The following is a 121896-nucleotide window of genomic DNA, read 5'->3' as shown; positions in this document are numbered from 1 at the left end:
ATTTCTTTCTTAAGATTCCTTCTACACTCCTTGTAGTCCTCCTTTAACTTCTCAGCTCTCTGCTCATTATACCTCTTGTACACCTCCCTTTTTCTCCTAACCAAATTTCAAATATTCCTCGAAAACCAAGCCTCCCTATGACTTCCAGCCTTTCCTTTGATCCAGACTGGGACATAACTACTCTGTACCCTCTAATTTTCTTTTTTGAATATCCTCCATTTTTCATTAACATCCTTACCTGAAAATATCCTGTCCCACTCAATCCTCCCCAAATCCCTTCTTATTCCTTCAAAATTTGCTCTTTTCCAATCCAGAACCTCAACTTTAGGCCCCTCCTTGCTCTTCCTTAAAACTACCCTAAAACTAACAGAATTATGATCACTAGACCCAATTGGTTCTCCAACATTAATGTCCGCTACCTGACCTAGCTCGTTCCCTAACAGGAGATCCAGTATTACACCATCCCGAGTCGGTTCTTCTACTAACTGATTTAGAAAACAATCCTGAACACATTTAACGAACTCCAGCCCATCCAGCCCTCTAACCGTATGGGTATCCCAATCAATGTGTGGGAAGTTAAAATCTCCCATGATCACTACCCTATGATTTTCACACATATACGTTATCTCCCTACAAATTTGTTCCTCTAATTCCCTTGGCCCATGTGGTGGTCTGTAATACACCCCTATTAGCACCCTCTTGCCTCCTCCACCCCTCAATTCCACCCAAACAGCCTCACTGGTCGATCCCTCCATACCATCCTGCCACCTCCCGGTAGTAATGTCCTCCCTAACAAGAAGTGCACCTCCTCCTCCTTTTTTACCCCCTGATCTATCACATCTAAAACAAATGTATCCTGGAATATTAAGTTGCCAGTCCTGCCCCTCCTGTAGCCAGGTCTCACTAATTGCCACAATATCGTGACCCCAAGTATCTGTCCATGCTCTCAGCTCATCTACCTTGTTCACTATGCTTCTTGCATTAAAATATATGCATCTCAGAGAATGACCCTCACATATATTCTCTTTTTTACCTTCTACCCTAATCTCCATCCTACCTTTCTTATCTTTTTTATTCCTAGCTAGGTGGCCATACTCCCTGGACACTGCTCTCACCCTCTGTTCCCCACCCCCCTGCCAAACTAGTTTAAACCTTCCCCCACAGCTCTAGCAAATCTGCTTGCCAGCACATTGGTCCCCCTCCAGTTCAAGTGGTGTCCGTCCCTCTTGTACAGATCCGACCTTCCCCAGAAGAGATCCCAATGATCCAGAAATCTTATCCCTTACCCCCTGCACCATCTCTTTTGCCATGCATTCATCCTCCACATCCTCCTATTTCTACCCTCACTAGCTCGTGGCACGGGCAGCAATCCAGAGATTACTACCTTGGAGGTCCTGTTTTTTAACTTCCTACCTAATTCTACATAATCCTGTTTCAGGACCTCATCCCCATTTCTAACTAAGTCATTGGTCCCCACATGGACCACGACTTCTGGCTGTTCTCCTTCCCCTTGCAGAATGCTATGTACTCGATCAGAGATATCCCTGACCCTGGCACCAGGGAGGCAACAGACCAAACTGGATCCCCGATCTCGTCCCACAAACCTTCTATCTGTCCCTCTGACTAATGAATCCCCAACTACAAGAATCCTATCCTTATCCTTCTTTCCCTTCTGAACCTCAGGGGCAGCCCCTGTGCCAGATACCTGACCCCCACGACTCATCCCTGATAGGCTGTTCCCCCCAGCAGTATCCAAAGCCAAAAACGTGTTGCTGAGGGGCACTTCCACAGGGGTACTCTGCACTGGCGCTCTCCCTCCTTTCCTCACAGTCACCCAATTCCCTGACTCCTGCCTTCTAGGGGTGACTGTCTCCCTGTAACTCCTCTCTATCACTGCCTCTGCTTCCCTTATGATCCTCAATTCATCCATTTGCAGCTAAAGCTCCCCAACACTCATTATATACAATTGGATGCACCTTTTGCAGATGTAGTCATCAGGAACAGCTGTGCAGTCTCTGATTTCCCACATCCCACAATTGGAGCACTTAACTACCCCAACTGACTCCATTTCCTCCTTTCTTACTATAATACCCTTTACTAATAAGCTCCTTCTTAGCCCCTGCTCACCGAAGTCTCTCGAACCAAAGTCCCCACTCCTTCAATGGGCCACTCACTCACTGAGTACCACATCTAAAACAGGAATCTGAATTACTAAAGCCATATTTTTTCAATTTCTCAGGAGTTAAATATAACTGATGCAAAAAATTATAATTAACCATTCCATATCGTGCATTTGTCAATCTAGTAACTCTATCATGACACGTATCCATCCAATACTCTTCAAGAAAAACAAAATTTAAATAGTTTTCCCATTTAAACTTAGATTTTTTCCATTCTGACTTATCCATATTATCTTGTAATACTTGATACATAACTGAAATATAACCCCTTTTTGGTATAGAAGAAATCAAAGACTCAAACTCCGACAATACAGGTAAAATCATCTCTCTACCATACATTTTTTTTTATCCAATGATCGACGTTAATAATAAACAAATAAAGAATTTTAAGAAATATCAAAACGTTCTTTCAATTAAGTAAAATAAAAAAATTGACCTTCTACAAAACAATCCTGCAATATTTTTATACCCTCAAAATCCCAATTCTTTAAATGACTGTTAAACAATGAAAAAGGAATAGGCTGATTATTATATAATGGCATTAAAATAGATAATTTACCTTTTGATCCTATAATCTTATTCTTTTTTGTCCATAACATCAACAGATGTTTTAATAATGGCACATTATACTCCCATAATAGATCTATATTCCGCCAAAATATAAATTGATGTACTGCAGTTTCAGAAATACATGCCATCTCAACTTTAGCCCAACTTGGAGATTGATCCAAATCCATCAAACCACTAATAAATTTAAGTTGGGCTGCCTCATAATAATTCTGAAAATGAGGTCATTGTAATCACCTAATGCATACTTTCAAGTAAGGTTATTTAATGCTACCCTTGGTAATTTACCTTTCCATAAAAATTCCCTGGTAGCTTTATTTAAATCCTGAAAAAAGTTCCTTGTAGGAAAACATGGTATTGATTGAAACAAATATTGAATATGTGGAAAAATATTCATTTTAATACAATTAACCCAGCCAATTAAAGTTAATGGAAGGACTTTCCACTTAATTAAGTCTGCTTTTATCTTTTTCAACAATGGAACATAATTCAATTTATATAAAGATTCACAATTATTCCTAAATATTTAATTTTATCTGTCCATTTCAAATTAATAACATTTTTATAAACTGAATAATGTCCTTCACCTTTTTAGGGATATAAGAAATCAAAGACTCAACTCTGACAATACGGGTAAAACCATCTCTCTACCATACATTTTTTTTATCAACAATCAGTTGATAATAAACAAATAAAGAATAAGGAATTTAACTTTTATCCCAATTAACTTTATACCCAGATAGTGAGTCATACTGTAATAAACATTCCCATAAACATCATCTTCAAATAAATTAATCTTGAACTCCTCATCCAAAACTCTCATCTCTTGTATCTGATCATTTTGCCATACTAACTGAGCTAACGGTTCAATAACCAACGCAAATAGGGCTGGTGACAATGTACAACCTTGTCAAGTAGAACGTGTTAATTTAAATAATGATGAAATTTGTCCATTAGTTATCAACCTAGCAGTCAGATTTGTATATAAAGCTTTAACCCAGCCAATAAAAAAAGGGCCAAATTTAAATTTTTCCAAGACCTTAAATAAAAAATTCCATTCGACCCTATCAAAAGCTTTTTCTGCATCAAGTGCAACCACCATTGGATGGTTGGGCTGCCGTTGTTATGCATTGGTCCATCTAATTAGTTGAAGAATATTATCCAAAGCATATCTATTTTTAATAAAACCTGTTTGATCTACATGTATCAGTTTAGGTAAATATTTAGCAAGCCGATCTGCTAACAATGTAGCTATTATTTTATAATCCACATTCAATAAAGAGATAGGTCTATACGAAGACACTTTTAATGGATCTCTATCTTTCTTTGGAATTACTGTAATTAAAGCACTAGAACAAGATTCTAGTAACTCATACTGTTCAGTCAGTTGTCATAATACCTCCTCAAACACCGAAGATAAATGTTCATAAAAAACTTTATAAAATTCAACCGAAAACCCGTCATCTCCTGGTGACTTACCATTAGGCATTTCCATCATCTTAATTTCTAAATCTGTGAATGGAGCTTCCAAATCTATAATATCCTCTTCATCTAATGCTAGTAATTTTAATGTAGATAAAAAAAGAATCAATAGATCCATTATCCTGTTTCCCCTCAGAAGTATCTAATTTTTAATAAAATGAATAAAACTGTTCATTGATTTCCTGAGATTTATAAGTAACTATTGAATCCTTTTTAATAGCATTAATAACCCTTGCGTTTGCTCTTCTTTAACTGCCACGCAAGTACTTTATGCACTTCTCACCCCACTCATAATATCATTGTTTGGTTCGATTAAGTAAACATTCAAATTGATAAGTCTATAATGTATTATATTGCAATTTCAATCCAGTCAAAGTTATCTTCTGATCTTCTGTTACTCCCTTTTGAAATTCCTTCTCCGATTCATCAATCTGCTTTTCTAATTTAATACTTTCAGCCATATTCCCTTTCTTAACTTTAGTAGCATAACTAATTATTTGTCCTTTTAAATAAGCCTTCAACGCATCCCATACTACAAATCTACTTTGAACAGAATTAACATTTACGTTAAGAAAAAAATAATTTGTTTCTTAACAAAAGTAACAAACTCAGGTTTTTTTCATCAACATTGTATTAAACCTCCATCTATAGGATTGACGTTACAACTCTGAACGTTCATGAGAAAAAAATAATAAAGAAAATCAGATATTACTCTACTTTTATAATCTACCTGCAATATCTTTCCCTGTAAATGTGCCGATACTAAAAAAAATATCTATTCGAGAAAAGGAATCATACCTAAAAGAATAAAAAGAAAAATCTTTCTCTATAGGATTAATCCTTCTCCAAATATCTACCAAATTTAAGTCTTTCATTAAAGCCCCTATTTGTATTGCCATCTTTGATTTTCTAATACATTTGGGGGATTTATCCATTAATGGATCCAAAACGCAATTAAAATCTCCCCCAACTAGGATATTTTCATTAGCTTGCCTTAATAACAAAAAAGCATCTGAAATAAAACATTCATCATCCACATTAGGTGTATAGATATCAAGTGAAGCCCAAAGTTCATTAAAAATGTTACAATCCACTTTTAAAACCCTCCCAGCATTTCCCTCTACAGTCTGTAACTCAAAAGATAAATACTTATGAACTAAAATCACTATATCTTTTGCGTTAGAGTTAAATGAAGAAAAAGAAAAACATGAGCAACCCAATCTCTTTTCAATTTCAAATGTTCTTTTTCAGTCAAATGTGTTTCTTGTAAAAAAGCAATATCAATTTTTATTTTATTAATATAAGCTAAAATTCATTTTCGCTTAATTGGATTATTTATTCCTTGAACATTAAAAGTTGCAAATTTCAAACTAGACATTTTGATGAACTATCAATATGAACATGTAGTATTAAAAAAATGCTCTCCTGTTAATAAACAAAATCTACTCTCCCTCCTCTAATGTTATAAATGTTAATATGAAAAGGAATACAATTAATTCTGCCCCCCCAAAAAAAGAAGAAAAAAATACCCAAAGGTAGTAATTCCCTAAAAAACTAGGTGTGGAACACCCAACCAGTGGCAGACGACTATCAAAGATATCAGTACCATCCACCTCCCCTCAGCCAGAGATACAATATATATAATAATGAAATTCAACATCATTAATATATTCAGCCCTGGGACTCCAGTCCCAGAGATTGATTTGAATCCTCAACATCATTAGGACTGTGTGTCAAAGCCTCCTTCTTCCCATCTTTGCCATTCTGTCCATTTTCATGTCCATTGGCCCTTCTTTTAGGTGATGACGGTGAAATTCTTCCCTGACCATGTAAATCCAGTAACGAATTAGCAAAAACCAATGCATCATATCATTCTCAAAAAATTGAGACTGATAATTGCCATAAAAGACCTTCAACACAGCAGGGTATCAAAAAGCAAATTTATATCCTTTCCACCGCAGCACATCCTTGGTCGAATTAAACTCGCATCGATGTCTAACCATTTCTTGACTCAAATCAGCATTTTAAAAAAACTCCATTATTCTGACTCATCATTGCAGCTCGACTTTGTCTTCCCTTCTGTACCGCAACCGTAAAATCATTTCTCTATCCTGATAATTCAGGCACCGAATTAACACTGCTCGTGATGGTTGACCCGGAAACGTTTTCCTCCTCAATGCCCTATGTGCCCTTTCCAGTACCAAACCACCCGGAAAGAACTCTTTACCTAACATCTCAGGAATCCAGTTCTTAAAATTTTTTATTGGATCTGTACCTTCAATATCTTCTGGAAGACCCACATTTTTACATTATTTCTCCGGCTTTGATTTTCCAATGAATCAATTTTTTTTCAATAACTCCCTCTTCTGAATTCCCCAATCCACAAACGAATCTTCCACTTTCTCTTATTTTATCTTTATTACATACAACCTGCTCTTTACATTCAGAGAAAGTTGTCTGAAGCTTTTTAAAATGTTCTTGTACTACATTACTGAAGTAAGGCATTTATTAACATCTCTCTTAAGTGTAGATATATCTTCAGAGACATTAAACATTGTCGATTGCACTTGAGTCATTTGATGAGACATTGTATCCATATGGTAAGCAATCCCTTCCAGCACAGTAAAAATAGAGTTCAATCCATATTCCAGTGCCACATCTTGAGACCCACCTCCTACAAGCTCCTCCTCCAATTGTTCCTGTGAACTGGCCATGAAAGGTAAGTCTTCTTGTTCCAGCGTTGTTGAGGCTTTTCCCGTGCGGCAGCGGGTCTGGGGACCCGACAACAGCACCCCAACCACATTGGAGCACTGGTGCTCGGGCCCCCCCAGAGACCACACACGCTCCAGTAAATCGCGGACCCTCGAAGCATCGCACGTGCCCGGCAGGGCCAGGGGCTGCACAGGGGCAGTCTCCAACACCTTCCTGCGTGTCCCGACTCCCCCGACGGCAGCGCTGGCCCAAGGTCTCTTTGTTCAATCGGGTCACCCGCGAATGTGCGGGTCGACATTGGTCGATTTCATCAAGAAGCCAGCGCCATCTTGCGGAGACAAGACCGGCGCCAGCATAATACTTAGCCTAGCTGGAGTTCTCTGTGGCTTGGAATTTCCCAATGAAAACTCCGTGGTTCCAACTGGACAGGTAGGCCTCAGTTCTTCAGCACTTTTAAAAAGTAGTTTTTTCTGTCGTTGAGTCTTAGGTTTTTTTATATTAGCTGCCATTATAGACAACTAATGTACTTAGAAGTAAAAATAAAACATTTATATACTTAGATTAAAGTTTAAAAATGGATATTTAAAAAAAAAACTGGCTGGGGAGAATTAGGACTGCCACGCCTCCCCCCACACCCCTGTTTCTGCAATAGTCTCTACCTCATCTAGCCCCACCATTCCTTTCTCCAGCAATCGATGTCTCGTCTCAGTGGATCGTATGCCCGTAACAATTCTGTCTCTAATAAAGTCCTCTGCATACTCCTGGACTGATACTGCTTTAAAGTTGCAGCCTCTCGCTAGGTCTTTCAGTATAAAGTCTCTGGCAGATTCCTCTACTTGTTGAGACCTGGTCATGAATCTGTACCGGGAGTGGAGTTCGCTATGCCCCTTACTGTAATGCCTATGTAAAGTGCTCATTGCCTCTTGGTAGGACCTGGCATCCTGTATAAGGGTGGTCTCCCAGCTGCGCTAACAGCAGCATTAATAGCTCTTTATATGATGCCTCAGCACCCTCCACGTAATTCAGAAAGCATCTCAGCCAGCGGTCGAAGTGCGTGCCGGCTCCAGGATTTCTGGGGTCGAGTTCCAGCCTGTCTTCTCACAGCACATGGCTAAGCCGCAGTCTCTGATCCCTTAGGTAATGTGGGGAAACCATGGGGGTCTTTCCCGGACTCCTCGTGGTCTCTGGGTCTAGATGTAGCAAGGGTGGACCCTGGGGTACTGGGAGCTGCTGGTAGAGCCTCTGTGGGGCTTGTGTCTGCTGGAGGAGTAACCTGGGTGCTTGGGGCTGTTGACTGAGTCTCTGGCTTGGGACATTTTCAGCGGGCTTAGGGGGGATCCCAGTGGTAGCGTCAGGTCTCCGTGGTACTGGGGAAACTGCTGCTGGGGGAGTGATGGTAGCGGTGTCTGCATTCCCTGGCTCTGGAGTGGTCAGGAATTCTACACATACGTGGCGATCGGGAGCATGATTTACGGAGATCCTTCCACTCACGCTTGTAGTGGCCCCTTTCTGATCGGACCAGGGTTTAGGGTCGGCGGCACCTGTACCAGCAAACCAACAGGCAGCTGGGCTCTTGGCCATTTCTTACCTGCCCTATCATACTTCTGTGGTCTTCCCCGCATTCCACCGCGATTCCAGTACAGCGGTCCCTCGCTGTCTCTGTCCTCAGATGCACATGCGTGCTGGTCATCCCCTGATTCCATTCCTCAGGAAGAGTCTCCCGGTGGTCAGAAATGCGCGTTGGAGCAGAAGCAGCTTCCATCCTAATAGCTATGATATTAGTTTATTAAATTATACTGACAATAACCACACCAGCAGTGCGAGTATAAGACAGCTTTAATAAACTAATATGTACACTAAGAGGGTCTTGTCTCTCTGCAAGATGAACCTGGAATGCTAGAGTGTAGCTCTGGACTGCTTTATAGACAAGGTCACTGGGATGACCCCTGGTGACCTAGTGGTGTAATTACATATCACCACACTACTGTCAGGACAACAGTGCTGACATCCGTGGGCAAAGGAGCTCAGTCTTCCTGTTCCCACTGAAACTACTGGGTGACCACACTGACATACAGCTCCAGACGGCAGTGCTGGCACCCGTTAGCAAAGCAACTCAGCAAATGGCTGGCTGAAGTTGCAGGTGAGCACGCGCAGTCCGACTGGCTGTTTGACTGCCTGCTGTCCAATCCCCTGACTAACCTCTTCAAAACCAACAAGTGCCTCCATCTCTCCCCACTGGTGGAGAGAGGTTAACAGTGGCAGGCTCATTCTCCTGTGAGCCCATGGACTTCCAGCACGTGATTCCTGTGCTTTGACAGCTGTCAATGTCCCCTAGTGGAAGCCTAGCGCTATTACAGTTCCGAGCAGCTGTCAAATCCCCCGAAGTAGGTTCAGTCCTGTCCTCAGCCAAAAATAAAATTGACCAAGGTCTATAACACTGAGCTAAGGAAGTCCTGGTGAACACATTGAGCCGGCAGGTTACATTGGTGGTAATCTTGTTGCGGACACATTGCTCACTGAGTGACCTTGATCAGAATTAAACTGGAACTCACTGTACCAGCTGCAAACCCATTTTCCACATTTGATCTTCAATGTTTCTTTAAGATTTGATGTTTATTTCACTCCATTCAGGATTACAGTCCCGCCGTTCCAGCAAACGTCCTGTCCTTTACAGCTTGGAGATCCAAGCACACCACCAAGCACACACTCTGTTCTTCGTTTTTACCTTTTGTGAAAATTGGACTGTATTAATTTGTTAGACTGTGTTGAACAATTTCTAAAACCCTGCACTGTGAAGAAGAATTTCAAATCGAGCTGAATGCTTTTGTTCATGTGCAATGCCACTAAATAGAAGCCCAGCCTCAGGAAAGACTGAATGAACTCATCCCACGAGTGATTGCAATAACCTGTACCACCCACCTGGGCTGGGACCAGACATCTGGCCCCAGGGGTTGACACAGAGCCAGATTATCAAACCGACACCCATCAGGATTTTCCCCAGAGTAACTGCCCATCCACAGCAGGTTGAGGACTAGGACCAGTGTCAGAGCCGAAGTCCAGCACATCCTCCCGGCCTGAGCCCTGCCAGAGATGGAAATCCAGCAATACCAGGTACTTTCTTTGACAGCAATCCTCATGTCGCTGATAACTCCTCCTCCTGCCTCTCCGTCTCTGTGTGTGTGTGTGGTAATGACGAAGGTTTGATGCAAACTTTGTTCTTCAATCGTAACTTTGATGGAAAAGTTATCTCCTCTCTCACTGTCTTGAGCAGTGTTTAACTCATGGCCCACTTGGTTTGCTTGAGCAGTCCTGGTTAATAGTTTGAAATGTCTCCAAGAAATGTGAGGTGTTGCATTTTGGGATGTCCTCTGATCTAAGGTGGGCAGGATTGACCCAGTGAACGATAGTGATCTCGGGAGTGTTGTGGAACAGAGGATCCAAGAAAACAGGGAGGTGATATCTGTAAAATTGCATCACAGGTAGATAAAGATGGTCAAAAAGGCCTTTGGCAAGTTGGCCTTCATCAGTCAGAGGATTGAGTGGAGAAGATCGGGGCAGTTTTATTAGATGTTGATCAGGCCCCATTTTTGTCTTCAGTTCTGGTTCGTGCAAAAGAAAGACATTGTCAGGTTGGGAAAGAGGGTAGGGATGATTCACGAGGATGTGGCCAGACCCTGGGGGCCTGAGGTTTAGGGAACGGTTGATGAGGTTAGGACTTTGTTCCTTGCAGTGAGGCACAGAATTCTGCAGATGCTGTGACTGTGGTGAAAACACACCGAACTGCTGGAGGAACCTCAGCCGGTCTTTCAGCATCCATAGGAGACAAAGAGATATCGCTGACGTTTCGGGCCTGAGCCCTTCTTCATAATGAGTGAAAACACAGGAAATCTCAGTGAACAGACAGACCTGGCTTGTGGGGTGGGGGTGGGGGGTGGGGGGGGTGAAGGAGCCCCGACCAACAAAAGGCATTAATTTTCATCCCACTGGCTCCACATAAAGCCATGGAACACTTGGACAGTGAAGATGCATTCATTAACATGCTCTTCATCGATACAGTTTGGTACTTAACACCATCATCCCCTCAAATCTAAACTGGGACTCAACACCCCACTGTGTAATTGGATCCTGGATTTCCTCACCTCCAGATCACAATCAGTGAAGGTTGGTACGAACTTTTCCTCCACAATTTCCATCAGTACCGGAGCACCACAGGGCTGTGTTCTCAGCCCCCTGCTCTACTCACTTTACACCTACAACTGTGTGGCTCGATACAACAAATTTGCTGACGATACCACAGTAGTGGGTTCTATAGAGGATGGGGATTGAAAACTTGGCTGAATGGTGCCCCAACAACAACCTCACACTCAATGTCACCAAAACTAAGGAGCTGATTGTTGACTTCAGGAAAGGAAAGCCAGAGATTTACAATCCAGTGATCATTGGGGATCAGAGGTGGAAAGGGTGAGCAAATTTAAGTTCTTGGAAATCACTATCTCGTAGGATCTTTCCTGGACCCAATCCTCCAATGGCATTATGAAGAAAGCATGTAGCGCCTCTACTTCCTCAGGAGTTTGCGGAGTTATGGAGTGACACCAGAAACCCTGACAAATTTCTATAGAGTTATGGTGGAAAGTGTGCTGACCGGCTGGATCATGGTCTGGTATGAAGACACCAATGCCCCTGAATATTAAGCCCTGCAGAAGGTAATGGACATAGCCTAGGACTTCACAGGTAAAACCCTCCCCACCATCGAGAATATCTGTAGGGAACGCTGCCATCAGAGAGCAGTAGTGATCATCAAAGACCCACACCACCAAGCACACACTCTGTTCTCGCTGCTGCCATCAGGGAAGAGGTATCAGTGCCTCAGGGCTCACCCCACCATGGTCAAGAACAGCTACTGCCCGTCCACCATCAGACTCCTCAATGACAAACTCAATCAGGGACTCATTTAAGGACCCTTACTTGTGCACTTTATTGATTTTCATTTTGTTCTCTCTGTATTGCACAGTCAGTTTATTTACATTTGTTTTCTGTTTATAGTTCTTTGTTTACATGTGTACACTGTGCTTAGTATTTTTTGCACTTCCAGTAAGTGGTAATTCTGCCTGGCCCACAGATAAACAATCTCAGGGTTGTATGTGATGTTATCTACGTACTCTGACAATAAATCTGAAATCTAATTGGATTCGATAAGTGAGAGGTGAGAATTGATTATATCTGTGGAAAAGAAGATGGGAAAAGGGAGAGCTGGGGAAGAAGTTGGGGATGTGTATGAGTTTAATGCCATCTGGTGAGAGGTGGCCCAGTCTGAATATGAGGTGTCGTTCCTCCAATTTGCTGGTGGTCGCAGTCCGGCATGACATAAGACCATGCACGGACATGTCAGCAAAGGAATGGGATGGAGAATTGAAATGGGCGGCCACTGGGAGATCCACGCTATTGCGGCGGTCAGAGCCAAGGTGCTCAGTCTATGTCCAGTGTCTCCGATGAAAAGGAGACCACAGCGGGAGCACCACATGCAATGGATGATCCCAGCAGACTCACAAGTAAAATATTGCTTCACTTGGAAGGATTGTTTGAGGCCCCAAATGGTGGTGAGGGAGGAGGTGTGGGCGCAAGTGGAGCATCTCCTGTGGTCACAGGGGTAGTGAGGAGGGAGGAGTGGACATGGGAGTCACGGAGGGAGCAGATCCTCAGGAAGGAGGAGAGGGGATTATGTTGACTAAATTAAGGAAGGACAGATTCAGTGAATCATGTTTTAAACGTTGCTCAAGGCAGAGAGGAGAGAAGAGCGAGAAGTTTTCCAACAAAGTTACAATTGAAGAACAAAGTTTGCATCAAACCTTCATCGTTACCACACACACACAGAGACGGAGAGGCAGGAGGAGGAGTTTCAGAGACGTGAGGATTGCTGTCATTGTAAGTACCTGGTGTTGCTGGATTTCCATCTCTGGCAGGGCTCAGGCCGGGAGGATGTGCTGCAGATCGGCTCTGACACTGGTCCTGGTCCTGTTCCTCCTTGACCCACTGAGCATGGGCAGGAGCTCTAGGCAAACTCCTTATGGGTGTCGGTGTGTTAATCCAGCTCTGTGTCAACCCCTGGGCCCAGATGTTCGGGCCCCAGTCCAGGTGGGTGCTACCAGTTATTGTGATCACTCATGGGAAGAGTTAGTTGACTAAAGGATCTTCCTTGACGTGATCTGTTGGAAACAGATCATCGGGTGTGAGCTCCTCTGTTCCTCACATGGTTCGCTGACTTTTCACTTGTTCGGGGTGGCAGTTCCTGAGAGTGTTGGTAGGAGACTGTGCTTTATCCCCTGGAGCTTCCGGACTTGAAGGTCCTCCGCGTGGGTCCGAGATCTGAGACTGGGCTACAATAAAGTTTGGAGGTGTTGTGGATAGTGTCAAAGTTTGTGGCAAGATTAAACCAACTATAGACAGGTTTGGGCAGTGAAATAGCAGGTGAGTGTGAAGTTCTGCAGTTTGGAAGATCGAACATGATTTTGGGGCATGTGGTTAATGCAAGCATTCTGAACTGAGGAACAAAGGACTTGGTGTCCAGGCCCATGGATCTCTCAAGGTTGCCACGCAAGCCGATGGGGTATATAGGAAAGGTATGGTGTGATAGCCTTCATGAGTCAGGGGATTGAGGTCAAGAGCTGTGAGGTAATGTGGCAGCTCCATCAAACTTGGTTAGACACCACTCGGAGTGTTATATTCAGTTCTGGTCACCTCATTACAGGAAGGATGCAAATGTTTTGGAGAGATTTACCAGGATGGTCTTTGGATTAGAGTGAGCAAAGCTGATGGAGCGAGAGCTTTTGTCTTTGGAGCGAAGAAGAATGAGAGGTGACTATTCTGGAGAATGAGAGGTACCTCATAACAGGAAAGATGTAGGAGGTTTGGTGACACTGCACAGGAGATTTAACAGGACATTTTCTGGTTGGGAGAACTGATCTTATGGTTGGCAGAGCTAGGGATTTTCTCTTGGCAGCAAAGAAGGATAAGAGGTGACTTAATCGAGTTCTACAGGATTAAGAGGGGCTCAGGTAGGGCGGACAGTCAGCATCTTGCCCCTGTGGGAAATTACAGCTAATACCGTGGGGCAACAGTTTAAGGCGCGTGGAAGAAAGTTCAGGGGAAACGTCAGAGTGAAGTGTTGTTACTCAGAGTGGTGGCACCTGGAATGTATTGTCAGGGTTGTAGCTGGATGTTGGTACAATTGGGACATTCACAAGACTCTTCGACAGACACGTGGCTGGAGCAGAAGTAGGGAAGGGGGTGATGTAGGGAAGGGTTAGGTTGTTGTCAAGTAAGTTTCCAAAGGTCAGCACAACAATGTGGGCTGAAGGGCCTGTACTGTGCTGGCCTGTTCTATGTGTAAGCAACATAAATATCTGGAGGTCGTGGCGATTGAAAACAGGATGTTTTCATGGAATGGTGGGACTCTAGTCCTGACAGCAGTAAATTAAACTTTTTTTAAAAAGTGAATTAAGTATCGAGTTTTTACTTCAATCACAGTGTCTCAGGGCTTTCCTGATTTACTAAAACTAAATGTCAAATCTTTAAAGAAACATTGAAGGTCAAATGTGAAAAATGGGTTCCCATCTGGTACAGTGAGTTCCACTTTAATTCCGAACAAGGTCACCCAGTGAGCTCTGTGACAGCAGTCAGATCACCCCCAATGTAACCTGCCAGCTCAATGTATTCGCCAGGACCTCCTTATCCCAGAGGCTGGGGGGTGGGATTCACTGGGAAAATGGATGTTTTCCAATGACAGATTTCCCTTTGTTCCAGGTCGTTGCCATTGATTTTGGGGGAAAGGATTGGAAACATTACGACTGGGCGAAGGTCACAACCATTGTTCTGACTCGCGATGTTGACCCTGAACTTGTGTGTTACGCTCACTCCAAAAATATTCGCGTTGTCAAAAGAGGTATTGTAGTAGCTCACCGGAGGCTTAATCGAACTGGCTCGGGAGGTTCCGAGCGATGCAATGACGTCATTTGGGATGTGCAGGGTTTTAAAAGCTGCGTGTGATTGTTTGAGTAAACTACTTTTAAAACGACTTTTAGTCGACTTTTAAATGTCTTAAAGCTGCGTGAGTCAACGGCGTTTACTGAACTTCGACTCAACTATGCTGATCATTTTCTTGTTCTTTGTTACGCCCTCCAACACAGTTGCTACAGTAACTAATTTTACTACAGAGCACAGAGCACATATCATTTGTTCTCCATGAACCATTCTGATAAGACTAAGTTTGTGGCAGCAGGACAGCTCCCCCTCCAGTGTTCGTTATTCTCATGCCTCTAGACCCTTAGTTTCATTGATCCAGCCTCCCCTGATAACTCACACCCTCCCGTCCCCGTGACATCCTCGTGAACCTGACTCACTCCCTTTCTCGCTGTGGCTTCCTCTTCATTGGCCAAGTCCAACTCCACTTGCCTTCATCCACCCAATGAGAAGTGTGGGAACTGAGGGAACGTGGCAGCGCCCTTGATGTATTTCAAGTTCAAGTTCGCTATCATTCAGTTGCACAAGTACATCCCGAGGAAACCACATTCTCCGGTCCTCGGTGCAAAACATGGAGACACACAACCAGACATAATGCACATAAGGACAAAGAATACATTTGCAGAACAAACGGACCTCTTTCAGAATGAATAAAATAAATAAACTCTGATTGATAATATTTAATTTTAGTTCTGGTCTTACAGCCTTAATATTACTCAATAAAATAACATCGGGCCCTGTGGGAATTTGACCCTTGTAAATCATTCCATAAAATGACCTACCCCGAACCAAAATTGTCTTACATTCGGGCATTTCCAAATTGAATGAAAAAATGTTCCAACCTCCGATCTACACCTAAAACAAAAATCTGATACAGCAGGATTTAGCCTATTGAGTTTTTGTGGAGTCACAAATAATTGATGTGAAAGGTTATATTGAACTAACCTCATCCTCTTGAGGAAGTGTAGATGTGGCTGCACCTTCCTGCCTGATGAGGAGATGTGGGCCCCGGAAAGGGCATTCTTTAAATTAATTTAAGGAACTTTCTGTTCCCCACTCTCTCTACAACAGAGCTATTGATGTGTTCCTTTGTCATCCTGAAGTCCACAATCATCTTCTTTACCTTCTCCACGTTGCTTGTGCAGGACTGTACAAACCTTCCATCCCCCTCCCTGCCAGCCGACTCGTCATTGTTGCTGATGAGGCCAACTCCCGTTGTGTCATCCACAAACCTGCCGTTTCTGTTGGAGAAGAACCTGGAAGTACAGTCGTGAGTCTGAAGTGTGAGCAGTCATGGGCTGAGCATGCAGCCCTGAGGTGCACCTCTTCTCAGTGTGATGGGGCCTGAGGCTCTTGGCTGCCATCTTGGACATACTGTGGTCATTCAGCCAGAAAGTTCAGAGATAGAGGCCCCAAGCACAAACAACAGTCAACTAATATTGATCCAATTGGGGAAGGTGGTGGCTATATAAATTCCTCCTCAAAGCCTCACTCTGAGGGTGTAACTGACATTGTGCTGTAAAGTTTCTCAGAACACAGATGATCTGTGAATAACACTGGTCAAATCATTTTCTTTCTTGCATTAGCTGACGTATCTCTGGACGAAATCAACAGGACAAGAGCTCAAAGAAAGTGGATGAGGATTAACAAGTATCTGATAACCAGGGACTATCTGGATGGAATCAATGTGAATATATTACCCCAAATTGCAACAAATTCCAAAGAATATTATGCATTAAATGTACTGATGGAAGATCTCGTACAAACTTACCACCGAGACAGACCTGGATCTCAAGTAAAGAATATTTCTTTAATGGATTTAAGAATTTTATTTCACATCAGTTGTTTACATGGAAATTAAAACATTAACCTGCTCACTGCATGCACTGGGTTTGAGGTGGAAAGAAACTTCTTACTGTGAGAAACAGAAGTACCTTCACAGATTTCGCTCGAGACAAAAATTGAGAACAAAGAACATTTATTGTACAACAGTGCAAAGTTGGGTGCTTCCCCTTACCATGGGAATACACACATATACTGGGGCTCACCCAACTTTTATACAGTTCATTTCAGTGTAGAGGTACCCTCCCCCCATTTAACATTCTTCTGCCTCCTGGATTGGTTTGGCATTTGGTAATTCTGTCTGTCTATGTGCAATTTCTGTAAACTTGAAAGACCATGGGGTGGGGGGGGGGGGGGTATCCTGTCTGGGTCCCATCATTTCATTGTCCTTATTCATGAATCTGCCTTTGTTCTTATTCAAACATCTCAACCTCCAGGACACTAATTCTATATGCAGAACTTACTAATTCTTTCTATCACTATATATTATTCTATTATACTTGCGTAACCCTTCCTCACACTCTTATCGGAATTCATCCCTACTCAGCACTTACTTAACTTCCTCTAGTCTAGTCTAGTATTCCTTATTTCATTCATACAACTTTACTTCCTATATTCTATTATCTCTCACAATCCACACTTTTTCTTTAGCTACGCTTAGTAAATTCTCAACTGGAAGCTTGGTCTTCTTCCCAGCGAGTCACCAAACGAACTGTAATCTCAGCATCACCAGACGGAGTTTGGGAAACATACATCCTTTGGGTTGTAGGGATCTGACGAAGGGCCCGTTGAATTAAACACTGCACACAAGTCATTAGGCAGGGAAGTATCATGATGGCTAAAATAATGAGTCCAACATTCAGATGGTTTACACCTGAATGCAATGGGGGCCAATATACTGGCAGTTAGGTTTAAAAATGCTGTCAGATTTGATTTAAACTAATTTGGCAGGGGGAAGGGAACAGGACTGGTAGGGAAGCAGATAGGAGAGTGAATATAGGGGTGTTTCTGTTAGACGGTGAAACAATAAGGAAAAAGGGAACTAAAAAGAATAGGAGAGTAGGGGCAAGGGCATCGAGAACAAAGGTGGAGGGAGAAAGGAGATATGGTATCAAGGTATTGTGTATGAATGCACGGAGTGTAAGGAATAAAATGGATGAGCTTGAGGCACAAATGGCAATGGGAGGTTATGATATTGTCGGAGTAACGGAGACATGGTGTCGGACTCTGGCTTTACCTTACTCTTAATTTAGTCTATGTGTGGTCTGAGTCCAGCGTGTTCTTTGAATGAAGTGATAGGAGAAGGTATTCGGTTCAACAGTCAGTTTATTACACAGCACAAGAATAAAACTTAACAGAGCTCTGGGTCAGTCGTTAGTTCATAGGTCACCTGCACAGTGAGCTATTCCCCAAGACTGACCCCTATTGTCCAGTTGGCTCAGTTTATATAGGTCAACCTTATCATACAGAAGAAAAGTTGTCTTCCTTTGCTAGATCTTTTTGCATAAGGGTTATCACAAGTCATCTCCTGTTTTGCAGATATCTGGGGTGTAGCACTCCCATCTTAATCCTCCAGGCCAGACTATCCTGTTGTGTTGATCAGAAATTAATTCATCCCCAGATATTTCTAATCACCATTCTGTTCTTGTCTGGCCAATTTCTGCTGTTCTCTTTAACACCTCCTCCTGCCTTAATCTTCCTCCTAGACTTGTTTTCCATTCCCTTTGTTTCTTACAGGCCATTCTTTGTTCTGATCTGGCCTGTGTCTCCTGTGCTACTCACCACCTCATTTAGTTTGAGCATTCCTCCTAAATTGTTTTATGCATTTCCTCTCCCTGTATTTTGGAGAGACAATTTTGCTCAGCCAACTTTGCTCCATGCTGTGATTGCCACTTAATCACATTCCTTTTTCCCTGAACCATGCAGTAAATATACACTTATTAATTAATCATTTATTTCATACTGTTTTAACCCCTAGATTCCAACAGTCCCCCTTTTGGTCTCATGAAAATGAGACCAACCACCAGTTAACTTATGGGACCAAGACCTCAGGAGTTTTTGCAAGGACCGGCATCTCCGACCCCTTGTTAAACTTAACCTCACAAACTTGGCCATTATGAACACACTTCAGTTCAGTGGGGGCCCCCAACACAGAGTTCAGAAACGTCAGTCCAATCCGCAAAGTACTGTTTCAGTTCGTTATGGGCCTCCCAGGCTGACCACAAACCCTTTGTACAGTTGTTTCCTTCTCCAGATGCTTCAAGGGCTAGGAACAACATCACCCATAGTCCCCACATAGTATTCATCTCAGCTCCCTTCATTGTTTTGATGCCAATAAATTAATTATGCCGTCAACCACTGATACACAGTCACCGTAGTCCAATAGTCTCTTTAAAAAGGGACGTTAAGTGTTCTTAGTCCGTGGTTGCTTCACAGAGTCCCAGTCATCTCCGTTCGAATCTGTTCCAGTGTCCGTGTCGGTGGGTCCGTTGCTGTTCAGACTCCAATGATACCACGTCTCGCTTTTTCCCTGTAGTCAATCCGCGTGGGACGTTCTCTCCACCGCTCTGTAGGGTCCTGTCCACCTGGGCTCCGACCACTTTCTTTTGATGACCTTTAGCAGAACCCACTCCGCGACTGAAGGTATCGGAGTTTCCTCTTTTCTGTTGGGACTTGTGACCTGTTGTGAAAAATCTGACACCAGAGCCGTTAGTTTATCATAATAAAGTTTGCATCCCATTGAACTTACCTCATTCTTCGTAGTCTGAATTCCGGCTCCCGGTCCTGGAAACTGGTGCCCTGTTTGTAGTTCATATGGAGTAAATCCTGTCACAGAACTTACCGAACTCCTTATTGACATTAATGCCAGGGGCAACGCATCCGTGCCTGTACTTTCCCGATCTTACCTTTTATTGTTTGGTTCATCCTCTCCACTTTCCCTTGGGATTGCGGATGGTACACCGTTCCAAAGGCATGTTTCAATCCCAACATTGCTTCTACCTCCTGTAGATTATTATTCTTAAAATGACTTCCATTATCAGACCTGATTTTTCTAGGGAATCCGTGTCTCGGAATATACTGGTTGATCAGGAATTTACATACCGTCCTTGCATCTTCTCTTTTGGCAGGGATTGCCTCCGGCCACCCTGTGAACACATCTACTGCTACTAAGAGGTATCGATAGCCACTTACCCTCTCAATCATGTCCGTATAATCCAGTACGATTTCCTGCCCTGGTAACTTAGGTAGAGGGAACTGACCTTCATGTGGCTTTACAGTCGCCTTTACATTGAAAGCTATACATACATCACACTCTCTAATATGGTTCTCCACCATCGCCGGCAGGAAGGGGTGCCACCAATGTATCAAGTACCTTATCATCTGCTTCTTTCCACAGTGTGTTAGCCCATGCGCCTCCTCGAGGAGGGGTTTCATGAGTCCAGATGGTAAAACTGGCCTCCCGTCTATCGATCTCCATAGTCCTTGATCCTTGGTTGCCCCCCTTTCCTCCCATACCATCCTTTCCTGAGGTGATGCCTTTGCTTGTTCCTGTATTATTACTTCTACCCTACACGGTGGTAATAAGTCATGTGCTGTTCTGTCTGCCTGTATCATAATAAACTGAGGGCCGTATCCTGCTGCCCTTTTAGCGGCCATGTCCGCTTCCTGATTTCCCCGAGCCACCATCGTATCTGTTCTATCATGTCCTTTACATTTAAGAACTGCTAATGCCCTTGGTTTCAGGAGGGCCTCAGCCAGTTTCCTAACATCCTTCTCGTGTTTAATTGGGGTCATTGCTGCTGTTAAAAACCCACTTCTAATCCATTGACTAAGTTCGACCTGAATTGTCCCTACCACATATGCCGAGTCTGTATATATATTGACCTCCTTCCCTTCTGCCCATTCTAATGCTGCTATCATTCCCTGCGAGTTGTGCTGACTCCTTTCCTCTCACTGTCCCTGTAATGATTTCTTCAAATCCTCCTGTAGTTTTTCGTACCACCGCATAGGCAGCTTTCAATCCATCTGTGGGGTGTCTGTAACAACACCCATCTGTAAACAAGGTTTCATCTGGTTCTCTTAAGGGTGTAGCCTGTAGGTCAGGTCTTATTTTAATATCCTTCACTACCCTCTTCACACAACAGTGTGGTTCTCCCTCTCCCATATTGTCTGCCATGTTAATGCCTTCATGGGTAAATGTAACATTTGGAGCATTCAGGATCTTTTCTAGTCTCGTCTGCCTTAGTGAAGTCATTGTAAATGCTGTCGAGCTCACAAATGCTACAATGCTATGTGTTGTTAATACCGTCAGGCCATGTCCCATTACTATGTGTGCCACCTTTTGTAAAATCTTTGCTACTCCCGCTGCATGTCTCGTACATGGTGGGTGTCTGTCTTCCGTTGGGTCTAGTGTGATACTCACATACATGAGCACACATCTTCCACCCCCTTCTTTCTGAAAAAGAACACCATCAATTGTGTGTGCTTTTTCAGAAACATCCAAAAAGAAAGGTAGTTTATAATTTGGAATCGCCAAATCTATAGCTGTTGTAAGAGCTTGCTTCAATAGAATAAAACTCATCTCAGCCTGTGCAGTCCAATCAAGTGTAGCTTCCAGATTCCTCATCCCCTGCTCATTCACCAAAGTTTGCAGTGGATGTGTCAACTCACCATACGATGGGATAAACTGCCTACTATACCCTGACAAACCCAAAAACGAAAGCATCTCCTTTTCTGTCTTTGGTTTTGGATGATGTAGTATCGCTGTTCGATGTGCAGGGGAAATCCCTGTGCCTTTCGCTGAGACCATTCTCCCTAAAAAGGTGACCACCTGCCTGCAGCATTGCAGCTTTGAGCGAGAGACTTTAAAGCCTGCCTTGAACAGCTGCACTAGCAGGAGACAGGTGGCCTCCAAACAGGAAGTATGATCAGGTGCTGCTAATAGGATGTCATCTACATACTGGATCAGAACTACCCCACCTGGCAGTGCTAGCCCCCCCAGCTGTTCTTTCAACACCTGATTGAAAATCCCTGGAGATAAAATAAAGCCCTGCAGAAGCCTAGTATACCGCAACTTTCTACCTCTATACGTGAATGAAAACACATCTCTTAATGGTTCTGCCAGCGGCAAGCAAAAGAAAGCATTCGCTAAATCTATGCAAGAGAACCACTTGTGGTTGGGGGTTAAAGCAGTCATGGCAGTATATGGGTTTGGTACTGGAACTGTGGGTGTTCTCACAATACCATTGATGCGCCTTAAGTCATGGGCCATCCGATATTTGCCCGTGTCTTGTTTAGGAACAGGTAAGATGGGTGTATTCCAACTAGAACACGAATGTTCCAACACCCCTGAATACATAAGGCCATCAATGGTATCTGCCAAACCTTCCTCAGCTTCAGGTTTGTGGGGATACTGCATCTGCCAAATAGGGGTGAAATCTGACAGTTCGAAGGTTATGGGATCAACCTGCTGACAAAAACCCACATCTGCTGGTCCCACTGACCACAGGTTCTCAGGGAGAGAATCTAGCATAGGGGCCGAGTCGGGGTTATCCATCTTCTCTCTACCATGAAAGCGTTCAATCTGTCTATGCTCAAGGAGGACTTGATCATATGTCGGAGACAAAATTCTGTATGCCTGACCAGATGAGGAGAACTGCACTGTTGGTATTTGGGTGTCAGACCAGTCCCTTAGGGACTTCAAGTTCCGACACATCGGTCCCAAATCTTTTGCCTGATGAGTAGTGCCAATTGCAAGGGTGACATGAGGAATGGCCTCACCTGCCATCTCATACCATTCCAGCTGTTCAGATGTCAGTGCCAGCGCAGCGGCCACTCCCTCCTTTCCTACCACTATGTAGTCCGAATTAATTTCCCATAGCATGCCCTCTACCTCTTCATAAAAGGCATGCTGATACATTTCATCCCCATCCCTATCGTAAAAGAGGGTCATATGGGGAGGGTCCGAGGGAGGGGTATACGGGTGTAACGTCTGGATCCACGGCTTCCATTGATTATAAAGCTTTAGCAGCCCTCCCTTCTGTGGGTCCTCTGGTTCCAACAGCACCCAGTAAATGTCAGCCCATTGTCCCTCAGACGCGGATCCTCCAGCTGCCGCCAACAACATCTGAGAACCGGAATGAAGTGTAGTTAATGAACAGTTCATAGAATATCCATTTGGAAAGGTGACTTCTATTCCGCTGGGTCCATTGTGATGGTCCGCACCTGACCAACAGGTCTCTGCCCAAAAGATTGGTAGGGCACCTGGCTGACAAAATGTATTGATGTGTAAAAGTCTGTCCCGCCACAGAAGTGACTCGTGGTGTAGAAAACGGCAGATTTTCTGGTGTACCCGAGAACCCTATCAGCTGGACGCTAGAGTATGATGTTTTATCTTGAAATTCAGTGCCAGTGAGTGTTGAAAATCTGGCTCCCGTATCCACTAAAAAGGATACTTCCATGTCCATTACTTTAATCTGCAGGAAAGGGTCTGCCAACCTAGCCTGCTCATGGGTGCTCGGGCTCCATCACTGTGGGCAATATTGCTCCTCCTCTGTCAGCCAAGGGAATTGTCTCTTCGGAGCTAGAGCCGCATAGGGTGCCTGATGTACTGGGGGTGGCACTGACGATCTCTGGGGCTGGACCCAATGCTCATTTTGTGGTGGTCCATATCCCCTTCCCCCAGTGTCCCGAGGATCCCAAGCTAGGGGGCAGTCTCTCTTCCAGTGTCCTGGCTGACCACATACAAAACATACAGCTGGTTGCATTCGTGGAGCACCCCGACCTCTCCCTCTTACTCGGAATCCCCCCATTGGACCTCCCATTCTGGCCACAAAGGTGGGACCCGGTGCCCAATATGGGGCCGGGTGCCAACTCATATTATTCCCTTGTGGTGGCTGCGTTGGCTGCTGAATCATCTGGTTCGCACCCTTTGAGGAAATCTTTTTTGCCTCGTTTGCCTTTTTTCTAGCCTCTTCCAATTGAAGCGTAAGGAGTTGCACTTGTGCCGACTCCATAGTATGTTTGTCCTCCTTTTGCTTAGCCCTGTAACGTTTCATGTGATGGGTCAAATGTTTTTCCCATTGCTCACTCGAGCAGCCAGGAATATCAGGGTTATTATCTAATGCCTCCCTAACTACAGCTGGCAGTCCACTCGTTACTGCAGCCCTAAAGAGTGTAGTCTGCAAGGGATCTGTGGCTGGGTGTACTCCTGCTTTATCCATCCAACTCTCCTTACACTGACTCAAAAAGGTCAAGATCTCCTCATCCTCTGACTCCTTTTGTCTATTGTGAGGAGTGGGGGTGGTGTGATCCTCTGACATTCCTACCGACAAGGCATTCTCAAGTGTCTTTTCTTACTCTCTCTCATTTGTTTTTTCCAGTGGCATACTAGTTTCCCTTACTTTACATACATTCTGTATTTCCTTTGTTAACTCCTTCATTTCCTCCACCCTTTCCTGCATAACTCTCTTAAGTCTCTCCTTCGCCTCCTGGAGTTCGTGACCTGCTAATTCAGTGACATTCACTATTCCCTCATTTATCTGCATCACTGGCATCTGGGGAATAGGATAAGGTGGTGGCAATGTCTCTGGTAACTTTGGATATAGCAGGGCTGACGGCTTAACCTCCCCTGTATTCTCCTTAGTGATATGGGATCCCTTTTTAATATCATGTTGAAGGTTCGCTTCCACAGCCATGCAAGCCAATGTCATAATGTGTAAATCTGCCCTTCTCTGTTCCTTCACTTCTCTCTGTTGTTTAAACCTTCTTCTATTCCATATAGATCCTTGTCCTTTTGCCTCATGTTCCTGTACCTCCTTGGCTGCTTCCCTCTCTGCTTCTCCTAAGTACAGTACCAGCCGGATTTTTTCAAACCCTCGTGGAACCTTCCCCTGATTCTGCAGCTCTCTCCATATCTGTTCGTACCGTGCCATAGCCTGTACCTCCTCTCCCTTCGGTAATCCTCCCAGTAATTGATTCCTTGTTTTCTCCCACTGTCGGTTTACAGATGGGGGAACCCCTCTGTCTCCCCCGAGCTCTTGCCCTACATCCCTATTTACTCCTTCCATCTCCGTTCTGATCTTTAACCCTTTAGACTTCGTGATTTTGACACCCTGCAATCTACTTCGTCCCTTCCCACGTTATTATAAACACCAGCAGCATACTACACACGATCCTTAAACAAATCCTTATTATAAAATATTATGATACACTAGACGATTCCTAAACAGATACTTAACCACTATAGAAGCAAATAACTATAAAACAATACACCTTATACAGATACTGATTATACACTACTATGGTATACGATCCTTAATCAAATACTTATTACACACTATAAAAACAAATAACCATCACAATGCACCTTATACAGATACTTATACACTACTATGGCACACGATCCTTAATCAAATACTTATTACACACTATAGAAGCAAATAACCATCACCATACACCTTATTCTAATTGGCCAAGTGTCTAAAGCTATCTCTCGAGATCGCTACGAGGGGACTCCAACCCCGTTCTACTAGGAGGACTCCAACCCCCTTTCTACTAGGAGGACTCCAACCCCCTTTTTACTACAGGGGACTCCAACCCCGTTCTACTAGGAGGACTCCAACCCCCTTCTACTACAGGGGACTCCAACCCCGTTCTACTAGGAGGACTCCAACCCCCTTCTACTACAGGGGACTCCAACCCCGTTCTACTAGGGGGACTCTAACCCCCTTTTGTTTTATTCTTTGGCTTTAACGAGGGCTTTTGCAGAGTAGTGACAACACACAATTTATCTTTGCCAATAGCAGAACTTCGTTAAAACAGGCGTCTGCTTACCTCCCTTTGTAGGATGGTCACTTGTTGTTATCACCACACCACAATCGACCGGTGTTTCGTATCTTTTTCTTCCGTCACTTCTCCATCTTCATCACGTCGGGGTCACCAAATTGTCGGACTCTGGCTTTACCTTACTCTTAATTTAGTCTATGTGTGGTCTGAGTCCAGCGTGTTCTTTGAATGAAGTGATAGGAGAAGGTATTCGGTTCAACAGTCAGTTTATTACACAGCACAAGAATAAAACTTAACAGAGCTCTGGGTCAGTCGTTAGTTCATAGGTCACCTGCACAGTGAGCTATTCCCCAAGACTGACCCCTATTGTCCAGTTGGCTCAGTTTATATAGGTCAACCTTATCATACAGAAGAAAAGTTGTCTTCCTTTGCTAGATCTTTTTGCATAAGGGTTATCACAAGTCATCTCCTGTTTTGCAGATATCTGGGGTGTAGCACTCCCATCTTAATCCTCCAGGCCAGACTATCCTGTTGTGTTGATCAGAAATTAATTCATCCCCAGATATTTCTAATCACCATTCTGTTCTTGTCTGGCCAATTTCTGCTGTTCTCTTTAACACCTCCTCCTGCCTTAATCTTCCTCCTAGACTTGTTTTCCATTCCCTTTGTTTCTTACAGGCCATTCTTTGTTCTGATCTGGCCTGTGTCTCCTGTGCTACTCACCACCTCATTTAGTTTGAGCCCTAAATTGTTTTATGCATTTCCTCTCCCTGTATTTTGGAGAGACAATTTTGCTCAGCCAACTTTGCTCCATGCTGTGATTGCCACTTAATCACATTCCTTTTTCCCTGAACCATGCAGTAAATATACACTTATTAATTAATCATTTATTTCATACTGTTTTAACCCCTAGATTCCAACAATGGCTGCGAGAAGGGCAGGATTGGGAAATAAATGTTCCAGGGTACACGTCCTATAGAAAAGACAGAAAGTTAGGAAGAGGAGGTGGGGTAGCTCTGTTGGTAAGAAATGAAATTCAGGTGTTTGAAAGGAAAGACATTGAAACAGGTGGGGTAGAGTCTGTTTGGATAGAATTAAGAAATTGTAAAGGCATGAGGACCATAATGGGGGTAATTTACAGGCCTCCGAAAAGTAGCTTAGATATCAGTAGAAGTATAAATCAGGAATTAAGAGTGGCATGTCAAAGTGGTAGCAATACAGTAGTTATGGGGGACTTTAACATGAAGGTGGACTGGGATAATCAGACGGGGGCAGGAACACAAGAGAGTGAGTTTATTGAATGTCTACGAGATACTTTCTTGGAGCAGCTAGTGGAGGAACCTACCAGGGGGAAGTCGATTCTGGACTTGGTGCTGTGCAGTGACACAGAGTTAATAAGTGACCTCGACGTAGGGGAGCCATTAGGGAATAGTGACCATGGTATGGTTGCTTTTGATCTGCAATTAGAAAGGGAAAAAGAAAGGCAGTCGGAAGCATCTGTACTGCAGTTAAATAAAGGGGATTATGCAGCTATGAGGGAGGAGCTAGTCAAAATAAAATGGAAAGATACACTAGCTGGGAGGACAACTGGGGAAAAATGGCAGGTATTTTTGGACATTTTTCACAGGATTCAGGACAAATTTATTCCAAAGTGGAGGAAAGGCTCTAGGAGATGCAAGTGGCAGCCGTGGCTAACTAATAAAATCAAGTGCAATATCAAATCCAAAGGGAGTAAGTATAGGATAGCGAAGCGGAGTGGGAAGTTAGAGGATTGGGAAACCTTCAAAGAGCATCAGAGCGTAACTAAGAAAGTCATGAGAGGGGAAAATGAAGTACGAGAGGAAATTAGCAAATAATATAATGGAGGATAGCAAAAGCTTTTTTAAATATGTGAAGAGGAAGAAATTGGTTCGGTCCAAAATTGGTCCATTAAGAATGGAAAAAGGTGAAATTATTACCGGAAACAAGGAGATGGCTGAGGAATTTAACAAATACTTTGCAACTGTCTTCACCAAGGAGGATATAGGTTATGGTCAGTTAGGGGGTAACGGTCATGCGGTGTCAAGAGACTTGGGGAACTTTCCTGGGGAAGTAGGGGATCTAATGGATATCCGGATCCAGAAACAGGAGGTTGTGAGTAAATTGTTGGGACTGAGGGCTGATAAATCCCCAGGGCCTGATGGGCTGCATCCCAGGGTGCTTAAAGAAGTTGCTATGGAAATTGTGGAAGCACTGGTCGACTTTTTCCAAAGTTCCATAGATTCGGGGGAGGTCCCTGAGGATTGGAGAGTGGCTGATGTGGTGCCGATTTTTAAGAAGGGAGGGAGGGAGAAAACGGGAAATTATAGACCGGTCAGCCTGACGTCAGTGGTGGGGAAGATATTGGAATCTATCATAAAAGGAGTAATAGCAGAACACTTAGGCAGAAATAATAGTATAAGGGCAAGTCAACATGGATTCCTTAAGGGTAAGTCATGCTTGGCTAACCTTCTGGAATTTTTCAAGGATGTGACAAAGAGGGTGGACTTGTGAGAGCCTGTGGATGTGGTGTATTTGGACTTCCAGAAGGCCTTTGATAAGGTACCACACGGGAGACTAGTGGGCAAGATCAGGGAGCATGGTATTGGAGGTAAGGTGCTGACATGGATTGGAAATTGGTTAAGAAATAGGAAACAAAGGGTTGGGGTAAGCGGGTCTTTTTCATGATGGCAGGATGTGACGAGTGGAGTGCCGCAGGGATCGGTATTGGGTCCTCAGTTGTTTGTAATTTATGTAAATTATTTGGATGAGGGGATTATTAATAATTTGAGCAAATTTGCAGATGACACGAAACTGGGTGGCGGTGTGGGGTGTGAGGAGGATGTCAGGAAAATGCAGAGGGACTTGGACAGGTTGGGGAAGTGGGCTGTTGAATGGAAGATGACGTTCAATGTGAGCAAATGTGTGGTTATCCATTTTGGGGGCAATAATAGGAAAGCTGAGTATTATTTAAATGGAGACAAGCTAGGGAGTGGGGAGGAGCAAATGGATCTGGGAGTACTTGTTCACCGGTCATTGAAGACTAGCATGCAGGTTCAGAAAGCTGTGAAGAAGGCTAATAGCATGTTGGCTTTCATAAAGAGGGGATTGGAGTATAGGAACAGAGACGTCCTTCTGCAGTTGTACAGGGCCCTGGTGAGACCCCACCTGGAGTATTGCGTCCAGTTCTGGTCTCCAATTTTGAAGAAGGACATACTAGCTATAGAGGGTGTGCAGCACAGATTTACAAGGTTAGTTCCAGGGATGGCGGGGTTGACATATGTTGAAAGGCTAGAAAAACTGGACTTGTATCCGATGGAGTTTAGAAGGATGAGGGGGGACATGATTGAGGTATACAAAATTATCAAGGTGATAGACAGGGTGAAGTCGGATTACTTGTTCCCAATGATGGGGGATACGAGGGCTAGAGGGCATGGTTTAAGAATACAGGGTAGGCCCTTTAGAACGGAGATGAGAAAACATTTTTTTTACCCAGAGAAGTGTGAATCTGTGGAATGCTCTGCCACAGAGGGTGGTAGAGGCAGATTCGCTGATTATGTTCAAAAGAGAGTTAGATAAGACTCTAGTGGGCAAAGGAGTTAAGGGTTATCGGGATAAGACTGGAAAGGGGTACTGATGGTAGTGATCAGCCATGATCTGTAAAATGGCAGTGCTGGCTCGACGGGCTGAAGGGCCTACTCCAGCTCCTATTGTCTATTGTCTATTGTCTAACTGCTATAAGGGCTGTGTGTATCCAGTAAAAAGTTCAACCACCTGACCATTGTGACTGTTGTCATCAATCGATCTTCCACAAACGCCGCTCTCAGCAGCCAACAAGTAATCGAGAGCCAGGCGGTTTTGTTAAGCTGTAGCTCATATCTGTCATTGTTCTTCAGCCAATAAATCCAAGGCCGTCGCCGTCTGTTTGGTGATAACCTCCAAAACTGCCTGGAGTCTGATTAAACGGTTTAAATGCCAAACAGCTGTGGTACTCTGGAGCAGCTTGTCGTACTCTGGCTTTACCTTACCCTCAATTTAGTTTATGTGTCGTCTGAGTCCAGCGTGCTCGTTGAATGAAGTGATAGGAGAAGGTATTCGGTTCAACAATCAGTTTATTACACAGCACAAGAATAAAGCTTAACAGAGCTCAGGTTCAGTTCATAGGTCACCTGCTCAGTGAGCTATTCCCCAAGACTGACCTCTACTGTCCAGTTTCTACAGTTTATATAGCTCAACCTTATCATACAGAACAAAAGCTGGCTTTCTTTGCTAGATTTCTTGCATAAGATTTATCACAAGTAATTTCCTGCTCTGCAGATATATTGGGTGCAGAGCTCCCATCTTAATCCTCAAGGCCAGAATATCCTGTTGTTTTGATCAGAAATCAATTCATACCCCAGATATTTCTAATTATTTCTTTGTTCTCATCTGGCCTTATTCTTCTGTTCTACTCAACACCTCCTTCTGTCTTAGCCTTCTTACTTGAGTTAGTTTCCATTCTCTTTGTTTCTGACAGTCTCTGTCAGGATTCTCTTGTCTGGCCATCGTCTCCTGTGCTCATCAACACCTCCTTTTGCTTTAACATTCCTACTAAAATTCTTTCATACATATCCTCTCTTTTGTAATTTGGGAGCAGGCAATTCTAAACCTACTGTAATCAGCCAACTTTGCTACATACTGTGGCTGCCCCTTACTTACATTACTCTTTCCCTTCACCATGAGGTAAATATTAAATTGTTATATAGTACTGGATTCATGTATACAAACTGAATAGTACATAAGCATATATTCTACATATTTTCTATGATTAATTAACCCCTATATTCCAACAGTCCCCCTTTTGGTCTCAGTGTCAAATCATCCAGATTCCTCATCCCCTGCTCATTCACCAAAGTTCGCAGTGGATGTGTCAACTCACCATACGAAGGGATAAACTGCCTACTATAACCTGTCAAACCCAAAAACGAAAGCATTTCCTTAACTATCTTAGGTTTTGGATGATGTAGTATCGCTGTACGATGCACAGGGGATATCCCTGTACCTCCTTTGTCACCTCCCTTTCGGCTTCTCCTAGATACCATACAAGCCTGATTTTTTCCAATCCTAGCGGCACCTTCCCTTGACTTTGCAACTCTTTCCATATCTGATCGTACCATTTCATAGCCTTTACTTCCTCACCCTTCGGTAGTCCTCCCATTAATTGACTCCTTGTTTTTTCCCACTGCTGGTTCACAGATGGAGGAATCCATACACATCCCCCATACTCCTGACATTCCTCTCCTTCTATCTTACATTCCTATCTTTTTCCCTTCAGACCTCATAATTCAATCAGTCTCTCACCTGATAGAATTTCGCCCCCCGTCAATTTACCTTGAACCTTCACACTTTCCTACAAACACAAAAGGAAAACATCACAATACTAAAACAAGTAACTATTATACAATATTGAACAAGGAAAAGTTAGCACACTACTAAAAAACGTAAATCTAAATCTATTTGGCCAAGAACTCTAACTTTTATATCTATGTCTCTACTATGGGACTCTAACCCCTATTTCTCTAGAGGGACTCTAACCCCTGTTTTTCCAGGGGACTCTAACCCCCGGATTTCCAGGGGACTCTAACCCCCGTTTTCCCCAGGGGACTCTACCCCCCGGTATCTCCAGGGGACTCTAACCACCGGATTCTTCTCCAGGGGACTCTACCCCCCGATATCTCCAGGGGACTCTAACCCCCGGATTTTTAAGCTTTATTCCTTGGCTTCTACTAGGACTTTTGCAGAGTGGTGACAACACTCAATTTTATCGTTGCCAATAGCAGAACTTCGTTTAAACAGGCGTCTGCTTACCTCCTTTTGTTTAGTGGCCACTTGTTGTTATCACCACACCACAATCGACCATTGTTTCGTCTCTTTCTCTTCCGTCACTTCTCCATCTTCATCACGTCGGGGTCACCAAATTGTCGGACTCTGGCTTTACCCTACCCTCAATTTAGTCTATGTGTCGTCTGAGTCCAGCGTGCTTGTTGAATGAAGTGATAGGAGAAGGTATTCGGTTCAACAATCAGTTTATTACACAGCACAAGAATAAAGCTTAACAGAGCTCAGGTTCAGTTGTTAGTTCATAGGTCACTGCTCAGTGAGCTATTCCCCAAGACTGACCTCTACTGTCCAGTCTCTACAGTTTATATAGCTCAACCTTATCATACAGAACAAAAGTTGGCTTTCTTTGCTAGATTTCATTATCATACAGAACAAAAGTTGGCTTTCTTTGCTAGATTTCTTGCATAAGATTTATCACAAGTAACTTCCTGCTCTGCAGTTATCTGGGGTGTAGAGCTCCCATCTTAATCCTCAAGGCCAGAATATCCTGTTGTTTTAATCAGAAATCAATTCATACCCCAGATATTTCTAATTATTTCTTTGTTCTCATCTGGCCATCTGTTCTACTCAACACCTCCTTCTGTCTTAGCCTTCTTACTGAGTTAGTTTCCATTCTCTTTGTTTCTGACAGTCTCTGTCAGGATTCTCTTTGTTCTTGTCTGGCCATCGTCTCCTGTGCTCATCAACTCCTCCTTTTGCCTTAACTTCCTACTAAATTGTTTAATACATATCCTCTCTTTTGTAATTTGGGAGCAGGCAATTCTAAACCTACTGTAATCAGCCAACTTTGCACATACTGTGGCTGCCCCTTACTTACATTACTCTTTCCCTTCACCATGAGGTAAATATTAAATTGTTACATAGTACTGGATTCATGTATACAAACTGAATAGTACATAAGCATATATTCTACATATTTTCTATGATTAATTAACCCCTATATTCCAATAAACCTCATGTGGGGTGGGGAGTAACAGCTGCATGTCTATTTTTTCTGTGAGTACAGGCTGTTTGGCAGCTTCATCTGCCTGTGTGTTCCCCTGTGCTTCAGGACTGTCAATAATTTGATGGCCCCGTACATGAACTACAACTATCTCCTCTGGTAACATAGGAGCATCTAAGGATTGAACAATTAAGTTTTCATGGATCAACTTTTGTCCTTTCCCAGTTATCATTCCCCGCTCTTTCCAAATCTTTCCAAAGGTGTGCACTACACCAAAAGCATACTTTGAGTCGGTATAGATTGTGCCCACCTTTCCCTCTAAACCCTGGAGAGCTCTGCAGAGGGCATATAATTCACAGGATTGTGCCGACCAATGACCGGGAAGATGACCGGCTTCAATCACAACTCCTTCATTTCCATCCACTACACTATACCCGCTATAACGAATGCCGTCAATGCAGCGGGAAGATCCATCAATTTTTCACCCTCCCGTAAAGGTTCATCACTTAAATCATCTCTAATTTTTGTCTGTAAATCTATCACTTCTAAACATACATGCTCTAAATCAGTGGGGACAGTATCAGAATCTGGAAAAACCAAGAAGGGGGCTGGATTCTGTTCTTTGTTTATAATCAGTGTCAAATCATCCCTATCCATTAGGATCGCTTCATACTTTAAAATTCTAGAATCAGTAAGCCACTTTCCGGCACGTTGTAAGAGAATGGGGCAGACTGTGAGGGGTATGAACTAACATCGGGGCACCAAACGTAATCTTTCATCCTTCTTCAACTAAAATAGCAGTGGCTGCAATTTCTTGCACACATTCTGGCCAACCACGACAAACAGGATCTAAAATTTTTGACAGAAAGTCAACTGGTTGTCTAAAGCCTGCCCTTTCTTGCGTTAATACTCCCATGGCCACACCATCTTTTGCATTGGTATATAGGTCAAATGGCTTATTTAGGTTGGGTAAAGCCAAAACTTGGGCACTAATAAGACGCTGTTTCACCAAGGTAAAATCTTTAATCTCCTCCTCCGTCCAGACAACAGTTTCACCCCGCTAGAGTCGCAAGTTTATCATAAAGAAATTTGACCAGGCTAGAATAATTCTCAATCCAAATTTAACAGTATCCCACTAAACCAAGGAATTTTCTAAGTTCTCGAGCACTCTTTGGAGGTGGGATCTGCAGAATACCGTGTGTTCTCTCTGGACTTATCTTCCTAATTCCTTGACTAACCAGATGACCTAAGTATTTAACTTCAGATTGAACAAATTGTAGCTTTGATTCGCTCACTCTAAGACCCTTATTCCCTAGAAAATTCAGAAATTCAACAGTGTATTGTTTAATCACATCATATGTTTTTCCCGTGATTAATAAATCATCAACATATTGTATTAATTGACAATTCTCTCTCCGAGGGGCTTCATCTAGTACCTGTTCTAAAACTTGGCCAAACAAATTTGGGGATTCTGTAAAACCCTGGGGAAGGACTGTCCACCAGTATTGATTTTTCCGTCCTGTAAAAGGATTCTCCCACTCAAATGCAAACATGTCCCTACTGTCTATTGCCAACGGACAGGTCCAGAAGGCATCTTTGAGGTCAATTACACTAAACCACTTACTATGCGGATCATTTTTACCCATTAACGTATAGGGGTTAGGTACAACCGGATAACGGGTGAGAATGATTTTGTTTAACTCCCTCAAATCCTGCACTAATCGATAGGTACCGTCTGGTTTTTGGACAGGTAAAATTGGGGTATTAAAACGTGACATACAAGGTTCGAGTATACCATCTTTCACCAATTGGTCAATTACTGGCTGCAGCCCCTTTCGGCCAGCCATAGGAATTGGATACTGTTTTCGTCTAATTACTTGGTCCAGGTCTTTTAAAGTAACTTGCAGGGGAGGAACATCTAACCCTCCTCTATTGCCTCTTTTTGCCCATACTCTAGGATTTATTAGTTCCTGATCCTCCTCTGTTAGGACATAAAATTGAACCCTGATACCTGATCCCTGTGGTCTGGTACCGATAGCCAATTGGTCTTGTAAATCTCGTCCCAACAGGCAAACTCCAGCTTGGGGAACTAGTAAAATATCCTCTGTTATTATCTTTTCTCCCAAATGTATCCTTACATTCTTTAGTATAGGGACCGTAAAATCTCTTCCTCCCACTCCCGAAATCATCACTGTCCCTTCTGTTTTAACACCCTCGGGCCGTTGTAAAATACTAGACCGGGCTGCCCCAGAATCTACTAGAAAAGTCATCTCGTCACCGTGGGGTCCTACGCTTAAATTTACCAATGGTTCTCCGTGCAGCCCCACGGTGTGTATTGACTGAGAACTGTGACCCCCCCTATTCATAATCTGCCTCCATCAATGCATAAGATCGCGTCTCCCTGGCTCGCATTGGGCATTCCCTCTTAAAGTGTCCCTCCTTTTTACAATAATAGCAAACTAATGCTCCTGTTTCCCAATTTCTACCAGGTCTCCACGGGGTCCCGGGGATGGTCGTCGTCCCCAGAATTCTCCTCTACCCCTACCTCTGCTCTGGTCTCTACTTCCCCCCCCGGCACTCCTCCCAACATCCAAGAGCTGGCACACAGCTCCTAACATTTCCCTGCTGTCCCTCCACAACTTCCTTGACTGCCTGCATCCAAATCTTAGCCTTTCCTTTCTGTGGATCTTCAGACCTCTGGACGTATGCCCTTAGTGTGATCTGTAAAAGCTGTGTTATTCCCTGTTCAAGCCAATTCTCTGTCTTTTGTAATTTCTTCCTGATATCCGGGGCTGAATTAGTAACAAAGCCCGTCAATACCAACTGTTCACCTGCTGGGGATCCTATATCCAACCCCCCATATTGCTGTATGGCCGCACGCAATCTATTCAGAAATGCAGAGGGGGTCTCCTCGGGACCTTGGGGAACCTCAAATGCCTTCTTAAAGTTCTGTCCTTTTGGAACAGACTCCTTCATTCCTTTTATTATATTAACCCTGTACTCATCCATTAGTAGTCTTATCCCAATTTGGGTTTACCAGGGGAAATTTAGCTTCTCCAGGTATTGCCTCTGGTCCCCCTTGGTGTTCCCTATCCCAGACTCTAATCCCTGCCTGGCGAATCATTCCATGCTCATCCAAAGTAAACAGAGTCTTAAAGATAGACATTAATTCATCCCAGGTATATATATTAGGTCCCAAAAATTGATGTAATTGTTCTGCGCATCCCTGAGGGTCTTCTATCAGAGAGGTAATTTCCTTCTTAAAATTGCGCACCTCTGTACTGGTCAGAGGCACGTTTACGAACCCGAGACCCCCCACATCCCCTCCCAAGGGAACCTCTCGTAAAGGTCTCATCCAGTTAATTTCTGGCTTATCCCCTCCTCTATGATGTTTAGCTTCCTGCCCTCCGGGAGACAAATCGAAGGGTCTCACACTGTTCTGAATAATCAAAGTCTCCTCCCTCTCATGTCAATTGAGGCGGTAATCTTGTACTCTGTGAATGGGTCATCATACCACCCCTACTTTCTTCTTCTTTCTCTAACTGTGGAGGAGGAGGGGAAGGTAAAGAAGGGTAAAGCGTAGGTGAGAGGGGGGAGATAGGAGCCGGCACAGAGGGAACATAAGGTGGAGAAAGGGAATGTAACACATCCCATCCTTGTATTTCAGGAACAAAAGGTTCCTCGTCCTTCTTGTTCTTACATTCCTTTTCGCTCAAAATCATTTGATCAAACGATCCACTGAGCCAACAGGCTGCATATTCTCTGCTCTCGGTATTACCTCCTTGATTTTGGTAGAGCCAGATGTTCAATGCCTGACACAGACCACCAAATGGGCCAAGAAAATTAGAGGAACAAATTTGTAGAGAGCTAACGTATATGTGTGAAAAACATAAGGTAGTGATCATGGGAGATTTTAACTTCCCACACATTGATTGGGATACCCATACGGTTAGGGGGCTGGATGGGCTGGAGTTCGTTAAATGTGTTCAGGATTGTTTTCTAAATCAGTTAGTAGAAGAACCGACTCGGGATGGTGTAATACTGGATCTCCTGTTAGGGAACGAGCTAGGTCAGGTAGCGGACATTAATGTTGGAGAACCGATTGGGTCTAGTGATCATAACTCTGTTAGTTTTAGGGTAGTTTTAGGGAAGAGCAAGGAGGGGCCTAAAGTTGAGGTTCTGGATTGGAAAAGAGCAAATTTCGAAGGAATAAGAAGGGATTTGGGGAGTATTGAGTGGGACAGGATATTTTCAGGTAAGGATGTTAATGAAAAATAGAGGATATTCAAAAAAGAAATTTAGAGGGTACAGAGTAGTTATGTCCCAGTCTGGATCAAAGGAAAGGCTGGAAGTCATAGGGAGGCTTGGTTTTCGAGGAATATTGGAAATTTGGTTAGGAGAAAAAGGGAGGTGTACAAAAGGTATAAAGAGCAGGGAGCTGAGAAGTTGAAGGAGGACTACAAGGAGTGTAGAAGGAATCTTAAGAAAGAAATTAGAAAGGCCAAAAAAAGGCATGAAGAGGCTTTGGCTGACAGAGTAAAAATAAATTCAAAAGGTTTCTATAAGTACATTAAAAGTAAAAGATTAGTGAGAGATAAAATTGGACCCCTTGTAGATAGCGAGGGTAGGCTGAGTGAGAAGTCTGAGGAAATGGGGGAAATTTTGAATGATTTCTTTGCCTCGGTATTCACTAGGGAAGAAAATGTTGAACCAGTTGAAGTAAAGAAAAATAGTGGGGAGGTCATGAAGCATATAAGGATAACCGAGGAGGTAGTGATGGCTGTGTTAAAAAAGATAAAGGTGGATAAATCTCCCGGACCGGACAAAATATTCCCTAGGACACTCAGGGAGGCTAGTGGACAGTTAGTGGGGCCAATAAAAGAGATATTTTGGATGTCACTGGCCATGGGGGTAGTGCCAAAGGAATGGAGGGTGGCGCATGTGGTTCCTCTGTTTAAGAAAGGGTCCAAATGTGAACCTGGGAATTATAGGCCTGTAAGTCTGACATCTGTGGTGGGCAAGTTGATGGAAAGTGTTCTGAGGGATGCTATTTACAAATTTTTGGAGGTACAGGGATTGATAGGGAGTAATCAGCATGGTTTTGTCAGGGGTAGATCATGCTTGACAAACCTGATTGAGTTCTTCGAGGTGGTTACAAAAAAGGTTGATGAAGGGAAAGCTGTGGATGTTGTCTATTTGGACTTTAGTAAAGCTTTTGACAAAGTTCCCCACAGGAGGTTAGGAAAAAAGGTGGAGGCATTAGGTATAAATAAAGAGGTAGTGAAATGGATTCAGCAGTGGTTGTATGGGAGGTGTCAGAGAGTAGTGGTAGAAAATTGTTTGTCCATTTGGAGGCTGGTGACTAGTGGAGTTCCTCAGGGTTCAGTCCTGGGTCCACTATTATTTGTTATATATATTAACGATCTGGATGTAGGGGTAGAGAATTGGATAAGCAAGTTTGCGGATGACACAAAGATTGGTGGTGTTGTGGACAGTGAGGTAGATTACCGTAGATTAAAAGGTGATTTAGGAAGGCTGGAGGTGTGGGCTGAGAAATGACTGATGGAATTTAATAGATAAATGTGAGGTGCTACATTTTGGAAAGGCAAATTTAAATAGGTAATATACATTGAATGGTAGACAATTGAGGAGTGCAGAGCAACAAAGGGATTTAGGAGTTATGGTAAATAGTACCCTCAAGGCTGATACTCAGGTAGATGGTGTGGTGAAGAAGGCATTTGGAATGTTGGCCTTCATAAATCGGAGTATTGAATTCAAGAGTAGGGAGGTTATGATGAAATTGTACAAGGCATTGGTGAGGCCAAATTTGGAGTACTGTGTACAGTTTTGGTCACCAAATTATAGGAAAGATATAAACAAAATAGAGAGAGTGCAGAGAAGGTTCACGAGAATGTTGACAGGATTTCAGGGTCTGAGTTACAGGGAAAGGTTGTGCAGACTGGGGCTTTTTTCTCTGGAGCGTAGAAGATTGAGAGGGGACTTGATAGAGGTGTTTAAGATTTTAAAAGGGACAAACAGAGTAAAGGTGGATAGACTTTTTCAATTAAGAGTGGGGGAGATTCAAACAAGAGGGCATGGTTTAAGATTGAAGGAAAATTATAAGGTGAACATGAGGGGAAATTTCTTTACGCAGAGGGTGGTGGGGATGTGGAATGAGCTTCCGGCAGACGTGGTCGAGGCGGGATCATTGGTTACATTTAAGGAAAGACTGGATCGTTACATGGATAGGAGAGGACTGGAGGGGTATGGACCGGGTGCTGGTCAGTGAGACTAGGAGGGTGGGGATTTGCTACGGCATGGACTAGTAGGGCCGAACTGGCCTGTTCTGTGCTGTAAGTGGTTATATGGTTATACATCCAGTCCTCGTCAGATCTGAACTTTGGCCAATATACCGAACTCCCTTTTATCGGATTCTTAACCCATTCCTGATAGCAATACCTGACCATGGTCTGTTTATCTTTTCCACGGGTTTTCCCCGCACCCCAATCAGATAACATTAATCCTAATGGACTATGTTTAGGTATCTGATCTTCCCGTCCTTCTCCAGGACTGTTTCCCTTGCTACTTACTCCTCCCATACTAGCAGGTACATAAAATTCCTCTTACCGGGATCCAGAGCAATTCCTAGCGCGCTTCCTTAACATTCTCCTGTCGTTTGTTCTCAAGGTCTCTTCTCGGATATCACTCGCTTCGTCCACTGACCAGTCACCCGTAGTCTGGGAGTCCAGCTGAATCAGCCGGGGTGCACCTACCCTCGTCGTCGGGCACTCTGTCAGTGGAGTGAGTGGGATCCCGGACGAGCCCCCATTTGTGAGAAACAAGTACCTTCACAGATTTCACTCGAGACAAAAATTGAGAACAAAGAACATTTATTGTACAACAGTGCAAAGTTGGGTGCTTCCCCTTACCATGGGAATACACACACATACTGGGGCTCACCCAACTTTTATACAGTTCATTTCAGTGTAGAGGTACCCTTCCCTCCTTAACATTCTTCTGCCTCCTGGATTGGTTTGGCATTTGTTTGCCTACGTCCAAGTTTCTGTAAACTTGAAAGACTATGGGGTATCCTGTCTGGGTCCCATCATGTCATTGTCCTCATTCATGAACTGCCTTTGTCCTTATTCACACATCTCAACCCCCAGGACTTACTAAATATGCAGAACTTGCTAATTCTTTCTATCACTATAAGACCCTTATTCTATTATACTTGCGTAACCCTTCCTCACACTCTTATCGGAATTCATCCCTACTCAGCACTTACTTAACTTCCTCTAGTCCAGTCCAGTATTCCTTATTTCATTCATACAACTTTACTTCCTATATTCTATTATCTCTCACAATACTGTTGTCACTAACTACCAACCCCCTCAATTTTGTCAGGGACTAAAAAGACTTTGTTAACACTAACAAAGGAACAGGAATGGCAGAAATTCACCAGACAGTGGTAAATTCAAAATAATAATTTTTATTAAACTAATAAGAACATTTCTTACTTTTGTCTAACTTAACTCTATCTTAAATCCCACTATGTGCAAATATATGTGTGTCTTTGTGTGTATGTACATGTGTACACGTGTGTGTGTGTGCACGTGCGTGTGTGTGTGTGTGTGTGTGTGTGTGTGTGTGCGCGTGTGTGTGTGTATGTGTGTGTGTGTAGGTGTGTGTGTGTGCACGTATGCGTGTGTGTGTGTGTATGTGTGCATGTGTGCATGTGTGTATGTATGTGTGTGTGTGTATGTGTGTGTGTGTGTGTGTGTGTGGGGGTGTGTGTGTGTGTGTGTGTGTGTGGGGGGGTGTGTGTGTGTGTGTGTGTGTGTGTGTGTGTGCGCGCGTGTGTGTGTGTGTGTGTGGGTGTGTGTGTGTGTACATGTGCATGTGTTAAAGTCCAAAACTCTGAAAAACCAATTTTAAACCTTCAGCGTCATTTTACTCTTGCTTGAAGGTCTTAAACTTTCAGTTTGGAAATAATTATAAAATGCTTTTAAACATCATATCTTCAGGCCTCTTTCAACCCTTGATGAACTGTCTTTCATTGAGATTTTCCTTTATACGGAAGTGACCATTTTCTGGGAACAAATGAGAAGTGGTTTTAATTATTTAAAAGCCACTTATGTTGTATCTCCTGTGAACAGGAAAGTACAAGCCCTGTTTTTCCAGGAGGTCAAGTTTTATTCTTCTTCAATTTTCTTCTTAAGATTCACAAAATTTCCTTCCACTACGAGGCTCCACTTTTATTTTCAAAAGAGCAGCTGTAAAGTGGCTTGCCTTTAGAAATCCATTTATTTTCTGATTAGGAGGAAAAACCCAACACCCAACCCCAACCAACCAATTTTCCCCTGCAACCGCTGCAACCGTGTCTGCCTGTCCCGCATCGGACTTGTCAGTCACCAACGAGCCTGCAGCTGACGTGGACATTTTACCCCCTCCATAAATCTTCGTCCGCGAAGCCAAGCCAAAGAAAAGGAGTAACACATAACAGCTCCTATTCTGGTTACTGTAATTTAACTCTGCCTTTTGCAAGGTTCCACCTCCTGCATGTGTCACAGGGTCTTCTGAACTGATCCAAAAATGTCTGAAATTTATGATATATTTCTTGCAAATCTGTCATGTCACATGGTAGGTGATGTCATTTCTGTCTTTGAAGTTCTTAAGGTCATTACACACGGATGTGCTAAACCACCTCTCTGTCCACTTACTTACTGAATCAAAGTAATTAACTTTGTTTGATGGTTCTCTCCTGGTTCCAAGCTGTCTGGAATCTACTAACAAAATGGCTTCTTGTGCACATAAGCAAACAATCCATTGCCCCATTTACCTCAAGAACCATCATAAAAATATTTATCTCTCCTCTTCAACTTCAATCAGCATCATTTTGTATTTCAATCTGGCTTCTGTGGTCAACAGGGTTGAAAATCCAAATGCATTTGTTGATGCTGAAGCCATCTACCAGCTGCAAAGAACCATGTGTGTTTAAAATGCAAATGTGTTGTCTTTGTCTCCCTGGCCACCCATAAGTAACTTACTAAACCATATCTAAATAAAATATAGTTTTAATATTAAGGATTAACATTAACATAGATTGGTTACACTGTTAAAAATTCTGCACACCTGTGTGTTTCCATGTGGAATGGAGGCATCTCGCTCCTGAGCTCTCACTCTCCAGCACCCTGTGGTGAAGCCAGTGGTTATGAGAGCTGTGCAAACCCTGGTCCATGCTGGGTTATCAGATCCCATCTGGGATGGTGAAGGTGCAATTTAACCCCAGTGTCACTGGGTCAGAGAATTGGAAGCTTCGTGGCAACTGCGGGACCTGGAGGCTGTGAATGAAGAGAAGGGATGGGAACTGGGTTCACAGAGAGTAAAGCTTTTGGGAGTGAAGGCTGGAAACCGTGACCTCAGGAGGTGGATGAGTGGGGTAAATCAAACTGGATTCATCGTGTAATCATCTGGAACAGGGGTCCCCAGACCTTTTAGACCATTGACCTCTTCATGGAGTCATTGATCCCTCATAGACCCCCAGTCATGTACAATAAATAAATATTATTAAGTTGATTTTCATTGCATCCTTGAAAATAAAGTTAAGGCTTTGCAACCAGCAAGTGATTACAATAACATTTAAAACAAAACCTTTGCTTCTGTCTGGGAAGATGCCAGCTGGGACCAAGTCTTCGGCATCGGCTGCAGCCGGAGTCGGCAACTTCATTCTTAACATCGGGTATGATGTCATCTGCATCAAGGAAGTCGGCTCCAGCTCCCAGGCAGGAGTGGGGACCTTGGGCTCCTGGGCAGGAGTGGGGACCTTGGGCTTCCACACAGGAGCGGGGACATGGGGCTCTAAATTTTTTTTGACCCCAAAAATTCAATTGATCCCTGGTATTTATCGACCCCCTCTCGACCCCAGCATTCTTCAACCCGTTAGATAGTCCCATCAACCCCCATGGGTCGATATTGTCCACTTTGGAGACCCTTAATCTGGAATCAATCAAATCAGAGCTACAGGTAACTTCAATTCATGTCTTTCTTTCTACATTAGATACTCAATAAAACTGAAGCCCGACATCTATCCTGTTCCTGTGAACCCTGCACTTGTTGGGAGAGTAATATAAAACTTCCAATGTGGTCGGAGCTAACATTAACTTCTTGTAACTCATTGGTTTCAGGTCTCAGTTACCCTGCCCTGGTCTCCGGACTGCACCGATGGACAATGCTGTGACTATTTAAACATTTCACGAACCTGTGATTTTGTATTTGTGCGTTCATATAACATTCCACAAGACATGCGGTATGGCTGTATCGCACACCCACCTGCTCCCTATCACCAGGTTTTGTCTGGTAGGTACAACGAAATCTTCAGTCTCAGGGTGGGTTGATGTTCCACTTGTGGGTTGATGTTCCATTTGTCTTTTCCAGGTCTCTCTGCCTTCATCAGACTGGGCATCGACTCCAGGAAGCTGGTGATGGGAGTTCCATGGTACGGCTATGACTATACTTGCCAACCCTTTGTTGAGGTAAGGTGTGGTCATTATATCTCCTAATTATTTAGGTTTGACCTCTAGCTGTGTTATTCTGGCCATGCACACTGTCCCTTTGGTCCTTTGAGGAGACTGGTTAGATTGTGTTACCCAGTAACCAGAGGTGAGATCATTCGCTTGTAGCTGGTTCCTTTGCCACATCACCGCCCCACTGACCATTGGAACAGACCCATCTTTTTCTGCTCAGGGAACCACTTCACACACTGTTCCACCCTCAACATATCTGCTGGCCCAGATTTTCCCATCGAGTTGAATCCCTTGAGAACCTGCTGAACGGTACAGATTACTCCCTTACCCTCTTAGAAGGACATCTTTTCTACCTCTGGCACATGGGCAGGGGATGGACCTCTCCACCAACACAACTCCTTTCATTCTGGGTGTTGTAGCCCTAGATTCTGCTGCTGTAAGAAATAAATTCTGGCCTCTATAACCACCTCATAATTTTATAAACAGCCAGAAAGCCAGCCCTCAGCATCTTACATTCCAGTGTGAATCGATCACCCCTCTATTCACATAATGGCCAGAAGATTGATCTTTTTTCTTTCTTTTCAACTCCCTTCATTTTTCTGCTTCTTCAGCTCGACATTTTTGAACTCGAGCTCAACCTGCTTTTGTTCACTCTTCAACTGCCTCTCCCTTCCCTCTTCCTCTCTCTTTTCTCCTCTTATTTCACTTCAAATACACTTTTATTGAACCCTAACTCCAGTGCGTGTAGCTCAAGTTTCTTATGTTCTCTCTCAAGCTCAAATATACACTTTTCTAGCTCAAGCTGTTCTAACTGCTGCTCGTGGGATTTACTCCTGAAAAATTTTTTTAATTACTCCTCACCAAACTTCCCCGCTTTTACAGAGGGTTCAGCTATAATTCTCTGGGTCTCTGTCTTTTTCATCGACCCCTCTACCCCCACAAGTTCAAATCTGCAGGTGTCGGTGATGCCAAAAACTTCTCAATATCCATTGCTGCTGTTTTTTCACCACACAAGCCTTCTAATTGCCTTTCAAAAATCAATTTAACTAAACAAATTGAAAATTCATCAATAAACTCCAATATTGGTTCAATCCCGGATGAATCCCAATTTGTTACATCGTAGAACGGCAGCAATAGACATTCACCAAGACAATTGTATCTTGAAAACATTATTTGTTATTAACAATTATTAATAATATAATATCTTACTTAACCCCAACTATGCACAAATGTATATAGGTGTGTATGGATTACCCAAACCATTACAGCTTAGGCACAATTTTGAAAAGTCAAATTCAAAGTTCATTCTTAGAAATCTTGTGATGAAACTCAAAACTTTTAAAACTATTTTTTTGAATATTTTATTTACGATCAACACGTATTACAAATAAAAAATATCACATTGTTACAGTTACTGATTAAATACATTAAATATATTAAAAAAGAATGAGGAAAAAAAAGAATAACTCTACAAAGGAAACCCATCTAAACCCTAACTAAACCCTCTCTCCAAATCCCCAACCCTTTCTACACCCCACTAAAAACTATCATGAACTACAAAATAAAAACTAACTTAAGAAAAAACATAATGAATATGAATATATATTGAGTTGGATTTCTTTAGGAAATGCTGGAAGATCCCAACAACATTTCACAAGAAAACATTATTTATTTTTAAGGGAAGACTTCTCTGGTCCGGAGGATTCAAAGGAATTATTTATAAGTTCAAACCTAATGTTCAACCATACGTGCTCCAAATCTGTAAAAATGTAGAATATTTACTTCTCAAATTACACGTAATTTTTTCTAAAGGAAAACAACTTTGAATCTCTGTTTGCCATCTTCCCAATATTAAAGAAACATCTGATTTCCAAGTAACAGCAATACATTTCCTTGCTATCACCAGAGCTAATTTAACAAATTTCAAATGAAAATCTGATAAGCGTAATTTAGGAGTTATATTTTCAAAATTCACCATCAACAATAACTTGGGATTCAACCGAAAAACAATGAGTCAACAACAGATGGTCCCCTCTGTTTAAACAGGTCCCTCTGAGTAAACATTCATTGTTTCAGTTGAACAATAATAAGGCTTTTATGGCTCTGAACGTAGGTGCCTTGGCGTCTGCTTCAAAATGGTGTTCTGTGTGTGTTTCCCGTTTCCAAATCCCACAATTAACTCTCTAAAACATCATAGACTATAAAAATGCAGATAAAAAATAACATCAGCCTGCAACAGCGGTTTGACATCAATCCTTTCCAAAGCTTTTGTTCTATTGAAACAGTCCCAGCACTCCAGCCTTCTTGGTTGTAGACCGAGTCTTCTCCAAAAACCCAGCTCATAGATGAGCAGCCACAGGAACAAGTATGGATCGTTCAAGTCACTGAGCGTGGTCTACAGGTTGATACTGGAACTGCTTTCTGCAATTTTGTTGGGATCAGAATAACTTTATTGACAGTTTATTCATACTTTTTCTCAGGCTGGCTTTTGTGCGTTGGGAAACGTCTCTTATAGAGGAACGCCATGCAGTGCTCGTAACGCACATAGACTCTATTATAAAGATATCATGAACCTCCTGCCGAGATCAATCACTGGCAGAATCTGGGATGACGTTCATAAAGCCCCTTTCTTTGTGTACATGGTAAGCGAGCACAGGGAAGGTCGATGCATTACAGGGTTCTGTTGGATGTGGACATTCCCTTAACATGACATGTACCTGAAATCTAGAGTGCACGTTACAAATTGGATGCAGGGAGTTGAACGATGAGAGGATTTATTTGTGTTTCCTCCCGTGAGTTTCGACACTGGCTCTTCACTGTCACCTGAAATTTCTTCCTCTTCTCTACTTGTTGAAGTCCTGATATTTCTGACATGGTTATTGGGTTTTGTCCCATGACGACAGAAACAAATGGGGTGATTCACCAAGTAGTGAGCTTAACGTGTGTTTGGGTGGATCATTCCATCGTTCTCAGAGCCCTGTGAGTGTAGGTTGTCTCCCACAACATTCATCCGAACAGCAATTTCAACTCACCGTTGATTTAGATAAACACAGCTTTCATGGAATCAGGATAATCATCTTAATGGAGCCAAAAACAAACTGCGGGAAGAATCAGCAGGGGTCGAGCAGTGACAGAGGGGGACAGGACTTGACCAAACAATTGTCAAAGACGTTGTCTTTTCCACACTGATGGGGCTCGACCCCCTGAGAACGTCAGATGCTCCAGATCCCAGCATCTGCAGGTCTCTTGTGTCCACAAAATTTTGATGCAATTCCCACCACCTTCTATCTGATCGGCTGAATTCCTTCAAAAAGCCTTTGCCCATTGAGACCTCTTCATGACAACATTCCCTTCTCACCATTCCTCTACTGATTCTGTTCTCAGGATGAAAACTTCTATTCCAGAACATCTAGAATATCCTTTCATCAGTGTGGAGCCACCCACCTCTGTATGATTACAGGACCCACAGATAGCAGTGAGTGGAGACACGGTGCTCCCATGGGGTCCAACAGCTCAGTCCGACTGGCAGCAGCTTTATGCAGGCTTTAAACAGCCTGTTAATGGAGCCCACAGTGGTTTTATATGAAATTTCTGCGACCGTGGGGTCTGGTCCAAGATGGCGGTCCCATGAGGGGTTTCAGACTTCAGAGGAGTGGAATGCCACCAGGAACGGGGAGACCACCCCTACCACTTGAGGAGGAGACGACGCATGGGACAGTGACCACGGCAGTGGACAAGTGAGAGGTTCTGTGGCTGAAGAATACACAGGTGGTGGGTGTTGGCAACTTGAGGCAATGAAACCATGCAGGCTGTGGGCAGGATGGTGGTGATTGGGATTCACTCCAGGCTGTGAACGACTGGAGACCAGATCAAGACTGGCTGAAGGGGAAGCAGATAACGGAACCAGGACACGAGAGGGTACTGAAGGGTTCCTGACTGTGTCGGAGGTTCGGATCTGGAGCTCAGGGGAGCTGCTGGTTTGGACTGGACTCTGTACGGCTGTGGGGAGCCGCAGGAGCGCTGGAGATGAATTCACGGACACTCAATGACCCTGACCAGGCTCTCTTTTGCTTCTCTTTCTTTGATACTTCAGGCAATTGCTACCAATGGATAAATCTGTCTGCGTTAGGACAGAGGAAAACAAATTCAATGTAATATTGAACTATTTGTTACAGGACAACAAAGGAACCTCACATTGATTTCTCTTCCTTGTCATCGGATTCCAGCATTTCTCATCTTCTTCACCTACTGCTGTACACATCTCTCTCTCTCTCTCTCTTTCTCTCTCTCTCTCTCTCTCTTTCTCTCTCTCTCTCTCTTTAAGCTTCCCTCCCACCCCCCTCCTCCCACTACCTCACATTTTCTCCCACCAACCTGTCTCTTCACCTCGACCCTTCAATCCAGTCACGGTCTGGGCGTCTTCCCCCAGATTCTTCTTCCCTCCCCCTCTTTGTAGATGTCATTTTCCCTTTTTATCTTCATCTTGACAGAGCGTTCAGAGCGGAGAAATTTATGGTTTTTAGACTGCAGGAAGGAAACAGGCCAATCAAGGAATTTGGCTGCTACACAGATAGTCTGGAAAGGGAGGTGCAAGAATTTGGAGTCGATTCCTGCACCGCAATTTATCCTGCAGGATTCCGACTACTTTTCAGGGGAAGCCTGCAGTATAAATCGCACCAGGAAACTCTCCCCATGAATTCGACGTCCAGCTGGGGACAACCAGTGCGGTTGTTTGAAATGCCCTGAATATCGGGACCAGCAGGCAATCAGCCACAATGTCTGGAACAAAGCACTGGACTGCTGCAGAGATCAACGTCCTCCTCGGCATCCGTGCTGAGGATGGAATTCATTGTTAGCTGCGCAGCACATCTAAGGATGTGCCCACATTGGATGTTGTGCGTCAGACGTTGATTTCAGACGTAGGCCACGTTGCTCCACATACAACACCGGGACTAATGTGCGCAGGAACTTGCAGTCTCAAAAGGTGAGTAATTATGTTAATTTTTTTCTGTGATTTCTGTCTACAAACTGTAGGTGACTGACCATTTCCCCCCACAGAGGCTCCTGACCTGCTGGGTTCCTCCAGCAAGACATTGCTCAAGAGTCTAGCCACTGCATCTTTGGAGTCTCTCTGTTGTTTCCATCCCAGTTAACACCACAGTCAGCGTTTTATTGATAGCTAATATTTATTTCCATTGGAAGTTTGTGGCCAGTGGCATACCAGGAATTATTTCTAGTTTAATGATAATTTAGTTTGTAATGTAAATGAACTGAGACATTTTGTGGATGAGTATTTATAACCATATATAACAGGGTTATATGGTTATTAATAATTACAGTACGGAAATAGGCCATCTCAGCCTCTCTAATCTGTACCGATTTAAGTGATCTCCTCTTATCCTACCTACCTGCTCCCTGTCCATAACTCTCACATCCCCTCACATCCATGTACTCATCCAACCTGCTCAAATGACAAGATTGACCCTGCTTCCACCACCTCTTCTGGAAGGTCATTCCACTCAGCCACCACTCTCTGAGTGAAGAAGTTCCCTCTCATGTTACTTCTAAACGTTTCCACCCTAACCCTTAACTCATGACCCCTCGTTCCAATCTCCCCTACCCTCAAGGGGAAGAGCCTATTCACATCTACTCTATCTATCCCCCTCATAATTTTAAATCCATCAAATCCCCCCTCAACCTTCTACGCTCCAATGAATAAAGACCCAGTCTACTCAATCTTTCTCCGTCTTACTGCAACCAGGCAGCATCTTGGTAAATCTTCTCTGCACTGTCTCTACCTTATTGATATTCTTCCTATAGGTACGGTTTCAGAATTCATTTCAACTTTATTGTGCATTAAAATGTTCTGCTGAACATTGTCAGTATTGTGCCAGAACGGTGCATCATCCCAACCTAGACTTCTAACGCTGTAACTATCTCTGGGTCTGACAGAATGGTACACAGTACCACGAGGTGTGGTACGATGATCCAGAGAGCATCTCAATGCGGGCGACGTTCTTGAAGAAACTGAAACTCGGTGGCATTGGCATGTGGGCTGCGAATAGCCTCAACTACAGCGGCGATGCAAGAACATGGATTCAGACAGAAGAAATGTGGAACGCTCTGTGCCCGCCCTGAGGAAAATCCTTCAGCCCCTTAATCTTCCCACCATCTGATCAGTCAGTGTTGGAAGTGAGCTGGCTTCTGACAATATACATCCAATCAAGAGAACGTGTTTGGGTCTGCTAACAGGTTACATTTCAATGAAAAGCATATGTATTAATCAATCTGCATTAGAGATTGACAACATGAAGTGTCCGAAGGGATTTATCATTGAAATGAACTGTCAAATTGTGTAAACGTTGCTGTTATTATTTCCTGAATTATATAAGCACACGTCAATCCATCAGGATGCAAACCCAATTCTGACCTGTAGACACCTATTTTAGGCACAGTTTAGTTTTTAATTTTATTTCTGCCGTGCAGTTTGAATCTAGACAATGTTTCATGTCTAATCATCAGGTTCATGGCTGTCCACCAATCCGTGCAACTCCAGTATCCTGTCGAGATACATCACTGCTTGGTACGGGACCTGCCCTGCCCAACTCCATGAGACCCTGCAGAGAGTTGTGAACACATTCCGGGCCATCAGGCAAACCAACCTCCCCTCCATTGAGTCTGCCTGCCCCTCCCGCCACCCCCGGATGCCACCAACGCATTAAAGGGCCCACCCACCCAGGTCTCTTTTCTCCCCATTCCAGTTGGGCAGTGGATCCGCGTGGTTGAAAACCCAAACCTCGATATTCCTGCTGTTATCAGATTTTTACGCACACCTTTCACTGGTTAAAGACATTGTCCCTCCACTGCTCCTCTCTCGATTCCCTGCACTTGTCTCTAACGCTGTACCCTGCATCCTTCCACCTACTGTAACAGCTGCACCTGCTCTTGATGTCATTACTTAAGTATGAGCTGACTTGTCTGGGTCTTGTCTGTATCACTTTTTACTGTTCTTTAGCACAGATAACAATAAACAATTCATTCAATGCAACTCAATTCTTAGACCCTGTAACCATGAATATAAATTATTCAAAATAACTGCTGCTTTCCAATCGTATTTTCATTCTGCCACTCAGTAAAAGTGAACTCTTCTCATTCAGACAGTGAAACGCAAGTGGATTGAAGCCACGTAGCTCCTTCACATGGCCCTGGGGTTGCACGATCGTGGCTGCGGTGAGAAGCTTGTTGTCCATGAAGGGCTGTAAAAGTGAAGAGGGCGCATTAAAAAGGAGATCATTCACTGAACCCCTGACTCCTGGACGGCAACAAGCAAACTTCAAAGTTGGGAGGAGCTGAGGATGTGGATCGATGTCAGGTTTTTGACACCCAGCCATGTCATTCTTCTTCCCAGCATAGCTTGGTTCAGCATGCACAAAACGTAGAGCAGCACAGGGACAGGCCCTTCGGCCCGCATGTCTGCACCAATCCCAATGCCCACGTTAAATTAAAACACTGCTGCTTGTGCCATATAGTCATGTGATCATGTTTATTGTCATACACATTGTACAGGATACATCTACATGGAAATTCTTACTTGCTGCGGTCAAATAGGTACTTAATTTACAAAACTACAACAATTTACATTAAATTTAAAAAGGAATAAATAATTGCAGAAGGATACCAAGCAAGATGTTGTTTTTATTTTCACATAATATAGAGAAAAATGTAACATACATGATATAATTACACTTTTGTTTGCCATAAAGTGCGGCACAGTTTATGGAGCGGTTATCGCAATGCCTTTACAGCGCCAACGATCATTACCAGACCTGGGCTCGAACCCCACGCTTCTGAAAGGAGTTTGAACATTCTCCCCTTGACCACATGGGATTTCCCCGGGGCCTCTGGTTTCCTCCCACTGTTAAAACATACCGGGAGTGTAGGTTAATGAGGTGTAGATTGGGCGGCATGGGCTTGTGGGCCAAATTAGCCTGTTTCATTTAAAACAATAAAATAAGGCAAACAAAGTGTCGCCCTAAGCATTGCCCAGTACCCCTAACATTAACACAGAAAGAGACAATCCCTTCAGAGTCACTGCGTGTCCGTAGATTCACGGCCAGTGCTTTCACAGCCGCACAGACTCCAGTTCGATCCATCGGCCACCCGAGCTCCAGATCCATAACTGCTCCAGATCCATCAAGAAGCCTTCAGCGCCCGAGGCCCATTGGGAGCCTGTCTTGCCCTCAGCTCCCACTCGAGTCCCATCTCCGATACCTGGTCCCCATGGGCCAGTCTCCAGAAGCCCGCAGCCTGTGTGGGCCCTTCTATCACGTGGCCAGCAGCCTGCAGTGTTCATGGGCCATTCCATCACATGGTCAGCAGCCCGTACCTGTATGAACCCTTCTATCATGTGGCCAGCAGCCCGCAGCCCATGTGGTCCCTTCTAACGTGGTCAGCAGCATGCATGGGCCTTTCTAACACGTGGCCCGCAGCCCACGTGTGCCCTTCTAACACGTGGCCCACTGCCAGTGTGGGCCCTTCTAACATGTGGCCCGCAGCACGCATGGGTCCTTCTATCATGTGGCCCACAGCCCACATGGGCCCTTCTAACACGTGGCCCGCAGCCCGCGTGGGCCCTTCAGCAGGTTGGTGATTTATTTGCTTCATGTTCATTTTGCTTTCGTCTTCCTCCCCAGCATGTAATCAATTTTCTCAATGATCAATTGTACAGGAAAGCACCAACACCTCTGCTCTCTAGAAGACTCCAGAAGTTTGGCATGTTCCTCCCCGTCCCTCAGCATCTTTCAAAGGGGCATCATCAAGATCAGATGTGCCGCATACATCTCAGTGCGGGACAGGAGCTGATCTGCTCAAGATGGGAGGAAGATGGAGAAGGTGGTGACTGCAGCTCAGAACATCACATAAACCTCCCTCCCCTCCACAAACTCCATCTACAACCCCTGCTTCCCGGGAAAGGCAGCCGACCCACTGAAGGACCCGTCACAGCCCAGACAGTCTCCAAGAAATTTCCATTCTCGTGCTCCCATGGTTTGCAAGAAAGGTTTAATAACCTAAGATATCTTGTCTCATTTCCAGATGAATGTGGCAGATCTACCTATAGAATCAATATCAGTGTCAGGATATATTGTCGTGAACATGTCACAGAATTTGTTGTTTTGTGGCAGCAATCACAGGTACAAATATTGCTCTAAATATCAAATAAATAAATGAATGCAAAGGAAGAGAAAGTGAGGTTGTGTTTGGGGTTTGTTGTCCGTTCAGAAATCAGTCAGCAGTGGGGAAGAAGCCGTCCTTGTGTAAGACAACCTTCTACATCATCTACCATTCTACCAATGGTGGTAAGAATTCTGAGGGTGGATTGAAATATAGGATGTGATCATTAGGTAGCACGAGCAGTGAAACCTTCAGTGTTTCCAATTTGCCCTAATGAGTTGGAAAGTTTTTAAAAAATTCAACAGTTGTTTTACCAAATTATGACGGGTGCAGATAGAATAAATGAAAACAGGACTTTTCTACTGAGGTTCGGTGAGGTAAAAACTAGAGGACCTGGGTTAAGGGTGAAAGGGGAAAAGTTAAAGGGAGTATTCCAGTGCAGAAATTGGTGGGAGAGTGGAAGGATTTGTCAGCTGAATTGGTAGATGGAGGATCAATTTAGATATTAAAGAAAAATGTGGTCAGGGACAGGTGGGGTTGGAGGGCCCTGATCATTGGGACTAGGCTGAAAAATGGTTTGGCAAAGACTAGAAGGGCCGGTTTTTGTGCTGTAGTGTTTTACTGTCCTATGTTCAGAATTATGGAAGATCGGGAGATAAAGACGAATCTTGACAGAACCATTGTTCATGAGATTTTACAAATGAATGAAAACCTGGTGCAGCAAAACTGGGCTGTGTAGAGACAGATATGGGAACAATTGTCACAGAGTGAAAGGAAATGGCAGTGATGATCAATCTATATTATATTCTTGGATTCGCTGAGAGGAACACACGGTGCATTTCACAACACTGATTTAAATTATTCTCTTTGTTTCATTATAGTATTTGTGTTGGCCAACTTTTGTCCTTGTCCGGCTCGGCTCAGTCTGTTGACATTATCAATCTTCCGATAGAGAACTTCCTTCAGATTGCTTCTTGCTCCATTTCCAATGTAAACTTTCTCGTACAATGATCACTGTTCTCCAAATGTTCTGCCACAGATACTTTGTCCCCTCACCAGACCACAGTTCCTCGAAACATATAACAACACCCCCCACACCCCTCCCCCTTGCCCATTTGTTCTAGGAAAGTTTCCTGAACACAGTTGAGAAATGCTTCCTCCCACTTTTGTCAATTACTGAGATGATGTCCCAGACTCCTTCGGAAATTGCTTTCCCCACCGCCCCCTCCCCCAGAGATCTCTCCACCTTTCCCTCATTCTCTCCAATACCTTGCCAGCTCTCCCCCCCTTCCACATTCTTCTCCTCTCCCCCCCACCCCACTCCCACACTTTTCTTCTCCATAATACACTGATGGAGTTTCATCTGGAAAAGTGTGAGGAGTTGCACTTTTGGTGGAGAAATGTAAGGGGAATGTAGACAGTTGATGGCAGGGCTTTTAAAAGCATTGATGTGCAGAGAGATCTGGGGGTCCAGGTCCACAGCTCATTGTAAGTGGGCACACAAGTAGGTGGGATGGTAAAGAAGGTGCTCAATATGCATAAACAATAATTTGTAGATGTTGGGGTCAAGTACAATATACAAACATGCTGGAGAAACTCAGGAGGTCAGGCAGCATCCATAAAAAGTAAAGAGACCCGTGCTTTACTTCCTGTACTATGTCTGGGATGTCCAACTGGACTGCTCGCATAATGAGTTTTATCACTGTTCCTCAGTACATGTGGCGGTGAACTGGAACTTGAACCCAGAGGTGGGAATAATTATAACGGAGTCGAGTGAGTAATAAATTCTCACAGGATTAATCAAGAACCTTTACTTTGTCGTGAACAATCTCAGGGCCGAGAGGAGATGCTCTGTGGCCAAAGCGTGTTAATGTTATCAGGCCAAATCCGCCTGGGAAGTGCAGCACAATTACAACATTCCTTTGGAAAGTGCCAGTTATATTTCATAAACTTGTGCTTAAATCAGGGTTGAGGATTGTTGGAACCCGAAGATTAAAAAGCTGTCTAGGTTCAAACTAGGGGTGCAAGAGAGAAATAAAATGGAACATTAAACCACACTTCAGACCGATTTCTACATGCCAGAGTTGGATGAAAATCTGTTGGAAAAGATGTGTGCTAACAACTCAGACACATGCATTCTCACAATTCTCAAAATCTACTGAAACCTTTCTTATATATTCTCAACGACACAATAAAATGGCAACGTTTACACAATTTGACAGTTCATTTCAATGATAAATCCCTTCGGACACTTCATGTTGTCAATCTCTAATGCAGATTGATTAATACATATGCTTTTCATTGAAATGTAACCTGTTAGCAGACCCAAACACGTTCTCTTGATTGGATGTATATTGTCAGAAGCCAGTTCACTTCCAACACTGACTGATCAGATGGTGGGAAGATTAAGGGGCTGAAGGAGTTTCCTCAGGGAGGGCACAGAGCGTTCCACATTTCTTCCGTCTGAATCCATGTTCTTGCATCGCCGCTGTAGTTGAGGCTATTCACAGTCCACACGCCAATGCCTCCGAGTTTCAGTTTTTTCAAGAACGTCGCCCGCATTGAGATGCTCTCTGGATCATCGTACCACACCTCGTGGTACTGTGAACCATTCTGTCATAGACCAGAAATAGTTACTCCACAATACTGACAATGTTCAGCAGGGTGACATTTTAATACACAATAAATTTGCAATGAAAGCTGAGGATGGAGAGACTGAGTGAAGGAACAATGAAAATTGGGATACTCTTTAAGTTTCTGGTAATGGCTCAGTACGTCAAAAACTGAGATGAGATGTGAGTTTGTGGTCATGTGTACAAGTACGCTGCAGATGCACTGAAATGCTGCTAAACAGGTGCAGAAATTCCCCCTCTAGAATGGTAATCGTTCCGATATCACAAATGCACAACAGAGAAAGAGCAAAGAACCATCAAAGGTCGGAGAAATAAATCTTTACTTGCAGTTAGTGCAAGTGGAAGTAAGTGATATTTCAGACAGATCATTCTGTGGTCCAGGAACAGTTCATGGTTGGGGTTCGGGTGGTGTGGGGAGGTTCAAGAGCTGTGTTGGACTTTGGACTTTGCTCCCTCCTGCCTGAAGGAGTGAGAAGAGGTTGTGACCAGGGTGATGTTGTTGGCTGCCTGCTTCAGGTAGAGCCTCACATTGGCGTTTGTGATGGACAGGAGATCGGTGCCCAGAATGGGTCTCGCTATGTCTGCAGCCTTCTGCAATCGTAGGCATTCATGTCGCCAAAGCAGGCTGCAATGGAACCAGTGTTCCTTCTGCACTGCACCTGTAGAAGTTTCTTTTTTTAATACTTTATTTAATTTTTCTCTGTACATGTAATTGTCTAGATTTGATATAATAATATAAATTGCAAAAAACTTCATACATTCATACCCTACCCTGAAAAACTCCCTCACACACCCCCTCTTCAAAACAGTTAATATAGAAATAGAAAATAGTTGTATAAAAGAAAGAAAAATAAATGTTCAGGATTGCATAAAGGGATGTAATCTAACACACATTCTTAAATAGTTCTTTAATACAATTCGGGGGAAATTCTCACAGGTCCAGAGGGGCAGAAAGCTCAGTGTTACAAATTTAAACCTAATATTTGAGTATATGGGTTCCAAATTTGTAAAAACGTAGCATATTTATTTCACAAGTTATATGTAATTTTTTTTTCCAAAGGAATACTACTTTGAATTTCTGCATTCCATCGTGCCATGCCCAAATGTGTATCTGATTTCCAAGTCGCTGCAATACATTTCCTCACCACCATTAATGCAACTTTAACAAATTCCAATTGATGTATTGAGAGTTTTAAATTTGGTCTTGTTCCTTCACTATTTCCTAATAAAAATAAATCTGGATTTTGCAGAAATACGACACCAGTAACTTGTTCCCAAAAAACATTCCCTAAATCCACCCACCCACAACTACGGAGAGATGGCATCAGAGAAGAACCTGGAACTGAACTGAGCATCCGCGAGAAGTCACATACGCATGGTACAGCAAAGCACAAGGCACTACTGAGAGTTGGGCCACAAAGCACAGAGAAGTCAGGGGCCTCTACTTCAGCACCAGATGATGAAGAGTCGGGGTCCAGAGGATGATCTGCGAGTGAAGATGAAGAAGAAGAACAACAGGAAGAGGAGGTAATTAAAGAAGTTAAGACCATTTCACAGACTTAACCACAACTATAATGCATCAATTTAAAGTAATGAAAGGGGAAATGAATGAAGGGGTTGAGGTGGAAATCAAAGGGGAAACTAATAGAGTGTTAAAGGTTGTGAATGAAATGAAGAAGAAATTTGATAAAATGGATGAGAAAATACTGAGGATTCATGAGCAAATGCAGTATGTTGAAGACAGAGTATTGATTGTGGAAATTACAATGGCATATCAAAACCTTTTAGAGAAAGTAGACATTTTGGAAAACTTTGGCATGAGGAATAATGTTAAAAATAGTTGGCCTTCTGGGAGGGAAAGAAGGTCCAGATGCAGTCTACTTTTTTAAAAAGTGGATCCCTGAAGTTTTGGGAGAGCAAAATTTTGAAAATGCAATTGAGGGGGGCGTGGCAAGATGGCGTAAGGATCAGACGTGCCTTCCAGTTCTCTCCTGACTCTATCTTATTGTTTTGTCTTGAAATGCCCATTAAAATTCTTTAAAAGTTTAGATAACTTCAGTGCTGTTAATTTAACTTCTGACGGTACAATTGGTGGAAAAGAGCAAAAAAAACGACAACAGATCATCAAAAAACAACATTTTCTAAAAGTTCAAGTTTTGGAAACTACCTACAGGAAAGACGCCGGGACTCAGCGTGAAATGGAATCCAGGAGAGAGGTACAGTGTTCGGATGTAGAGCTCTATGTTACATCGATAGAGCCCCCTAAAGAGGGGGCCAAACAGCCTTTAGAACAAAGAGTTACTCAGGTTCGCACATGTGCAGTAGCATCTGACGGCAATGTTATGAATGAACGACTTGTGAATCTTGAATCTAAATTATCTTATACAATGCAGGGATTATCCAAGATTATGACTGAACTTGGTACTAGGTTTAATACTCTGGTGAAAATACATTCTCAACAGATGGCTGAGTTTGGAGCTTTTAAGCTTGAAGTGAGAGATAAATTTAATTCGTGTGAAGAAGATATAGACGAAATACGGGATCAAGTTTTTGATGTGACCAAAAGGGTCAAAGACTTAAAAACTCAAAATAAAAATTTGGTGAAAAAGATTGATTATTTGGAAAACCAATCCAGACGGAACAATATAAAGATTATTGGTTGGCAGGAAGGTATGGAGGGACCAGACCCAAGAAAATTTTTTACTGAATGAATTCCACAGGTGCTGGGTCAAAAACATTCCTGGAAGGTATAATACTGGAACGTGCTCACAGAGCCTTGCGTAGAAGACCTATTTCAGGTCAAAGTCCAAGACCTGTTTTGGTTCGTTGCTTGAATTATTACGACAGAGAAATAATTTTACGAGTGGCTATTAGAAACGCACAACAGAGAAAATCACCCTTGATGATTCAAAATAATCGAGTTTTCTTCTATGCGGATTTGAGTTATGTTCCAACGACGGGAATTCAATCCTGCTAGAGTTGTGGAAGAAAGGTTACAAGGCAACCTTTAGATATCCAGCTGTTTTGAAGGTTTTCCAAGATGGTTACCAACCAAAGTTCTTTGATTCTCCAAAGGAAGCTATAGCATTTGCGCAAGAGCTGCCAATTACTCAGTTTCAACAGAGACATAGTCCGCCGCGATCTCTAAGGAGACAAGAGATGGAAGAAAAGAGCCGTGCTCCAAGAAGGAATGGTTGTAATGGTGACTCGGCAGTTGGAGCTGATTAAAAGAAGAGTTGTCCTTTTTTTTTCTAATGTTTTTTTTTAAAAAAAAGGAATATTAAATAATGATGATGTTAGTTTAAGATGAAGTGAGAGTTGGGGGAGAGAAGTGGATAGGCACTATTTCCTGAAAGTCATCTGCTACGTGTGAGTTATCTCACACCCATTTTTTTTGGGAGTTACCGCATTGCGCGGTTTAGACGGGAGGGGGTATTTTTAACCTCCTACCCGTTTTTTTTTCCTTTTTTTTGTATTATTAGATTAAAGAGTGTAGGGGTTTTTTTTTTTGTTTAAATATAAGAAAAAAAGCATAAGAAAGTATTTGATTGTTTAAAAAACTAAAAATTGACGTGGTTTTTTTTGTAAAGTTTATTCAGTAGATAAGGAATATTTGAAATTTAAATGTGAATGGGATGGATAAGTTTTTTTTATATTTTTTCTTTAACTTTAAGGTGAAGGAGTGGTAATTCTGGTGTATATTATTTTGCTATTTTAGTTATAGAACGAAGGGAATAATGGTGAAAGTTATAAATTGAATTGTACAATTCTTAATGAGGCTTGAATTTTGTTTGTGGTTTATGCTCCATTTGTTGAAGATATAGATTTCATTGTAGATGTGTTTTTATTATTTGGATATCTGAATTTTAACGTAATGATTGGGGATATTTAAATGTGGTATTGGAGCTTTTATTGGATAACTATTTAAGAGTAAAAGGGAAAAATGGTGGAAGAGTACTAAAATTGAATTGTACAATGCTTAATGAGGTTTGAATTTTGTTTTAAGATGGTGGTTTATGTGACTAATATGATGATAGATGTGAAGTTAGTTGATATTTGGTGAATGTTTATCTCTATAGAGAAAGTTTTTTTTCATTTTTTTTTTCATGCTACAATTTTTTTTAAGAATTGAATATTGTTTAAGAATTTTTGATAGATAATGTTACTAACTTTACTAATTTTTTATATTAAGTTTGAGTTAAATATATGTTTCATCTTAACCCCGTTTGTTAAATATATGCATTTAAGTTTGATTTAAATATGTTTTTTAAGTCTGATATTTTAGTATTAATTACGTTTCTTTTTGTTAGTATTTTAATCGGTTATGTTTTTGTTTTTTTTTGTAAGTGGGTTTTTTTTCTCACATATATTATTAAGTTTATTAATTCTTTACTCTTTATTTGGGGGGGAAGGGGGGTTGGACTAATTTGAGTTGGGTTATTAATGTGCAATAATTATTGGGGAGGGTATAGTTTATTTAGATTACTGATACTGTATTGTAATTTTATTATTTTATTCTTAATTTTTTTTTAATGTAATCCTATATGTTATTCATGTTATAAAATCTTAAATAAAGTTTAAAAAAAAGAAAATGCAATTGAAATTAAAAGAGCTACGAGCTTTGAGAGCAAAGCCTCTTCCAATTCAGAGACCGTGTTTGATATTAATTAATTACATTTTTTAATTATCAAGAGAGAGAGAGGGAGAGAGAGAGAGAGAGAGAGAGAGAGAAGGTTTTAAGTCTCGCTGTTAGAAGGGCAAGGGAGTAGCAAGGCCCATTTCAATGGGATGGAAATGGAATTTTATTCTATCCCGATCTGAGTGAAGATTTACCGAAGAGAAAGGAAGAATTCAACCCAGCTAAGAAAGCTCTCTTTGATAAAGTTTATAAATTTGTCTTACATCACGCTGCAACTTTGAAGATTTTTGTACCTGGAGACCAAAATAAATTCTTTTCTAATTTTACTCAAGCAGAAGAATTTGGCGGGAGTCTCCCTACATTGCAGCCCCAAGAAGATACTGGGTCTCTGATGGGATGAACATTCCCCCCCCCCCCCCTGTTTCATTATTATTAGAAAAGGGAAAGTTTGAAAGATGAAAGAAATTAAAATAAGAATTATTCTTCTTTCTCTTCTTTCTTCCTTTTTGATTTTCAGGAGGTTATTTAAGTTGTGGACAACTAATTAATTAAAGATTATATATTAAATGCATCTGTAGAAATTTGATGGATTATTTAATGACAGGACAAATCTCCTCAGATATCTTGGAATGTAAAGGCATTGGTGTACCTTCTTCACAGTCCCCTCAGCATGCTGTCTCCAGGGGAGATCCTCCAAGATGAAATCTTTCAGGGACGTGAAGGTTCCTCCACCTCCATCCTTACAATGAAGATTAAAGTGTGGTCCCTCACCCTCCCATTCCTCAAGTCCTCAATCTGCTTCTTGGTCTTGATGAAGTTGAGAGCGATATTGATGTTCTGGCACCACCCAACCATGTTCTCAACCCCCTCTCAGATGTATCTGACTAATCTTTTCCAGTTATTTTTATAACATAGTCGTATTTGAAATATTTTGTATTAAATCACATTCACTTAGATCAAAAATTCCAATGTAAAGGGGTGTGGTCATGTGAAGGACCTAGATAGACATGTTTTGATTGAGTTCTCCATGAAGAGAATCAAAAATTATTTTTTTAACTAAAAATTGGACAAAAATATCATTCAGAAAGAAAAGATGACCTATGAAAGGAGATTAGCTAACAATATTAAAAATGACACTAAGCCTTTTCAAATATACAAGAAATAAAAGAGAGACACGTGTTGACATAGGACCGATAGAAAATTATGCTGGGGAAATTGTAATGGGTTATAAAGAGATAGAAGAGGAACTTAATCAATATTTTACATCTGTCTTCACCGTGGAAGACATTAGTAATATCCTGGACAGTTAGAGGCTTCAAGGAGTAGAGTTAGATTCAGTTAGGGTTACTAGAGAAATTGTGCCAGACAAACTAAATGGATTAAAGATTGATAAATCTCCCGCGCCAGATGAGGTGCATCTGCAGGTTTTGAAAGAGGTGGCTTTGGAGATTGTCGATCCATTGGCAATGAACTTTGAGAAATCGACAGACTGGAGAAATTCCAGAGGATTGGAAGGTCACAAATGTGGATCCACTGTTTAAGAAAGGTGGGAGACAGAAAAAAAGGAAACTATAGGCCGATTAGTCTGACGTCAGTGGTTGGGAAGATATTAGAGTTGATCCTCAAGGATGAGGTGATGAAATATCTAGAGATGCATGACAGGATAGGTCCAAGTAGCATGGTTTTTTAAAGGGTAGATCCTGCCTGACCAACCTATTAGAGTTTTTTGAAGGAATCTCAAGTAAGATAAACCAAGGAGAGGCTGTGGATGTTATCTATTTAGATTTTCAAAAGGCTTTCGATAAGGTGCCATATAAGATGAGGGCTGCTAAATAAGATGAGGGCCCATGGAATTACAAGGAAGTTATTAAACTGGATAGAGATGTGGCTGAAAGGCAGGAAGCAAAGGTTTGAAATTAAGGGTTCTCCTCCTGGATGGCTGCCTGTAAATAGTGGTGTTCCGCAGGGGTCGGTATTGGGGCCACTGCTGTTTACAATTTATATTAATGATTGTGGTATGAATAGTTTTGTGGCCAAATTTGTGAATGACACCAAAATAGGTGGCGGAGCGGGAAGTGTAGTAGAAACCGTAAAGTTGCAGAAGGATATAGACAGATTAGGAGTCTGGGAAAAACTATGGCAGATGAGATTTAACATAGAGAAATGTCTTCTTTGGCTTGGCTTCGCGGACGAAGATTTATGGAGGGGTAATGTCCACGTCAGCTGCAGGCTCGTTTGTGGCTGACAAGTCCAATGCGGGACAGGCAGATACGGTTGCAGCGGTTGCAAGGGAAAATTGGTGGGTTGGGGTTGGGTGTTAGGTTTTTCCTCCTTTGTCTTTTGTCAGTGAAGTGGGATCTGTGGTCTTCTTCAAAGGAGGTTGCTGCCCGCCGAACTGTGAGGTGCCAAGATGCACGGTTTGAGGCGATATCAGCCCACTGGTGGTGGTCAATGTGGCAGGCACCAAGAGATTTCTTTAGGCAGTCCTTGTACCTCTTCTTTGGTGCACATCTGTCATGGTGGCCAGTGGAGAGCTCGCCATAAAACACGATCTTGGGAAGGCGATGGTCCTCAATTCTGGAGACGTGACCTACCCAGCGCAGTTGGATCTTCAGCAGCGTGGATTCGATGCTGTCGGCCTCTGCCATCTCGAGAACTTCGATGTTAGGGATGAAGTCGCTTGAATGAATGTTGAGGATGGAGCGGAGACAACGCTGGTGGAAGTGTTCTAGGAGCCGTAGGTGATGGTGGTAGAGGACCCATGATTCGGAGCCGAACAGGAGTGTGGGTATGACAACGGCTCTGTATACGCTAATCTTTGTGAGGTTTTTCAGTTGGTTGCTTTTCCAGACTCTTTTGTGTAGTCTTCCAAAGGTGCTATTTGCCTTGCGAGTCTGTTGTTTATCTTGTTGTCGATCCTTGCATCCGATGAAATGGTGCAGCCGAGATAGGTAAACTGGTTGACCGTTTTGAGTTTTGTGTGCCCGATGGAGATGTGGGGGGGCTGGTAGTCATGGTGGGGAGCTGGCTGATGGAGGACCTCAGTTTTCTTCAGGCTGACTTCCAGGCCAAACATTTTGGCAGTTTCCGCAAAACAGGACGTCAAGCGCTGGAGAGCTGGCTCTGAATGGGCAACTAAAGCGGCATCATTTGCAAAGAGTAGTTTACGGACAAGTTGCTCTTGTGTCTTGGTGTGAGCTTGCAGGCGCCTCAGATTGAAGAGACTGCCATCCGTGCAGTTCCGGATGTAAACAGCGTCTTCATTGTTGAGGTCTTGGCATTGGTTCAGCATCATGCTGAAGAAGATTGAAAAGAGGGTTGGTGCGAGAACGCAGCCTTGCTTCACGCCATTGTTAATGGAGAAGGGTTCAGAATACTATTTGGATGGGGTGAAAATTCAGTCCTTGGATGTGCAAAGGGACCTGGGTATCCTCATGCAGCAAAAGCTAAAAGTTAATGACCAGGTGAAATTAGTAATGAAGAAAGCAAATGCTATATTGGCATTCATTTCAAGAGGAATAATGTACAAGAGTAAAGAGGTGTTGAAGAGGCTCCATGGGGCACTGGTGAGACCCCATTTGGAGAACTATGTGCAGTTTTGAGCCCCCTATCTTAGAAAGGATGTGATGTTGTTGGAGAGGGTGCAGAAGAGATTTATTAGGATAAGTCATGGAATGCAAAGGCTAATGTACGAAGAGCATTTGGCATCTCTTGGGTTGTATTCATTGGAGTATTGGAGAATGAGAGATCTCATAGAGGTATTTCGTATTTTGAAAGGTTTAGATAAGGTGGATGTGGGTACGATGTTGCCCTTGGCGGGTGAATCGAGGACAAAGGGTCATAGTCTGAAAACGAGAGGTTATCCATATAAAACCGAGATTAGGAAGAACTTCTTTAGCCAGAGGGTCATGGACCTGTGGAACTCATTGCCGCATACAGCAGTGGAGGCCAGATCACTGGGTGTATTTAAACAAGAAATAGACAAGTATCTCATTAGTGAGGGCATCGAGGGATACGGGGAAAAGGCCAGAAATTGGAACGAGTGTAGAGTAGCTTAGTGTAGATTTATGGAACAGTCGCCTGATTCTGCTCCTTTATCTTGTGAAAAAAAGTGCAAAGAAACCAAGGCAGTTGAGAACAAAAAAAAATGAAGTTTCTATCAGCCAGGAACGTTGAGCAAAAGCCCAAAAGGGAGTGGTGCAGGAGTGGCCTTGGGACTGGCGGAGCTGGGGAGTTGGGACAAGAACTAAATTTAATCCTGGAGAAAATGGAAAACTTGAGCAATCGATTTGTGGGCGTTGAAACTGTGATGAGAGACATGACTGAAAAGGTGACTGAATTCAAAGAAATCGTTGAACTGAAACAATGACTCATGCAGAAGTTGACTTGGTAAAAACATCAGATAAGCTAAAAAGGTTTGGAGAAAGATAGGAAGGAGTGGGAGTCAGAGAGACGAAGTCTGCTGGAGAAGATCTACCACCTAGAGAATTTTAGCAGACAAAACAATATTCAAATTATCAGACTGAAAGAAGGAATTGAGCGAAGAGATCCAGTGAACCTCTTGGAAACATGGATCGTGCGAGTGCTGGGAGAAGATAATTTCAGAGAAAAATTGCATATTGAGAGGGCTCACTGGACCATCAGACCCAAGGGAACTGTCAGTCAGCGACCACGACCTGTCCTGATAAGACTTTTGAGTTACCAGGAAGAGGAGACAATTCCGGGAGCAGCATATGGACACACTAAGCAAAATAATGGCTGCCCGAGATTTAAAATGAAAAAGTACTGCTTTTACCAAGATTTTAGTACTGTGTTCCAAAAACTTGAAATGCTCAATGATATATTCATGATTCTGAGAGTAGCAGTAACACAAGGTTATCGACAATTTTTTCAAGACTAATAATGAACGGAAGACTTCCTGCGAGGTTTATAAAAAGATTAAGGTTACCAAAGAGAAAAATGTTCACAATGAGATCAAGTAAAAGTTGTATTTTTTTTAAAAAAAGGAAAGTCCTGTGTTTATTGTTTAAAAGTCAATTTTATTGAAATGCTCACAGAGAGCTCAGTAAAGAGAGAAAACTTGGGAAAAATAATAGCAAGGTGGAGACCCTGTTCTAAGGGGAAGAATGGCACCCAGAGAGGAGTATTTATAAAAGATGGCGCTAGCGGCAGGGGTTCTTCTTCCTCGAGAGATTCCATGGGCTATTCTCGTGGGCTTTCGGGGTTTCCTGTTTGCGCCACCCTCAGGGCAGGGACATTGTATGTATTTTTTTTAAAGGGGAAAGATCATTATTTAAACAATCAGAGGATTTTTTGTAAACAATATTTTTTGGAAAATTAATATGGATAGAACATTAAAATTTAATAGTCTTAATGTAAGTGGGATAAATGGGTCAGTGAAAGGAGGGGGTCTTAGAACACCTAAAAATAATTAAAGGCAGATATAGTCTATCTACAAAAAATACATCTTACCAAATCGGAACAAGGATATCATCTTCATTTGGCTCAAAATCATGAGGAGTGGTGATTCTACTGAACAAAAATATACCAATAACAATAGAAGAGACACTGACTGACCAAGACGAAAGATTTGTAATTGCACATTGTACAATTTATGTAGAATCATGAACATTTATGAACATCTATGCACTAAATTAAGATGATGAAGCCTTTATGAAAGATATCTTTTCAAAAATAGCAGAGGGATTACAAAATATAAATAATATTTTAGGCAATATTATACCAAACTATATAAATCATATTTATTAGGAGACGAAAATGAAATGGTTGAATTTATAACAAATGTTGAACTTCCAAATTAGAAGATAGAGAACAAATTGATCTAGATGCCTCTTTCACAAGAGAAGAAATAGAGAAAGCTTTGGATTCTTTACATGCTAGCAAATCTCTGGGAGAGGATGGGTTTCCTCCTGAGTTCTGTAGATTTACTGATACCTCTTATGATGGATGTATTGGACTGGGTGGTGGAGGCCCAGACCCACCCAGAATCATTTTCAACAGCTATAATTATAGTGCTTCAAAGAAAGGGAAAGACCCATTAAAAACTTCATCATAAGGACCTATATCACTCCTCATTGCTGATTATAAAATGTTGGTAAAGGTATTAGCTGATAGACTTGGACAACATTTACCAAAATTAATAAATACAGACCAGGTGGGATTTGTCATGTTACACACTAACAACCTTTTAAATTATTTTTGGGACTAAAGGGTTTTTGTTAGTACTAATACAGGAGAATTCACCAGACAATGGAAAATTCAAAATAATTGTTTCTATTAATAACATGACATTTCTTAATTATCTCTAAACTTAACTCTATCTTAAACCTAACTACACGCAAATGTAAGTGTGTATGTGTGTGTGCGTGTATGTGTGTACTTGTGTGTGCGTGTGTGTATAATTCAAAGTCCCATTCTGAAAAGTCAATCGCAGGTTCAGAATCATTTTAGTCTTGCTTGAAGGCCTTAAATTGTCAGTTCAGAAATCATTATAACTTGCTTTTAAATAGTATATCTTCAGGCCTCACAATTATGTTTTCCATATGTAGAATCTGCCCTCTTCTCAAAGGCAGCGAATCTGGCTATTTTCTTCCACAATGAATTCACAAACCCAGACAAGGGTCAAACAAATGTGATTACTTTCTTCTAGGATAAGGCCACAAACCCAGACAAGGGTGAAATGAAGTGACCAAACACAAAAATAGTCCAAGTCGAATACTATCCTTTTTTCCAAAGAGACAGCAAAGTGGTCTTCATTAATTCAAAAGCCACAGATTCTGTGTTCCCCTTCTTCTGCAACTCAACCGTGTCTTTCACAAGATTTCAACCCCTGCATGTCATAGGGTTTTGACTTCTTTGAACTCAAACTATCTGAATTCGGTAATATATTTCTCCAAGTCATGTGACTATTACATGTGAGTCCCAATTCTTTGAAACCACATTATCAATTTCTACCAAAATTCTATTCCTTTTTCATAACAATTCCATATCCATAACAAACATTGACTTTGAGAATAAACTCTTCTCTTTTTTATAAATGTGCTGTCAACTGTGTGTGACCCTGTACCAACCCACAACAAACTTACTACAAATACAGATACAATCTTTTAACTATAATTTACTAAGACATTTTTATAAAAGAAATATAGTTTAAAATTAAATTAAAGGTTAAAGGAAGTCATTCTTCAAATAGTCTAAATAGACCATTTAATATAATTCACATGGCAAAATCAAAGTTGAATCCAAGTATAACTATCTCCCAGATGCAGAAAAAGCATTTGATCAATTAGAATGGTCTTTCTTATTTATCACATTGGAAGATTTGGTTTTGGCATAAAATTTATAAATTGGATAAGAACTCTTATCATAAACCACAAGCCAAAATTATACAAACAATCAGATGTTTACAGGTTTTCTCTTGAGTAGAGCACCTAGACAGGGGTGTCCTCTGAATCTGGCACTTTTTATCCTAGCTGTTGAACCACTGGCGGAGATTATAAGGAGAGATCTGGACATTAAGGGCTTAAAGTTGGGCAGGAAGAACATAACATTAGTTTATTTGCTCATGATGAGCTATGTTTAACCCAGCTGAATCCTTGATAAAATTACTAACAACATTAGAAAAATATGGAAGAGTATCAGGTTATAAAACAAAAATGGACAAGAATGAGACAATGCCTTTGAAGAGTTTTGAGGATGAAAAGTATCAGAACGGTAGTAGATTTAAATGGAAGACAGATGGAATCAAATATTTAGGAATGATGATAGATAATAATTTACGGAACGTATATAAATTTAATTATACTCCTCTCAGAAAAAAGGAGAAAGATTTGCAGAAATGCAAAGACTTGCTGATGACTGAAATGGAGCGGTTCTCCATCTTTTTTCTTTCCACTCACATCCCACTTTAAGTAATCCTATGCCATCAGTGCTCTGTGATTAGTAAGGGATTAGTTACGGTGGGATGTGGGTGGAAATAAAACAATTGAAAAGCACTGTTTTAATGATACCTCATTGACTCGTTATGTGCAGGGTTTCAGAACTCCAAAGGAAATGGGCCAATGACCATTTTTCTCAAGCAAAACATTTCAGTAACAATTGGGTCTAGGGCAGTGGTTTTCAACTTTCCCTTCCCACTCACATCCCACCTTGAGCAATCCCTTACTAATTACGGAGCACCGATGGCATAGGGAATACTTAAAGTGGGATGTGAGTGGAAAGAAAAAGGTTTATAACCACTGCTCTATTGGGAAGAGTAAATTGTATTAAAATGAAGGTGATGCCAAAATTACAGTATCTTTTTCAATTGTTGCCTATTGCACTACTTTAAAAAATTGTTTAAATTATTGAATAATTACACAAGACAATTTTGAATTTTTTGTCTTGAAAAATTAAGAAATAAATACGAGGTAGCTAATGGGATTTTCTTTTGTTTTCTCCAGCTAAGATCATTCCTAAAAGAAAGATTGGGGGCCAAGTTTGCCCCCCCCCCCACCAGCAAAATTAGTGAAATGGAACAAACAATTGGGCTGGGGAATACACCTAAATTTATAACTGAGATGTGCTATGCTCTCTGGAACAAAAGTGCAACGCCAGCTTTAAAGTGATCGAGAGAGAGATGGGAGTCGAATCTAGGTGTTGCAATAAAGGAAAGATGCTGGTCTGATTGGTGTTTGGACAGCATGACGTCAATTATAAATGTAAGATACGGATGAGTGCAATATAATTTCCTACACCAATTATATCTCACACCACTGAAGATGCATAAATCAAAATCTGAAATATCCAAAATGTGTTTTAGTTGTGGGATAGAAACAGGAACGTTCTTACATGCTACATGGTCGTGTGTGAAGGTGAGACCTTTCTGGCAATATATTACTGAAATATTAACAAGGATAACAGGAGTGGCCTTCACAGGTGACCCAGAGCTTTACCTTTTGGGCAACTTCATTGAAATAGGTAATAAACTAACAAGTTTCATTTGTTAAACTAGACTTAGCAGTGGCTAAGAAATATATTGCAATTACTTGGAAATCCGACTCGCCTCTATAAACAGGATGATGGAAGACAGACATGAATAGTTGAATACCTATGGAAAAATTACATAAAACTTAAAGAACAAATATGACATATTTATTAAGATATGGCAGCCATATTGGATCATATAGAGGCCCAATTGTAATTATGAATACAATAATAAAAAGAATACTAATAAATGCTGCTAAACTGTAAATATAAGTGACTTCCCCATATAGAAATCTTGATGATCAACATAAATGTGACCCTTGATGGGGTGAGGATTGATACCATGAAAGGCGGGGGAGGAGTTGTTTGGTTTGGTTTTTTGTCAGAAAAAGTTTTTAATATAGGTATATTTAATATTGGAGAGTTTTTCAATGTATATTTATGGAAAAAAAATACTTAAAAAAGGAGTTCCAATATAAATAAATGTTAACTGTTCATTACCATATGACTGGAGCATAAACTGGGATAGAACAAATTGTTCAGAAAGATTCCATTGAAATACTGTAGACACAAGAGACTGCAGATGGTGGAAACTGGACCAAGGAACAAACTGCTGACGTACTCAATGAGTAGCATCTGTGGGGGATAAGGTACTGCCTTTGACGAGTATTTGTATGGGAGGATGGAAAACTCTGAGCAGCAAGCCCTAAAAATCCAGTAAATATGGCTCAGGTCATCACAGGCAAAGCTCTGCCTATCATCGAGAAAATCAAATGGTGCGGGAGACAACCTTCCCCCACAGGGCACCGAGAATGATGGAATGATTACAAGATCACAAGAAAAAGGAACAGAGGCAGGCCATTTGGCCCATCGAGTCTGCTCCGTGAAACCTCCCTGAGCTAAACTGTTCTCGCATCTACTTTTTAGTTCCAGCCTTGTCCCCATATCCCTTGATCCCCTGACTAATTATATACCTACCAATTTCCTCTTTAAATTGAGCTCATTGCTTGGTGAATCACCTAATTTGTTTCTGTCGTCATTAGACAAGACCCAATAAACAATTCAGAAATTTTGGGATATAAAGAGCTGCGAAGAGGCAGAAATTTCAGAAAGCAGTGAAGGGAACCAGTTATACCGTCCACATGAGAATTTAGTTGCATCCAAGGTCACAGGGTAGATAGATTGGAATGTTCGCAGATGCACTGACCTTCATTGTGCTTGCTTACCATGTACATAAAGTAAGGGGTTTTATGAATGTCATCCCAGATCCTGCCAGTGATTGATCTCGGCAGAAGGTTCATGATATCTTTATAATGGAGACGAGTCGCAGGTAGATAACTGCAAGCGATTTCATCAACGGAGACATTTACCAATTCACAATTTCCAGCCTGAAAATTGAAAAAATAAATATAAAAGGTGAATAAATTGTACTTGTCAATGAATTTAATCTGGAAACAAAATTCTGCTACTTGTGTCAGTTTATCTGATGCAATAAGAGTGATTAAACAGGTCTGAGTAGATTTTTGTTGGAAACAAAGGCAAGTTCAATCATCATCCAGTTATAAAGTGGTTGAGAAGGTGCAGAGGGGGCAGGATCTGTTAAGTGTGTCCAAGGATTCCTGACAGAGTAGGAGGACAGGCTGTTGAGAGGAGAGGACTTTCTGGATCTTGCACTGGACAATTAAGCTGGTCAGGTGACAGACCTCTGGGTGGGGGAGCATTTTAGAGACAGTGGCAACAGTTCCTTGACATTCAGCAACACCAGGGATGAGGAGACCAGCCAACACTATGGGAAAGGTATTTAATTGGGGGAGGAATAATTATGATGTATTAAGTTGGAATTTGGAGTGTTAGTTGGGAACACAGGTTCCCAGAGAATCCACTTCAAGAAATATGGAAAAACACACAAATGCTGGAGAAACTCAGCAGGTCAAACAGTGCCTCTATGTAGCAAAGGTAAAGATACATCACTAACGTTTCAGGCTTGAGCCCTTCATCAAGGTGTGGGGGAACATGAGAGATGTCCAAACAAAAAGGGGAGGGGGGTGGTGAGGGTGGGAGATGATAGGGGGAGGGGGAATGAGTCTAGGCTAGGTGGAGAGAGAAGGGGAAGTAGGAACTGGAAAGATTAAAGCCTTCATTCCCAAAGGCTTCACTCTCTGTGAACCCAGTTCCCGTCCCTTCTCCTCATTCACAGACTCCAGGTCCCGCAGTTGCCCCAAAACTTCCAATTCTCCATCCTAGTGACACTGGGGTTAAATTGCACCTTCACCATCCCAGCTGGGATCTGATAACCCAGCGTGGTCCAGGGTTTGCACAGCTCTCGTAACCACTGGATACACCACTCAGGAGCAAGATGTCTTCATTCCACATGGAAACACACGGGTGCGCAGACGTTTTACCATTACACCCGATGATTGCAGTGGAAGGTTTCTTTTCCTTCTTGTTTTCTGTCCCATGAAATTGTGGTAACTGTTCCCAAAATGTTTGAGCTGCACACGTAGCCGAGGAATTCAACTCCCACTTTGAGTTTACTCAGAGAATTAACCACAGGCACAGTTTCACAAATCCACACCCAAACTCTCTTTACTTCTTTTTCAAAAAATGGAGTGAACTATTTATAGAAATTTACACAAGCTTAACTTCAAGACACAAGAAAGTCTCGTGAGCCATTCAGTTGATTGATGGCTCCAGTGGTCACCCCACTCCTGGCTTCTGTGGGCCCCTCTGATTGGGGTGTCCTAGGAGAAATGTGGTTACAATTATAGCTGTCAACTTGGAAGAGAACATGCAGGTAGCCCCTGCCCCACCAAACTGCTATAACTTTTGCTCGACTCCATCTTCTCACCCCAGCCGCTTCCTACCTACATCCACAATTACTTCACATGCCCCCCATCTATTTTACAACCTCCAGTTCCCTGGACATGACTGCCTCATTTTCTCCGCAAACATCCTTATCTCCATACACCTCATCCCTCATAATGAGGTGGCAAAGCTCTCCTTTCTTCCTCAGCCACAGACCCAATCAGTGCCCTCCGCCACTCACCTCCTCCACCTGGTAGAACATGTCCTCACCCTCAATAATACCTCCTTTGCCTCATCCCACATTCTAGAATCCAAAGAGTCACCACGTGTCCCCTATGTTTGTGCTTTTGTGGTCTATGTGCAGAAATCTATACTCCAAACCTGCGAAGACAAGTTCCTCAACTCTATCCCTGCTATATTGACGATTACATCAGTGCTGCCTCCTGCGCCCAAGATGAGCTCGCCAACTGAAACCATTTTGCTGATGAATTTCACCCTGACCTCAAATTCACTTGTAAATTACAAAGAACTGCACACAACAAGGTTGAAGGTAATGCACAATAATGGAGAAACTCCAATTTCCACAGGTCCCACTAATCACTCCCTTGCAAATCTACCCTTGTGATGGAGGGAGGTGCTCCACTTTCACCCACACCTCCTCCCTCACCATCTTTTGGGGCCCCAAACAGTCCTTCCAAACGAAGCAATCCTTGTGAATCTGCTGGGCTCATCTACCGCATCCAATGGTCTTGTTGTGTGCGACCTCCCGTACATCAGAGTGATCGGGAGATCATTTTGCAGAGCACCTTTCCTCTGTCCACTGCAATAACAGGGACATTCCAGTGGCCAACCAATTTAATTCCAAACAACATTCCCACACTGAGATGTCTATCCATGCCCTGATGTCCTGCCAATCCCAGGCTATAGCAAATTGGAGGAACACCACCTAATCTTGCTTCTGGGTGCTCTCCAACCAGACAGCATTAACATTGACCTCCAGTTTCAGTTAAACCCCTCCCTCGAGTCTCCCTCTTTCCCTATTTGTCTACCACCTTTCCTCCAGCTCCTCACCCCATTCCCTTCCCCCTTCTTTCAGAGAGCTAACCCCCGCCCCCTCCCCACCACCAAACACCTCAGCTTTGTTCTCTTGCACCCTTCCACCCATGCTCACCTAGGACTTCTTACCTGTTGGTTTCTGCTCTTCCACTCTTCCCCACTCTTTATTGTAGCTCCTGCCTGCTTTTCACTCGTACCTTGATGAAGGGCTCAGGGCCAAAACATTGGTCACCCTTCACCTCCTGTGGATACTGCCTGACCTGCTGAGTCTCACCAGCACTTTTGTGCATTGCCCTGCAACCTCTGCGAGGGAAGACTTTCCCGCTTAACGCCCTGCCTTGATGAAGAGATTTCATTGAGTCAATTAAAACAGCCTGTTCCCAGCAGAAGGAATATTCGTTACCAGAACTGTTGGCTCTAAACTCAACCATAGTTCAAGCAGCTTTGCAGAAAGGTGCACAAATTCAAGATTAAAGATTTCTTAATTGTCAGAAAATGTAAAATTACACAAAATATCATTTTGCCTGCCGCCGTAAGGCAGACAATGTGTCTCCATTAGTAGCTGTTTCATCAGCTAAAAGGAATTGATGTTCACAGTTCTATACATACTCCTATAAAATAATGTGGATGTAAATTCGGTTCTTTACCTGAGATCCAGGTACTTTTCCATGCAAAGTTTCCACCAGATCTTCTATCAGTTGGTTTAATTCATAATAACTTTCAGATTCTTTTGCAAATTGTGTGAAGAGGTTCACATTGATTCGATCAAGAAAGTTGGTGATTGTCAAATATATTTTATTCCTGTTCATGTACCTGGATTATATCCTCATCGCCAGCAGAATTCACCAGGAACATGCCTCCTACCTGCACCAGCTGTACTCCCGCCTCAGGATTTTGGCTTCACTTCTGCCTAATGGACAGAGTTGGGCCGCATACTCGGCACTAAGCTGCACCGCACGACAGCCTACCACCCCCAATCCAACAGCCTAGTCAAACGTTTTCACAGGTATCTCGAATCGGCCCTTGTGGCCCAGTTGACCGGCCCCAAATGGGTGGATGAGCTATCCTGGGTTCTCCTCGGGATCCATACGGCCCTGAAAAAGGACCATCAGGCATCATAAGCCGAGATAGTTTATGACTCCCCCCATCCACCCCCTTAAACTTCCAGGTGAATTCCTGTCGGCAACAAGGACCAGGAACCCGAAGGTGCTCTAGTGCTCCAATGCCTCTGCAACAAGTTAGGTACCTCACACCATGAAGGTAGGGAGGAACTTTTCACCATTGACCGTATGTAACTGGCCCACCTGGACTTAACCCAGCTAGTTTCAACCCTGCCGGCCAAGCACAGGGGTAGACCGCGCCCCCCAGATTAATCGAACCCCTCCCAGTAAACACGGTCACCAGCCAATAAATTGTAAAGAATTGAATATTTGAATGGGAATTCTTCCAGGAGACAGGGAGGGAAGAGTTGTCATTGAGGCAGCTGTGGGAGCTGGTGGGTTTCTCGAAGATGTCTGTTGGGAGTTTGTCTCCCAAGATGGAGATGGAGAGATGGAGGAAAGGGAGAGTGTTGCTGGAGATGGACCAAGAGAATTTGAGGTCAGGGTGCCAAGTGGATGAAGTCAACGAGCTGATTATGGGCAAATGAGGCAGCAACAAAGTGGTGATTGATGTGGCGGTGGAAGAGTTGAGGGGCTTTGCCTATGTAGGCTCATAGCATGGATTGCTCCATGGAGCCAACAAAAAGGCAAGCATAGCATGCAGGTACCCATGGCTATCTTTTTAACCTGATATGTCTGCTTTAATAGCGTGGATCTCCCAGTGTCCACCCATTTCAATTCCCCATCACATTCCCTTGCTGATATTTCTGTCCATCATCTCATGCACTGTCAGACCAAGACCACCCGCAAATTGGAGGAACAACACCTTATCTTCCGACTGGGCCCCCTCCAACCGGATGGCAGTAACGTCATCTTCTCTGGCTTTCGTTAAACCTTCCCCCCACCTTGTCCCCCAATGCCTTTCCTTATCTCAGTCTCTTTCTTCCATCTCCTTTCGCATGGACATGATAAATTCTTACCTCGTCCCTTGTCCTATCCAATTAACCCTTTTTGTGGGTCTGGATTCCTCCCCCAGCCGGCACTGTCTGAATTCTGAGATTTCCTGTTTCTTGGTATTTTACTTATTCCTTGAAGAAGGGCTCAGGCCCAAAATGCCGGCAATGTTTGCTTTTTATGGACGCTGAAAAGACTGGCTGAGCTCCTCTGGTGTGTGCAGACACTTCCTCAAGTCAGCAGATTGGACGCTGATCAAGAACTTTGCTGAGAATCTGAACGAGAATATAGAGGCTATGCGTGAATGTGTTCCAACCAAATCATTCAGGGCTTTCCCCAACCAGAAGCCCTGGATGAACAATGAAATCCAGAACCTGCTGAGATCCAGATTGTAGGCATTGAAGTCTGGAGATCCAGATCATTACAGCAGGAGCATGTATGACCTGTGGAAACCCATCTCCTGCGTGAAGTGAAGATTCTGGATGAAAATGGAAACAACACGGGACACCCGACAGGTGTGGCAGGGCCTGAACACCATAACCTGTTACAAACCAAGTCCTGTAAAGTAGCTGACGGCAAAGTTTCTTTCCCAAAGGAACTCAACACCTTCTACCCCTCATTTGATGACATTAACAGTGAAACCCTACCCCTCCACACCCCCACATCCCCCAACAAACCCATCCTGTCCATATCTGAGGATGATATGCAGGCTGTCTTCAGGAGAGCGAATCCCAGGAAAGCATCCAGCCCAGATGGAGTACCTGGCCCAGTAGTTGATCTGTACTGATCAACTTACAGAGGTATTCATGGATATCTTCACTCCAGCAGGGTGTGGTACCCATCTTTTACAAACAGGTATCAATCATTAGGAAAGTGCAGTTACCTGCCTTAACGACGATCGACCAGCAGCACTTACATCACCAGTGATGAAGTGTTTAGAAAGGCTGGTAATGAAGTAGATCAGCTCCTGTCTGAACGGTTCACCCATTGCAGCAACAGGTCTACAGTGGATGCCATCTCACCGGCTCCACACAAAGCCCTGAAACACTTGGACAGCAAAGATGCATTCATCAGGATGTTCATTATCGACTACAGTTCAGCATTTATCAGTTCCTCAAAATTGATCAGCAAACTCCAGGACCAGGGAGTTAACACACCACTGTGTAATTGGATCATGGATTTCCTCACCTCCAGACTACAATCAGTGAAGATTGGTAAGACTGATGTGAGTTCTCACAGCAGGGAGTCGGGGTGGCCCCTCACCTTGAGGTATTCCAGGTCTGGACCACAGGAGCTGACAGGTCCCAACACTCCCCTGATCTCACAAACCCTTCCTCCCCATCGCCTGTGCACTGCCTTACCTGAACCTTCAGAACAATCCTCTGCATTGTAGTGTTACATTTGCCCTGGCTCTGGACTCAAGAATGGGTTGACATGCCTGGATAGCACAAAAGCAAATCCTTTCTCTGCTCCTGAGTGACAAGGTATTTGTCCAGACCCCCAGTTCCAATGCGCTGGTATCCAACAATACCCATTGCTGTGGCCATTCAGAGATGGTCTAGATCAGGAAGGAGACGAGTTATTCTCTGCAGTGGAGTTTAAGAGCTTGCAATTCTGACAGAGGGAGATACAATACCTTCGAACATAAAGCCCTGCAAAAGGTAGTGGTCAGCACTCAGGAAATCACAGCCAAAACCCAGCCCACCATCAAAAAAATATACAGGGAAAGCTGCTGTCAAAGAGCAGCAGCAATTATCGAAGTCCCACATCACCCATTACATGCTCTGTTCTCGCTGCTGCCATCAGGAAAGAGATATAGGTGTCACAAGACCTGCACCACCAGGTTCAGGAACAGCTGCTCCCCCTCCACCGTCAGACTCCTCAACGACAAATTCAATCAGGGACTCACTGGAGGACTCGTTCTTGTGGACTTTATTGATTTTCTTTGCTCTCTCTGTGTTGCACAGTAAGTTTGTTTACATTCATTATATGTTTTCAGTTCTTTATTAGTTTACATGTTTACACTGTGTGCAGTTAATTTTGGCACTACCAATTAGTGGTAATTCTACCATGCGCACAGGAAAAAGGAATCTCAGGGATGTATGTGATGTCATGTATGTACTCTGACAAATAAATCTGAAATCTGACAATCTAATTTATCTCCTTAAAGGACCAAAGGGACAGTGTGCATGGCCAGAATAACACAGCTAGAGATCAAACCTAAATAATTAGATAATATAATGACCACACCTTACCTCAACAAAGTGTTGGCAAGTATAGTCATAGCCGTACCATGGAACTCCCATCACTAGCTTCCTGGAGTCGATGCCCAGTCTGATGAAGGCAGAGAGACCTGGAAAGGACAAATGGAATCATTTGGATGGTAATAAACATCAAGCCGCCCTGAGACTGAAGGTCTCGTTGTACTTACCAGACAAAACCTGGTGATAGGGAGCAGGTGGGTGTGCGATACAGCCATACCGCATGTCTTGTGGAATGTTATATGAACGCACAAATACAAAATCACAGGTTCGTGAAATGTTTAAATAGTCACAGCATTGTCCATCAGTGCAGTCCGGAGACCAGGGCAGGGTAACTGAGACCTGAAACCAATGAGTTACAAGAGTTAATGTTAGCTCCGACCACATGGGAAGTTTTATATTACTCTCCCAACAAGTGCAGGGTTCACAGGAACTGGGTAGATGCCGGGCTTCAGAGTTTTAGAGAGTGTCTAACATTGAAAGAGAGACATGAAATGGGCCCAACAGTGGATCAGAATTGACTGATTCCAGACAATCACAGGATGAATCCAGTTCGATTCACCCCACTCAGCCACCTCCTGAGGTAACGGTTTCCAGCCTTCACTTCCAAAGGCTTCATTCTCTGTGAACCCAGTTCCCATCCCTTCTCCTCATTCACAGCCTCCAGGTCCTGCAATTGCCCCAAAGCTTCCAATTCTCCGACCCAGTGACACTGGGGTTAAATTGCACCTTCATCATCCCAGCTGGGATCTGATAATCCAGCATGGACCAGGGTTTGCACAGCTCTCGTAACCACTAGATACACCACAGGGAGCTGGAGAGCCAGAGCTCAGGAACAAGATGTCTCCATTCCACATGGGAACACACGGGTGTGCAGACATTTTACCATCACACCCGATGATTGCAGTGGAAGGTTTCTTTTCCTTCTTGTTTTCTGTCCCATGAAATTGTGGTAACTGTGCCCAAAATGTTTGAGCTGCACACGTAGCCGAGGAGTTTACTCAGAGAATTAACCACAGACACAGTTTCACAAATCCACACCTGAACTCTCTTTGCTTCTTTTTTCAAAAAATGGAGTGAACTATTTATAGAAATTTACACAAGCTTGACTTCAAGACACAAGAGAGTCTCGTGAGTCATTCAGTTGATTGATGGCTCCAGTGGTCACTCCACTCCTGGCGTCTGTGGGCCACTCTGATTGGGGTGTCCTAGCAGAAATGTGGTTAAAATTACAGCTGTCAACTTGGAGGAGAACATGCAGGTAGCCCCTGCCCCATCAAACTGCTATAATTTTACCTTGACTCCATCTTCCTACCTACATCCACGATTACCTCACATGCCCCCCATCTATTCTACAACCTCCAGTTCTCTGGATTCGACTGCCTCATTTTCTCCGCAGACATCCTTATCTCCATACACCTCATCCCCCATAATGAAGTGAAAAAGCTCTCCTTTCTTCCTCAATCACAGACCCAACCAGTGCCTTCTGCCACTCACCTCCTCCACCTCGTAGAACATGTCCTCATCCTCAATAACACCTCCTTTGCCTCATCCCACATTCTAAAATCTAAGGAGTCCCCACGTGTCCCCGATGTTTGGGCTTTTGTGGTCTATGTGCAGAAATCTATACTCCAAACCTGTGAAGTCAAGGTTTCCAGAGGTCCCACCAATTACCCCCTTGAAACCTACTCTTGTGATGGAGGGAGGTGCTCCACTTTCCCCCACACCTCCTCCCTCACTATCTTTTGGAGCCTCAAACAGTCCTTCCAAACAAAGCGATCCTTGTGAATCTGCTGGGCTCATCTACCGCATCCAATGGTCTTGTTGTGTGCGGCCTCCCGTACATCAGAGTGATCGGGAGATCATTTTGCAGAGCACCTTTCCTCTGTCCACTGCAATGACAGGGACATCCCAGTGGCCAACCAATTTAATTCCAAACAACATTCCCACACCGACATGTCTATCCTTGCCCTGATGCCCTGCCAATCCCAGGCTACAGCAAATTGCAGGAACACCACCTAATCTTGCATCTGGGCACTCTCCAACCAGACAGCATTAACATTGTCTTCTCCAGTTTTGGTTAAACCCTTCCCTCGAGTCTCCCTCTTTCCCTATTCGTCTACCTCCTTTCCTCCAGCTCCCCACCCCATTCCCTTCCCCCTTCTTTCAGAGAGCTAACCCCCCCCCCCTGCTACCAATCACCTCAGCTTTGTTCTCTTGCACCCTTCCACCCATCCCCACCTTGGACTTCTTACCTGTTGGCTTCTGCTCTTCCTCTCTTCCCCACTTTTTATTGTAGGACCTGCCTGCTCTTCACTTGTACCTTGATGAAGGGCTCAGGGCCAAAACATTGGTCACCCTTCACCTCCTGTGGATACTGCCTGACCTGTTGAGTCTCACCAGCACTTTTGTGCATTGCCCTGCAACCTCTGCGAGGGAAGACTTTCCCACTTAACGCCCTGCCTTGATGAAGAGATTTCGTTGAGTCAATTAAGACAGCCTGTTCCCAGCAGAAGGAATATTTGTTACCAGAACAGTTGGCTCTAAATTCAACCATAGTTCAAGCAGCTATGCAAAAAGGTGCACAAATTCAAGGTTAAAGTTTTCTTAATTGTCAGAAAATGTAAAATCACACAAAATATTCTTTTGCCTGCCGCCGTAAGGCAGACAAAGTGTCTCCAATAGTAGCTGTAACATCAGCTAAGAGCAATTGACGTTCACAGTTCTATACATATCCCTATAAAATAATGTGGATGTAAATTCGGTTCTTTACCTGAGATCCAGGTACTTTTCCATGCAAAGTTTCCACCAGATCTTCTATCAGTTGATTTAATTCATAATAACTTTCAGATTCTTTTGCAAATTGTGTGAAGAGATTCACATTGATTCCATCAAGAAAGTTGGTGGTTGTCAAATATATTTTATTCCTGATCCAGTTTTTCCGAGCTGTGTGGTCCCTGAGATCATGCATAGAGAGTTGAACTGATTGTAGAAGAAAGAAAATGATTAAAGCCGCCTAACTCACAGGTCAGAATCCACATGGTGGACTGCAGATGCTGAAATCTGGTGTAAAAAACAACCTGCTGGAGGAATTTGGCGAACGTGGGAGAAAGATATTTCCTAGAACATAGAACCATGGAACACTACAGCACAGATAAAAGGCCATTCAGTCCTTTAGTCTGTGCTGAAACATAATTCTGCTAGTCCCACTGACCTGCACCTATTCTATAACCCTCTGGTCCTCTCCCATTCATGTGAGCCTTCATTTACCCCATCAGATGGCAGCTCATTTCGCACTTCCACCACTCTTTGAGTGAATAAGATCCCCCTAATGTTCCCCCTACATCTTTCTTTCACCCTAAAGCCATGACATTTCATATTTATCTCTCCAAATCTATGTGGTAAGGGCCTCTTTATTTATTCTGTCTTTACCCCTCATAATTTTGTAAACCTCTATCAAATCTCCCCTCATTCTTCTATGCTCGAAGGATGTCCAATTTCCCACATTATCATCCAGATCATTGATATAGACAACTAGTCACAGGCCTCCAGTCTGAGAAGCACCACCCACCACTAATTTCTGGCTTCTCCCGTCCAGCCATGGTTGAATCCGGTTCACAATGTCTCCATGGATACCTAGTGTCTGAACTAACCTCCCATGTGGGACCTTGACAAAGGCCTTACTAAAGTCCATGTAGAAAATATCCACAGTTTTCCCTTCATCTACTTTCTTGGTAACCTCCTCAAAAATTCTCTATAATATTCAATAAGCATGACCTACTACACACAAACCTATCCTTAATCAGCCCTTGGCAGTCCAAATACTTGTATATCCAATCTTTCAGAACACCTTCCAATAATACTGACTCACCGGCCTGTCATTACTTGGTTTATTTTTGGAGCCTTACTTAAACGACGGAGAAATGTGATCTACCCTCCAATACTCGGGCACCTATCCTGTGACAAAGGACATTTTAAATATTCCTGCCAGGGCCCCTGCAATTTCTACACTAGTGTCCCTCAAAGTCCAAGAGGATATCATGTTGGGCCCAGGGGATTTATCTACCTTTATTCACTGTAAGGCAGCAAGCACCTCCTCCTCTTTAATCTCGATAGGCTGCCTGCCACAACTCCTTGTTTCCCTTCCCTCCTTATACCCTATGCCAGTTTCATGAGTAAATACTGATGCAAAAAAAAACTGTTTAAGATCTCCCCATCTCATGAGGCTTCACAGATAGATGACCACACTGATCTTCTAGGGGACCAATTTTGTCCCTTACTATCCGTAGAACCCCTTTGGATTTTCCTTCATGTTATCTGCCAGAGCCCCCTCCTTTGGCCTTCCTGATTTCCTTCTTGAGTATTCTCTTACATTTTTCTTTACTCTTCTAGCACCTCATTTGCTCCTTGTTATCTGCACCTACTATGCACCTCTCTCTTCCCCTTTACCAGATTGCTAATATCCCTTGAGAACCAAGGTTCCCTATGCCCGTTAACATTGTTCTTAATCCTGACAGGAACATGCAAACTCTGCACTCTCAATATTTCGCCTTTGAAGGCCTTCCACTTACTGAACACATCCTAGACAGAAAACATAGACCATTGAACACCATAGCACAGTACAGGCCCTCTGGCCCTCGATGTTGTGCCAAACCATAAAAAAATACAGTATTAAACCATTATACCCCATAACCCTCCATTTTTCTTCCATCCATGTGCCTGTTTAAGAGTCTCCTAAATGCCCCGAAAGTTCCAGCTGCCACCACCATCCCTGGCAAGGCGTTCTGGTTCAGCTCCCTTCATTGATACGGGTGAAAGGTTCATCAGCTCCTCCTGCACATTTCCACCAGAACATTGTGTTTTATTCACACGACATCTGTGTCCAAAGAAACTTTAAAGAATTGAATTGTCAGTGTAAGTTGGAGAGTCAGAGGGTAAGATTGTGATGGTATTTACTTGGCCACGACCTCTGTGGAGTTGAGTTGAGTGTGAAGTGATGCTCTTTGGAAGGTCAAACTTGAAGGCAGAGTTTGTGGTTAACAGCGGGATTCTTAACAGTGTGGAGGAACAGGCAGGAGTCACATGATGGAGTAGTGGCCGATAGGAGAATACCAGCCTTCTCAGAAAAGAAGGAAAAAAGTGAGGAAAAAACAAAGCCCCAGACACACAAATAAAAAATAAAGGTGTGGAGAAAATGGCACCAAAGAAAGAAAAGACAAAAATAACGGGAAGAAAAGAAGAAAGAAAGACACCGGAAGAGAAAGGTGAAGGCCTTACCTGTACGAAGAAGCAGGGACCCGCCATGGAAAGAGGAGCCCACTCCCTGAGGTCAGTGGAGACCCTGCAGGGTCACAACCCATCGAACGCAGGACTGAAAACATGGCTCACAGATCCAAACAGAGGTGCGGAACCACGCATGCACAAGGAATCGCACATGCACGATGCGCACGACAAAGCCAACACTGACAGGAGGGGGGACCAGCTGTGGAGAGGAACTCTACAGCACGAACAGCTGAGAGAGACCTGACAGCTGGGCTCCCAGCTGGAAGATAAAGAAAATAATGGGAATGGGAGGGGTGTGGATGAAAAAAGGAAACCAGAGATACAACAGATAACCAGCCCAGAAGAAGAGGACCAACATCAAGACGCCATAAAAAAATACCCAACAAACTGAGACAAGCAGCTCAACGAGAAAGTCAGAAGAAACACAGATACAAGGAAGAGAAGTAGAAGACACAAACCCTAGAACAGACACAGAAGAAGAAGGAGAGCATCAAGCTCTGCACAGAGAAATAGAAGGTAAAGTGAATGGACAGTACATAAATAATTTTTTTTTTCAAGAATATGTGGAAGTATTAAAAGAATGGCTGACACAAGAATTTAGTGAAATAAAAAGAAAAATGAAAAGTACAGAAGAAAAAGTGAGTAGAATAGAGCTGGTCATAACAGAAATAGGGAAAAGAGTAGACAAGGTGGAAGAACGAGAAACAGCCATAGAAATGGAAGTGGACGACTTAAAAAGAAAATTGGAAGAAAGTGACAAAAAAGTTAAAGAAACACAGGAGTTGTTAGCTCAGAAGATGGATATAATGAAAAACTATAGTAGGTGAAACAATATAAAGATAGTGGGCCTTAAGGAAGATGAAGAAGGCAAATATATGAAAGAATTTAGAAAAGAATGGATCTCCAGGGTCCTGGGAATGCCAGAAATACAGGAAGAAATGAAAATAGAAAGGGCACACAGAACATTAGCCCTGAAACCACAGTCACAGCAAAAACCAAGATCCGTTTTAGTAAAATCATTGAGATACACGACAAGAGAAAATATATTGGAGAAGGCAATGAATAAAATGAGAGAAGACAAAAAGCCACTAGAATACAAAGGTCAAAAAATTTTTTCTATCCAGACACAAGTTTTGAGCTCCTGAAGAAGTAAAAGGAGTTTAACACAACAAAATTGATCCTATGGAAGAAAGGCTATAAATTTATGTTAAGATATCCAGCAGTGCTTAAAATCGTTATCCCGGGGCAGCAAAACAGACTGTTCTCAGAACCGGAGAAAGCACGAGAATTTGCAGAAGGCCTGCAAGATAGAAAGAGAGATGAAGAGATGTAACAAGAACAAAGAATGACGACAAACTTCATATAAAGAAGAAAAATAATGTATAACTAAGAACTAAGGAGGGGAAGAAAAGAAGTAAGGGGGGGATAAAGAGGGTGAGCTTTGTTATATGTGAAGATAAAAGTCTTTTCTGGAGGGGGTTGGGTGGGAGAGAATAACAGTCACTGCGAATTCAGTTGACGCTTGTGAGCAGGTTCACAATCCAAATGGAGAGGGGAATTGTGGTTGCCCGGCAAGGGACAAGGGGCAACTCAGAGAAGGGAGGGACATTTGGGATTAAGGGAATTTTAGATGTGGGAACAGTGGAAATATTTTATGTTTTAGAAGTGTTGTCTTACAGTGTGTTCAAAAAAAGGAAACAGAAATGGATAAGGAGGAAAGGTGGTGGTGAGGAAACGGAAATGAGAGGGAAACAAAGTATGAAATGGCCATGTTGAACTATATGACTATAAATATTAATGGAATACATAAGAAAATCAAAAGGAAGAGGCTGTTAAATTTACTGCACATTCGTGCAGGAAACACATCTAACTGAAGTGGAACACAAGAAATTATGGAGAGACTGGGTAGGGCACATAATGCCAGCATCATATAACTCAAAAGCCAGAGGAGTAGCTATATTAATCAATAAAAATGAACCATTCAAAATAGAGGAGGAAATAATAGATCCAGCAGGGAGGTATGTAATGATAAAGTGTCAGATATATTCAGAATTTTGGAATTTACTCAATGTATATGCACCTAATGAAGAGGATCAAAAATTTATGCAAGATATCTTTTTGAAGATTGTAGATACGCAGGAGAATATATTGATAAGAGGGGACTTTAAACTTAATTTGGACTCAAAGATGGATAAAACTGGAAAAAAGACTAGCAAAAAGAATAAAGTAGCCAAATTTATGGTTAAATCGATGGAGGAAATTCAACTTTTGGATATATGGAGGAGACAACACCCAAAGGAGAAGGAATAGTCATATTATTCAAGTAGTCATAAAACTTACTCAAGGATTGACCTGTTCCTGTTGTCAGCCCACATCCAAGGGAGAGTTAGAAAAACTGAATATAAAGCTAGATTGTTATCGGATCACTCACCTCTGTTATTAGCAATAGAGCTGGAGGACATCCCACCGAGAACGTACAGATGGAGATTAAACTCCATGCTACTTAAAAGACAGGATTTTAGAGAATTAATTGAGCAACAAATTAAAATGTACTTTGAAATAAATACGGAATCAGTGAAAGATAAATTTATACTATGGGATGCAATGAAAGCCTTCATCAGAGAGCAGATAATAAGTTATGTAATTAAGATGAAGAAGGACTACAATCAGGAAATAGAACAGTTGGTAAGGGAAATAGCAAGTGCAGAAAAAGAATTAGCAACAAGGGAAGATACAACGAAAAGAAGAGAATTGGTGGACAAAAAAAATAAAATACGAAACACTACAAACGTACAAGGTGGAGAGGAACGTAATGAAGACAAAGCAGAAGTATTATGAGCTAGGAGAAAAAACATACAAAATATTAACTTGGCAGCTTAAAACAGAACAAACTAAAAGAACGGTACTGGCATCAAGGAAAAAGGACAAGCAAATTACATATATCCCAATGGAGATCAATGAAAACTTCAAGGAATTCTACGAGCAATTATATCGAACTGAGAATGAAGGGAAAGAAGATAAAATAAATGTGTATCTAGCTAAAACTGAACTATCGAAATTGCAAGAAGAGGAGCAAAACAAATTAATAAAATAATTTGAAATAGAGGAAATACATTATATATTAAAAAAACTACCAGACTCCCAATAGAATTCTATAAAACATTTAAAGACTTCCTCCTCTCCTGAAAGTAATGAACCAGATTGAAGAAACACAAAACGTGCCAGATTCATGCAAAACAGCAATAATTACAGTAATACCAAAGTCGGGGAAAGATCCACTAACACCAGCATCGAATAAACCAATATCTCTACTTAACACAGATTATAAGATAATAATTAAACTATTAGTAAACAGATTGGCCGACTGTGTACCAAAAATAGTAAAACTAGATCAAACTGGATTTATTAAGAAAAGACAAACAACAGACAATATTTCTAAGTTCATTAACTTAATCCATGCAGTACAAGGAAACAAGACGCCAACAGTGGCAGTTGCCTTAGACACAGAGAAAGCCTTTCACAGAGTAGAATGGAATTATTTATTTAAATTACTACAGAAGTTCAACCTACCCGAGAAATATATTAATTGGATTAAAGCATTATATACAGAACCATTGGTGAAGGTGACAGTAAATGGATATATATCAAACCAATTTAAATTAAGCAGGTCAACTAGGATGTCCACTATCTCCCTCACTTATCAGTTCTGCTAGTTGAACCACTAGCAGAACTGATAAGAACAGAAAATAAAATAAGAGGGATAAAAATAAAAGAGAAGGAATATAAAATCAGTCTATTTGCAGATGACGTTATAATATACTTAACAGAACCAGAGATATCAATAAAAGAATTACATAGGAAATTGAAGGAATATGGAGAAGTATCAGGGTACAAGATTAACGCAAATAAAAGTGAAGCAATGCCAATGAATAATGGGGATTTCACAAAGTTTAAGAAAAAAATCACCATTCAAATGGCAAACACAAGCAATCCGATAACTAGGTATTCAACTAGATAATAATCTAGGCCATCTATACAAATTAAATTATCAGTCATTAGTGAAGAAATTACAAGATGACTTAGAACATTGGAAAGATTTACCACTAAGAGGAAGGGTAAATTGCATTAAAATGAACATCATCCCAAGGATACAATACCTATTTCAATCATTACCAATTCACCTAACAGAAAAATTCTTCAATGAGCTAAAGAAAATAATCAGGAAATTCTTATGGAAAGGGGGGAAACTGAGGATAGCACTAGATAAATTAACAGAATGGTACAAACAAGGACGCTTACAACTACCAAACTTTAAGAATTATTATAGAGCAGCACAATTAAGATACCTATCAGATTTTTATTAAAGAAGGGAAAAACCAGATTGGACCAGATTAGAGCTAGATAAAATAGGGGAGAAGGTACCAGAACATATTCTTTATAAGTGGGATGAAAAACTGGTGCAACATAGGAATTCACCAGTACTGCATCATCTGCTCAACATTTGGAAGAAGATTCATGTAGAAAGGAATAAAACAAATTATCAACTACCAAAATTAATATTGACGCAAAATCAACTAATCCCTTTCACAATAGATAACCTTTCCTTTAGAGAATGGGAGAGAAAAGGGATCAAAAGAATAGAAAATTGTTTTTTTGGAAATAAATTATTATCTTTTGAACAAATGAAGTACAAATATGGTATAACTCATGGTACAATGTTTGCATACCACCAACTGAAAACCTACTTGAAGGACAAATTGGGAAGCAGGCTGAGGTTAGCAGAAGGAAGCAATTTTGAATAAATGATTACAGACACAATGATTATTAAAAGATTTATAACAAACATGTACATCAAACTGCAAAAAAAGGAGAACGAAGAAACAAACTGTAAACCCAAACAAAAATGTTGACAAGATCTAAACATAAAGATAAAGAATGAAACATGGGAGAAGCTATGCTCCGGAACTATGAGAAATACAATAAACACAAGGTTACGCATGATACAATATAATTGGTTACACAGGCTATATATCACGCCCCAAAAGTTAAATAAATGGGACCCAACGGTATCAGACAGATGTTTTCGCTGTAAAAGGAAATGGGAACAACAATACATGCCATTTGGGCATGTGAGAAAGTGAAAAAGTTTTGGGAAGATCTAAATCAGGTATTAAATAAAATCACAAAAAGCAACATACCAAAAAATCCCGAGATCTTCCTTCTAAGTAATATAAGAAGTAAAGAATTTGGCCTCGATTTGGATGGAGCACAGAAAAAGATTTATTATGATAGCCTTAGCTATAGCCAAAAAATGTATTATGCCAACATGGAAATCAGAAGAGAGTCTGAGAATACAGCAATGGTACATAGAAATGAATAAATGTATTCCATTGGAAAAAAATAACATCTTTCTTTCTTTGGCTTGGCTTCGCGGATGAAGATTTATGGAGGTGTAAAAGTCCATGTCAGCTGCAGGCTCATTTGTGGCTGACAAGTCCGATGCGGGACAGGCAGATACGGTTGCAGCGGTTGCAGGGGAAAATTGGATGGTTGGGGTTGGGTGTTGGGTTTTTCCTCCTTTGTCTTTTGTCAGTGAGGTGGGCTCTGCGGTCTTCTTCAAAGGAGGCTGCTGCCCGCCGAACTGTGAGGCGCCAAGATGCACGGTTTGAGGCGATATCAGCCCACTGGCGGTGGTCAATGTGGCAGGCACCAAGAGATTTCTTTAGGCAGTCCTTGTACCTCTTCTTTGGTGCACCTCTGTCACGGTGGCCAGTGGAGAGCTCGCCATATAACACGATCTTGGGAAGGTGATGGTCCTCCATTCTGGAGACATGACCTACCCAGCGCAGATGGATCTTCAGCAGCGTGGAATCTATGCTGTCGGCCTCTGCCGTCTCGAGAACTTCGATGTTAGGGATGAAGTCGCTCCAATGAATGTTGAGGATGGAGCGGAGACAACGCTGGTGGAAGCGTTCTAGGAGCCGTAGGTGATGCCGGTAGAGGACCCATGATTCGGAGCCGAACAGGATTGTGGGTATGACAACGGCTCTGTATACGCTTATCTTTGTGAGGTTTTTCAGTTGCTTGTTTTTCCAGACTCTTTTGTGTAGTCTTCCAAAGGCGCTATTTGCCTTAATGAGTCTGTTGTCTATCTTGTTGTCGATCCTTGCATCCGATGAAATGGTGCAGCCGAGATAGGTAAACTGGTTGAATGTTTTGAGTTTTGTGTATAACATCACAGTATTCGAACAAATTTGGGAATCGTACATGGAACATAACAGAGAAGTCCTACCACGGACCTCCACCCTCTAATATGACAGAATGATAAGAAGTGTGTAAAAGTAGATGACACAATTTTCTTGTTTATTTTCATTGTGTGAGGACATTGTTTAATGGGTTTATTGTGTTGTATATGTTGAACATTTAGTGGGTGGGGAGAGGGGTGGGAAGGAGGGAGGGAAGGGAGGGGGGGAAATGGGGAGAAAATGACACTGTATATTCAAGAGGGAAATGTTTATGTGTATTTTGGTCAATATGATTCATAGTGTGAAAAAAAAAAGGTTAAGGTGTATGGTATGCTGGCCTTCATTAGACAGGCCATTACATTTAAGAGCAAAGTGGTAATATTGCAGGTCAATCAAACTCTGGTTAGACCACACTTTGAATATTGTTCTCAGTTCTGGTCACCTCATTACAGGAAGGATGTGGAAGTTTTGGTGAGGGTGTACAGATGATTTACCAAGTTGTTGCCTGCATCATGCCTTCCCTGCTGTCCACAAACACAGAATGTGACATGGACTTGCCTGTACTCTGTGGTATTAGAGTTTGGGTGGATAAAGACAAGTGGAGATAGACTTGGCCATTGAAGAGGAAGCCACAGGAGAAATGACCTGAAGCTTGGAAAGGGACTCAGTCAGATGCGAGAGGATGTCACGGGGATGGGAGGGTGTGAGTTATCAGGGGAGGCTGGATCAATGGAACTAAGGATCTAGGGGCATGAGAATAGCAAACACTGGAGGGGGAGGTGTCCTGCTGCCACAGAATTACAGTCTCATCAGAATGGTTCATGGAGAACAAACAATATGTATTCTATGTTCTGCAGTAAAATTAGTTACCATTTGTGACAACTCGAATATCTTTTGCGTGAGCGTAACACACAAGTTCAGGGTCAACATCGCGAGTCAGAACAATGGTTGTGACCTTCGCCCAGTCGTAATGTTTCCAATCCTTTCCCCCAAAATCAATGGCAACGACCTGGAACAAAGGGAAATCTGTCATTGGAAAACATCCATTTTCCCAGTGAATCCCATCCCCCAGCCTCTGGGATAAGGAGGTCCTGGCAAACACATTGAGCTGGCAGGTTACATTGGGGGTGATCTGACTGCTGTTACATTGCTCACTGGGTGACCTTTTTCGGAATTAAACTGGAACTCACTGTACCAGAAGGGAACCCAGTTTCCACGTTTGACCTTCAATGTTTCTTTAAAGATTTGACATTTAATTCGATCCCGTCAAGACTGGAATCACACCATCCATGAAAGCGTCCTGTTTTTTTTTACAACCTGGAGTCCAGACACTTTTTTCCATTTTTCAGTTTTTACTTTCTGAGAAAATTGGACAAATTGATTTGTTAAAATTATATTGAACAATTTCTAAAACCCTGCAGCCTGGAGAAGAATTTCAAATCGATCTGAATACTTTAGGTTACAGGCAATGCCACTAAATAGAAGCCCAACTTCGGGGAAAAACTCATCTAACTCATCCCACAAGTGATCAAAATAACCTGTAGCACCCACCTGGACTGAGGCCCGAACGTCTGGGCCCAGGGGTTGACACAGAGCTGGATTAACACACCGACACCCATAAGGAGTTTGCCTGGAGCTCCTGCCCATGCTCAGTGGGTCGAGGAGGACCAGGACCAGGATCAGAGCCGAACTCCAGCACATCCTCCCGGCCTGAGCCCTGCCAGAGATGGAAATCCAGCAACACCAGGTACTTTCTTTGACAGCAATCCTCACGTCGCTGAAACTCCTCCTCCTGCCTCTCCGTCTCTCTGTGTGTGTGGTAACGACGAAGGTTTGATGCAAACTTCGTTCTTCAGTTGTAACTTTGTTGGAAAACATCTCGCTCTTCTCTCCTCTCTGCCTTGAGCAATGTTTAACCCTTGACTCACTGACTTTGAACCTCTTTAATTCATCTCTGAAACCCATCGCACTTTTCCCAGCCAGGATTGGACAACACTTATCCCAGAGCATGAATCACACCTCACCGCTATATTGACGATTACATCAGTGCTGCCTCCTGCGCCCAAGATGAGCTCGCCAACTGAAACCATTTTGCTGATGACTTTCACCCTGACCTTAAATTCACTTGTAAATTACAAAGATCTGCTGTAATGGATCTGTGTTAATAGTAAAATTTAGGTTAAGATTAAGCGATATTTCTTTTAAAAATATCTTAGTAAAGTAAGTTATAGAGTTAAATTATTTTATGTGTATTCTTAGTAAGTTAGTTGTGGACAGCACATATACAGAAACACCACTAAACTTAGAAAAAGTGTTAATTTTCAGAGTTAGTGTCTGGGAAAGACAGAGCTAATGGATCTGAAGTGGGTCATAATTATTCAAGAACAAAGAAGTGTTTGCTTTATTAAAAACTAAACTATCTATGTACTCAATAAGAATGCTGAAGGAAGCTTAAGGCCTCTTGAACAAGAGAAATGATACTCAGAGCCATGTGAGTGATAGACTTAAGCCTTTGAAACAGAAATGAAATGATCTTTTGGAGTCGTGTTGTCTACAAGCCAGAGGTATGAAGATCACATGGTTTTCAAGAAACTGGTTTTGGCAACTTTTTAAAATTCCAATAGCTGATCACATGTTTACCAGGAATTAAGACTGACCTCAATGGTGATGTCATTTCATTTGCATCCAAGGGTAATCATTGACTCATATTAGCTCAGAAGAAGCAGAAACCAGAAGGAAAGGTAGATTGCCAGTATTCTCTGGAGAAGAAGGGGTGCTGTTCTAAGTGGCTTTAAAGTAAGCAAGGCCACTTCTGAATGTCTCTTTTTGTTGTTAGAAGGCAGTCTCAAACTTGGAAAGAAGCTTATGAGGGGTATAAACAGAGTAGATATGAGACGGATGTTTCCACTTAGATTGGGGGAGATAAATATGAAAGGTCATAGCTTTAGGCTGAAAGGGGAGAGGTGTAAGGGGAACATTAGGGGAAAGATTTTCACTCAGAGAGTGGTAGGAATGTGGATTAAGTTGCCATCTGGTGTAGCGAATGCAGATTCAATCTAGAGTTTTAAAAATAAATTGGATCAATACATGGATAGGTCTGGAGGGTTATGATATGAAAGTGAGGCAGTGGAACTAGCTAGTTTTATTGGTCGGCACAGACTGGAAGGGTCAAATGGCCTGTTTTATGTGCTGTAATGTTCTATGGTCTTAATTGTCAGTGTAAGTTGGAGAGTCAGTTTGAGTTCGAGATGGTATTTACACGGACCACGACCTCTGTGGAGTTGAGTTGAGTGTGAAGATGCACTTTGGAAGGTCAAATGTGAAGGCGGAGTTTGTGGTTAACGGCAGGATTCTTAACAGTGCGGAGAAACAGTTAAGGATCCTGGGGTCCTGGCCCAGAGCTCCCTACACATATTGTTATGATGGTTAAGTAGGTGTATGGTATGCTGGCCTTCATTCGCCAGGGCATTACATTTAAGAGCAATGAGATAATATTGCAGCTCGATAAAACTCTAGTGAAACTACATTTGGAATATCGCACTCAGTTCTGGTCACCTCATTTCAGGAAGGATGTGGGCGCTTTAGTGAGGGTGCCCAGAAGATTTACCAGGGCGTTGCCTGGATTGGAGAACATGCTTATTGCGGAGGTTAGACAGAATTGGGCCTGTTCTCTTTGGAGTGATAAAGAGTGAGAGGGGACTAAAGTGAGCTATAAAAGATTATGAGGGCTATCTACAGGGTGAGCGGCCAGCAGCTTTCTCCTGGGTTGAAAAGAGACAAAACCAGACAGCATTTGTTTAAACACAACAGTGCCTTTATGTAGCAAAGGTGACGATACATCACCAACGTTTCAGGCCTGAGCCCTTTGTCAAGGCACTGTTGGACCTGCTGAGTTTCTCCAGCATTTGTATATTTTTTCACTTCACCATGGTGCCAACAGAATTCTACATATAACCATATAACAGTTTCTGGCATGGAAACAGGCCATCTCGGCCCTTCAAGTCCACACCAGTTCACTCAAACAACTCCACTAGGTGCCCCCACCTATTCTGCGCCCATAACCCTCCAACCCCTTCCTATCCTTATATATATCCAGCCTCCTCTTAAATGAAAGAATATGGTTATATTTTCCCAGTGAATCTCACCCTCCAGCCTCTGGGATGAGGAATCTTTGATGAACACATTGAGCAGGCAGGTTACATTGGTTGTAAGAGCCAAAATGTGCAGTTTGTGTACTTACTTTGTGTAGTGAAACTGCTATTGTGTATCTAAATAACATGACCCCTTCTGTTTGACCTTGGTCTCACTGGCCAGTTTGTCACTCCTCCCCTTGCTCCCCCATAAAGCTGTCATGCCACAACCCTGCCCCCAGTTCGAGTCCGGGTCAGTGTGAGCCGGCAACACAAGGGCTAAAGTCCATCTCTTGCTAATAAAAGCCTTCAATTCCGATAACTTCAGTCTGTGCAATTGATGGTGCATCAATTTTATTGGCAAGATTTTGTTTTCCTCTGAACATGGACAAATACCTGAAGTTAGACCACCAGTACACTGACTTCGAGGCGGATGGCCGACTGTACCATTTCCTGAGACTCCCTTTTGGGGTCATGAATGGGCTGTCCACCTTTCAAAGGGAGATGGATTGGATGGTGGCTGAACCCAGGCTGAGGGCACTTTCCCATACCTCGACAATGTCACCATCTGCGGCCATGATCAGCATGGCCAAGACAGGCACCTCCAAAAATTCTTCCACCCCATGAAACACCTCAACCTGACGTACAACACAGGGAAGTGTGTCTCCAGCTCACGTTGCCTGGGTATTCTAGGCTGCGTTGTGGAGTCATCAGCCTGAATCCTGACCACATGCTCCCCCTGTTAGAACTTCCACTCCCCCGCTGCCTCAAGGCCTTGAAAAGGTGCATGGGGTTTTTTCTTTTATTACACTCAATGTGTCCACAACCACGCAGAGTAAGCCTGACCCCTCATTAGGGCCACCATTTACTCCTGTTGGCAGGAGCCAGAAGGGCATTCAACTATCAAAGCTGACATGGCAAAGACCACGAGGCATGCAATGGACAAATCCATCCCGTTCCAGGTGGAGAATGATGCATTGGAATTTGCCCTGGCTGCCATACTTAATCAGGTGGGCCGGCCCATAGTGTTTATTTTGCATCCCCTCCAGGGCCCCAAGATCTGGCACTTCTCCATCGAGAAAGAGGCCCAGGTTATCGTTGAGGCAGTAGACACTGGAGACATTATCTTGTCGGTAAGCGTTTTACCCTGCTGACTGACCAACAGCCAGTCGCCTTCATGTTCAACAACCAGCAGTGGGGTAAAATCAAGGACATCAAAATCCAGAGGTGGAGAATTGAGCTCTCCACCTACAACTATGACATACTGTACCAGCCCAGAAAGCTCAACGAGCACCCGGATGCTCTGTCTCAGGGGACTTGCGCCAGTGCGCAGATGGATCGACAGCAGACACTGCACGATGACCTCTGCCACCCTGGGATCAACAATTCTTTTCACTTCATCAAGACCCATAATCTCCTTTGCATCAGGACATCAGGACGCTGACCAAAAACTGCCATTCTGTGCGGAGTGCAAACCGCGCTTCTACCAGCTCAACCAGTCACACCTGAACAAGGCCACTCGCCCCTTTGAACCTTTAAGCATGGACTTCAAAGGACCCTACCCTCCACGAACCACATCACCATTATCAATGAGTACTCGCGGTTCCCCTTTGCCATCCCCTGCCCAGACATGACCGCAGCTACCGTCATAAAGGCTCTGAACAATCTGTTCACCATTTTCGGATACCCCTGCTATGTCCACAGTGATAGGGGTTTATCATTCATGAGTGACGAGCTGCATCAATATTTGCTGTCCAAGGGCATTGCCTCTAGCTGGACAACCAGTTATAACCACAAAGGGAATGGCCAGGTGGAGCAAGAGAGAATGGCATGGTGTAGAAGGTAATATTACTGGCCTTAAAGTCCAAAGGTCTTCCTATCCCTCACTGGTAATAAGAGATCCTCCCAGAGGCACTCCACACTATCCGGTCCCTCCTATGTACGACCACCAATGAGACTCTTTACATTCCTCAGGAGATGGGCATCGAGACCCAGTCTACCTTCCTGGCTGATGTTCCCCAGGCCAGTCCTACACGTGAGGACACACACAAGTCTGACCCTCAGAACTCAATCCCCTGGCAAATGAGGGCCATCTCATCATAACATTTTCTTAAATACCCTATCAACTTGAGTTTCAACCTTGAGAGATTTATGGACCTGGAGCCCCAAGATCCCTTGTTCCTCTACACTGTTCAGAATCCTGCCATTAACCATATGCTCCAGCATCATGTTCCATCTTCCAAACTGCATCACTTCACACTTTTCCGAATGAACCCCATCTGCCACTTTTCTGCCCAACACTGCATCATGTCCATCTCCTCTACTGTGTCCTGTTACAATCTTCTACACTATTCACAACACCACCAAACTTTGGCATATCTGCCATGATGTTTTCCTTTGATAATAAGTGAACTGCATCAATTTGTGAGAGTTGTGTTGAACAGCATCTCAAACTCTGCACATTGGAGAACCATTTCAGATCATGTGCCAGTAGGAATATGTTTGTCCGTATGTAATTTAAGCAACTTGAAGCCCAACGTGTGGATGGGTGCAGGACCAGCATACCTCCCAGTTGCATTTCCCCATTGACCACCCGTTCACACCACCCCACACCTCAATCCCCACCCCAGGGGCCTCTCAAGGGTGGCTGGAACCTGTCTTCTCTACCAGTTCTGCCCAGTGTGGGAAGTCGTGGTTTGGTCTAAAGCCAGTCAAAGAGCTTGGACCCACACGGAGGACCTTCAAGTCCAGAAGCTCCAGGGGATAAAGCACGGGTCTCCTGCCAACACCCTCAGGAACTGCCACCCTGAACAAATGAAAAGTCAGTGAACCATGTGAGGAACAGAAGGAGCTCACACCCTGATGTGATCTGTTTCCAACAGATCACATCAAGGAAGATCCTTCAGTGAACTAACTCCTCCCACAAGTGAGCACATGACCTGTAGCATCCACCTGGACTGAGGCCTGAATGTCTGGCCCCAAGGGTTGACGCAGAGCTGGATTAACCCACCAACACACATCAGGATTTTGCCCAGAGTTCCTGTCCACCCACAGCGAGTTGAGGACCAGGACCAGTGTCAGAGCCGAACTCCAGCACATCCTCCCGTCCTGAGCCCTGCCAGAGATGGATATCCGGCAACAGCAGGTACTTTCAATGACAGCAATCCTCACGTCGCTGATAACTCCTCCTCCTGCCTCTCCGTCTCTGTGTGTGTGTGGTAACGACGAAGGTTTGATGCAAACTTCGTGCTTCAATTGTAACTTTGCTGGAAAAGTTCTCACTCCTCTCTCCCTGCCTTAAGCAACGTTTAACCGATGATTCACTGACCCTGTCGCTCCTTACTTTAGTCAACATCCATCTCAGGAACTCTCACACATTTTCCTTCCAGAACTGGTCAACACTGATCCCAGAACTTTGATTTGCACCTCCATATTAATTTAAAGTCACTGAGTCACACAGTATGGTAAGCAGTCTGTCAGAATAACATCCACACAGATGAAAATGTCCCACCCCCACTAGCCCTGCCTGTCTGTGTTTGACCCATATCCCTCGAAACCCATCCTATCCATTCCAATAGTTTTGTCTGAAACATTGCAATAATACCTTCCTCTACCACTTCTCCGGCAGTCCCTTCCATACCCCCACCCTACCCTCTGTGTAAAAATATAGTTATTACACACTTATTAAATAGATTCCTGGTTAAATCGACATTTTTTTCTTTTGCGAGAACCAAAACTGAACACAATCCTCCAAATAGAGTCTCACCAACATCTAATAAAACTCACACATGATCTTTTCCTCTCAATCATCTGACTGATGAAGGCCAACTTGCCAAAGACCTTTTTGACCTCCTTTATCTACCTGTGATGCAACTTTACAGATACCACCTACCTGTTCTCTTGGATCCTCTGCTTCACAATGCTCCCACGATCCCTATCCTTCACTGGGTCGATCCTGCCCACCTTAGATCAGGGGACATCCCAAAATGCAACACCTCACATTTCTTGGGCCGAAGTGGATGTGGTGATATGTAATTACACCACTAGGTCACCATTGTACACTAAGAGGTCTTGTCTCTCTGCAAGAGAAACCTGGAAGGCTAGCTCTGGACTGCTTTATAGACAAGGTCACAAGGATGACCCCTGGTGACCTAGTGGTGTAATTACATATCACCACAGTGGAGACTTATTCACCTCAATTTTTCATTGGGGAAGAACACATGTAGTCTGCATTTTAACTTGCAAACATCTGAACTAAAACACTTTGTGTCTGACAACAGGAATTCCTGTTCATATCAGAGCCTTAGGAGATTTCAAAGCACATTTTACAATTCCACAAATTTTATTCCCACAACTCTGAATGCACAGGTTGCCTGGCAACACTTTGAAATGGAAATGAACTCAAAAATCATCCAACAATGGCAGTTGCTGGAACTCTGGAAATAAACCTGCAAATCCTAGAGGAACTTCACAGTCAAGCATCATCTGTGGAAAGATAAGCAGTGATAGGCCAAGTCCTGGGCCTTCTGATGGAGTTGAATGCAGAGTCTCAGACCTGAAATGTTAAACAATTCTCTCCTCACAGATGCTGGCTGACAAGCTGAGTGCAAATTATTCTTAAATGTCAAAATTGAACCTGCGTTTACCACTTCAGCCGGCAGCTTGTTCCACACACCCACCAGTCTCTGAATAAAGAAGTTCCCCTCATGATTTCCCCTTTCACCCTTAACCCCTGTCCCCTAGTTTTAACTCTCCTAGCCTCAATGGAAAAAAAGACCTGCTTGCATTTATTAGCTCTTTTTCCATCATAATCTTGTATTATCTCCCCTCACTCTTCTTCACATAGAGGAATAAAGTTCAAACCTATTTAAACTCTTTCTGTAACTCAGTCCCGGCAACATCCTCATAAATCTTCTCTGTACTCTTTAAATCTCATTGAGATATTCCCTGCAGTTAGCTGAACAAAACCGTGCACAATTCTCCAGATTTGGCTTCACCAATGTCTGATACAATGTCAACATAACTTCACAATTCCTGTGCTTAATGCATTGATTTATGAAGGCCAATGCATCAAACAACTGCCTTTATGATCTTATCTATCTATGGAACCATTTTCAGAGAAATATACATCAGGATTCTGTTTCACTGCACTTTGCAGTGTCCTACTGCTTATCGTCCTACTTTCGCCTGTCCTTCCAAGGTGCAACAGCTCACATTTGTCCACATTAAATTCCATCTGCCATTTTGCAGCCCATTTTTCCAACTGTTCCAGATCCATCTGCAAGCTTGGAAAGCCCTGATCAAACTGTGATTGGCGTGGGGTTGTCTGAATCTACAACTGTAATTGTAAAATGCAAGGAGGTGAGGTGTGATCCATGCTCTGGGATAAGGGTCCAATTCTGGCTGGAAAAAGTGCAAGGGTTTCAGAGATGATTTAAGAGGTTCAAAGTCGGTGAGTCATGGGTTAAATGTTGCTCAAGGCAAAGAGGCGAGAAAAGCAAGAAGTTTTCCAACAAAGTTACAATTGAAGCACGAAGTTTGCATCAAACCTTCATTGTCACCACATACACAGATAGTAGTGCGATAGGCAGCAATTGAAAACGATACTGTAATTTTGGCATCACCTTCATTTTAATACAATTTACTCTTCCCAATAGAGCAGTGGTTCTAAATCTTTTTCTTTCCACTCACATCCCACTTTAAGTATTCCCTATGCCATCGGTGCTCCGTAATTAGTAAGGGATTGCTTAAGATGGAAATGTGAGTGGGAAGGGAAAGTTGAAAATCACTGCCCGAGACCCAATCGTTACTGAAATGTTTTGCTTGGGAAAAATGGTCATTGGCCCATTTCCTTTGGAGATCTGAAACCGCGCACATAACGAGTCAATGAGGTATCATTAAAACAGTGGTTTTCAATTTTTTTCTTTCCACCCACATCCCTCCGTAACTAATCCCTTACTAATCACAGAGCACTGATGGCATAGGATTACTTAAGGTGGGATGTGAGTGGAAAGAAAAAAGATGGAGAACCGCTCCATTTCAGTCATCAGCAAGTCTTTGCATTTCTGCAAATCTTTCTCCTTTTTTCTGAGAGGAGTATAATTAAATTTATATACGTTCCGTAAATTATTATCTATCATCATTCCTAAATATTTGATTCCATCTGTCTTCCATTTAAATCTACTACCGTTCTGATACTTTTCATCCTCAAAACTCTTCAATGGCATTGTCTCATTCTTGTCCATTTTTGTTTTATAACCTGATACTCTTCCATATTTTTCTAATGTTGTTAGTAATTTTCTCAAGGATTCAGCTGAGTTAAACATAGCTCATCATGAGCAAATAAACTAATGTTATGTTCTTCCTGCCCAACTTTAAGCCCTTAATGTCCAGATCTCTCCTTATAATCTCCGCCAGTGGCTCAACAGCTAGGATAAAAAGTGCCAGATTCAGAGGACACCCCTGTCTAGGCGATCTACTCAAGAGAAAACCTGTAAACATCTGATTGTTGGTTATAATTTTGGCTTGTGGTTTATGATAAAAGAGTTCTTATCCAATTTATAAATTTTATGCCAAAACCAAATCTTCCAATGTGATAAATAAGAAAGACCATTCTAATTGATCAAAGGCTTTTTCTGCATCTGGGAGATAGTTATACTTGGACTCAACTTTGATTTTGCCATGTGAATGGTCTATTTAGACTATTTGAAGAATGACTTCCTTTAACCTTTAATTTAATTTTAAACTATATTTCTTTTATAAAAATGTCTTAGTAAATTATAGTTAAAAGATTGTATCTGTATTCGTAGTAAGTTTTTTGTGGGTTGGTACAGGGTCACACACAGTTGACAGCACATTTATAAAAAAGAGAAGAGTTTATTCTCAAAGTCAATGTTTGTTATGGATATGGAATTGTTATGAAAAAGGAAGAATTTTGGTAGAAATTGGTAATGTGACTCACATGTAATAGTCACACGACTTGGAGAAATATATTACCAAATTCAGATAGTTTGAGTTCAGGTTTTGGAACAGTTCAGCTTGAGGTTCAAAGAAGTCAAAACCCTATGACATGCAGGGGTTGAAACCTTGTGAAAGACACGGTTGAGTTGCAGAAGAAGGGGAACACAGAATCTGTGGCTTTTGAATTAATGAAGACCACTTTGCTGTCTCTTTGGAAAAAAGGATAGTATTCGACTTGGACTATTTTTGTGTTTGGTCACTTCATTTCAACCTTGTCTGGGTTTGTGGCCTTATAGTAGAAGAAGATAACCACTTTTGTTTGACCCTTGTCTGGGTTTGTGAATTCATTGTGGAAGAAAATAGCCAGATTCGCTGCCTTTGAGAAGAGGGCAGATTCTTCATATGGAAAACATAATTGTGAGGCCTGAAGATATAATATTTAAAAGCAAGTTATAATGATTTCTAAACTGACGATTTAAGACCTTCAAGCAAGACTAAAATGATTCTGAACCTGCGATTGACTTTTCAGAGTGGGACTTTGAATTATACACACACGCACACACAAGTGCACACATACACGTACACACACATACACACTTACATTTGCGTGTAGTTAGGTTTAAGATAGAGTTAAGTTTAGAGATAATTAAGAAATGTCATGTTATTAATAGAAACAATTATTTTGAATTTTCCATTGTCTGGTGAATTCTCCTGTATTAATACTAACAAAAACCCTTTAGTCCCAAAAATAATTTAAAAGGTTGTTAGTGTGTAACATGACAAATCCCACCTGGTCTGTATTTATTAATTTTGGTAAATATTGTCCAAGTCTATCAGCTAATGCCTTTACCAACATTTTATAATCAGCAATGAGGAGTGATATAGGTCCTTATGATGAAGTTTTTAATGGGTCTTTCCCTTTCTTTGAAGCACTATAATTATAGCTGTAGAGAATGATTCTGGGTGGGTCTGGGCCTCCACCACCCAGTCCAATACATCCATCATAAGAGGTATCAGTAAATCTACAGAACTTGGGAAGAAACCCATCCTCTCCCAGAGATTTGCTAGCTTGTAAAGAATTCAAAGCTTCTCTATTTCTTCTCTTGTGAAAGAGGCATCTAGATCAATTTGTTCTCTATCTTCTAATTTAGAAGTTCAACATTTGTTATAAATTCGACCATTTCATTTTCGTCTCCTAATAAATATGATTTATATAGTTTGGTATAATATTGCCTAAAATATTATTTATATTTTGTAATCCCTCTGCTATTTTTGAAAAGATACCTTTCATAAAGGCTTCATCATCTTAATTTAGTGCATAGATGTTCATAAACATTCATGATTCTGCATAAATTGTTCAATGTGCGATTACAAATCTTTCGTCTTGGTCAGTCAGTGTCTCTTCTATTATTATTGGTATATTTTTGTTCAGTAGAATCACCACTCCTCATGATTTTGAGCCAAATGAAGATTTGAGAGGATGGTAAGATGTATTTTTTGTAGATAGACTATATCTGCCTTTAATTATTTTTAGGTGTTCTAAGACCCCCTCCTTTCACTGACCCATTTAACCCCCTTACATTAAGACTAGTAAATTTTAATGTTCTATCCATATTAATTTTCCAAAAAATATTGTTTACAAAAAGATCCTCTGATTGTTTAAATAATGATCTTTCCCTTTTAAAAAAATACATACAATGTCCCTGCCCTGAGGGTGGCGCAAACAGGAAACCCCGAAAGCCCACGAGAAAAGCCCATGGAATCTCTCGATGAATAAGAACCCCTGCCGCTAGCGCCATCTTTTATAAATACTCCTCTCTAGGTGCCATTCTCCCCCTTAGAACAGGGTCTCCACCTTGCTACTATTTTTCCCAAGTTTTCTCTTTACTGAGCTCTCCGTGAGCATTTCAATAAAATTGACTTTTATACAATAAATACAGGACTTTCCTTTTTTTAAAAAAAATACAACTTTTATTTGATCTCTTTGTGAACATTTTTCTCTTTGGTAACCTTAATCTTTTTATAAACCTCGCAGGAAGTCTTCCGTTCATTATTAGTCTTGAAAAAATTGTCGATAACCTTGTGTTACTGCTACTCTCAGAATCATGAATATATCATTGAGCATTTCAAGTTTTTGGAACACAGTACTAAAATCTTGGTAAAAGCAGTACTTTTTCATTTTAAATCTCGGGCGGCCATTATTTTGCTTAGTGTGTCCATATGCTGCTCCCGGAATTGTCTCCTCTTCCCGTTAACTCAAAAGTCTTATCAGGACAGGTCATGGTCGCTGACTGACAGTTCCCTTGGGTCTGATGGTCCAGTGAGCCCTCTCAATATGCAATTTTTCTCTGAAATTATCTTCTCCCAGCACTCGCACGATCCATGTTTCCAAGAGATTCACTGGATCTCTTCGCTCAATTCCTGCTTTCAGTCCGATAATTTGAATATTGTTTCATCTGCTAAAATTCTCTATGTGGTGGATCTTGTCCAGCAGACCTTGTCTGTCTGAGTTCCACTGCTTCCTATCTTTCTCCAAACCTTTTTAGCTTATCTGATGTTTTTGCCAAGTCAACTTCTGCTTGAGTCATTCTTTCAGTTCAACGATTTCTTTGAATTCAGTCACCTTTTCAGTCATGTCTCTCATTGCAGTTTCAACGCCCGCAAATCAATTGCTCAAGTTTTCCATTTTCTCCAGGATTAAATTTAGTTCTTGTCCCAACTCCCCAGCTCTGCCAGTTCCAAGGCCACTTCTGCACTGCTCCCTTTTGGGCTTTTGCTCAATGTTCCTGGCTGATTGAAACTTTTTCATTTTTTTGTTCTCAACTGCCTTGGTTTCTTTGCACTTGTTTTCACAAGATCACAAGACAAAGGAACAGAATCAGGCCACTGTTCCATAAATCTACACTAATCTACTCTTTACTCGTTCCAATTTCCAGCCTTTTCCCCATATCCCTTGATGCCCTTTTAAATCAACATATCATTGCCATACTAACATGGCCTATGTTCTGTCAAATCAAGGCCATTTGTCTTGGCAGTCTCCACCAGACGCCATTAATATCACTCTCCAATTTCCTTTAACTCCCCCCCCCAGTCTCTTTCCCCATCATCTCCTTTCCTGAAACCCACCCCCTTCCCTTCCTTTTCCTATCAGACAACCCTCACCCTCTCCCCATCAACTCTCAGCTTCTTTCTCTTCTACCCTTCCACCTATTACCCTTCCCATCCCTCCCTCCTCTCCTTACCTTTATTTTATTCGACTTTTGTTTTTCCTGATTCCTGAGTGCAAAGAGAAGGTTGAGAATCACTGCTCTAGACCCACTTGTTTCGTAAGAAAATTTAACGAGGCAGCCCCCGAGGGTCTGAAGAGCCTCCATTTGTTCCTGTGTCCCCTAAATATTTTGTTACCCATGCCACACCAGTGCAAGGTTATTTCAAGCAACTTACCTTTTGGACAGTAAATTGAGGTCTTTTCATCATTGAGGGTGAAGTGAATGTCCGGCCTTTTTCCCCACATCCACCAAACTGCTGCATGTACGGGACATCTCCATGCTTAAGGTATGGTTCAGCAATGATCACATTTGCCTATGAAAGTAAATTGCAAGTGAAAATCCATGCACATAGCACCACTGAAAGGACCATCTCATACACCACACTAAATGAATCAAGTCTGAGAACCGAGGACAAGACTGCCTGAAGGTCCAGAGTCACATCTCAGAGGAACTTTCCTGCACTAAACACACAAATGGCATCATAAGAGCCTCTACTTCCTCATGAGTTTATGGAGATTTGATATGACATCAGAAATCAAAGCAAATTTCTACAGAAATGTGGTGGAAATGGTGCTGACCAGCTACATCATGGTCTGGTATGAGGACAGCAATACCACTGAGCATAAAGCCCTGTAAAAAGTGATGGACACAGGCCAGGACATTACAGGCAAAACCCTCCCCACTATCAAGGACATATACAGGGAATGCCGCTGTCAGACAGCAGCAGCAATCATCAAGGATCCCTACTACCCAGCACTCTCTCTGTTCTCGCTGCTACCATCAGGGCAGAGGTACCATGAGACTTGCACCATAAGGACCAGCTGCTCCTCACAGACTCCACAACAACAAACAGTTTAAGAACTCTTACTTTTGCACTTTATTGATGTTTATTTTCTCTCTCGGAGTTGCACAGTCAATTTGTTTACATTTCTTTATTTGTTTATATGTGTACATTGAGTCAGCTCTTTTTTGCCCCTACCATAAAGTAGTAATTCTGCCTCACCCATAGGAAAAAGAACCTCAGGCCTGTATGGGATGTCAGGGATGTACTCCGACAACAAATCTCAAATCTGAACATCACCTTTCTTCTCCTCTCTACTCCCTGACACTTGTTCCTCCACCTCCCCATATCCCCTGTGTGGCCAGGCTCCACTCTCTCAACAATCATGATTCCTTGAGCAAACTCTCAATCATATAAAGTACGTAACCAATCTCTCATTTTCCCTGTGGGATTGGTTCTAACTCCTGCAAGTATCACAGACATCTATGCCCTTTGTATCTCATTTCACCTCCCTTCTCTGTCCTGTCCAATGTCCAATGCTCTGTTCCCACTCAAAGTGCTCTAGGTCAGGGCTTAAAACATATTAGCTCACAGAAAACGTTTGGGGAGCACTTGGAAATCGCGTAACCCCAAAGGCAGAAGTCAACCAGAATGGTGTCAACTTCTGGTTAGAGCATGGCTGTCTAATTTAAATTATTTTTCTTAAAATGCCAATAATCTGAGGGAGTGCTTGAAAAATTCCATTTTTCAGAATTTGATTATTTTGTTTCAACTGATGGACACAGGCCAGGACATCACAGACAAAACCCTCCCTACTATCAAGAACATATTAACCAAATTCCAAATACAAATATCAATGACCTCGCAGACCCCAAATGTCCACCATCAACAACCTTCCAGAAGCAGGTTTCCAACCCATTCCCAGATATGCACAGGCCGGATCTCCCAGTGCCTCTGATGCAAGTATCCACCTTGTCCCTGGCTACCTGCAGGTGGGGCTTCTGAGGCGTGGGTTTGCATTCCATCATGTGATGCCCACAGGCCTGAAATTTCAACACCTCCATTGCTAAACCCATCCCCACTGGGCAAGCGTTGGAGCTCCCGTCACCTCCCCCTGACTGCAAACCGTAGCCCCTGACACCTCTATCGATGCAGGTCCCAGTTCCAACCATCATCAAACTAACTCCATCACCAGTCTCAGTGAGAGGGAGGGATGGAGGGAGGGAACGAGCAAGTGAGCAATAGGGAGAGGGAGGGAGGGAGGAAGCGAATGAGTGAGGGGGAGGGAGGGAGCAATGAGTGAGTGAGAGGGAAGGAGTGGGGAACTGAAAAACCACAGAGAGTCAGCAAAAGCCTTTTCTGCTGTACTGCACACGTGGAATAACTTTCAGTTTAAATTTTGAAAATGTGGCCAGCTTTGCGCCAAAAGAAATTGGAGTCTCATTGATTGAAAATGGTGCATCTGTGCTGCTAACGTCAGGCCTCAGGATGCCATTTTGTTTTGTTAGGGTTGAGGTAAATGTTTTCTGCCATCACAGAAACAGAGATTTAAAGACTCAGGTCAAAAGTAATTTAAATAAAAACCATTATCATTAGTTATAATTATTACTAACCATTTCTTCCACGAAACCCCTATGCCTTTCCGCGGATCCTAGTTTGGGAAACACTGCTGCAGGATAAAGGGCCAACTCCATTTAATGTTTATTGTCATGTACATTGTGAAATGTACATTCTTACATTTTGCAGACAAACATGGATTTGTCAGAAACACTTTAATAATGAACTTAATTCAATTTGAAGAGATGAGAAATACATAAAGTAGACAGATCATAAATATTCACAGTAATCCTGGTCCAAAACAAAGTGCAGACCGTCATTTTGTGCTGGTGGAGCAGTCCACAATTCATAACAATGGAAGATTCAAGAGCCTGATGGACTGTTCTTGAAATGAGAAGTGCTGGAAGGGTTCGACCCTTCCTCATATCGACTGGCAGATTCTTCCAGCAGTTTTGTTTTTCCTTTCAAGTCATTGAGAAATTAATTCATGGAAAAAGCAACAGAGCTGTGGACTTCAATATCTGAGGCCACAGGGAAAGTTCTGGAATTGGTCTTCTGAATGGCTCCAATAACATAGTTATTCATTTCCAAGTGCAAGTTGCACTTTTTATTGTGAATGGGGCACTTCCATGGCACCCTGTGAGAGACTGTTAACAGGTAGAGATTCTCAGGCTGACTGCCTGCCCAAAGGCTTGAGTGTGTTCTGGATGGTGAGAACCGTGTTGTAATTTGAATGTGTAAATAGTATGTTATTGAAATACTGTCATGTATTTGGTTGGAACTGGGACCTGGGTCCTGCATCGATAGAGGTGTCAGGGGCTACGGTTTGCAGTTAGGGGTACAGGCGGAGGTGACGGGAGCTCCAGCGCTTGGCCAGTGGGGATGGGTTTAGCAATGGAGGTTCTTGTAATCACTGAATAAACTACCTTTGTAAAAGGAAAAAAAATCAGAAGGAGGTTCCCAGGCTGACTGCCTGCCAATTTTCTGGGGTTACGTTCGTGCCTGAGTGTTCCTGGAGAAGGAGCACAGGTGTCCACAGGTACGATGTCGATTTCGATGGGCACCACATTGGCCCGAGTGCATTCTGGATAGTTCTGACTACGTTATCATTTGAACTTCCAAACACTGTGCCTCTGAAGTACTGTCACATTGTATTAAATTTTTTTTTATCATTACTGAATAAATCACCTATGTTAAAGACAAAGGAAAACAGAGAGAGATCATAAAATAAACATAAGAGTCTTTAGAAATGTTAGGTCTGTCCTTAGAGTTTCTCCTGCTCCAGCACCAAGTACACAACCGGGTCTTTGCAGAGACATTCCAGGGATGGAAAGCCACAGTTAATCATTTTAGTTTCCCCAACCCACTCTTTCTTACCTTCTCAAATGACCAAGTCGTTGGTCTCTGAACTTGAGTCCAATTCCATGGCCAGGAAGCAGGCAGGAGGATTTTTACATCTGCAAAGTAAAGTTGATGTTTTGTCGCTTGGTAGAGGTAGGACGAAGCTTCAGTCACCATTTCCTGCAAAGCAAACTCAGCATTAATGCCTTTTAGTCACCTGGAAGGAGGGAGGGGGAAGAAATTCTGGCTCTCAAATCCTCACCTCAAAACAGCAAAACACAATTCAAGTAAAATCATTCAAGACACCAGTCACCTGAATGTTTTCAATCAGCTTGGCGTTATGTTGGATTCTAGGATTTATCGCGATAACGATATTTCGATACCCATTGTTAACCACTGTAACTCCAGAACAGTTTAGAACACAAACATTCAGGATGCACTGGAACAGGACACCTGGGAATCTGTCAAACATCTTCACTGCACTGAGCATTTCTCGAACTGCTATTATAATGCAAGAAGTTTGCCCAGTGACACACAGACAACCTGGGAGTGAATTGTAAAGGATAAGAGGAGGGTGTCTACTACAGTCAGCAATCGAGGGGGGAAATTTCAGCCTGTTCTTACATTAATTATTATAATTACAGTCCATTTCCCATTTCAGACATTTGCAAGGCCATTGATACACAAATCTGAAAAGAGACATTTTACGTGGAGTTGTAATGTGATTTAGTTCAATCAGAAACAACACAAATTATACTTCTGGTGTTGCTTTAAAAGAAAGGTTTGGGAATAAAATGTATTAGAATTCACAAAAATAGAGCTAAAAAAAGTGGTAAGAAAAGAGAAAGTAAAAGAGTAATCGAGGGAAAAAAAATGAGAACAGACTGTAAAAAGCAAAATGATGGAGAAACGAGAAAGTGGCTCCGTTACAAATTGAAATGGGTAATATATGGAGGGATGAAGAAAAGGCAGGGAGACAAAGCAAATATTTTGTGCCTCCTTTATGGAAGAGAAAACCTCTCAGTAATAGTGTAGAACAAAAATATTGGCAAGGGAAATCAAGCAAGTGCAAATTGGCCATCCTGAAATCACCAGTCAGCTCAACAATCTCGTATTTAGGAAAGGTTCAAAGGACACTAAAGAAATTAATTATATAATTGAGCAGAGTTAACAAGGTTTTCATTTTATTCCATTTGTAGCTTTTGTACACGACACAAATCCACTCGAGCCTGAGCATTGTTACATCCTGTAGACCAGCCATTCTCAATCTTTTTTTGGCGAGGGTCCCCCTAAGACTCATAGTTTATGGGCCCCCTTCTGACAGAAGGAGCTGAAAGATGCTGTGTGAAGGATGGAAGGGGGTCCTCAAAGATTTTACTTGCACTCTTCAGACAACGATCCCGGTGGATCGGAATGATGGGTGGGAAGGAGACTTCAGAGATCCTCATATAGTCCTGTGGTTTGACATCCGATCCATTTCTCTGCAGCAACCTTACCACACTGTGATGCAGCCGGCCAGGAAGCTCTCGATAGAGCTCCAAAACAAGGTTGACATAATGGTGTCTGAGGTCTTGCTTGACTCTTCTCAGGAAGTGGAGTTGTTTTTTTGCCCTTCTGACAAATGAGGAGATGCTGAGTGTCCATGATAGGTCACTAGTTAAGTCAACTCCAAGGAACTCTCTCTGCTAGAGTTGTTGATGTGCAGTGGAGGGTGGTTGTTCCTGGTCTTCCTGAAGTCCACGATCATCTCCTATGATTCGTCCACATTGAGACTCAGGTTGTTCCTCTTGCACCATTTCACAAGATTTTCCACCTCTACTTTTTTGTGCGACTCGTCATTGTTGCTGATGAGGCCAATTACTCTTGTGTCATCTGTACACTTGATGACCCTGTTGGAGCTGGGTCTGGCAATATAATCCGGGGTCAGTAGAGTGAACAGGAATGGGCTGAGCACACAGCCCAGAGGTTCACCAATGTCAGCGTGATGGTGCTCGATGTTCTGTGACAGACCTGGACTGACTGTACTCTTTCAGTTAGGAGGTCCTGGATCCATTTACAGAGTGGGGCGTTGAGTCCACCAGCTTCTGGAGAATGATCATGAAGTCAATGAACTGCAGCCTGGTGTATGAGGTGTTGCTTTCCAGCTGGGTCAGAACAGAGTGAAGCAAGAAGGCTGTAGCATTGTCTGTGGAACGTTTTCTTATATATGTGAATGGAAATGGGTCCTGTATCTCTGGGAGGTGTGCTTTGATGAGTTCCATCACCAGACACTCAAAGCATTTCATAATGGTGGTCAGTCACACAGGATAGTAGTCATCGAGGTCTATTATTGTACTGGTATAATGATGGTTGTCTTGAACCCTATGGGAATGAGGGACGGCTGCAGTGAGGTTTCAAAGATGTCCATGAAGACCCCCATCAATTGGTCTATGGAGTCCTTCAGGACCCAACCAGGTATGTTGGTCAAGCTGCCTTGTGTGGGTTCACCATGGATAGGTTTATCCTCACCTTGGACATGGCTATGCAGGGAGCCCACTCATCGAGGGACACAGAGCTTTATTTGCATCATCCTGTTCTCATCAAACCATCCATAGAAGGTGTTCAGTCTGTCCAGAATGGAGGCGTCGTTGTCCTTAACTCGCAAGGTTGATTTAAGCTCTGTTACAGTGTTGATCCCTTGCCACATGTGTCTCGAGTAACCAGTGTCACACAGCGTACACCTGTTTTGCCTTCAGGATTGCACAGAAGAGTTCAGCCCTGGCTGATCTCAATGTCAATCCTACACCCTGTCCTGAAGGCAGCATCACAAGCTCTGAGAAGAGCCCAGACCTCTCCATCCAACCGTGGTTTCTGCTCAGCCCTGGTTGTGAAGCATTTGATCTCGGTGACATCCTCAATGCATTTTCTGATGTTGTCAGTCAATATTTACATGTAACCATTTACTTCTCCAACATTCTTACATTTGAGAGTAAGATTGTCAAGAACGCAAGTCTGAAGAGGTTAATTCTCTGTCTGCCCCTGATGCTGGCCTGTTTTCCATCTTTCTGCCTTCTCCAGCAGTGCTGTTATGGACCATTGACTGACCTTTTAGACTGTGGATTGTCACTTTAAAGTAGTGGTACTCAATCTTTTTTGCCCAAGGCCCCACTTTAATTTTTCAAAAAAATGTACGACCCTCTATTAGCAGAAAACCATTAGATATTCAAAAGAAGTTTTAATTAAATCATTTAGTGCAAGTGTATTTCATGCAATTCAGGTCGGGAATACCCCGCTACATGTATGTCATATTCAACGACTACTTCAATGCATCAACCATCTGAAACATACCTTCAACAATTGACGTCATTTCATTGGGAACCTTGCCCCTGATGCTGGCTGAAGATTTTTTGATTCGAAGGATCGATTTGTAATTTCCAGTCAGTTTCTCTTAGCTTGTAGCAAATCACTAACAACATCGAAGCCACATTCGACTCAATAAGATGATGGAAAATGGAGCAATCGTTCCCTTGCTAAAGTCATCGAGTTTGGGTCTTTCTTTTCCATCTCGTTAGACGGCCACAACATGGTTCCTTTGACTTTGAACAGTTTTCATCATGTGGCAACTCAGATCACTCCTCTTTGATTTTCACTGGAACTTCAGATCAGTCCACCAGTGATCTATAAGTAGTGGTAATCTACTTATGAGACATATGTCTCAGAGACCTATCAAATTCTGGCAGGACTGGACAGAATGGATGCAGATGGGATGTTTCCAAGGATGGGAAAATCCAGAACCTGGGGTCATGGTTCGAGGATAATAGGCAAACCATTTAGGACCGAGATGAGGAGGAACATCTTTACCCAGAGGGTGGTGAATCTGTGGAATTCATTGTCACAGAGGGCAGTAGAGGCAGGTTCATTAAATCTATTTAAGAGGGAATTAGATCTATTTCTTCAGTATAAGGGTATTAAAGGTTACGGAGAGAAGGCGGGGACGGGGTACTGAACTTTAAGATCAGCCATGATCTCGTTCGAAGGGTCGAATGACCTACTCCTGCTCCTATCTTCTATGTCTATGTCTATGTCTACTTTTAGTCTGCTCAGTTAAGTGGCTACGAAACATATCCCAGACCAGCAAACACGGTTCCTTGCATAAACCGCCTGGTCGTCTGTTCCACACATTGTCTATTCATAGTTTTACATCATTTTCATCCATTCATCCTTTTTATTTTTTTTTAATTTTATTTTCCATTTGCATCAAATACAAACATATATTTCTTCACCTTGAATAACACATTATAATAAAAGCGAGGCGAAATGATACATAAATTTGTTTTTATCTCCCCATCCCACCCCCTCCCTAAAAAGAAAGAAAAACCACACCTGAATATATTATATATTTATATTTTCTAACATATTAATTCTATCTTAAACCCTATTAAATGGGGAGGAGCAGGTGTAACGGATGAAGAAATGGATTTTATCAATGAAATCCATACATGGTTTCTTGATCATATAAAAAAATTCTGGTTCATTCCTTAAATTCTGAGTAACTTTTTCTAATGGTATACAATTTTGTATTTTCATATTCCATCGATCCAACCCTCCAATATTGTCTGACTCCATGTTACTCCACATCATCTTCTTTGCCACCACTATTGCTTCACTCAAAAACTTGTTGATATTTATCTAACATCAATTCAATGTCTGTTTCAAATAAATCACCTAGCAGAAATTCTGGGATCTTTGGTATTTGTATCTTCATAATTTGTTCCATTATTATGGAGTCCAAAGGACCCCAAAACCCAGCAGCAATAGATATGCAACACAACACAGGGTTACTTAAACAAAAGTAGTTTTTAATTATATTTGAACAAGAAAACAGAATTGAACTGTAACTTATTACTTAACTTACCTAACTACTTATTTCCCCCCTCTAATACTAACCGCAAGTGTATGTAATGTAGATTTAAGATTAGAAAAGTTCTTTGGATCACAGTCCAATCTCACTGGTTGCAGGCAATTCTTGTACTGTGCACAGATGTTAGCATTAACATAGTTCACAAGCCTTTGGTGCTTAACAGGCAAATGGTTACCACTCAGGAGGGTTCTTGCTGGTTTTCAGAGAGAAATTCCTTTTCCAGGACATCCGCAATTGATTCCTTCTCAATCAGTCTTGCTGACGAAACTTGCCCCCTTCAGGGTTCTCCAGATGATCCTCTTTCTTTCAGGTCACCTTTCACACCACCATTCTCCATTGACCAGATAGCCTTCGAAGGTTTGCCAGCTCTGTCCTTCTGGAAATAATTTCTGTGACTCATCTCTCTGTTTCACACCCTCCCTCTCTGAGAGCAAAACTCTTCTCTTCTGCCTGCAAAGATCACATGCTCTCCCAGGCAAGCTGCTGTTGATAGTTTGTTGCCTCCTGCAGAAAGCATTCTGCAAAAGTCCTGCAAATATTCTCTGTTTTAAAATGTGTGTGCTGCTCTAACAATTCCTCCCAAACCACCTCTAAATACTCTGTCACACTTTCCCCCTTTCAAGGGAATTTTAACTCTTGAGTTAAAATTCAGTTATAACTAGACAGTCTTAAAATCACTAACGAGATAACATAAATATATAACATGTACAGTAATTCCATTTTGAGAGCATTTCTATAAATGAGCAACTTTAACACCTTGACAAGCAATCGGCAATCATATTATTTAGACCTCTGATATGGTTAATTTGCAGATCGTATTCTTGTAATATCAAACTCCAGTTTAACAATCTTCTGTTTTTATTCTTCATTTTATTCAAAAACACCAGAGAATTGAGTCAGTGAATATAACAATTGCTTCATGAGAGGTACCAAGATATACATCAAAATTCTGCAGAGCAAATATAAGAGCTAAGAGTTCTTTTTCAATAGTGGAATAGTTCTTTTGATGAACATTGAATTTTTTGAAAAGTAGGCAACTGGATGGTCAATTTAATTATGTTTTTGCAATAAAGCTGCACCTGGTGCCCCCTCACTGGCGTCCACTGCTAAAGAAAATGGTCTGTCAAAATCAGGAAATTTTAACACAGGGCAATGGCATAGCATCTCCTTTAAATTTTCTAAAGCTGCCTGACAATCTTTAGTCCACACAAACTTTTCCCCTTTCTTAATAAATTTTATTTATTATTCACGATAAACCATACAATGAAAAAATACAGCTTGAGAACAAACAGAATACATACATGATATATTTTATGTAAATAATACCCCCTAAAATCCCCCACCCTAACACTCCCATCCCTCCCCACCCCCCTGTAAACTACCCCAAAAAAGAAAAAGGAAATAAAGAGGAGATCACATAACATAAAACTCATCAATTAGTTGACATGGTGTGGAACAACACCACTAATGTGTGGAAAGAGAATTTAATAATTCAACCCCATGTAATCCAAGTATGGGCTACAAGTTTCAGCAAAAAAAATTATTATGTAAATTATATATTATATTTTCCAATGGAAAACAAGATCTTATTTCCAAATGCTCTCTCTGAATATTCAAGTTAGTCTAATTTTTCCAAGTAATTGCCAAACATTTTCTCACCACAGCTAAAGCCACTCTCAAAAAGCAATTTGAAATGTATTTAATTTTAACTCCAAACTCAATCTCTTAATATAACCCAACAAAAATACTAAAAATAGCTTCTAAAATTCCTTAAATCTATTCCAAAAAGATTTCACCATCTCACATAACCAAGTAAAATGCAAGAAGGAGCCAACTTCCTTATGACATCTAAAACATAAATCCAAAGAAATAAACTTATATTTGTGTAATTTCTCCAGAGTTAAATATAATCGATGAAGAAAATTATAATGAACCAATCGATAACTTACATTTACAATTTTAGTTATTCTATCCTCACATAGATTCATCCAATCATTCTGAATACAGCCAAATCTTTTTCCCATTTTAATCTAGATTTATAAACATCCACCTTAAGTATTTTATTCTGTCATAAAGCATACATCCCTGATAAGAATCCTTTCTTGCCATCTTCAGTCAGTAATATTTCAAGTTTAGACTGTCTAGGCAACCGTAAAATATGCTCAAAATTATCCAACAATAAGGCTTTAATTTGATAAGAGTATTTGAAGATATCTCATATTTCTATTTCATTCTTTGAAAAGAAATAAAATATCTTGCTTCATAACAATCTTCTACAATTTAATGCCCTTTTGATCCCACAACTTCAAAAGTTGATTATTAAGTGTGAAATAAAAAAACTTATTTTGATACCAAAGGGGGTTTTCACGAAAATTTACCTTGAATACCCTTCATTTTTTTAATACCATAAATCCATTAAGTGTTTCAACACAGGAAATTTATAATTACTCAATAATTGAGGATTCCATTTATCAATAAATTGTTTCATCTTCTTCTCATCAAGCTGAGATCATTCAATATGAGCCCATGTCGAAGGTTTATCCACTTCAAACATCCTATTAATAAATTTCAACTGTCCTGATTCATCATAATTTTAAAAATTAGGGAGTTTCAAACTTCCAAATGAATTTCTGTAATGATACACTTTCAATTTCATCTTTCCAATAAAAGCTTCCTCATCAAAGCATTTAAATCTTTTAAATCTTTTTGAGGAATCTTACAAGGAATAGACTGAAAGATATATTGAATTTGACGAAAGATATTCATTTTAATACAATTAATGCATCCTATTAATTTAATAGGTAAAGCTTTCCATCAATTCAAATCATATTTAATTTGAGACAATAAAGGCAGGTAATTCAATTTGTATAAATGATTATAATTACCATCTATTTTAACACTTAAATACTTAATTCGATCTGACCAGTTAAATGCCTACACAAAGAATAATCCATTTCAGATAGAGGCATCATCTCACTTTTCTCCCCAATTAATTTTATAACCCAAAATTTCACCATACTGTTTCAGCCTATCATGCAAAAGTCATTGAGTTTGGGTCTTTCTTTTCCATCTTGTTAGACGGCCACAACATGGTTCCTTTCACTTTGAAGAGTTTTCACAGATTCATCATGTTGCAACTCAGATCACTTACTTTCTCAAAGAACTCAAAGGTTGCGTTAAATATATCAAAACATCATCTGCAAATAAATTTATTATAAATTCATCAGATTTTACAATAACTTCAATATTACTATCTTGTCTCATCATCTAAGCCAAAGGTTCAATAACCAATGCAAATAGAGGTGATGACAAAGGGCATCCTTGCCTTGTCTATCTAGCTAATAAAAAAGGTGAAGATAACTGTTCATTTATCACAACTCTAGCAGTAGGACTTCTATCTAAGGTCTTAATCCTACCAATAAAAAAAGGGCCAAAGGTAAATTTCTCCAAAATTTTAAATAAAATATTCCATTCTACTCTATCAAAAGCCTTCTCTGCATTGAGAAAAATAACCATTGATTGGTTAGATTGCCCTGAGAAGCATTAAAGAAATCAACTTTACAATATTATCTGCTGAATATCAATTTTTAATAAAACCTGCTTGATCTACATGAATTAAACCTGGTAAATATTTACCTAACCTGTTAGTTAGAACCTTTGCTGCAATTTTATAATCAACATTCAATAAAGAAATAGGTCTATATGACCCTGCTTTTAATGGATCCCTATCTTTCTTAAGAATAACTGTAATAATTGCATTAGAAAAGGAATCCGGAAAAGAACAAACTTTGTCACCTGTTTCAATACATCCATCAATAAAGGAATTAATAAGTCCTGAAATTCTTTATAAAATTCAGAAATAAAACCATCATCTCCTGGAGACTTCCCACTAGGCATAGATCGAAGTGCTTCTGTTACTTCTTTAACAGTAAAGGAAGTATCCAAATCCTTAATATCCTTATCATTCAAAAAGGATAAATCCAAATCAGATTAAAAATTAACAGTTTTGGCTTCATCTTCCAATTGATTGTTCCCCACCATCAGAAGTATACAATTTTTCATAAAATTTAAGAAACACATCATTGATTTCCTGAGGTTTCTATCTAATTATTGAATCATAAAAATAAGTGAAGCACTTATTGTTGAAAAAGCTTGTTCTGTTTTTAACTGCCAAGCTAATACTTTATGAGCTCTTTTGCCCAATTCATAATATCTGTCTAGTTCTCTCAAATAATCTCTCAAATTTATAAGTTTGTAACAAATTATATTGTAATTTCATATTAACTGAGTGGACTTTCTTATCTTGCGTAGAAATTTGTTCTAAATCCTTTTCCAAAATTTCTATCTCCTCCAATCTGCTAACTTCAGCCATACATTGTTTTTTAAATAAGCTTTGTAAAGTTATTTTGTGGGTTGAATTCAGGGATACACAAGGCAAGCCATGTGTAGAGATGAAACATCTGCTAATTCTGCATCTGAAGCAGAAAGACGAAAATCTTTATGATGGTTCTTGAGATAATGAGAACAATGGAATGTTTGCTTCATTAAAAACTGAAGAATTTGTGTAGTCAGGAAAGACTGCTGGTCAAACCGAGAGACCATCTGTTGATTATCTATGTTCTTAACATTGGAACTAATTCAATAGAGTGCTGAGAGATGGCAGCTGTTCAAATAAGCAAGTTCTTGATTCAAGTACCTGCACAGACAGGCTGGAGTCCATTGGCTCATGATTCATACTTTTGAAGAGGCTTAATGGACCTCAAAGACAGAAAAGATGTCCCGTGTCATGTGATGAGACATTTTGTAGAAGCATTACAAACGAGAGGCATTTTGAAGGCAGAAGTTGTTGTCCATCCTGTGGGGAAGAGGGAATTGAAGATACAGTAGTCAGAAAAGATACTATTGCATATTCTTCTCCTTTGACCAGGAGTAACAAATGAATTTTGAAGGAGGGAGACAACTTTTGACTGTCTCTTTAAGATAAAGAGGGCAGCCTCGTTGTGACCATGGGAATGGTCTCTTTTGATTAATAAAGTAAAAGTAATCTTGCATTTGAAACATAACCATTTTTAAATGGTGGTTTGGTTCAGCTCTCACCTGGGTTGATGAAAACATTGTGAAAGAAAATAGCCACTCCACTGTCTCTTTGAAAGGAGAACAGATGCATCATGTGGAACAAATTCTGCATCCTCCATGCAGAAGAGGAAAAAAATTACTCAGAGTAAGTTTCAGACCAAAGTTCCTTCATACAAGAAATTCATACAAGTTTTAAAGAGGACTGATGATGGTGTTTCGAAATACTTCAGTTGCTTTTGATCAACAAGTTAAAGAAATCTGATTCCTCACACTTACTCTATAATAGTTTTTGGACAGCAGTAAAGACCGAGTTTCAACACGAAAGCTTTCTGAGATTGAACTTTAAAATAATCTATTCAGAATTATGTCTGAACTGTAATGGTTTAGGTTTTCACACACACACACACACACACACACACACACACACACACACACACACACACACACACACACACACACACACACACACACACACACACACACACATTTGCACATAGTGGGGTTCGAGTTATGTTTAGTGTTAAGGAAAAAGTGTTATGTTATTAATGAGTAGTATAAAAAATTATTGTTTGAAAATACCATTGTCTTGGTGAATTACCAATGGTGCTGGTTTAGTACTTAAAAAGTGATAATTGGGGCAGATCAGAAGTGGAGAGATGGCAAATTTAAATTCCTAGGAGTCACCACTCTCACTCACTCTCTCTCACACACAGAGAAAACCACAGGGGAACAAAAAATGCATTCAGACAGACTACGGCACCAGACCCAATCTTCTGAGTCCATTCATCTCTTACTTTGCAAAACAATAATCCATTACTCCATGGCATGTCCAGTTAACACCTACTTGCAAAGTATTTCATTGGGAGAGGAGAGGAGAGGAGAGAAGAGAGGAGAAGGACAGAGAAGAAAAGAGTCGGGGGCAGGTAAGAAAGGTTTTTTAAAAGTCTCTTACCGGGGCCTGCGGAGAGGAGTTGGCGTCGGAGGCGGCCATTGGGGTTAATTGGTAAAAGGCCAATAAATAAGAGGGACAGCAAGCGGCCCAGCGAGTGAGTGGCCCAGTGAAGGAGTGGGACTTCCAGGCTTTGGCTCATCAGGCTTCGGTGAAAGCAGGCGGAGAGAAAGGTTGGCTGTTTTATTAGCCCTTCCTAGGTGAGTGCACTGTACATTCCATTACATTAAAAGGCTGAGCCATGCCTATGGGGTTAGTGCTCTGCTCAAGTTGCCAGATGTGGGAGCCATGGGTGACCTCCACCCTCCCAAATGTGCCAGGTTCCTTAGGGGCCGAGTTGATGAAATGGAGCTCCAGCTTGATGACCTTAGGCTCGCATGAGAGCGTGAGGTGGTAAGTGACAGGACCTTAAATCTTCCCACAGGACATATCTGCAGGGGTTGTAACGAGACACAAGTATTAAAGAATAAAATTAAAGAAATGGAGTTGCAGCTTGATGATCTGAGGCTTATCAGGGAGAGTGAAGAATTTATAGATACAATGCTCAGGGAAGTGCTTACCCCTGGATTGGGGGGGTCAGGTAAGTGGACTACTGTCAGGGAAGGGGGGAAAGTTGCTAGCTCTGTGGTGAGCACCCCGGTGGCTACTGCTCTTAGCAACAATTATAGTGCATTGGATGTAGTTGGGGAAGATAACCTGCCAGAGGTTGCACCAAGGGAACCGGTGGTGCGGAAAGGAAGGGGAACAAGGTGATCACTGGGGACTCCATCGTCAGGGGAACAGACAAAAGATTCTGCGAACCTGACAAGTGTTCCCGTATGGTGTGTTGCCTCCCAGGAGCCAGGGTGTGAGACATCTCGGATAGGGTTCAGAGTATCCTGGGGGGGGAAGGTGAACGGCCAGATGTCCTGATACACGTGGGTACAAATGAAGTAGATAAGATGAAGGAGGAGATCCTGAAGAGGGACTACCGTGAGCTCGGAAGGAGGTTAAGAAGCAGGACCTCCAGGATTGTAATCTCAGGGCTGCTACCAGTGCTGAGCGTGGGTGGGGGCAAAAATAATAAAATCAGGGGGAAGGAATGGTGCAGAGTGCAGGGATTCAGGTTCATTGACCATTGGGATCTCTTCTGGGGAAGACAAGACCTCTACAGGAGGGATGGTTTACACCTGAATGCAACGGGGGCCAATATACTGGCAGTTAGGTTTAATAATGCTGTCGGATTTGATTTAAACTAATTTGGCAGGGGGAAGGGAACAGGACTGATAGGGAAGCAGATAGGAGAGTGAATATAGGGGTGGTTCCGTTAGACGGTGAAACAATAAGGAAAAAGGGAACTATAAGTGATAGGAGAGTAGGGGCAAGTGTATCGAGAACAAAGGTGGAGGGAGAAAGGAGATATGGTATCAAGGTATTGTGTATGAATGCACGGAGTGTAAGGAATAAAATGGATGAGCTTGAGGCGCAAATGGCAATGGGAGGTTACGACATTGTCGGAGTAACGGAGACATGGCTGCGGGAAGGGCAGGATTGGGAAATAAATATTCAAGGGTACACGTCCTATAGAAAAGACAGAAAGTTAGGAAGAGGAGGTGGGGTAGCTCTGTTGGTAAGAAATGAAATTCAGGCGTTTGAAAGGAAAGACATTGAAACAGGTGGGGTAGAGTCTGTTTGGATAGAATTAAGAAATTGCAAAGGCATGAGGACCATAATGGGGGTCATTTACAGGCCTCCGAAAAGTAGCTCAGATATCGGTAGAAGTGTAAATCAGGAATTAAGAGTGGCATGTCAAAGTGGTAGCAATACGGTAGTTATGGGGGACTTCAACATGAAGGTGGACTGGGATAATCAGACGGGGGCAGGAACACAAGAGAGTGAGTTTATTGAATGTCTACGAGATACTTTCTTGGAGCAGCTAGTGGAGGAACTTACCAGGGGGAAGTCGATTCTGGACTTGGTGCTGTGCAGCGACGCAGAGTTAATAAGTGACCTCGACGTAGGGGAGCCATTAGGGAATAGTGACCATGGTATGGTTGCTTTTGATCTGCAATTAGAAAGGGAAAAAGAAAGAAAGTCGGAAACATCTGAACTGCAGTTAAATAAAGGGGATTATGCAGCTATGAGGGAGGAGCTAGCCAAAATAAAATGGAAAGATACACTAGCTGGGAGGACAACTGGGGAAAAATGGCAGATATTTTTGGACATTTTTCACAGGATTCAGGACAAATTTATTCCAAAGTGGAGGAAAGGCTCTAGGAGATGCAAATGGCAGCCGTGGCTAACTAATGAAATCAAGTGCAATATCAAATCCAAAGGGAGTAAGTATAAGATAGCGAAGCGGAATGGGATGTTAGAGGATTGGGAAACCTTCAAAGAGCATCAGAGGGTAACTAAGAAAGTCATAAGAGAGGGGAAAATGAAGTACGAGAGGAAATTAGCAAATAATATAATGGAGGATAGCAAAAGCTTTTTTAAATATGTGAAGAGGAAGAAATTGGTTCGGTCCAAAATTGGTCCATTAAGAATGGAAAAGGGTGGAATTATTACCGGAAACAAGGAGTTAGCTGAGGAATTTAACAAATACTTTGCAACTGTCTTCACCAAGGAGGATATAGGTTATGGTCAGTTAGGGGGTAGTGGTCATGCGGTGTCAAGAGACTTGGGGAACTTTCCTGGGGAAGTAGGGGATCTAATGGATATCCGGATCCAGAAGCAAGAGGTTGTGAGTAAATTTTTGGGACTGAGGGCTGATAAATCCCCAGGGTGCTTAAAGAAGTTGCTATGGAAATTGTGGAGGCACTGGTAGACATTTTCCAAAGTTCCATAGATTCAGGGGAGGTCCCTGAGGATTGGAGAGTGGCTGATGTGGTGCCGATTTTTAAGAAGGTTGGGAGGGAGAAAACGGGAAATTATAGACCGGTCAGCCTGACGTCAGTGGTGGGGAAGATATTGGAATCTATCATAAAAGGAGCAATAGCAGAACACTTAGGCAGAAATAATAGTATAAGGGCTAGTCAGCATGGATTCCTTAAGGGTAAGTCATGCTTGACTAACCTTCTGGAATTTTTCGAGGATGTGACAAAGAGGGTGGACTCGGGAGAGCCAGTGGATGTGGTGTATGTGGACTTCCAGAAGGCCTTTGATAAGGTACCGCACGGGAGACTAGTGGGCAAGATCAGGGAGCATGGTATTGGAGGTAAGGTGCTGACATGGATAGGAAATTGGTTAAGAAATAGGAAACAAAGGGTTGGGGTAAGCGGGTCTTTTTCAGGATGGCAGGATGTGACGAGTGGAGTGCCGCAGGGATCGGTATTGGGTCCTCAGTTGTTTGTAATTTATGTAAATGATTTGGATGAGGGGATTATTAATAACATGAGCACATTTGCAGATGACACTAAACTGTGGGGTGTGAGGAGGATGTCAGGAAAATGCAGAGGGACTTGCTGAATGGAAGATGACGTTCAATGTGAGCAAATGTGAGGTTATCCATTTTGGGGGCAATAATAGGAAAGCTGAGTATTATTTAAATAAAGACAAGCTAGGGAGTGGGGAGGTGCAAATGGATCTGGGTGTACTTGTTCACCGGTCACTGAAGGCTAACATGCAGGTTCAGAAAGCTGTGAAGAAGGCAAATGGCATGTTGGCTTTCATAAAGAGGGGATTGGAGTATAGGAACAGAGACGCCCTTCTGCAGTTGTACAGGGCCCTGGTGAGACCCCACCTGGAGTATTGCGTCCAGTTCTGGTCTCCAATTTTGAGGAAGGACATACTAGCTATAGAGGGTGTGCAGTGCAGATTTACAAGGTTAGTTCCAGGGATGGCGGGGTTGACATATGCTGAAAGGCTAGAAAAACTGGATTTGTATCCAATGGAGTTTAGAAGGATGAGGGGGGACATGATTGAGGTATACAAAATCATCAGGGGGATAGACAGGGTGAAGTCGGATTACTTGTTCCCAATGATGGGGGAGACGAGGACTAGAGGGCATAGTTTAAGAATACAGGGTAGGCCCTTTAGGACGGAGATGAGAAAACATTTTTTTACCCAGAGAAGTGTGAATCTGTGGAATGCTCTGCCACAGAGGGTGGTAGAGGCAGATTCGCTGATTATGTTCAAAAGAGAGTTAGATAAGACTCTAGTGGGCAAAGGAGTTAAGGGTTATGGGGATAAGGCTGGAAAGGGGTACTGATAGTAGTGATCAGCCATGATCTGTAAAATGGCGGTGCTGGCTCGACGGGCCGAAGGGCCTACTCCAGCTCCTATTGTCTATTGTCCATTGTCATCAAAGCAGTTTCAAATGTCTTGACAAAGGCATTGGAAGCCTGGATTGTCCGGCAGAGAGCAGAGCTCTGGCATTGTAAATGAGATTTGTGAAGTATTTGTATCTGTGTGTGACTTAACTAACAACCCCACCATTTAATCTCCTCAAAACAAACCTAAATTAAATATAAAATATAACATAATCCATCACCATACCAAAACCGCTGTGCAGAAAGCCCTACAAAACGTAATGCACACAAGTTAGTCTATCACAGACAGATGGTTCCCCAACATTAAGAACATATATTGTGGTTTTCAAACTTTTTCTTTCCCCTTAAATCCCATCTTAAGTAATCCCTATGCCATAGGTGCTCTGTGATGAATAAAGGATTACTTAAAGTGGTATGTGAGGAGAAAGAAAAAGTTTTGAACACGACTGATCTACATGCAACACTGCTGTCAGGGAGCAGCAGTAATCATCAAGGATCCTCACCATCCAAGACATGCTTTATTCTCTCTGCTGACATCAGGAAAGAAGTACAGGTGCCATAAGATTTGCACCATCAGGTACAGGAACAGTTGCTATCCTTC

The 121896-nt window shown here is 42.2% G+C and overlaps 2 protein-coding genes and 1 long non-coding RNA gene across 5 annotated transcripts; 1 reads left to right on the top strand and 2 right to left on the bottom strand.

The window, feature by feature from the left end:
* Window positions 1-6935: 6935 nt before the first annotated feature.
* Window positions 6936-50631, top strand: LOC138764049 (di-N-acetylchitobiase-like). 3 transcript variants are annotated; one of them, XM_069939330.1, is made up of 8 exons: window positions 6936-7370; window positions 12723-12863; window positions 14742-14880; window positions 16544-16752; window positions 42612-42783; window positions 42862-42959; window positions 45431-45592; window positions 50108-50631. In XM_069939330.1, the coding sequence occupies exons 1-8, from the start codon at window positions 6942-6944 to the stop codon at window positions 50138-50140; spliced, it is 1383 nt and encodes a 460-aa protein (XP_069795431.1). In that variant the 5' UTR covers window positions 6936-6941; the 3' UTR covers window positions 50141-50631. The 3 variants fall into 3 exon arrangements, with proteins under 3 accessions (XP_069795431.1, XP_069795429.1, XP_069795430.1); XM_069939328.1 differs by having other exon boundaries at window positions 48903-50631; XM_069939329.1 differs by lacking the exon at window positions 12723-12863 and having other exon boundaries at window positions 48903-50631.
* A 3286-nt stretch (window positions 50632-53917) lies between these two features.
* On the bottom strand, window positions 53918-90054 carry LOC138764047 (di-N-acetylchitobiase-like). Its single transcript, XM_069939326.1, has 7 exons — window positions 89634-90054; window positions 88953-89091; window positions 79328-79536; window positions 76725-76896; window positions 76549-76646; window positions 69605-69766; window positions 53918-54734 (listed from the first exon to the last, which is right to left on the bottom strand). The coding sequence occupies exons 1-7, from the start codon at window positions 90045-90047 to the stop codon at window positions 54549-54551; spliced, it is 1380 nt and encodes a 459-aa protein (XP_069795427.1). The 5' UTR covers window positions 90048-90054; the 3' UTR covers window positions 53918-54548.
* On the bottom strand, window positions 54741-69598 carry LOC138764048 (uncharacterized). Its single transcript, XR_011357969.1, has 3 exons — window positions 68441-69598; window positions 64866-64922; window positions 54741-56240 (listed from the first exon to the last, which is right to left on the bottom strand). It is a non-coding gene; the product is annotated as an uncharacterized lncRNA (long non-coding RNA).
* Window positions 90055-121896: the final 31842 nt, after the last annotated feature.

The sequence above is a fragment of the Narcine bancroftii genome, chromosome 5 (assembly GCF_036971445.1).
Source record: "Narcine bancroftii isolate sNarBan1 chromosome 5, sNarBan1.hap1, whole genome shotgun sequence".
Lineage (NCBI taxonomy): Eukaryota > Metazoa > Chordata > Chondrichthyes > Torpediniformes > Narcinidae > Narcine > Narcine bancroftii.
Note: the sequence above shows the minus strand (reverse complement) of the source record. Positions and strands in the feature narration are given on the sequence as shown.

Bases quoted from the DNA above. Each gene is read 5' to 3' on its own strand.
- LOC138764047 (XM_069939326.1), bottom strand. From the start codon at position 90,047: ATGGGTTTCAGAGATGAATTAAAGAGGTTCAAAGTCAGTGAGTCAAGG. The intron at 89,092-89,633 runs GTGGGTGCTACA...CCTTTGTTCCAG, and splicing joins ACGTTCGGGCCTCAGTCCAG to GTCGTTGCCATTGATTTTGG. The intron at 79,537-88,952 runs GTAACTAATTTT...TTCTACAATCAG, and splicing joins TATTCGAGTTGTCACAAATG to TTCAACTCTCTATGCATGAT.
- LOC138764049 (XM_069939328.1), top strand. From the start codon at position 6,942: ATGAAAGGTAAGTCTTCTTGTTCCAGCGTTGTTGAGGCTTTTCCCGTG. The intron at 16,753-42,611 runs GTAAAGAATATT...CATTGGTTTCAG, and splicing joins GAGACAGACCTGGATCTCAA to GTCTCAGTTACCCTGCCCTG. The intron at 45,593-48,902 runs GTAAGCGAGCAC...TGGGTCTGACAG, and splicing joins CCCCTTTCTTTGTGTACATG to AATGGTACACAGTACCACGA.